At 43.6% G+C, this 144179-nt stretch overlaps 2 protein-coding genes across 2 annotated transcripts in view; one reads left to right on the top strand and one right to left on the bottom strand.

Annotated features, from left to right (window-relative positions):
* Positions 1-5800, bottom strand: part of LOC112227146 (neuromedin-U receptor 1) — an 8049-nt gene extending 2249 nt beyond the window's left edge. The window contains exons 1-2 of the mRNA XM_024392003.2: positions 5383-5800; positions 1-404 (exon numbers count right to left, since the gene is read on the bottom strand). The exon at positions 1-404 is cut by the window's left edge and continues 494 nt beyond it. Of these exons, the coding sequence (XP_024247771.1) occupies positions 1-383 (383 nt within the window). The 5' untranslated portion in view covers positions 384-404; positions 5383-5800. The remainder of the gene's footprint in view (positions 405-5382) is intronic.
* A 60125-nt stretch (positions 5801-65925) lies between these two features.
* LOC112227145 (ephrin type-B receptor 3-like) lies at positions 65926-136688 on the top strand. Its single transcript, XM_042307992.1, has 15 exons — positions 65926-66527; positions 71653-71717; positions 73494-74166; positions 78564-78719; positions 82582-82917; positions 83405-83529; positions 110699-110855; positions 111829-111937; positions 112225-112277; positions 112798-112920; positions 114819-115066; positions 127673-127888; positions 128807-128956; positions 130926-131119; positions 134716-136688. Exons 1-15 carry the CDS (start codon positions 66464-66466, stop codon positions 134828-134830), a joined length of 2784 nt encoding a protein of 927 aa, XP_042163926.1. The 5' UTR covers positions 65926-66463; the 3' UTR covers positions 134831-136688.
* Positions 136689-144179: the final 7491 nt, after the last annotated feature.

Genomic DNA, 144179 nt, shown 5'->3' with positions numbered 1-144179 from the left:
CCGAACAGGAACGGGTAGTTGCTCCACATCTCGTAGAGTTCCAACGGCATACCCAGGACTAGGACCAATAAGTCGGACACGGCCAGACTGAACAGGTAGTAATTAGTTGGCGTCCGCATCACCTTGTAGCGCACGATGACGGCGCAGGTGAGCACGTTACCTAACACTCCCACAGCGAAGATGATGAGGAAGGTAATGCAAACCGGCAGGAAAACAGGCGACCGCTGTAAGCCTCGAAACTTCTCCAGGTACTGACTCCGATTCAGGCACATGTTCTCCATGTCATCAGCACTGACGTTGCCCAGGGCCCAGGACACATTCCAACCAAGCTGGTCAGGAGTGGTGGCAGGCAGACCCAGAGAGGAACAGTTATACTGAGCCATTGGTTTATGGGGACACAACACCTGAGGGGGAGAATGGAAATAATAGGAATGGAATGTTTTGCTTGGTTCAGTGTAGGTGACAGTTTAGCTGCAGTCTGAACAAACAACATTTGGCAGTTGGTGATTATGACGTGACCTATTACGTGCATGCTCATATGTCACAATGAGGGTGTCTTGTCTCGCTTCTGAATTCATCCCAGTCATCAGCAAATGAGCATTGGGGTAGGTACTGTATGTCTAATATCTATGTGTGTGCAATTACAATGCTAATTCCAGGAAATTTTATCTAACAAAGCCTACTACAAGTTTGGTGTAATTGAATGGTTTGCCTTATGTGGTAGGTTTTTGTGGGTTTTGACACTTATGTAGGTGTCATAACCAGGTTATAAAATATCACAATATACTGTATAACACAACATTAACATGTACATTTTATTCAACAAAACGTCTGTGTGAAAACAGTGTTACAATGTTATGTACGGCAGGCTATGACAGCTGTTATGACATGGTTATGAGGTGTTATAAAGTGTTATGACGCAGCCTGGTCTCAAAAACTAGACGAAACATAGTAAATGTAAACATGGGACATTCAAATTAGTTTGAAATGTTAGGTTTGGTATGGTTATATAAGACTGAAGGCTAATTAAGGCCAAAATGAAAGGATGTTGGTTGATCGGGATGGGTGGGCGTGTAACGCTAAGGTTGCGTGTTCGAATCTCATAATTTTAGCTAATTAGCAACTTTTCAACTACTTACTACTTTTTATCTACTTTGCAACTACTTAGCATGTAAGCTAGCCCTAACCCTTTAACCTAACTCCTAACCTTAACCCCTAGCCTAGCTAACGTTAGCCACAACAAATTGGAACTTGTAACATGTCATACTTATTTGTAAATTCGTAAGATATTGTACGAATTGCAATTCGAAAAAAATATAATTCGAATTGCAATTCGAAACATATTATACAAAATGTGTGATGGACAAATTAATACATACCATATGAAACTTGACATGTCTTACTAAGTGGAGTGTCTCGAATTTACACTGCCGTTCAAAAGTTTGGGGTCACTTACAAACATCCTTGTTTTCCATGAAAACATACATGAAATGAGTTGCAAAATGAAGAGGAAATATTGTCAAGACGTTGACAAGGTTATAAAACAGTTTTTAAAATTTAAATTAAAAAAGTCCTTCAAACTTTGCTTTCATCAAATAATCCTCCATTTGCAGCAATTACAGCCTTGCAGACCTTTGGCATTCTAGTTGTCATTTTCTGGGGTAATCTGAAGAGATTTCACCCCGTGCTTCCTGAAGCCTCTCCCACAAGTTTGATTGGCTTGATGGGCACTTTTACGTACCATACGGTCAAGCTGCTCCCACAACAGCTCAATAGGGTTGAGATCCAGTGACTGTGCTGGACACTCCATTATAGACAGAATACCAGCTGACTGCTTCTTCCCTAAATAGTTCTTGCATAGTTTGGAGCTGTGCCTTGAGTTATTGTCCTGTTGTAGGAGGAAATTGGCTCCAATTAAGCGCTGTCCACAGAGTTATACCCTTCCTTTTTCAAGATCCCTTTTACCCTGTACAAATCCCCCACTTTACCACCACCAAAGCACCCTCAGAACATCACATTGCCTCCACCATGCTTGACAGATGGTGTCAAGCACTCCTCCAGCATCTTTTAATTTTTTCTACATCTCACGAATGTTCTTCTTTGGTATCCGAACACCTCAAACTTAGATTTGTCTGTCCATAACACTTTTTTCCAATCTTCCTCTGTCCAGTGTTTGTGTTCTTTTGCCCATCTTAATCTTTTCTTTTTATTGGGTAGTTTGAGATATGGCTTTTTCTTTGCAATTCTGCCAAGAAGGCCAGCATCCCGGAGTCGCCTCTTCACTGTTGACGTTGAGACTGGTGTTTTGCGGGTACTATTTAATGAAGCTGCCAGTTGAGGACTTGTGAGGCATCTGTTTCTCAAACTGGACACTAATGTACTTGCTCAGTTGTGCTCCAGGGCCTTCCACTCCTCTTTTGATTCTGGTTAGAGCCAGTTTGCGTTGTTCTGTGAAGGGAGTACTACACAGCGTTGTATGAGATCTTCAGTTTCTTGGCAATTTCTCTTATGGAAATGCCTTCATTTTGCAGAATGACTTGGATAAACTTGGATTAGCTAACACAACGTGCCATTGGAACACAAGGGATGGTTGCTGATAATGGGCCTCTGTACGCCTATGTAGATATTCCATAATAAATAATTTAGTAGTCATGTACAACATTAACAATGTCTACACTGTATTTCTGATCAATTTTATTATTATTTTAATGGATAAAAAACGTGATTTTCTTTAAAAAACAAGGACATTTCTAAATGACCCCAAACTTTTGAGCTGTAGTGTACCTACAGAATAATACGTAGCTAAGCTTCAAATAAAGTGTTACCGATTTATTTTATTTTTTTATGATTTCTCCATATTTCATTGTTGCCCATAATACAGGTTGAAACTGATTTAATATCCGAAGATTACAAACGTGTTACCCTCAGGGGTTTTTACAAATTTACCCTCAGGGGTTGTACAAATGCATGTTACAATTTTATTTCATGAACAACAGAACACGTTTTGATTGAATCAAGTGGCACAGTAGATACATTTTGGAGGAGCCATTAACTTGTGATTGCATACCTCTTCTGTAATGTGATGCCGTTTTCCATTTAGAAAACCTATCATGCACCAACCGATGTACTGGAGGGAGCAAAAAAAGGATTGTTGTTTATTTGCTTTCCCATTAAAATGTTGTTGTTTTTTTGAGTTATGCTACATTTCATACTGAATGAATATACCAAAATGGCGCTAGTGTTGTATTTTCCTCTTCCAGGTGAGATTGATTGATTTCAGATGTTCTGGTCTGTAGCAGGAAGATATAACCTTTCACGAAGGGGTGAATACATCTAGTCCCTCTAATATAACTTTGCTAACACACATTGCAAAATGTAACACAGGAACCAAGCTCGCATGATGGTTAATTCTTGCATGAGAACTTGTGTTGGCTCACAGGAGACCTCGGTTATATTGGTGGCGTGACCTGGTTCTCCTGGCAGTGTTAGCCTTCTGTGCTAAAGCCAATGTCCCAGACAAGGTTACTCATCACATACACTTGGTTCACCAGACTGAACAAAAATATAAATGCAACATGTAAAGTGTTGTTCCCATGTTTCATGAGCTGAAATAAAAGAGCCCAAAAATGTTCCATATGCACAAAAGGCTTATTTGGTGCACCTGCTCCCGCTCCCCCTCCCCCAGGCTCCCCAGCATTACGCTCTCCTGCCACCATCATTACGCACACCTGCCTTCCCCCATCACGCGCATCAGCAATTAATGGACTCACCTTGACTCAATCACCTGTGTCATTACCTCCCCTATATATGTCTGTTCCCAAGCTCTGTTCCCCGCTTCAGGATTAATTGTAGCATGTCGTTGTGTTACCCATGTGCTAACGCTGTTCCTGTCTTGTTCAATGTCTGTTCCTTATTTAAATGTTGGCTCCTCTACTCCAGCATTGGTTCTTACATTATTACTCTCAAATGTGGTGTACAAATTTGTTTAAATGCCTGTTAGTAGTGAGCATTTCTCCTTTGCCAAGATAATCCATCCCCTGACAAGTGTGGCTTGTCAAGAAGCTGATTAAACAGCATGATCATTACACAGGAGAACCTTGTTCTGGGGACAACAAAAGGCCATTCTAAAATGTGTAGATTTGTCACACAACACAATGCCACAGATGTCTCAAGTTTTGAGGGAGCGTGCAATTGGCATGCTGACTGCAGGAATGTCCACCAGTGCTGTTGCCAGAGAATGTAATGTTAATTTCTCAACCATAAGCCGCCTCCATCATTTTAGAGAGTTTGGTACGTCCAAACGGCCTCACAACCGCAGACCACATGTATGGCGTCGTGTGGGCGAGCGGGTTGCTGATGTCAATGTTGTGAACAGAGTGCCCCATGATGGAGGTGGAGTTATGGGCAGGCATAAGCTAATGACAATGAACATAATTACACTTTATCGATGGCTATTTGAATGCACAGAGATACTGTGACTAGATCCTGAGGCCCATTGTCGTGCCTTTCATCCGCCACCATCACCTCATGTTTCAGCATGATAATGCACAGCCCCATGTCGCAAGGATCTGTACACAATTCCTGGAAGTTGAAAATATCCCAGTTCTTCCATGGCCTGCATAATCACCAGACATGTCACCCATTGAGCATGTTTAGGATGCTCTGTATCAACGTGTAGGACAGCGTGTTCCAGTACCCGCCAATATCCAGCAACATCGTACAGCTATTGAAGAGGAGTGGGACAACATTCCACAGGCCACAATCAACAGCCTGATCAACTCAATGCGAAGCCCATACTTGTTTTTTAAGGTATCTGTGACCAACCTGTCATAAATCATCATTACACATTTTTCTAAACAAAGCTAAAAGATCCAAATGGATTTTGTCACTCCAAATAACCAATGTAAACTATAATAATCATAACAATAGTAACAATTCAGTTAAAATATTTGGCTCCAAACCAGCCATGGATCCAACTGCATAAACACAGCCTGGACAAAGTCATGATTAATTCAAAACAACAACCTACTGCTCTCTCCCATCCAAATTCATATCAAGTTCAAGATAATTAGCTATGAGAGGTATTAAAATACATACATGAAAATGGATGTAAAAATATGACTTCCCATATTATTTATACTGTATAAAGTATACTGGTCATTTCGACATTCTTTTAGCGATATAGGTACTATAAACAGTGTTGAACCCATAGCTGTTTATATTTGGGAAAGTACAGTGGGCCTGTTTCTTGTCTTTGTCTAACAAGAAACACTAATGTACACTAATGCACCTATTTTATGGGCATTTGTTAATAATAAGCATTCATGGTAGTCATTGCAGAAATGTTCTTCCATAGTCATGTGCCATGGATGGAAAACTTACCTTGTCCTTTTTAAATGTCCTCTTCTTATTTCTCTTCAGACACGGATGTATGTAAAGGAGAGGGGAAAAAGGTCACATTGATGTTCGTCATTTGTCCTCCACTGCTTGGATTTCAACTTTGCAACGATGACGTCCTCCTATACTTTACCAGTTAGGGTCCCCATGTTAAAACCTCCTGAACTGCCGGAGTGAAGAGACAAAGAGTGCTGCTCTCTCCTCTGTCTTCGTGAATTGGAGAGCATAGCACCAAAAATAAAATCTCTCTCTCTCTCTATTTTTCTCTGGGAGAGTAAATGATGCTCAGCTCTCTGTCCTCCTCCTCCCTCTGGTCACATCCCCTATGTACATCTCCTGACTGCACCACACACCTTGTAAGATTGAGTCCTTGACCTGCAGTGAACCACTGACTGTGTCAATTGACATCGGATGTAGTGATGTTTGATAGAGCTTTTGTTCACAGTGGCAACCAATTTAAAAAAGGTTCAACTTTTATTACCCCACACACACACACACACACACACACACACACACACACACACACACACACACACACACACAGAGCCCGGCCCCAGTAAAAAGAGCAATGATGTCACACACAAAAATAAAGTTTACCTTGACAAGAGGGGCGGCAGGGTAGCCTAGTGGTTGGACTAGTAACCGGAAGGTTGCAAGTTCAAACCCCCGAGCTGAGAAGGCACAAATCTGTTGTTCTGCCCCTGAACAGGCAGTTAACCCACTGTTTAGCTTAGGTTCTAAAAAAACTACCTCTTAACTTCCTTCATATCAAATAACACATTTATTTGTCACATCCGCCGAATACAACAGGTCTAGACCTTCCAGTGAAATGCTTACTTACAAGCCCCTAACCAACAATGCAGTTTTAAGAAAATACCCCCAAAAAAAAGGCTTTATACAGTAAGAGATAAGAAAAACAAATAATTAAGGAGCAGCAATAAATAACAATAGCTGGGCTTTATACAGGGGGTACTGGTACAGAGTCAATGTGGAGGCTATATACAGGGGGTACCGGTACAGAGTCAATGTGGAGGCTATATACAGGGGTACTGGTACAGAGTCAATGTGGAGGCTATATACAGGGGTACCGGTACAGAGTCAATGTGGAGGCTATATACAGGGGGTACCGGTACAGAGTCAATGTGGAGGCTATATACAGGGTGTGGAGGCTACCGGTACAGAGTCAATGTGGAGGCTATATACAGGGGTACTGGTACAGAGTCAATGTGGAGGCTATATACAGGGGGTACCGGTACAGAGTCAATGTGGAGGCTATATACAGGGGGTACCGGTACAGAGTCAATGTGGAGGCTATATACAGGGGGTACCAGTACAGAGTCAATGTGGAGGCTATATACAGGGGTACCGGTACAGAGTCAATGTGGAGGCTATATACAGGGGGTACCAGTACAGAGTCAATGTGGAGGCTTTATACAGGGGGTACCAGTACAGAGTCAATGTGGAGGCTTTATACAGGGGTACCAGTACAGAGTCAATGTGGAGGCTATATACAGGGGGTACCAGAGTACAGAGTCAATGTGGAGGCTATATACAGGGGGTACCGGTACAGAGTCAATGTGGAGGCTATATACAGGGGGTACCAGTACAGAGTCAATGTGGAGGCTATATACAGGGGTACCAGTACAGAGTCAATGTGGAGGCTATAGCTACAGGTGGTACAGGGGGTACCGGTACAGAGTCAATGTGGAGGCTATATACAGGGGTACCAGTACAGAGTCAATGTGGAGGCTATATACAGGGGGTACCGGTACAGAGTCAATGTGGAGGCTATATACAGGAGGTACCGGTACAGAGTCAATGTGGAGGCTGTATACAGGGGGTACCAGTACAGAGTCAATGTGGAGGCTATATACAGGGGGTACCGGTACAGAGTCAATGTGGAGGCTATATACAGGGGGTACCGGTACAGAGTCAATGTGGAGGCTATATACAGAGGGGTTCCCGGGACAGAGTCTATGTGGAGGCTATATACAGGGGGTACCGGTACAGAGTCAATGTGGAGGCTATATACAGGGGGTACCAGTACAGAGTCAATGTGGAGGCTATATACAGGGGGTACCGGTACAGAGTCAATGTGGAGGCTATATACAGGGGTACCGGTACAGAGTCAATGTGGAGGCTATATACAGGGGGGTACCAGTACAGAGTCAATGTTTATGTCAGTGGAGGCTATATACAGGGGGTACCGGTACAGAGTCAATGTGGAGGCTGTATACAGGGGTACCGGTACAGAGTCAATGTGGAGACTATATACAGGGGGTACTGGTACAGAGTCAATGTGGAGGCTATATACAGGGGTACTGGTACAGAGTCAATGTGGAGGCTATATACAGGGGGTACCAGTACAGAGTCAATGTGGAGGCTATATACAGGGGTACCGGTACAGAGTCAATGTGGAGGCTATATACAGGGGGTACTGGTACAGAGTCAATGTGGAGGCTATATACAGGGGGTACCGGTACAGAGTCAATGTGGAGGCTATATACAGGGGGTACCGGTACAGAGTCAATGTGGAGGCTATATACAGGGGTACTGGTACAGAGTCAATGTGGAGGCTGTATACAGGGGTACTGGTACAGAGTCAATGTGGAGGCTATATACAGGGGTACCAGTACAGAGTCAATGTGGAGGCTATATACAGGGGGTACTGGTACAGAGTCAATGTGGAGGCTGTATACAGGGGTACTGGTACAGAGTCAATGTGGAGGCTATATACAGGGGGTACCGGTACAGAGTCAATGTGGAGGCTGTATACAGGGGGCTACTGGTACAGAGTCAATGTGGAGGCTATATACAGGGGGTACCGGTACAGAGTCAATGTGGAGGCTATATACAGGGGGTACCGGTACAGAGTCAATGTGGAGGCTATATACAGGGGGTACCGGTACAGAGTCAATGTGGAGGCTATATACAGGGGGTACCGGTACAGAGTCAATGTGGAGGCTATATACAGGGGGTACCGGTACAGAGTCAATGAGTCAATGTGGAGGCTATATACAGGGGGGTACAGAGTACCGGTACAGAGACAATGTGGAGGCTATATACAGGGGGTACCAGTACAGAGTCAATGTGGAGGCTATATACAGGGGGTACCAGTACAGAGTCAATGTGGAGGCTATATACAGGGGTACCAGTACAGAGTCAATGTGGAGGCTATATACAGGGGTACCGGTACAGAGTCAATGTGGAGGCTATATACAGGGGTACCGGTACAGAGTCAATGTGGAGGCTATATACAGGGGGTACCGGTACAGAGTCAATGTGGAGGCTTTATACAGGGGTACCGGTACAGAGTCAATGTGGAGGCTATATACAGGGGGTACCGGTACAGAGTCAATGTGGAGGCTTTATACAGGGGGTACCGGTACAGAGTCAATGTGGAGGCTATATACAGGGGTACCGGTACAGAGTCAATGTGGAGGCTATATACAGGGGTACCGGTACAGAGTCAATGTGGAGGCTTTATACAGGGGGTACCGGTACAGAGTCAATGTGGAGGCTTTATACAGGGGTACCGGTACAGAGTCAATGTGGAGGCTATATACAGGGGGTAGCGGTACAGAGTCAATGTGGAGGCTATATACAGGGGGTACCGGTACAGAGTCAATGTGGAGGCTGTATACAGGGGTACCGGTACAGAGTCAATGTGGAGGCTATATACAGGGGGTACCGGTACAGAGTCAATGTGTCAATGTGGAGGCTTTATACAGGGGGTGTGGTCAGGCTTGGAGGCTTTACAGGGGGTACCGGTACAGAGTCAATGTGTCAATGTGGAGGCTTTATACAGGGGGTACCGGTACAGAGTCAATGTGGAGGCTGTATACAGGGGGTGGAGGCTACCGGTACAGAGTCAATGTGGAGGCTTTATACAGGGGTACCGGTACAGAGTCAATGTGGAGGCTTTATACAGGGGGAGTACAATGTGTACAGAGTCAATGTGGAGGCTATATACAGGGGTACCGGTACAGAGTCAATGTGGAGGCTATATACAGGGGGTACCGGTACAGAGTCAATGTGGAGGCTTTATACAGGGGGTACCGGTACAGAGTCAATGTGGAGGCTTTATACAGGGGGGAGGCTACCGGTACAGAGTCAATGTCAATGGGGGTGGACAGAGCTTGGAGGCTATACAGGGGGTACCGGTACAGAGTCAATGTGGAGGCTTTATACAGGGGTACCGGTACAGAGTCAATGTGGAGGCTTTATACAGGGGGTACCGGGTACAGAGTCAATGTGGAGGCTATATACAGGGGGTAGCGGTACAGAGTCAATGTGGAGGCTATATACAGGGGTACCGGTACAGAGTCAATGTGGAGGCTGTATACAGGGGGCTATACCGGTACAGAGTCAATGTGGAGGCTTTATACAGGGGGAGTACCGGTACAGAGTCAATGTGTCAATGTGGAGGCTTTATACAGGGGGTACCGGTACAGAGTCAATGTGTCAATGTGGAGGCTTTATACAGGGGGTACCGGTACAGAGTCAATGTGGAGGCTTTATACAGGGGGTACCGGTACAGAGTCAATGTGGAGGCTTTATACAGGGGTACCGGTACAGAGTCAATGTGGAGGCTTTATACAGGGGGTACCGGTACAGAGTCAATGTGGAGGCTGTATACAGGGGGGTACCGGTACAGAGTCAATGTGGAGGCTATATACAGGGGGTACCGGTACAGAGTCAATGTGTCAATGTGGAGGCTTTATACAGGGGGTACCGGTACAGAGTCAATGTGTCAATGTGGAGGCTTTATACAGGGGTACCGGTACAGAGTCAATGTGTCAATGTGGAGGCTTTATACAGGGGGCTACCGGTACAGAGTCAATGTGTCAATGTGGAGGCTTTATACAGGGGTACCGGTACAGAGTCAATGTGTCAATGTGGAGGCTTTATACAGGGGGTACCGGTACAGAGTCAATGTGTCAATGTGGAGGCTTTATACAGGGGGTACCGGTACAGAGTCAATGTGTCAATGTGGAGGCTTTATACAGGGGGTACTGGTACAGAGTCAATGTGTCAATGTGGAGGCTTTATACAGGGGGTACCGGTACAGAGTCAATGTGTCAATGTGCGGGGGCACCGGTGTCGAGGTAATATTGAGGTAATTATGTACATGCATGTAGGGTTATTAAAGTGGCTATGCATAGATAATAACAGAGAGTAGCAGTAGCGGAGGGGTGCAAATAGTCTGGGTAGCTATTTGATTAGCTTTTCAGGAGTCTAATGGTTTGGGGGTATAAGCTGTTTAGAAGCCTCTTGGAGCTAGACTTGGCGCTCCGGTACCATTTTCCCGTGTGGTAGCAGAGAGAACAGTCTATGACTAGGGTGGCTGGAGTCTTTGACCATTTTAAGGGCCTTCCTCTGACACCGCCTGGTATTGAGGTCCTGGATGGCAGGAAGCTTGGCTTCGGTGAAGTACTGGGCCATATGCATTACCTTCTGTAGTGCCTTGCGGTCGGAGGCCGAGCAGTTGCCATACCAGGCAGTGATGCAACCCGTCAGGATGCTCTCGATGGTGCAGCTGTAAGAACTTTTGAGGATCTGAGGACCCATGCCAAATCTTTTCAGTCTCCTAAGGGGGAATAGGTTTTGTCATGCCCTCTTTACGACTGTCTTGATGTGCTTGGACCATGTTAGTTTGTTGGTGATGTGGACGCCAAGAAACATGAAGCTCTCAACCTGCTCCATTACATCCCCATCAATGAGAATGGGGGCGTGCTTGGTCCTCCTTTTCCTGTAGTGCATCACCTTTGTCTTCATCACGTTGAGGGAGAGGTTGTTGTCCTTGCACCACACGGTCAGGTCTCTGACCTCTTCCCTATACACTGTCTCATTGTTGTCAGTGATCAGGCCTACCACTGTTTGTTGTGTCATCAGCAAACTTAATGATGGTGTTGGAGTTGTGCCTGGCTGTGCAGTCATGAGTGAACAGGGAGTACAGGAGGGGACGCACATATATGAAAATGGATGTAAAAATATGACTATTCCCATATTATTTATACTGTATAAATGTATCACGACTAGAAATTCCATAAAACTTATGCAAGAACCCCCTATTAAGTCTAGAGCTTCTAAGAAATTATCCTATGTTTCTCTCTTCCTGTTTTCCTGTTGTCTCAAGTACCGACGGAAGCCACTTAATGGCCAGGCCATCATTGTAAATATAAGTGAATTAACTTGCCTGGATAAATAAATGTTGACTCGACTGCATAAATCAAATGTTACATAAATCAAATAAACATACCAAAAAACAAGGGTCTCAGCCGGCACCCTAATTGTGGCTAAATGACGTGACAGCCAGTCGTACTCTGGCGTTGCAGCACAGGATTAAGACCTAGTGATTGAATACACGTAACTATGTACAGAACTGAGGGTGAGTGGAGATAACAAGACTTGTGTTTGCAGGCACTCATAGTCCTACTGGGCAGAGTGAAATCACAGTAAGGAGCGTGTCCTCTTCCTGGCTGCAACTTCTCTAGCCTGGATCATTTCTTAGAAGCTCTAGACTTAATAGGGGGTTCTTGCATAAGTTTTATGGAATTTCTAGTCGTGATACGTTATACTTAGCCTGGTTAAACCAGACCAGTGGTGAACATAGCGTTCAGTCTAGTATAACTGCCAGGTTATGTGTCATATTGATTTGGGCAATGAGGCCCTTTACCAGATTAACTCATGGAGACCATTTTAATGTATCTAAATCCAGTGACACAAGGGGGGAATAGGTCTTATCACGACATCAGTGATTTTCAGGTCAGAAAGTCAGAGAAAGGTGTTTCTGAATTGGAATTCGGAGTTGAATGACTGTTTAAAACAACAAAAAAATCCCAGTCTAAGCAAATTTTTCCCCTGAGTTCACAGTTGTCTGAAATACACTGGTGTCAGAGATTGCCGAGTTCCAAGTTGTTCTGAATGCGCCACTAGAGACCTAGGCTACCTCATCTCTGAATAGGGCCTCCAAGAAAGAAGCCCTTGTGCCTGTATTGATGTGAGAAATAGGTATATCTACACAGTAATGGTATCTGGCTGCAAATCAACTAGCCTAATCATTTTTGTATTGAGGTGATGTCTATTTTAGCTAAATTGAGAAATGAAATTGATTCGATTACTCTGGAAAATATTTTTAACAAAATAATGAACATGTAGATTTCAAGGCGTTCATGGTCAGATCTTTAAGAATAAACTAAACCATCACTTACATCACTTACACATGACGTGTAAATGTCGCTTGTACACAAAGTGAAAGCCGATGTAGATGTCATGTAGACGTTCAAGGCATTCATGGTGAGATCTTTCATAATAAACTTACACACAACTGACAGTGACATGTCTGCACAACATGAACACTATGTGTCACGTGACATGAACGTGACGCGAAAGCTTCAGCAGTTTGACGCCTTAAAAACTTGTCTCCATTGACAGTCCATGTTAATTCATGGCGGTATCTTATGGCGCTAGGAAGACGTTAGCTGACTTGGTGAGAGGTATCAGTAGCTTCACTAGGCTAAATTATGGCCTGAATCACCCCCCATACACACAACCCTCTGGCCCTCCCCACCAATCACTCACTCAGCAACAGCTGCCTGACAGCAGGTCACAGTCAAATATATATACTTTTATGAGAAATGCCATAGCGGCCACGGTGCAACTTAGAAATAACCACAAAAAAACGCAACCCGCAACCAATACATTTTCACCCGTGACATCATTTTCAATGTAGCCCAATTCTCCCGAAAATCTCAAACATGGTAAAACAGTCCATCACAGACAAGCAAGTGCCCAAGTTACCACGGTAACAGCCAGCAGCAGAACATTTTTGGCCCACCTACTGATAGTGCTTGAGTAAGCATGGATTACCCATGAAAAATGTTATTCATTCACTTTTAGTTAACATACTCAAATACTTGAATTGTTCTCCTAGATTTATTAGTGTACTTCTATAGTTCTACTTATGATCACATCATGTACTCCTTATAAAAATGGCAGGGTAGGCACTTTGTTGATTATTGATGTTCAGTTGTAGAACTGTTAATCTGTTTTTACTATTGTATCTAAATTATTTAATTGAACATACAATGATTGACAGATCAGAAAAATGAAGCAATAATACCACATTACTTCTTACTAGTAATACATTTCCTGTTTTAGAAACATTAGAAAGCAGACTCAACTTTTTGTTTTGTGTGGGGGGAGGGGGATAACAAATCTGAGTGGCTGGTAGTTTTTTTAATCTACAGTACTAGTCAAACGTTTGGACACCTACTTATTCAAGGGTTTTTCCATTTAAAAAAAACTATTTTCTACATTGTAGAATAATAGTGAAGACATCACAACTATGAAATAACACATATGGAATCATGTAGTAACCAAAAAAAGTGTTAAACAAATCAAAATATATTTTAGATTTTAGATTATTTAAGTAGTTACCATTTGCCTTGATAGCTTTGCATACTCTTGGTATTCTCTCAACCAGCAGAACCCAGAATGCTTTTCTAACAGTCTTGAAGGAGTTCCCACATATGCTGAGCACTTCTTGGCTTCTTTTCCTTCACTCTGCAGTCCAACTCATCCCAAACCATCTCAATTGGGTTGAGGTGGGTGATTGTGGAGGCCAGGTCATCTCTTGCAGCACTCCATCACTCTCCTTCTTGGTCAAATAGCCGTTACAGACTGGAGGTGTGTTAGGTCATTGTCCTGTTGAAAAACAAATGATAGTCCCACTAAACGCAAACCAGATAGGATGGCATATAGCTGCATAATGCTGTGGTAGCCATGCTGGTTAAGTGTTCATTGAATTTTAAATAAATCACGACAGGCAGCCTAGAACACACAAGTGGAATAGGATAAATGGCATGTGATTAACAATGTTAGCTGTCACACTAATGAAGGAATATGAAAAGGTCCTCCCTGTTTACGTGAGTAGCTAGTGAAGGGTTGTCTGAAGGTGCAGCAGTGGTGGCAGTGTTGCTTTGGGTGTCATGAGACTGGAATACACACGAGGAGCTCAGATAAGTGGCATGTGAACAGAAACGCTACATGACAGTCACGCCAATGAGGAAGTATGGATAAAATGTGTCCCTCTTTACAGGGCTTCCTCCTGGGAGGCGTCCTGCCATTGTCTCTGTTGCCTCCATTCTTATTGCAGATAAGATACCAGCCAATTACAGGCCACCAGGTGGGTAGGGCTGCCACTGCGTCCGAGTCAGGTCACCTGAATATAATGAAAGCTACCAAAACACAGCACATCCATGGCACATAATAACATTAACACTGGAGCAGTATTCATAGTTCATAGTTCAATTCACACTCAATTTCTAATAACTACTCACTCTGTCATGTTGAATAGTTATGTTGCAGCTGTGACAGTCACACCTGCAGAAGGGAGAGGGAAAGGGCACACACACACACACAGGTGATTATGTGAGCATTTGAAAGAAATGATAAATGAATGGTCTGTCTTGGTTTGAACCCCACTCACCGCGTCAAGGTACCGACAATGAGTGGGTTGTCAGCAGACAAAGACGATGTTAGTTAAGAACATAACATGCGGTAAAGAGACCAGTGGAACAAAGGATGCCGTCATTGGTGCACATTCAATAAATCTAAACGTAACAAAGTGAAAATGTGTTTTTTCCTTCTACAATTTTTAACTTGTTTATAAATGTTTACAGTTTGTCTCCTACTGACCTCAAGTTGCGGTTCAGTGTTCTGGGTAATTCCATCACATTGTAGTTGTGTTCAGGAACACAAGTGGTTTCCTGAACGGCATAACCACGATCGATAGAGTCTGACACCACATTTTCCTCACATACATCCACCGTCACAGATATATCATTGTGATGTAAGCATACATCTGACACAAATGTAATATCCTCATGCATACCCAGTATCACAGTGATGTCGCTTCGTCATTATCAGCTACCCCATCAAGATCCTCAACCTCAGCACAGTTTGTGTATTTGTATTTATTGAGGATCCCCATTAGCTGCTGCCTTGCAGCTACTCTTCCTGGGGTCCAAACACATTATAGGCACTTACATTACACATAAAACAAAAGATAAAACAGTACATCATATAACATTACTACACCGCTACATATCTACAATACAACATGTATAATACAAAATGTATAATACCACCATACAACAATATTACAATGTATGTGTGTGTGTACAGTGCGTGTGCTAGCGCTTGTTTGCGTATGCGTGTGTCTGTACCTGTGATCATGTGTAGCATGATAAACATGGCCAATTACCTCTGTACTTACCTTACTCCTTTGTTTTTCCCTGGGGTCTTGTGATCGCTTTTGTAGATGATCTGGAAAAGGACACAATGCACAGCAGTCTAGTGAGGCTGACTCTTCCCATGTCACCACGGTCAAAAACATTCATCTTCAAAGTGAAGGGCACAGAGTTGAGTGTTGGGTGGGTTCCCAATACATCCACCTGATATTTTCTACCCACTGTTGCAGCTTTGGCCTGTCATGAAACAGAAACCCGTGGAAAAAGATAATGTATTTAATAGTAGGCTAGAGAAGGATGAAATGATTTCTTATTTTTTTATTTCACCTTCATTTAACCAGGTAGGACAGTTGAGTTCTCATTTACAAATGCGACCTGGCAGTTAACTACAATGACCATAATCCTTTCCTGCTTAAACTTGTCCGGCCTGTGCGGAGCAGACAAGGAGACTGATGCCTCATGTCCACCGGATGCATCACTCTCTTTGTGTTCTGGTGGAAGTCATACATTTTCAATGGAGCAGTCTGCAAGGCTATGTTGGGTGTGCAGCACTGGGCTGCGGTGCGTTCTGTGTACCACATTAGTTCAATATTTTAACTTATGTGTTGTTTTACCGTGTATCGGTATAAAAGGAAGTAGACTCCAACTAGCTAGTTTTTTAGCAAGATGAAAAGTGCAGCACATATGCATCAAGTATGGAAAATGCGGGCTCGACAGCCAGAAAAACATAAGAGAAGAGAGAACGCAGGATGGAAGGAGCTGCTTCGCCTGCCTGAAAATATAGATATGTTCTAAGTGATTGATAGTTGATATTCAGTAGTCATAAAAGTTTGCCTTATTTACTTTGAATAACTACTAAAATTGTGATTTTTGTCAGACAGAATGCGCAGCAGCTCTATAAAGATGAACTGTAATTTAACAAATATTTTATTGAAGTAAATTATTGTTAATTAAGCAATAACACACAAAGGGGTGTGGTATATGGCCAATATATCATACCACAAACCCCCAGAGGTGCCTTATTGCTATTATAAACTGGTTACCTATGTAATTAGAGCAGTAAACATAAATGTTTTGTCATAGCCGTGGTATATGGTCTCATACACCATGGCTTTGAGCCAATCAGTGTTCAGGGTTCGAACCATCCAGTGATACGCAGTAACGGGCAGTCACTACCGTCATGGGACTTGTATTAATTGTATTCTGTGTTATAGCATTCAACCCACATAATGCATAGTGCATTTAATACCTAAAAAAAACATTTGAAATCGAAAACCGTGATATTTATTCATGATCAACCAAAACCGAACCGACCTCAAAAAGCACTAATCACTCAGCACTAATAATGGCAACAAAACATTTGCCTTCCTTTGGAAACCAGTCATGTACAGACACATGACATAATACTCTGCCCTCTCTTCCTTCAGTGATCATAAAATATTCTGATCTCTTTCTTTACCCAGGTTAAAATTGATGAGATTGATAGTTTTGATGTCTTCACTATTATTCTACAATGCAGGAAATAGTAAAAATAAAGAAAAACCATTGAATGAGTATGTGTGCCCAAACTTTTGACTGGTACTGTATGTGATGCTCAACCTTTCCATTACATAAATCACACATCTACAAACCATGTTTTTTTTTCACCCTGATTATAAATCATGAGATGGAACAGACCCTACTTTTTCAAGTACTAGACAAATGTGATTGTTGACAGAGCAGCTCTAAATGTGTCCTTTAAAGTAAACTTCACTGGTGATCCTTTAACACAGGACATTGTTCACTGCCTCTGTCTGCCTCACTGTATTGGTCCATGTCTGCTGTGACAGAGTGTTAGAGAAGCAACTGATTATTAGCTAGGCTAATTAACTTGTTATTATTTATTATTATTATTTGTTATTATTGATTTATTATTTGAGCCTACTCAAACGCTTTAATTAACTAGTATAGGCCAGCTATTTATTTATTTATTTAAACACATACTTTTATAACCTACTGGACTCATAGAGAGCTACTCTCCCAATTTTGTTGGGGTAAGTGACTTCTTGAACTTACAATGGCTAGCCCCATGTCGTTATATTTTTTTCTTGTGGTTTATGCTATGTGTCTCATGACTCCTGAGTGCTTTGTTGACTATGAACTTGTTTGTTTACCCAACCGTGGGATTGAATATGTTTGTTCCCACACTCGGGACTCGAATCTCTATTGGATACACAGACTCTTGGCCTCCCATCCTATTCTAACCACCTCTCACCGGCTTTGCATTCATGTTATCTAATGACATTGCTGTACAATATGATCTTGTTGCCATCTGATGCACGTTCAAATGTCATAAAAATCAACACTGCAGATCTCTCCCTGGCCTCTGCCGTGCCCTGATTGCATTACTTCTGATGACATCTGGAAATGTGCATGTACAGTCGTGGCCAAAAGTTTTGAGAATGACACAAATATAAATTTTCACAAAGTCTACTGCCTCAGTTTGTATGATGGCAATTTGCATATACTCCAGAATGTTATGAAGAGTGATCAGATGATTTGCAATTAATTGCAAAGTCCCTCTTTGCCATGCGAATGAACTGAATCTCAAAAAAACATTTCCACTTCATTTCAGCCCTGCCACAAAAGGACCAGCTGACATCATGTCAGTGATTCTCTCGTTAACACAGGTGTGAGTGTTGACGAGGACAAGGCTGGAGATCACTCTGTCATGCTGATTGAGTTCGAATAACAGACTGGAAGCTTCAAAAGGCGGGTGGTGCTTGGAATCATTGTTCTTCCTCTGTCAACTCTGGTTCCTGCAAGGAAACACGTGCCGTCATCATTGCTTTGCACAAAAAGGGCTTCACAGGCAAGGGTATTGCTGCCAGTAAGATTGCATAAATCAACCATTTATCGGATCATCAAGAACTTCAAGGAGAGCGGTTCAATTGTTGTGAAGAAGGCTTCAGGGCACCCAAGAAAGTCCAGCAGGCGCCAGGACCGTCTCCTAAAGTTGATTCAGCTGCGGGATCGGGCACCACCAGTACAGAGCTTGCTCAGGAATGGCAGCAGGCAGGTGTGAGTGCATCTGCACGCACAGTGAGGCAAAGACTTTTGGAGGATGGCCTGGTGTCAAGAAGGGCAGCAAAGAAGCCACTTCTCTCCAGGAAAAACATCAGGGACAGACTAATATTCTGCAAAGGTATGAATCCCCTTTCCGATTGTTTGGGGCATCCTGAAAAAAGCTGAAAAAAACATCAGTCCTGTGTCATGCCAAGGGAGTGGGCTCACTCACAATTTTTGCCTAAGCACACAGCCATGAATAAAGAATGGTACCAACACATCCTCCGAGAGCAACTTCTCCCAACCATCCAGAAACAGTTTGGTGACGAACAATGCCTTTTCCAGCATGATGGAGCGCCTTGCCATAAGGCAAAAGTGATAACTAAGTGGCTCGGGGAACAAAACATCAATATTTTGCCAGGAAACTCCCCAGACCTTAATCCCTTTGAGAACTTGTGGTCAATCCTCAAGAGGTGGATGGACAAACAAAAATCCACAAATTCTGACAAACTCCAAGCATTGATTATGCAAGACCCAGAAGTTAATTGACGGCATGCCAGGGCGGATTGCAGGTCTTGAAAAAGAAGGGTCAACACTGCAAATATTGACTCTTTGCATCAACTTCATGTAATTGACAATAAAAGCCTTTGACTCTTATGAAATGCTTGTAATTATACTTCAGTATTCCATAGTAACATCTGACTAAAAATCTAAAGACACTGAAGCAGCAAACTTTGTGGAAATTAATATTTGTGTCACCCATGACCAGATCGGAAACCATTTTGCATAGCGGAGAAGGTACGGTGGGATTCGAAATGGTCGGTGATCTGTTTGTTAACTTGTCTTTCGAAGACTTTAGAATGGCAGGGTAGGATAGATATATGTCTGTAACAGTTTATGTCTAGAGTGTCTCCTCCTTTGAAGAGGGGGATGACCGCGGCAGCATTCCAATCTTTTGGGATCTCAGATGATACGAAAGAGAGGTTGAACAGGCTGGTAATAGAGGCTGCAACAATTGCAGCAGATAATTTTAGAGAGAGGGTCCAGATTGTCTAGCCCAGCTGATTTGTAGGGGTCCAGATTTTGCAGCTCTTTCAGAACATCAGCTATCTGGATTTGGGTGAAGGAGAAATTAAGCAGGCTTGGGCACGTTGCTGTGAGGGGTGCAGAGCTGTTGACCAGGGATAAGGATAGTCAGGTGGAAAGCGTGGCCAGCCTTAGAAAAATGCTTCTTGAAATTCTCGATTATCGTAGATTTATTGGTGGTGACAGTGTTTCCTAGCCTCAGTGCAGTGGGCAGCTGGGAGGAGGTGCTCTTATTTTCCATGGACTTTACAGTGTCCCAGAACTTTTTGGAGTTTGTGCTACAGGATGCAAATTTCTGTTTGAAAAAGCTAGCCTTTGCTTTCACCTGTGTATATTGGTTCCTAACTTCCCTGAAAAGTTGCATATCACGGGGGCTATTCGATGCTAATGCAATACGCCACAGGATGTTTTTGTGCTGGTCAAGAGCAGTCAAGTCTGGAGTGAACCAAGGGCTATATCTATTCCTAGTTCTACATGTTTTGAATGAGGCATGCTTATTTAAGATGGTGAGGAAAGCACTTTTAAAGAATAACCAGGCATCCTCTACTGACGGAATGAGGTCAATATCCTTCCAGCATACGATTAGAAAGGCCTGCTCGCTGAAGTGTTTTAGGGAGCGTTTGACAGTGATGAGGGGTGGTCGTTTGACCCATTACAGACGCAGGCAATGAGGCAGTGATCGCTGAGATCCTGGTTGAAGACAGCAGAGGTTTATTTAGAGGGTGCCCGTGTTTACGGATTTAGGTTTGTACCTGGTAGGTTCCTTGATAATTTGTGTGAGATTGGGGGCATCTATCTTAGATTGTAGGATGGCCAGGGTGTTAAGCATATCCCAGTTTAGGTCACCTAACAGTGCAAACTCTGAAGATAAATGAGGGGCAATGAATTCACATATGGTGTCCAGGGCACAGCTGGGGGCTGAGGGGGGTCTATAACAAGCGGCAACAGTGAGAGACTTATTTCTGGAAAGTAGATTGCAACTCCACCCCCTTTGGCAGTTCTATATCTTGGCAGAAAATGTTGTAGTTGGGGATGGAAATTTCAGAATTTTTGGTGGCCATCCTAAGCCAGAATTCAGACACGGCTAGGACATCAGTGTTGGCGGAGTGTGCTTAAGCAGTGAATAAAACAAACTTAGGGAGGAGGCTTCTGATGTTAACTTCTTGCGTCGCGCAAACCTGTATCCGGGAGCGTAATCATAGCCTCAAGCTCATTACCATAACGCAACGTTAACTATTCATGAAAATCGCAAATGAAATTAAAGAAATATATTCACTCACAAGCTTAGCCTTTTGTTAACAACACTGTCATCTCAGATTTTCAAAATATGCTTTTCAACCATAGCTACACAAGCATTTGTGTAAGAGTATTGATAGCTAGCATAGCATTAAGCCCAGCATTCAGCAGGCAACACTTTCACAAAAACAAGAAAAGCATTCAAATAAAATAATTTACCTTTGTAGAACTTCGGATGTTTTCAATGAGGAGACTCTCAGTTAGATAGCAAATGTTCATTTTTTCCAAAAATATTATTTGTGTAGGAGAAATCGCTCCGTTTTGTTCATCACGTTTGACTAAGAAAAACCCCCGAAAATTCAGTCATTACAACGCCAAACTTTTTTCCAAATTAACTCCATAATATCGACAGAAACATGGCAAACGTTGTTTAGAATCAATCCTCAAGGTGTTTTCACATATCTATTCGATGATAAATCATTTGTGGCAGTTGGGTTTCTCCTCGGAAGCAAACAGAAAAATACATGCAGCTGGAGATTACGCAATAATTGCGACGGAGGACACCAAGCGACCACCTGGTATATGTAGTGTAAAATGGTCAATCTTCCAATGATATGCCTACAAATACGGGGGCACTTCCTGTTTGAAATTTCATCTTGGTTTCGCCTGTAGCATCAGTTCTGTGGCACTCACAGACAATATCTTTGCAGATTTGGAAACGTCAGAGTGTTCTCTTTCCAAAGCTGTCAATTATATGCATAGTCGAGCATCTTTACGTGACAAAATATCTTGTTTAAAACGGGAACGTTTTTTTATCCAAAAATTAAAAGAGCGCCCCCTATATCAAAGAAGTTAACATGCATGAAACCAAGACTTTTACAGTTACAGAAGTCGACAAATGATAGCTCCTGAGGAACAGGAGTGGAACTGGGGGCTACAGGGCCTGGGTTAATCTCTACATCACCAGAGGAACAGAGGAGGAGTAGGATAAGGGTACGGCTAAAGACTATAAGAACTGGTCGTCTAGTGCATTGGGGACAGAGAATAAAAGGAGCAGATTTCTGGGCATGGTAGAATAGAATCAGGGCATAATGTACAGATAATGGTATGGTAGGATGTGAGTACAGTGGTAGCAAGCCTAGGCGTTGAGTGATGATGAGAGAGGTTTCATATCTGGAGGCACCAGTTAAGCCAGGTGAGGTCTCCGCCTGTGTGTGGGGTGAGACAAAAGAGCTATCTAAGGCATTTTGAGCGGGACTGAGGGCTCTACAGTGAAATAAAATGACAAGAACTAGCCGAGACAGCAGTAGACAAGGCATATTGACATTAGAGAGAGGCATAAAGCAATCACAGGTGTTGATCAGAAGAGCTAAGTCAACAACGGGTAAATGGCGATGAATGGGCAGAGCAGGTCAGTTAGGTACATACAGGACCTGAGTTCGAGGCTGGGGTCGACAGGTAAATGGCGATGAATGGGCAGAGCGGGTCAGTTAGGTACATACAGGACCTGAGTTCGAGGCTGGGGCCGACAGGTAAATGGTGATGAATGTGCTGTTTTTATGGGCCTGCTGTAAGTGGCCTGTATGAAGCCAAAATGCGGTCAGAGAGTTTCTAGAGCAGCACTGCCCCCTCAAGATTCTGAGCCTGCTTTGGCAGGTTTGGTCCTGAAGCCCCCTGAAGGGAGAGCATAATATACAAGGAAATTCTCAAAGCTGCTAATGAGAACCTTGATGACCTTGTACCTAGCCGGTGGGGATTCCGGTGGGGTGTCCCCACCCAGGCAGTGGCAGTGCTGGTTAATCAAATCGCCCCATTTCTGCCCATTTTTATGCACAGTTTTGCAGGCCTTCTCATACAGCTGCAACTGTAAATGCATTCGTAAATCAAGACATTTCTTGAGTTGGGCTCTGGGATGGTGCAACTGTTGAGAATCTGAGTCTATGTTTATTGTGGGGGAAAGGGTTGAGTGTGTATGTGTGGGTGTTTGTGTATCCCACAACTGTTGCGAAGGAGTAAAAGATGTTAAGGACAATATAGGATGATTCACAATAATTGTTTGCTATAATAATAATTGCTTGTAATAATGTAATTTTGGTAATGGCGAGACTGGTGAGAGGTAAAAATCCTTTGCATAAATTGCCTACATTACTAGAAATATTAATAGCTAATTATGGAAAATAAGATAAACAGGATTTTTTAAATATATATTTTTTGATGGCTATATATAATACAAATGGAGGTGAGGGTGATGGAAATGCATTTGGCGGTTGTTCTGCTTCTGTTCTGTGGGTGGCACTGTGTGCTCTTTTCGAAGGAGAGGTCCCTCTCTCTCCGGGGCTATGGGATCCGGGGGGTCGGGGGTGGTCTGCCGGGCATTGGGATGACAACCCAACTCGGGATGAGGAGGACTTTTAGTGGGTGGAATAGTGGGGACCAATTGGAGGTTTACTTAGTAGCAATGCAAATATCATGGTACAGCTATATAGACACTCAATCATCATGTTACTTTTTAATGGTACGTTCATAAACATATATTTTGATAAATTGAATTGAAAGTTGTGTCTCATTATGGTAAGTGGTGAAATAAGTATAGACAGTTATAATCGCAATGGCTTAGCAGATAATAAGAAAAGACGATCAGTATTTACCTGGCTAAAAGAAAAGGAATATAATATATTTTGTTCACAGGAAACTCATTCAACAATTTTAGATTAAGTTTTGTGGAAAAAGGGCTGGGGGCGAAATATATTTCTCCCATGGGCAAAGAAATTCAAAAGGGGTGATGATATTAATTAACAGTAATTTTGATCCAAATGTGCAAATTGTCCAAACAGATCATCAAGGTAGATGGATTATTTTAAATATGTTATTGGACAATAAACATATATGGCTTATTAACCTATACAGTCCAAATAATGATGATCCAAGCTTCTTTGAAAATATATATAAGAATTTATCAACTCTAGAAGCAACACTAGACTCTATTATTATGGTGGGAGATTTTAATACAGTCTTAAATACCTCTATGGACCGTAAAGGAAATCACACTACAAACTATCACCCTCAGGCATTTAAGGAAATCATGAATGTCAAGGATATATTGGAATTAGTGGATATATGGAGGCTTAAATACCCTGACCTAGTGAGATATACATGGCAGAGGCTTAATCAAGCTAGTTGTCTTGATTACCTTCTAATGTCATTCTCTCTGGCACCAAAACTTTAAAAAGTGTTGATAAAGGACATAATGTGGTCGGATCATCACATTATTGGCATAAAAGTTACTCTTACAGAATTTCCACATTGGCGAGGATATTGGAAATCTAATCAAAGCCTACTGGATGACTTGTTTAGAACTAGGACAGAATCATTTATAACTGCCTTTTTCAGACATAACATAGGTACAGCAGATCCTCTTATTGTATGGGACACTTTTAAATGTGCCTTTAGAGGCCATGCAATTCAGTACCCATGTAACGGCTGTTGGAAGGAGAGGACCAAGATGCAGCGTGATAAGTGTCCATGTTAGATTTATTCAATAACTGAACAAAGTAAACAAAAGAACAACCGAAATAGTCCTGTCTGGTAGAAAGACAGAAAACAACCACCCACTCTAGTGGGAAAAACGGGTTGCCTAAGTATGGTTCTCAATCAGAGACAACGATTGCCAGCTGCATAGAACACAAAAGATAGAATGCCCACCCCAACTCACGCCCTGACCAAACTAAAACAGAGACAGAATCAATTTAGATCAAGAGTCCATATTAACAAAGGAAATTGAAGAACTAACAGTACAGTTAGATAGCAATAAAAACTGTACCATAAAGGCACAGAATAAGTTAGAGGAAAAACTAAAAGAAATGGAGGAACTTATTCAAGAAAGATCCAGTGTAATATATTATACAAATAAAACAAACTGGATGGAACATGAGGAAAAATTCAGATGACCATCCTACCTATTTTAGATTACGGAGACTTAATTTATGGATCGGCAGGTAAGGGTGCGCTCGAGCAGCTAGATGTTCTTTACCATTCGGCAATCAGATTTTCCACCAATGCTCCTTTGTAAACTGGTCATCTCTGTATACCCGTCGCAAGACCCAGTGGTTGGTGCCTATTTATAAAACTCTCTTAGGCCTCACTCCCCTCTATCTGAGTTATCTACTGCAGCCCTCATCCTCCACATACAACACCGTTCTGCTAGTCACATGCTGTTAAAGTTCCCCAAAGCACACACATCCCTGGGTCGTTTCTCATTTCAGTTCACTGCAGCTAGCGTCTGGAACGAGCTGCAAAAAAACATTCAAATTGGACAGTTTTATCTCCATCTCTTCATTCAAAGACTGGACATTCTTACTGACAGTTGTGGCTGCTTGACGTGATTTCTTGTTGTCTCTACCTTCTTGCCCTTTGTGCTGTTGTCTGTGCCCAATAATGTTTGTACCATGTTTTGTGCTGCTGCCATGTTGTGTTGCTACCATGTTGTTGTTATGTGGTGTTGCTACCGTGCTGTGTTGTCATGTGTTGCTGCCATGCTAAAAGGTTGTCTTTATTTTTAAACCCAGCCCCCGTCCCCCTATGTCACGACTTCTGCCGAAGTCGGTTCCTCTACTTGTTTGGGTGGTGTCCGGCGGTTGACGTCACCGGTCTTCTAGCCATCATCAATCTATTTTTCATGTTCCATTTGTTTTGTCTGGTTGTCGCACTCACCTGGTTTCAATTCCCTGTTGTATATGTTCCCTCTGTTTCCCCCATGTCCTTGTCGGGAATTGTTTATTGTAGTACGTGTGCTTTATGTGACTGGTGCGATGCGGGTTTTTGTGCCCATGTGTTTTGTTACTTTTGTATGCCGGTAGTTATGTACATTAAATGGCTCCGGCTATTTACCAAATTCTGCTCTCCTGCGTTTGACTTCCATGCCACCAGTTACGCTCACCTTGACACCCTAGGAGGCCTTTTTCCTTTTGGTAGGCCGTCATTGTAAATAATGATTTGTTCTTAACTGAGTTGCCTAGTTAAATAAAGGTTAAAAAAATAAAAGTGACAGTGAAGAGAATGAAGTCAGTGCAGGCATGAGCAGCAGCAGTGTTGATCTACAGGTGAGTGAGTGATTGTGATGACTTATCCTCTAAAGTGAAAATAAACAGTCATGTCCATGATACTACAGAATGCAGAAGTTCAACATCTTAGATACTACAGGGGGGGCTCCACACACTCAAACAGTTGTAGAAGGTGTTTATTTCTTGTTTTCAACCAGTTCCCAGAGTTGGAGCCCAGGGCGTTGCACGTGCAGCTAGACATGCTAGAGTCTAGCTACACAAACAGCACCTGCTGTATTTGGTCGATATCATTAAGAACATGGTACCAGAGGTGAGAAGTATCTTCAAGCAAGTAGAAACCTAGGTGAGACTTCTACTTGTTCCTGCTGAGTTTGAAAGAAGCTTCGGTGCCCTGAGAAGACTGATAATATGGCTCAGAACATCAAAGACACAGAAGAGATGTGGTTGTTTGCTCACCAGAAAAGGTTGGACAAGATAGACAGGACAACATTTATTTGACTCCAGTCCAGTCTCTGGCAGACACCTTCAGAGCCCAGCCAATGTCTGCCTTCTACGAAGTTTAATCCAGTCTCTGGCAGACACCTTCAGAGCCCAGCCAATGTCTGCCTTCTACGAAGTTTAGTCCAGTCTCTGTCAGACACCTTCAGAGCCCAGCCAATGTCTGCCTTCTACGAAGTTTAATCCAGTCTCTGTCAGACACCTTCAGAGCCCAGCCAATGTCTGCCTTCTACGAAGTTTAATCCAGTCTCTGGCAGACACCTTCAGAGCCCAGCCAATGTCTGCCTTCTACGAAGTTTAGTCCAGTCTCTGGCAGACACCTTCAGAGCCCAGCCAATGTCTGCCTTCTACGAAGTTTAATCCAGTCTCTGGCAGACACCTTCAGAGCCCAGCCAATGTCTGCCTTCTACGAAGTTTAATCCAGTCTCTGGCAGACACCTTCAGAGCCCAGCCAATGTCTGCCTTCTACGAAGTTTAATCCAGTCTCTGGCAGACACCTTCAGAGCCCAGCCAATGTCTGCCTTCTACGAAGTTTAATCCAGTCTCTGGCAGACACCTTCAGAGCCCAGCCAATGTCTGCCTTCTACGAAGTTTAATCCAGTCTCTGGCAGACACCTTCAGAGCCCAGCCAATGTCTGCCTTCTACGAAGTTTAATCCAGTCTCTGGCAGACACCTTCAGAGCCCAGCCAATGTCTGCCTTCTACGAAGTTTAGTCCAGTCTCTGGCAGACACCTTCAGAGCCCAGCCAATGTCTGCCTTCTACGAAGTTTAGTCCAGTCTCTGGCAGACACCTTCAGAGCCCAGCCAATGTCTGCCTTCTACGAAGTTTAGTCCAGTCTCTGGCAGACACCTTCAGAGCCCAGCCAATGTCTGCCTTCTTCCAAGTTGAATCCAGTCTCTGTCAGACATCTTCAAAGTTCAGTTGATGTCTGCCTCCTAGAAAGGTCAAGTCCAGTCTTTGTTAGCCACCGTCAGAACCCAGCCAATGTCTGCCTTCTACGAAGTTTAGTCCAGTCTCTGTCAACCATCTTCAACGTCTAGCTACTGTCTGTCTGCTAGAAAAATCCAGTCCAGTCTGTCAGCTGCATTGAGGCCTGCCAATGTCTGGCTCCATCAAACTCCAGTCCAGTCTGTCAGCTGCATTGAGGCCTGCCAATGTCTGCCTCCATCAAACTCCAGTCCAGCCTGTCAGCTGCATTGAGGCCTGCCAATGTCTGCCTCCATCAAAGTCCAGTCCAGCCTGTCAGCTGCATTGAGGCCTGCCAATGTCTGCCTCCATCAAAGTCCAGTCCAGCCTCTGTCAGCTGATTTCAGATTACATCAACCCTCAAACATGTAGGGGGTAGAACACCCGGACCCCCCATTATCTACACCTGAATTTCAACCTTGGAAGGCCCTAACTATGACACAGTCTGTGATGACATAATACAAAAGCATGAGACAGGGACAAGTATCACCTAGCTTGCCACAATGTCATGAGACATGAAGAACAGATTCACAATCCTTCCAAGGCGTAAAGCTTCAAATACAGTCCAAACATCTGGCCTTTTATAAATACATTACATGCAATGCAAACTGAGATCAATAAAAAGGACCTTGTATTGAATGCAACCAGTAGCCTAGGCCTATGAAAAAAAGAGGTGACACACACATTGTACAGTATGACACCCATCTAGACTGAAGGAAGAAGTTATTGTATCTATTTTATCTGCTGGTCACTGACAGCCCCAACTCAACAATCAGCTGTTCAAAACAATCCAACAATAATACCAAACTACCCCATTATACTACAGGACACATCCCTTTTAATCAATAGTTCTGTTTTTCATTTTGTGTTGGCAAAGCAGATGCGCTTCAGCCTGGCTGATTAAATGAACTGCTTTAATTTACACTGATTGAAAATGTACCTAGTAACCCTTTTATCTTTTTTACGTAGAACCGACCCACCCAAATGTACCTGGATTGCTAAAGTGCCTCCCTCTCAGTCCTTGATGTTTTCTCCAGTTTCCAGTAAGTGCTACTATTAGCAGAATTTCAGAACTGGACACTTTGGGGACTAACGATGCATAACTGACCCTTTTTTTCCCACGCAAACAAAATAATAGAAAGATGGTGACATCACTAAGCGATGTCCAAGAGTGGCGCAGTGGTCTAAGTCACTGGATCTCAGTGCAGGAGGCGTCACTACAGTCCCTGGTTCAAAAGCAGGTCTGTATCTCAGCTGGCCATGATTGGGAGTCCCATAGGGCGGCGCACAATTGGCCCAGCGTCGTCCAGGTTTTATCCGGGTTAGGCCGTCATTGTAACTAAGAATTTGTTCTTAACTGGCTTGGCTAGTCAAATAAAGGTAAAAACATATATAGAAACATTAAAACTTCCCTTTAGAGTGAGTGCCTTGTTATCATCTCTAGAAACACGTACCTGGACTGCTAGAATAATAATAAATAAGTGCATTTTAATTATCAACACGATTTTCGAACTAACACGAACTAAATGTTTCTAGAGATGATAACAAGGCACTCTATAGGGTAGTGTTAATACCATAAGGCATTAACATTGAGTCCATGTGACAATTAAAGCTCTTGTACTGCGTGTGTATTATTGAGCAGTGTCCGCCCACGTAATGCAGTAATAGTTCATGTGGGTGATAAAGGAGTGCAAAGTCTTGCGTGAACATGAAGACCACAGGTTAGAGTATTTGGCGTCTGCCCACGTAATGCAGTAATAGTTCATGTGTGTATAGTAGGAACCGTCTATAGCACTGATTTTTGAGCTGCCACAAACGTGACACGTTTTCCATGTTTTTTTTATGTGCATTTCTTTACACTTTTTTTTTTTTAAATATACTGTTTACTTTTTCAGGCTGACCTAGTGGATCAGATCAAATCAAATGTATTTATATAGCCCTTCGTACATCAGCTGATATCTCAAAGTGCTGTACAGAAACCCAGCCTAAAACCCCAAACAGCAAGCAATGCAGGTGTAGAAGCACAGTGGCTAGGAAAAACTCCCTAGAAAGGCCAAAACCCAGGAAGAATGGCAGCATATGGCAGCATATGGCAGCATATCTGTAATCACAATTAGAAGTTTAATGAGGCAGACAGGGGTTATTGGAGATGATATGACCATCAGAGTAAGTACTAATAATCTCTGATGGGTCTTAATGTTTCCCTTGATGCTTAACTGTCTAATAATGAGAGACAAAATAACATTATTCTCATTATTTTACTAGGGACAAGCCACTATCACTACCACCACTATCACTATGGTAACCAAGAGGTTGTTGACCTAAAGAGCTATGTGGGGCTTTGCCTAAACAAAGCTGCACAACTGATGGAGATCATGCAGACCCTCTTGGAACAGATTCAGAACATTCTACAGATATATGACATTCACATCACAGGAAGTAGAGAGGTATGTGATGAAGAAAATAAATCATTGTCAAAACGCATCAGGATGATGTGCCAGGTTACAATTTGCTTTTTTGAAAGTCCTGCATCTAGAGTACTTGATTGCTGACATGCTGACATCTGTAATCAACATTGGACAGTTCCTGTACTGTCCGTGAGAGGGAAAACGACGAGGCAGAAGAATAAGGATATCAACACAGTTTAGTGTTGAGAGTTCATCAACAACTTGATCTCACAAGCTCACCGCGATATCTGATGTTCATCCAACGGCTGCCAGACAGCGAGCAGGTGATCAACACAAGCACGGCCGACGTTCGTTATAGTGTGTCCAGTCCTTTATACATGCACACGGTTGATGTTCATTATGGTGTGTCCAGTCCTTTATACATGCACACGGTTGATGTTCGTTATAGTGTGTCCAGTCCTTTATACATGCACACGGTTGATGTTCGTTATAGTGTGTCCAGTCCTTTATACATGCACACGGTTGATGTTCGTTATAGTGTGTCCAGTCCTTTATACATGCACACGGTTGATGTTCGTTATAGTGTGTCCAGTCCTTTATACATGCACACGGTTGATGTTCGTTATAGTGTGTCCAGTCCTTTATACATGCACACGGTTGATGTTCGTTGTAGTGTGTCCAGTCCTTTATACATGCACACGGTTGATGTTCGTTATAGTGTGTCCAGTCCTTTATACATGCACACGGTTGATGTTCGTTATAGTGTGTCCAGTCCTTTATACATGCACACGGTTGATGTTCGTTATGGTGTGTGACGTGTCCTATATACAGTTGAGTGTGGCTGGTGGGTGATAATGTTATGCTTGTGTACCTCCATATGGCATACTTGATGCTTATCCTAGTTGTTATTCATTTGTTATTCATTTGATTTGGATAACAAGGCAATACAAATGGAAAATCTCTATTTAAAAAGCTCCACTCCATCACGTTTCCTAAGAAGAAGAAGAACTCAAGCATGTTTTTTCCTACTTTGCTGATAACTACTTTATTGAGGTATTTATTTAAAATGTACTTACTATGAATGTGATATGTGGTTGCTTCGCCTAGCTGTCTTAAGATGAATGCGCTAACTGTAATAAAACTGGATAAGAGTGTCTTCTAAATGACAAACAATTCCAAATGTAATGATGTTTCCCAGAGAAAGATATACTATTGTTTTCTTGCAGGCTGTTTAATTCACAAACCGTCTCTTAGGAGAATATATTATTTGTATTGGTTTTAGTGGATGAGGAGATGGTTGGAGTTCAATGGGGGTGGCAGGGTAGCCTAGTGGTAAGAGCATTGGACTAGTAACCAAAAGGTTGCAAGTTCAAATCCCTGAGCTGACAAGGTACAAATCTGTCGTTCTGCCCCTGAACAGGCAGTTAACCCACTGTTCCTATGCCGTCATTGAAAATAAGAATTTGTTCTTAACTGACTTGCCTAGTTAAATAAAGTTTTTTTTTAAAGGCTAAATAAAGAGATTAGCCTCAGTATGCTAATTAAATAGATTAGCCTCGGTAGGCTAATTAAACAGATTAGTTCAATGTCCTTCAGTGTATGTTTCTCCACTTCTATCCTCCTTATTGTTCTGGGTAAAATACATCATTTCATGCATCATGTCTCTGTGTCCAAGACGTCATATCTCAATCATGTTTAGGTACTCAACACGCACAGAGAGATGGAATGCACGATAAATGCACCACACACACACACGTCACTATTTCGAATCCCTGAGTCAACAATGTGAAACATCTGGCAATGTGCCCTTGATCAAGGCACTTAACCCTAATTGCTCCATGGGCACTGGACAATGGTGACCCCGGCCGTGACTCCACTCTCAGGAGGAGTTGGGATATGCAAAAAAAAAAACATTTCCAATTCACACGTGTATTGAGACACACTTGTACACGTGTGAAATAGGACAAATATAAGCACCCACCAAATTATTATTGCATTATTATTACACACAGACACACCGGTTTTCAACAATTGTATAAAATAAATGACCCTTGGAATATTCATGTACATTTTCACATTTGACTGACGTCATGTCCAGCAGTTAAACAGTGGGCTGCCCTTCAGCTTCAGTCAAATATATTCTCATTATGAACACACTTTGATAAAAGGCATAATTAGTAGACTAATGGACAGTCTGTGGATATAATTTATCAACTCTAAGTGAGAAGGATTTACTTCCTTCCAACAGAGAAGATAATTGAACAAATCTTAAATGTAAAAAGTTAGTTGAACATCTACTTAACAACTCCACCTACAGATGTAGGATCTTCATTTGCCCAGTATTGTCGCAACAACAGGATTTGAATGTTTTGTCCATAATGTTTCTTGATTGGTGGTTAGGCTATTATTAGCTGGCCAAAATTAGGTTACATGAAAAGTACAATACTGTTAATATAACCATGTCTTAGTGCAGGTTTTTAGTTCATTCATGTCAATCACAAAGCTCATCTGCATTCCTTGCAGTGCAGGAAAATTCTTAGTGACAAAAGAGTGATCAAATTGTGTATTTGGGACTAAAACTAAAACTAGCTGAAAGATAATTGCATTCACCCAGTTTTCCTCTACAATCGAATGGATGCCAGAGCTAAGACTAACTGACAAAACATACTTAGATCATAGAACATTGTATATTTTGTTATTGTAAGCATTGTACGATGATGTTCATTGCACTTCCTCCCACTCTGTTTCTAGTGTTTACATGGTCCAGTAAGTGACTTATTTTTTCCAGGAAACCAAGAGGTCATGTTAAGTTCCCATGGAGTGTTAGTGGAAAAGCAACAGAACAAGAGAGTTAATGGGGAAAGCAGCGGACTTGGAATAAACAACATTCTATACACAATTCAGAAGAGACAAAGAGGAACCAGATATTATTCCATATCCTCCCTGAGTTCTTTGCGCCACTTGACTCTCAGATCCGTCCATAGACTTGGATAGATAACCATCAGAGAGGTGCAGTATTTCTGAAACTTGTATTTGAAATACGTATTTAATTACTATTGAAACCATTTTTTTTGTCATTTGTGTTACACTTTGCCTGAAATATAATTTGTATTTTCATTGTTTTTTATGCTGTTCACAATTTTGTGGCCCCCTTTCACCCTGCATTGGTATCAGAAGTCTGATGTCACACAACACAATGCCACATATGTCTCAAATTGAGGGAGCGTGCAATTGGCATGCTGACTGCAGGACCGTCAGTCAGAGCTGTTAGCAGATCATTTAATGTTAATTTCTCTACCACAAGCCACCTTCAACTTCGTTTTTGATCATTTGGCAGTACGTCCAACCGTCCTCGCAACCGCAGACCACATGTAACCACGCCAGCTCAGGACCTCAACATCTGGCTTCTTCACCTGTGGAATTGTCTGAGACCAGCCACACTGATGAAGGGATGAAACTGTGGAGTACTTCGGTCTGTAATAAAACCTTTTATTAGGAAAAACTCATTCTGATTAGCTGGGCCTGGGCCCTCATTTATCAATGTTGGGTAGAAAAGCTTCTAAATTAACTCGTACGAAGAAAATGTAGAATGTACGCAAAAAGTTGGTATTTATCAATTGTTCGTGCGCTTGATTTTCACACACCTTTAAGTATTTTGTCTTGATTAATCAGACACGTTCTAAAACACTGTGCTAGTGCATGTGAAGTCTCATTTACATAAAGAACTGCCCTAAATGACCATTTATGGTCAAAAACCTTCCCTTTAAAGCTGCAAGAAATGTCACGAATTTCTGTCCGCCAACATGGAGAAATCAAAGAAAAAAAACTTTTCAGATGCAAAAATACAACTTTTGATCACCGAAGTGGAAGCAAAACAAGCCATACTTTTTGGAGCCCTCAGCAATGTCTTAACAAATAAGAAAAAATATTGCTTGGGAGCAGGTTAGAGCTGTGGTAAATTCTGCCTCATCTGGTTGCAGAACAGTTAATGAAATTAAAAAGAAATGGTTTGATTTGAAAACAAATGCTTTAAAAAAAATTATGATCCACAAAAGCGATACGTGCAACAGGAGGAGGGCAGAGTAACTCTTCACTGTCTGCTATGGACCAGAGCATTGGCACCATAATTGGAGAGACCTCAGTGTCTGTTATCATTAGTGATGGTGGTACTGAGGACCCTCTCCCAGACCATGAAGGAATACCAGAAACACCAAGTGATGGTAAGTCAAGCTTTATTTTCGCAACCATATACAGACATGAACCACATCTAAATATTTTTTCTTGACAATAAATATAACTAATATATATATAAAACCAAAATAATTGCCTGACCCCTCATCCCAGGCCTAGCAGAAGGGTGTCCTCTTTGGCGAGCGCTTCAGCTGCGCCGCATGTTTTGACTGACGCAGTCCTGAAACAACAACAAGAGATTATCAACACATCAAGTCTTGGACTCAAACAGCAGCTGGAGGATGTACACAACGGCCTGAGAGAGAAATCAATCATTGAAACAACTTGTGTATTGTGTCAAAAGTGAAACAATACATTCTGGTGTAAATGTTTTTTCCTTTGTCGATTTTGATTACCATGTTTGGAAGAACAGATACCGACAACCATTGTATGATACATGTCCTCAGTGCCAGAGCTATGGGTGGTGAGAAACACTGCCTATTAGGCTCATCAGGTCTGGGTGGATCATTCAGTGGGAATGCCATTTTTGATTGCAATGCTGTGGAGCACACTGCAAGCCTTGGCAATGTAGAAAACCTACAAATGAATTTGCATATTGTATTGCATTCAGGTAATGGCATTTGAAGGAATGTCATTTCCGAGGCAAACCTTGCTAGGCTGGTATTGCAGTGTGCCTCCTGTCCCAGACAAGCACAGCCAACGCCCATTCAGCAGGCCTATGGTGCGCTCCGCTGTTGTTCTGGTGTGTGCGTGGGCTTGGTTGTACCTTGCGTCTTGGTTTAAGGGGTTTGGAGGAGAGTCATCATCCATGTTTTTTATGTGTAGCCCCGGTCTCCTGCAGTTATGAACACAACATTCAGATATTGTTTCCCAGTAGAGGTCTAATATGGCAAATAAAACCTTGAAAATAAAACATGTCACTTACCAATAAGCCATCCATCGTCAACAGCTCCTTCCTGGAGGTTAAGGCCGACTGAACTGTTCTGCACAATGAATGAATCAGGTGTCCCATTTGGCCACTACATTCAACAAAGCCAAATGTGAATCACAGAGGACCTGCACATTGACAAGATGGAAATCTTTTCTGTTGATGAAGCTGAATTCGTTCAATGATGGTGCATTTATTGCGATGTGGGTGCAGTCAACTGCTCCACTGACATTGTGAAATTCAGCTATGGTATGGAAATCCCTTTTCCCTCTGGCCTGTTGCTCAGCAGTGTACAGAAACTGTATGTATTGTGGGGTCAATTAAATAATTCCATGAAGGACTGCAGGCAATATTCGGCTCATGGTTGGTTGTGAATTGCCAGACTGACCCGCAATCTCCAGTTGGAATGTTCCAGTGGCCGAAAATCCCAGGGTGGAGAGGACTTGGGTGTGCACTGGGATGGCATTGGTGGGTTTCATCTCCCTTTCTAATACTGGAGAGAATTGGTTACAGAGATACAATAAAAATATGCCTTGGAAAACGACTACTAACAAGCCAAGTGTCGCTCTCAGAAAAAGAATCTGCATGCTCATTGAAAACAAACTGGTTGCGGAATGCAGCTTGCGCCACATCCTCTAGCAATGCAAGATTTGCAATTTGGGACATGTCACAATGCCTCAGTATTGACTTTTATGATATTTAACGGCTTTAACTAGATTGCCTCCAATCTTACATTCCACTGTCTTTCTAATTGACTTTATTATTCAATTAGGCTTAAATGGTTTCATATTTATGAATTCGATAGCACCCTGAGAAAACTATTAGTAGCTTAAGTGTCTATAAAAGAAATACAAGAATAAGCTATTAATGTATTATCTTTTTTTCTTCATAGGTGATGATTTGGTCCAGTATGTCAATCCTTTCTCCATTTGGTGGATGGTATTTCATTTGGCAGTTGGACTTTTCTACCACATGGTACTGTGTACATTTATACACATGGTCAGAGGTGTACTTAAATGTACACACATTCTCAAGTATAAGTACAAATTGATAAATCCCACACTTTGCTTAGAAATTATCCCACGCATGGTTTACAAACATTTATATTTGTACGAAACATTGATAAATAAGGGCCCTGGCTGCCAAGTTGGTGGGCCCATGCCCATCCATGGTTGTGTAACCGATGTGAAATGGCTAGCTAGTTAGCGGTGGTGCGCCCCTGCCCAGTCAGTTGCGCCCCTGCCCAGTCATGTGAAATCCATAGATTAGGGCTAAATGAATTCCTTTCAATTGACTGATTTCCTTATATGAACTATAACTCAGTAAAATCGTTGAAATTGTTGCATGTTGAGTTTATATTTTTGTTCAGTATAATTTACACATTCTCTATGTCTAGTTTTAGACATTCAAGGGTGGCCTATAATCATTTGCCAATGATATTATTTGTTTTACTCAAACCTCCTGGAAAAGAATGGGCTATGAATGCGCCTTAGTATCTTTTGCCCATTTCTGAGCGCCACTGAGGAGTTTTGACCACCATTATGAAGTAGTTAACAGGGATGGACTTTCTATGGGTTAAGGAAGAATAAGTGTCACACCCTGATCTGTTTCACCTGTCTTGTGCTTGTCTCCACCCACTGTCTCCACCCACTATCCCGCTGTTTATAATTGCGTTTTCTGTCTGTCTGTTGTCAGTTTGTCTTGTTTTGTCAGATCTTACCAGCGTGTTTTCCCTGTCAGTCAGCCAGCCAGCCTGCCCTGAGCCTGCCTGCTGGCCGTTCTGTCCCTTTTTTTTGACTCTGCCTTGGATTACAAACCTCTGCCTGCCACTTTGTTACAATACATATTCTGAGAACTGAATATCCTGGGTTGTGATACACACAATTCCAACCAGGTCAGTAGGAGGGTTGTCCAATGAATTATACAACTTGGCAAACATTCCATAACTGCAGGTGGCATTAAATCCCTTTATACCTGTTCAGACAACGCATTCCGGGTGGCAGTGTGCACCATTTGTTTGTTTCATAGAAGTAAAAGAAGAAATGTACTACGTTAGAGTGGAGAAAGCCCTCAGTGGTGCTGTCCTTGCTGTCACAGAAGCCATTATGGCAAAGAAGAGCCCTCTATTGATTGGTCCCATATTTAAACCATTAAAATACCCCGGTTCACTGGTATGAAATGTATTGATATACAACTGACTGGTACCTCTGGTTTAATTACATCTGCATTGTGCCCTGCACATTTTCCAGTTTGTGTAGAGGCTTGCATACCCTAATGTCAACCATGACGTGTTGTGCCTCATGCTGATGTATACTGGCACAGTAGAATTAATTTGCAATGTAGACTGATATACTACTACTTTGGACTTGTATTTACTGCAGTAGGGTAAACCAGGGTCACACAGAGTGATTCTTGGTGGTCTTAAACAAGTCTACTTTTAAACAAAAGTATACACTTCATACACATGGTTATGAGCTTTAAAAATAAAATAAAATGTACCATGTCAGATATATTTAAATGTCTAAAATTGAGTTTGCATCCCAATGTTACACTATATATACATCACCGAAGACTGAAATATAATAACTGTTCTCTTTAAAAAAAATGTTTGTAAATGATGTTAATTATGAGGCCAAAGAGTGCACTTTTGGTCATTATATTTACCTTTATTTAACCAGGCAAGTCAGTGAAGAACAAATTCTTATTTTCAATGACGGCCTAGGAACAGGCCGTCAGGACCTAGGAACAGTCCGTCAGGGCCTAGGAACAGGCCGTCAGGACCTAGGAACAGGCCGTCAGGGCCTAGGAACAGGCCGTCAGGACCTAGGAACAGGCCGTCAGGACCTAGGAACAGGCCGTCAGGACCTAGGAACAGGCCGTCAGGGCCTAGGAACAGGCCGTCAGGACCTAGGAACAGTCCGTCAGGGCCTATGAACAGGCCGTCAGGGGCAGAACGACAGATTTGTACCTTGTCAGCTCGGGGGTTTGAACTTGTCCAACTCTCTAACCACTAAGCTACCCTGCCGCCCTGTCATTAAGGGCTACTACTCACGCCCATCGATTGTTAGCCAGTGGTGGCTTAAGTTAGCTGAAGTTTGTCGTGGTTGTTTAAAGGGGACATTTGCAGTTTCTACATAAATGTTTTGAATAATGATACAGTATGTACCCATTCGATTATTGAGCTTAGTTCAGCATCCGAAGCCTACTACCGAAGATCGATGAGATACGCCTGTTTGTTTGCAAATCAGAGGTGGGTGTCTTATGTTTTACTGAGACATGGTTGGATTCATCTGTTTGTGATGTGATGAGAAATTGAGATGGGTAATTACTCTGTTGTCTGGAAGGATCGGAATCAGAACGGTGGGGGGATATGTGCGTTTGTAAGATCAGACATTGCTTTTAACGTCAGACCGGATTTAAGCTCTGATCTGGAGATTGTCTGGCTGGATATCAGGCCTTCCCAAAACCAAGCCGATTTTGTTGGGGGTGTGTTATAGGCCACCCAATCAGAATGCATTCTATGAAGGTCTTGAAATTGTGTTGTCAAACTGTAATGCTTCCCTGTTGAAAGAAATCATTTTGTTAGTGGATTTCAATACTGATGTCTGCAAAAAGAATAGCCCAACCCACAATGTATTTATGCACTTTTGTAGATCACTTGCTCTGACCCAAATGATACAAGATCCCACCAGGTTATGTGAAACGATTGACTTAATATTGGTGTCTGATAAATCTAAAATATCGCAGAGTGGAGTAATACTATATGGAATCAGTCATAATTTTATTACATTTTGCACAAGGATGATTTTTAAAGCTATATTTAAGTGTCACAAAACTGTTAGAATCAGAGGACTCAACAAAATACTGTGTTGAAAAGTTTAGGGAGGAAGTGGGTAAAATTGACTGGTTACCTGTGCTAGATAGTGTAGGGTTAGACAGTGCCTGGGAAGTCTTTAAAGGTAGATTCCTTGATGTGGTGAATGTTATGGCTCCCATTAGACGGGTCAGGGTAAAGCAGAGATCTAGCCCTTGGTTTAATCATGAGATTCTAGTATCTATCCAAGCAAGGAATAAGTCCTTTACAAAATTCAAGAACTGTCAAGAGCAGCCTGATTTTGTCCTATATAAAAGTCACAGAAATGAAGCACAGAACAGGATGTATGAAGCTAAGAGGGGTTACTTTGCTGAGAAAATAATTGAGAACAAATATGACACTAAAAAGCTTTGTAAATCATTTAAGGAACTAGGCTGTAGTAGTACACCCCCCCCCCCCAAAAAAAAACTAAACAGTATTGGACTGAACATCAGGGGGGAGATGGTGTATGAAAAAGCAGAGGTTGCCAATGAATTCAACTCTTTTTTTGTTTGTTTACTTCTGTTGCCAGCAAGCTGGTTAGCCAGCTGCCCACCAGTTCTGGTTTGTATGGAAGCAACCAAGTCAAGAAGTATTATGTAGAGATAGTGGTTCAGCCACACTATTTTTCTTTTGCAAAGGCAGCAACAGCCAGAATAGTCAGTATGCTGGCAGAGCTTAAATGCTCCAAAGCCACAGGCCTGGATAATATTCCTGCAAGGTTTCTGATAGATTCTGCTGAGCAAATTGGCCCTTGTATTACGCATATCGTTAATCTCTCTCACTTGAACAAGGTACCTTTCCCAGGGACATGAAACAAGCTAAAGTTATACCTCTGTATAAGAAGGGGATAAAGTCTGACCCTGGGAGTTATAGACCTGTATCTATCCTCTGTGTAACATCAAAGATCCTGGAGAGAATTGTACATGAGCAAATGTATGAATATGTTAACAGACAGGGTCTAATGTATGATTTTCAGTCGGGTTTTAGAAAAACATACTCCACTGATTCATGTCTACTTTACTTGACTGACGTCATCAGGAAAGACATTGATGAGGGAAATCTGGGTGGAATGGTACTGCTTGACCTACAGAAGGCCTTTGATACAGTTAACCACTGTCTCAAAATCTCCAAACTGGAGGCACTGGGGTTAAGCAGTATCCCTCTAGGCTGGGTAAAGTCCTATTTATCAGGAAGGGAGCAAGTAGTAGAGGGTAATTGTTTTCTGTCTCAGGCAAAGCCAATGAGTTGTGGTCTTCCGCAGGGGAGCGTGCTTGGGCCTCTGCTGTTTTTATTGTATATTAACGATACAATAAAATGCTTGTTCTTGACGTTTTTTTCATTATACAGATGACTCTATACTTCTGGTGTCTCACAAAAGTAAAACTATGTTGGACAGCATACTTAGCACAGAGTTTACTAATATTAGCAAATGGCTTGGAGATAACAAGATATCTCTGCACTTAGGAAAAACTGAAGCAATTATTTTTGGATCCAGACCTAAATTGAGTAGGTCCTCTGAAATTAGTGTGCAATTAGGGATGTATCCTTGATGGAAGCTTGGGAGGTGTGAGCATGGCCAATGAGGTGCTAGGGAAGGTTAATGCCAGGACTAGGTTATTGGCTAGAAAGTCCAAGCTGCTTGATAAGGACTCCATGAATGTGCTAGCTACTGCCCTCATTCAATGTCATTTTGACTTTGCTAGTACTTCCTGGTTTGTGGGCTTATCTAAACTTATGAAGGGGAAGCTCCAGATAGCCCAGAATAAGCTGATCAGGGAAGTATTGAAGGTGAGTCCATATACTCACATAGGCAGGAGCTGCTTTCAGGAACTAAACTGGCTGCCTGTTGAAGCTAGGGTGTCCCAGATAAGACTACGTTTGGTTTACAGGAGTATTTAGATATCTAAGTGATTACTTTGTCTGCGTCCCTAACACGAGGAATGACAGCACCAGATCAGGTGTTGCTGATGTGTGCTTATACAGGTTCAGTAGTAATGCTGGGAAAGGTACTTTCTTGTATACTGGAGCCTCAGAATGGAATGAGTTGCCTCTGTCTATAAAAACAACGTCCTCTCTGGGCAGCTTTAAAAATAAAGTTAAAATATGTTTGATGTCTTCTGTGCCCATATGAATAACCCCTATGATGTAACTGGAATGATGAGATAGATGTTCTTCTTCTCTGTTTTTGATGAGATAGATGTTCTTCTTCTATGTTTTTGATGAGATAGATGTTCTTCTTCTCTGTTTTTGATGAGATAGATGTTCTTCTTCTATGTTTTTGATGAGATAGATGTTCTTCTTCTCTGTTTTTGATGAGATAGATGTTCTTCTTCTCTGTTTTTGATGAGATAGATGTTCTTCTTCTCTGTTTTTGATGAGATAGATGTTCTTCTTCTCTGTTTTTGATGAGATAGATGTTCTTCTTTTATGTTTTTGTTTTATTATTTCACTGCCATACTGTGTTTGATCTTTTCCAGCCATCTTGTCTCAAGAGGACCACAATGGAAATAAGTCCCAGACTTTATTGTGTGTTATGTATGACTTTTTCAAGTTTTATGTGTGCTTGTTTTTTTTAAATGGTCGAATTAATCAACGAAACTAAACCAAACAGCTGTAGTACCCCATCAGAACCCAAAATATAAGCTTGTTTTACTCCAATGTTTGTAAATAACGTACACACTAAATGCTGTATAGCCTGAAAACATAGTTAAAATGATCATTTTGATATCATGGATGGTCCGTGCAGTGCTTTGTATTCATGCCAAGGGAAGCCAGGCTTCCCTAAAGTATATATATTTTTAAACATAAAATAATTTATCTTTCGTCTCTCTGTGTTTCATAATGTTCCTTCAATTCGCAAGATTTTTATTTTATTTTTTATTTTATTAATGTATTTTATTCATAATACAAAAATCAACTTACATCGCTACATCAAACATGTCTAGCAAACCAAACACAGGTATTAACAATGCTCAAACATACAAAAAATATAAATACAATACAAAAAATAAACATTTAAGTGCAATTATATTCACTCTGAAATTATCTTATTATAATGATTCATGAAGATGTTATTCTTTTTGTTATTCACTAGGGTTAGTGTTTTAATAAGATAATTAAATTCAATCAATTCACAAGAGGCTGGATGTATCTCACAGGAGAAAGCATTAGAGTGAGCGAAACAGCGCCCCTCTGTCTCTGTATGTGTAGGCCATGTATCTGATGCTGTCTGGTCATAAAGAGTATGACATTGTTGCCTCCCGTAGCATTGAAGGCAAGGGAAGCCAGAGAGCATTTGGCCTAGCTAAAATAGTCCTTTTCCTAAATTAGCCACGGATGGGAAAGGGATGTGGTTTTCCTTAATTCTCCCCAATGGCCAAAGATTATAACGGTAATTAATTCAACCATTAATTCATACACATTGTTGTGCCCCTGCCTTGTGTTAGGGTTGCGTCAATTCGAATCTGGTATCAGAACAAGTATGACACTGAGTCACCGATTGTATACTATGTTTTTTTATTAGCTAAGCAATAAATGGTAAATGCAATTTTCGTATATACAGGTTCGCTGTAACACCACGCAGGGTAGAACAGAGAACTGGCCACCACCCTAATGGTATCTTCTTTAATACTCTGACAGAAGTAGTTCCTGCTTCCGAGCCTGCCTGTCAGAGTAGAGACTGGGCGTGGTTTAAACTCACCCAGCCTATCGTTGATTGTTGGCGCACAAACTGGTCCCAGCCCCCAGGCGCTTCAGCGGTCAGGCATTGTTGTGTAGAATATCTATGCGCTCATACTCTCGATACAGTTATCACACACCTGGCTCCTGTTATCTAACAAAAGACTGTTTGTTCTCTACACTACGTTCTGTATGTGTCCCCCACAACTCATTGCACAGTTCCTGTCGTGTTATTCTGTATTTTTTCATCACGAGAAAGGCCCATGGCCCTGAAACTGTTAACAATGTCTCAAGTCAGCTATGTTGCATAACACATATACCCACACAAGCCAACAGCAAATAATATTCAATCACATATGATATGGTAACAGGCTATAGTGCATAACACAGAACCTCACACTTGAGAGGATGGAAGTTCAATATGTAGCTAGTTGTAGAAGACTAATGTTTAATTAGCTAACGTTGCCCATGAATGGAAGTTAGTTAAGCGAGCAAGCATTTTAGCGAGGTAGCCTTGGACAACAAAAACTAAAAGCGTGTACTGTATGACAGAGTTATAGACCGTTTCACCAACAGTGAAAGAGAGGAGGATGGAATTGGCATTTCTATACAATAGGGTGAGTCAACATGTTTTTCTACTTGCCCACACAAACACAAACGCCCACAGAAAACAGAACCATGGACAGCCACATCATATTTAGTTTACATTGATTGGACTAAATCGTTTTTGGTATCTTTTAGTTATCACTGTATTAGACTAAGCAGAGGTGATTTTTATAATGTTGAAGTGTAAATGGTGCTGGAATAGTGGAGGCAGATCCTGTTTTCTTTGTGACTTGCGGTAACTCTCTGTGGTTCTATGTCAACAGTTGTTTAGTGGTCCAAAAAATGTCAGCAACTTTAGCTTGCTTCACCATGCTGTAGGTCATGTCACTGTCTGTTACTGTACATGCAATATGCTTCGTGGACTTCACCTGACAGAGGTTGCTCTCCGGTTTTGTGATAAAACAAAGGTGTGGTTGAATTTATTCTGCCACCGTCTTCTTATTGTCTGCTACTGGGTCCTTGCGTCCATAGTTCTGTCTATACATTTGAGTGGTTACATTTCTCCAGCCCTATAATATATGCCATTTAGCAGACGCTTTTATGAAAAGCGACTTATAGTCACGCGTGCATATATTTTACATATGGGTGGTCCGAGGAATCAAACCCACAACCCTGGTGGGGCAACCGCCATACTCTACCAGCAGCAATACAGCACCAGCTTTTTACCAAAACAGTGGTGGGGAATCACTTATTGTTTCAACTGCGGATTTCACCTTAAAGGAAAACTGAACCATTTACAGTTTCTCTTGGGCCATGAACTACTTTCAGGATGAGGAACCATCTAACATCAAATTGTACAAAAAAATAATCCTCTTTAATATTGTATGGATAACCTCCTGATGTGCTGATGTCATTGTTAAAAAACATACCTAGGCAGCCTTAACACTCTGTAACCTCAGAAGCTAGGGCCGGGTCTTATGCATGGGAGTAGTTGTTGGAGGGTCAGTAGGTGCCACTTTTTTATCTGGTCCAAGGAGACTCCAATGCCTCAAGTCATTGATTTGAAATGTTTCCCTGCACAGGGTACTGTCCTTCATATGACATAAGTAGTTCTACCATGGTCAAATCAACCCCAGCCTCACAGACAACACACATGGTTATGCTTATCTCTCTCCCAGGTTTTTGCTGTAATTATTGACCATTATTTTATACAGTCTAGTGACACAGCAGCACTATACAAGAGTTTGATTTGTAATGAGTCTATTGAGCACTAGATGGCGCCTCCACACCATTATTCAGTAAGTATTTGGCATTCAGAGAATAAATATCCAGCAGGTTTCAGTAGAAGACAAAATACCCAATGTCCTCAAGACAGCTTGAGTAACTCATCAACCCCTTCACATGTCACATGTTTTCATCACTGATGACCTAAACCCACCCGTGGGGATGAGAAGGGACGGTTTTGGGCGGTACACAGAGACACTCATTATCAACATCCTGTAAAGGGGAAATATGTGATATTCACAGCAGTTTTTGGTCATTTAAATGAATATTAATTATACAACCATTGATTCCAGAGTATTTTAACAATATCACATAGAAAGGCCCATGAGCTTTGTTCAACTGTCTTACTCCATCATAACCCAAAATACAATAATGTTTTACTCCATTGTTTGTAAACAATGTATTTTTCCAATGATGGAGTATGCCTTTAAAAAAAATATGGAGAGACATTCAGGTCTAAGACATGTAAAAAAAAAAAAACGTACTGACTTACTCATCCCCAGTAATACTTAAGGAACAACTCATGCAGATACAGTAGGAGAAAAACCTGCTCACTCTGACCCCATTATGAAACGTTCAGAGAGCCTTTGACCTACAGAAATGGAACCCTGTTTATTCAGTCTCAAACTGTGGTGATAAGGAAACAGAGTCCCACTTCTGTGATATGGGATGTGTCAACCACAGACCATTAGAACCCAGAGACAACACTGGGGATTGAATAAGCCGTGACACATTGATGTTCTGGAGTGATGTCATCTATTCAGCCCATCTGTCATTTCTTCCACTTGCTTCTTGCTCAGCTGGGAAATTCGACATGGGAACTGTAACCTACTTGTCAGATCACAACCAGGTAAATACATTTTTAAGGACTACAAAAATATGTATAAACAATGTTTTCGATCACTTCAGCCTGATGTCTTTTCAACCAATGATACTCACGTGACGTCCAGACCCTAATTGTAGGCTACCCCATTATCCAATCTCATTTAATACTCTCCCTCATGCAATCTCACGTGATAAATACTACTTTTGCCTTCTTCCTTCTCTCCACTCTCCTCCAATGGGAGTTCTCTTTGACTGGTGGAACCCTTCTGCTGAGTGATGTAAACATAGAATTGGGCATCAGCCGACGACAGTAATTGTTACTTGCGCCGAGGCCACAAGTGAACGAGGCAAACAAGGCAAAATTCAGCAGAAAGTGCAAGGCCAAGTTTATCTAAATTCCCCTTCCTCGTGCTCCGTAATGGAAAAACATTTTGAAATGCCATTTCAAATAAACCCCAATGTAATCCGAAGCTCACCGAGACCCAGTTAATCAATGCTATGGACATGTGCATAGAAGATGAACAGTCTCCAAATGATAAAGGAGTTCTGAGTCAGCTCACAGGAGATTAAAAAGAGCGGGATTAATAATGGAGGGGAATGGGGTGGGGGGGGGGGCACATGTGGGGAGTCATCAATAACAGACGGAGGATGGGAGTACTTTAGAGTTAAAAAAGATTACTGCTGAAAATGAAATATCCCTACCCCGAGTTGTTTTTAATTAGTGTTACTGTGTCTCGTTTTGTCTTCATGGTGCAGACTCATTATGTTAGTAGGCTGAGAAAGAGTTTGGCGTACTCTGAAAAACTTGTCACAATGGTTGTGGCGCATCCACAAACTAGAGCCGTCTCCCGTGGCAACCTGTAAGCTAGTAGTCAGGTATCATTGGTTGTGTTGACATTTTTGAGTAGCATACTACTCATACAATGTTACCAGGTGAGGTTGACACTGTCAGACAGGTTCATAAATAATCCCTGTTCAAGTCCTTTTTTCGATGAGCCCGACACATTGAATGTGCAGCAGCATGGATTCATATTTCACATGGTTAAAAAAAGTAACCCTCCACCTCCACAGTTTTGGCACCCTTAGGCACCAACTAGTTCTTTCTCCGCACAAATCATTAGTCTCTTGCAGCAAATTTAAACCCCACTCCAGAATCTCACTGACTTCTCATTTCAATAAGTGGAGTGTATGACAGTCTTGTTTGGGCCTTGTTAGCTGAGAAATTAATAAACAGTTTCACACTATTATTCACATACAGGCCAAATGCCTTTTGTAGTACTGTAGGACAGTATGTTTGACTTTTGTATGAATTATTCATCTGTCTGTTTAACTCTGTATGGGTATGTCTTCTGTACTAGGGCTGTTAGCTGGAAGTCTTCAAATGCAGACTGCAATGACTGTAAAAACTGTTAAATCCCATTGGATTGATGAGGAATTGAAAAATTATATGGTCCAGAGGGATGAGGCAAAAGGTATGGCCATTAAGTCTGACAGCACAACTGATTGGCAAACGTACTGCAAATTAAGAAATCATGTGACTAAACTAAATAAAAATAAAAATAAACTAGACTATGAAACAAAGATAAATTATATAAAGATTGATAGTAAAAGCTTTGGGGCACATTAAATAAAGATTTTGGGGGAAAAACTTGGCTCTGTCATTTATTGAATCAGATGGCTCATTCATCACAAAGCCCATTGATATTGCAAACTACTTGAATGACGTTTTCATTGGCAATATAAGCCAATTTAGGGATGACATGCCAGCAACAAATGCTATCACTACACATCCAAGTATATTGGACCAAATTATGAAAGACATTAATTGTACTTTTGAATTCCATAAAGTCAGGGTGGAAGAGGTGAAAAAATGATTTGTTGTCTATCAACAATGACAAGCCACCAGGGTCTGACAATCTAGATGGAAAATTACTGAGGATAAAATAGCAGACGATATTGCCACTCCTATTTGCCATATCTTCAATTTAAGCCTACTAAGAGAGTGTGTGCCCTCAGGCCTGAAGGGAAGCTAAAGTTATTCCTCTACCCAAGAATAGTAAAGCCCCCTTTACTGGCTCAAATAGGCGATCAATCAGCCTGTTACCAACCCTTAGTAAAGTTTTGGAAAAAATTGTGTTTGACCAATTTTTTTTGACCAGCATTTGACCAGCATTCTTATAGGGAAGGACACTCAACAAACAGCACTTACACAAATGACTGATGATTGGCTGAGAGAAATTGATGATAAAATGATTGTGGGGGCTGTCTTGTTAGACTTCAGTGCATCTTTTGACATTATCGATCATAGTCTGCTGCTGGAATAACTTATATGTTATGGCTTTACACCCCCTGCTATAATGTGGATAATGTCTTGTCTAACAGAACACAGAGGGTGTTCTTTAATAGAAGCCTATCAAATATAATCCAGTTAGAATCAGGAATTCCCCAGGGTAGCTGTTTAGGCCCCTTACTTTTTTCAATTTTTACAAACAACATGCCACTGACTTTGAGTAAAGCCAGAGTTTCTATGTATGCGGATGACTCAACCCTATGCACGTCAGCTACTACAGTGACTGAAATGACTGCAACACTCAACAAAGAGCTGCAGTTAGTTTCAGAGTGGGTGGCAAGGAATAAGTTAGCCCTAAATATTTCTAAAACTTAAAGCATTGTATTTGGAACAAAACACAAAACACCTAAACCTCAACTAAATATTGTAGTAAATAATGTGGAAATTGAGCAAGTTGAGATGACTAAACTGCTTGGAGTAACACTTGATTGTAAACTGTCATGGTCAAAACATATTGACGCAGTAGTAGCTAAGATGGGGAGAAGTCTGTCTATAATAAAGCAATGCTCTGCCTTTTTAACAACACTATCAACAAGGCAGGTCCTACAGGCCCTATTTTTGTCACATCTTTACTACTGTTCAGTCGTGTGGTCAGGTGCCACAAAAAAGGACTTAGGAAAATTGCAATTGGCTCAGAACAGGGCACCATGGCTGGCCCTTGGATGTACACAGAGAGCTAATATTAATAATATGCATGTCAATCTCTCCTGGCTGAAAGTGGAGGAGAGATTGACTTCATCACTACTTTTATTTATGACAGTTATTGACATGTTCAATGACCTGTTGTTCGACGCCATTTCACAACTTGCAGACTTGTTTACGTGTTGCTGTGCGTTTTGTTGCCAACCTTACTTTGCTACCTGACAACTTTACGGTTTTACTTTTTAATTACCGTTTATATTTTTGTTTTTTCCCTCAACTTTTTATTTTCCCATTCAACTTTTTCACTCCGGACACTTTATCTGGACATGGTTCATCAGGACCTCCAACAGCCGAAGCTAAGTAGTAACATTAACATGATGCCTTCTAATTGCAGTCGCTGTACTCATAATATACAGGAGAACGATCGCCTTACGGCGAGGATAGCTGTGCTACAAGCCCAGCTTCAGACACAATCGTTAGGCAAGGGTAATTTCAGTGTAGGAAAGGATGAAACAGCGTCTGTGCCACCAGTAAGTACAGATAGTAACATTAGTATAAATCCCCTCGCACGGTCCCCGCAGCCGGACAACTTTCTCACGGTTTCTGGAGGGAAATGCTGTAGGAATGCTCAACCGGTGTCGCTCATTCAGCCGACAGAAACTTTCAACCGGTTTTCCCATTAAGCAACGAGTCGGAGTCAGAGGCCGAGCCTTCTCTGGTCTCTACTCCTCCCGTTACGGGGTCTGAGACGCCGAAGCTTCCCACCATTAGCTCTGACAAATTGAAAACTCTAGTCATTGGCGACTCCATTACCCGCAGTATTATACTTAAAATGAATCATCCAGCGATCATACACTGTTTACCAGGGGACAGGGCTACCGACGTTAAGGCTAATCTGAAGATGGTGCTGGCTAAAGCTAAAACTGGCGAGTGTAGAGAGTATAGATATATTGTTATCCTAACACCAACGATGTTAGGATGAAACAGTCAGAGATCACCAACATAGCTTCAGCGTGTAAATCAGCTAGAAAGATGTGTCGGCATCGAGTAATTGTCTCTGGCCCCCTCCCAGTTAGGGGGAGTGATGAGCTCTACAGCAGAGTCTCACAACTCAATCGCTGGTTGAAAACTGTTTTCTGCCCCTCCCAAAAGATAGAATTTGTAGATAATTGGCCCTCTTTCTGGGACTCACCCACAAACAGGACCAAGCCTGACCTGCTGAGGAGTGACGGACTCCATCTTAGCTGGAGGGGTGCTCTCATCTTGTCTACCAACATAGACAGGGCTCTAACTCCTCTAGCTCCACAGTGAAATATGGTGCAGGCCAGGCAGCAGGCTGTTAGCCAGCTTAGTGGAGTCTGCCACCAGCACAGTCAGCGTAGTCAGCTCAGCTATCCCTATTGAGACCGTGTCTGTGCCTCGACCTAGGTTGGGCAAAACTAAACATGGCGGTGTTCGCCTTAGCAATCTCACTAGGATAAAGACCTCCTCCATTCCTGTCATTATTGAAAGAGATCATGATCCCTCACATCTCAAAATAGGGCTACTTAATGTTAGATCCCTTACTTCAAAGGCGATTATAGTCAATGAACTCATCACTGATCAAAATCTTGATGTGATTGGCCTGACTGAAACATGGCTTAAGCCTGATGAATTTACTGTGTTAAATGAGGCCTCACCTCCTGGCTACACTAGTTGCCATATCACCCGTGCATCCCGCAAATGCGGAGGTGTTGCTAACATTTACGATAGCAAATTTCAATTTACAATTTTAAAAAATATGTTTTTGTCTTTTGAGCTTCTTGTCATGAAATCTATGCAGCCTATTCAATCACTTTTTATAGCTACTGTTTACAGGCCTCCTGGGCCATATACAGCGTTCATCATTGAGTTCCCTGAATTCCTATCGGACCTTGTAGTCATAGCAGATAATATTCACATTTTTGGTGACTTTAATATTCACATGGAAAACCCACTCCAAAAGGCTTTCGGAGCCATCATCGACTCAGTGGGTTTTGTCCAACATGTCTCTGGGCCTACTCACTGTCACAGTCATACTCTGGACCTAGTTTTGTCCCATGGAATAAATGCTGTGGATCTTAATGTTTTTCCTCATAATCCTGGACTATCGGACCACCATTTTATTACGTTTGCAATTGCAACAAATAATCTGCTCAGACCCCAACCAAGGAACATCAAAAGTTGTGCTATAAATTCACAGACAACACAAAGATTCCTTGATGTCCTTCCAGACTCCCTCTGTCTACCCAAGGATGCCAGAGGACAAAAATCAGTTAACCACCTAACTGAGGAACTCAATTTAACCTTGCGCAATACCCTAGATGCAGTTGCACCCCTAAAAACTAAAAACATTTCTCATAAGAAATTAGCTCCCTGGTATACAGAAAATACCCGAGCTCTGAAGCAAGCTTCCAGAAAATTGGAACGGAAATGGCGCCACACCAAACTGGAAGTCTTCCGACTAGCTTGGAAAGACAGTACCGTGCAGTATCGAAGAGCCCTTACTGCTGCTCGATCATCCTATTTTTCCAACTTAATTGAGGAAAATAAGAACAATCCGAAATTCCTTTTTGATACTGTCGCAAAGCTAACTAAAAAGCAGCATTCCCCAAGAGAGGATGGCTTTCACTTCAGCAGTAATAAATTCATAAACTTCTTTGAGGAAAAGATCATGATTATTAGAAAGCAAATTACGGACTCCTCTTTAAATCTGCGTATTCCTTCAAAGCTCAGTTGTCCTGAGTCTGCACAACTCTGCCAGGACCTAGGATCAAGAGAGAGCCTCAAGTGTTTTAGTACTATATCTCTTGATACAATGATGAAAATAATCATGGCCTCTAAACCTTCAAGCTGCATACTGGACCCTATTCCAACTAAACTACTAAAAGAGCTGCTTCCTGTGCTTGGCCCTCCTATGTTGAACATAATAAACGGCTCTCCATCCACCGGATGTGTACCAAACTCACTAAAAGTGGCAGTAATAAAGCCTCTCTTGAAAAAGTCAAACCTTGACCCAGAAAATATAAAAAACTATCGGCCTATATCAAATCTTCCATTCCTCTCAAAATTTTTAGAAAAGGCTGTTGCGCAGCAACTCACTGCCTTCCTGAAGACAAACAATGTATACGAAATGCTTCAGTCTGGTTTTAGACCCCATCATAGCACTGAGACTGCACTTGTGAAGGTGGTAAATGACCTTTTAATGGCATCAGACCAAGGCTCTGCTTCTGTCCTCGTGCTCCTAAACCCTAGGGCTGCTTTTGATACCATCGATTACCACATTCTTTTGGAGAGATTGGAAACCCAAATTGGTCTACATGGACAAGTTCTGGCCTAGTTTAGATCTTATCTGTCGGAAAGATATCAGTTTGTCTCTGTGAATGGTTTGTCCTCTGACAAACAACTGTACATTTCGGTGTTCCTCAAGGTTCCGTTTTAGGACCACTATTGTTTTCACTATATATTTTACCTCTTGTGGATGTCATTCGAAAACATAATGTTAACTTTCACTGCTATGCGGATGACACACAGCTGTACATTTCAATGAAAGATGGTGAAGCCCCAAAATTGCCCTCGCTAGAAGCATGTGTTTCAGACTTAAGGAAGTGGATGGCTGCAAACTTTCTACTTTTAAACTCGGACAAAACAGAGATGCTTGTTCTAGGTCCCGAGAAACAAAGAGATCTTCTGTTGAATCTGACAATTCATCGTCTCAAATAAAACTGTGAAGGACCCCGGCGTTACTCTGGACCCTGATCTCTCTTTTGACAAACATATCAAGACTGTTTCAAGGACAGCTTTTTTCCATCTACGTAACAATGCAAAAATCAGAAACTTTCTGTCCAAAAATGATGCAGAAAAATTAATCCATGCTTTTGTCACTTCTAGGTTAGACTACTGCAATGCTCTACTTTCTGACTACCCGGAAAAAGCACTAAATAAACTTCAGTTCGTGCTAAATACGGCTGCTAGAATCCTGACTAGAACCAAAGAATTTGATCATATTACTCCAGTGCTAGCCTCCCTACACTGGCTTCCTGTCAAGGCAAGGGCTGATTTCAAGGTTTTACTGCTAACCTACAAAGTATTACATGGGCTTGCTCCTACCTATCTCTCTGATTTGGTCCTGACGTACATACCTACACGTACGCTACGGTCACAAGACGCAGGCCTTGCTGTCTCTGCCTGGCCGGTTCCTCTCTTTCCACTGGGATTCTCTGCCTCTAACCCTATTACAGGGGCTGAGTCACTGGCTTACTAGGGCTCTTTCATACCGTCCCTAGGAGGGGTGCGTCACTTGAGTGGGTTGAGTCACTGATGTGATTTTCCTGTCTGGGTTGGCGCCCCCCCTTGGGTTGTGCCGTGGCGGAGATCTTTGTGGGCTATACTCGGCCTTGTCTCAGGATGGTAAGTTGGTGGTCGAAGATATTTCTCTAGTGGTGTGGGGGCTGTGCTTTGGCAAAGTGGGTGGGGTTATATCCTTCCTGTTTGGCCCTGTCCGGGGTTGTCATCGGATGGGGCCACAGTGTCTCCTGACCCCTCCTGTCTCAGCCTCCAGTATTTATGCTGCAGTAGTTTATGTGTCAGGGGGCTAGGGTCAGTTTGTTATATCTGGAGTAGTTCTCCTGTCCTATCCGGTGTCCTGTGTGAATTTAAGTATGCTGTCTCTAATTCTCTCTTTCTCTCTTTCTTTCTCTCTCTCGGAGGACCTGAGCCCTAGGACCATGCCTCAGGACTACCGGGCATGATGACTCCTTGCTGTCCCCAGTCCACCTGGCCGTGTTGCTGCTCCAATTTCAACTGTTCTGCCTGTGATTATTATTATTTGACCATGCTGGTCATTTATGAACATTTGAACATCTTGGCCATGTTCTGTTATAATCTCCACCCGTCACAGCCAGAAGAGGACTGGCCACCCCACATAGCCTGGTTCCACTCTAGGTTTCTTCCTAGGTTTTGGCCTTTCTAGGGAGTTTTTCCTAGCCACCGTGCTTCTACACCTGCATTGCTTGCTGTTTGGGATTTTAGGCTGGGTTTCTGTACAGCACTTTGAGATATCAGCTGATGTACGAAGGGCTATATAAATAAATTTGATTTGATTTGATTTGAATGCACCGAGCTGTCTGTCTAAACTATTGGCACACAGCTCAGACACCCATGCATACCCCACAAGACATGCCACAAGAGGTCTCTTCACAGTCCCCAAGTCCAGAACAGACTATGGGAGGCACACAGTACTACATAGAGCCATGACTACATGGAACTCTATTCCACATCAAGTAACTGATGCAAGCAGTAAAATTAGATTTAAAAAGCAGATAAAACAACACCTTTTGGAACAGCAGGGACTGTGAAGCAACACAAACATTGGCACACACACATGCATACACACACACACACACACACACACACACACACACACACACACACACACACACACACACACACACACACACACACACACACACACATACGATAACATACACACTATACATACACATGTATTTAATACTGTAGATACAGTATGTGGTAGTGGTGGAGTAGGGGAATGAGGGCACACAGTGTGTTGTGAAGTCTTTGAATCTAATGTAATGTTTTAAAATGTGGATTACTTCCGGCGCCGACAGAGATGGCCGCCTCGCTTCGCGTTCCTAGGAAACTATGCGGTTTTTTGTTTTTTTACGTGTTATTTCTAACATTAGTACCCCAGGTCATCTTAGGTTTCATTACATACAGTCGAGAAGAACTACTGAATATAAGATCAGCGTCAACTCACCATCAGTACGACCAAGAATATGTTTTTCGCGACGCGGATCCTGTGTTCTGCCTTACAAACAGGACAACGGAGTGGATTCCATGCAGCGACCCAAAAACGACTCCGAAAAAGAGGGAAACGAGGCAGTCTTCTGGTCAGACTCCGGAGACGGGCACACCGTGCACCACTCCCTAGCATTCTTCTTGCCAATGTCCAGTCTCTTGACAACAAGGTTGATGAAATCCGAGCAAGGGTAGCATTCCAGAGGGACATCAGAGACTGTAACGTTCTTTGCTTCACGGAAACATGGCTCACTGGAGAGACGCTATCCGAGGCGGTGCAGCCAACGGGTTTCTCCACGCATCGCGCCGACAGAAACAAACATCTTTCTGGTAAGAAGAGGGGCGGGGCGTATGCCTTATGGCTAACGTGACATGGTGTGATGAAAGAAACATACAGGAACTCAAATCCTTCTGTTCACCTGATTTAGAATTCCTCACAATCAAATGTAGACCGCATTATCTACCAAGAGAATTCTCTTCGATTATAATCACAGCCGTATATATCCCCCCCCCCCAAGCAGACACATCGATGGCTCTGAACGAACTTTATTTAACTCTCTGCAAACTGGAAACGATTTATCCGGAGGCTGCATTCATTGTAGCTGGGGATTTTAACAAGGCTAATATGAAAACAACTCCCTAAATTTTATCAGCATATCGATTGCGCAACCAGGGGTGGAAAAACCTTGGATCATTGTTACTCTAACTTCCGCGACGCATATAAGGCCCTGCCCCGCCCTCCTTTCGGAAAAGCTGACCACGACTCCATTTTGTTGATCCCTGCCTACAGACAGAAACTAAAACAAGAGGCTCCCACGCTGAGGTCTGTCCAACGCTGGTCCGACCAAGCTGACTCCACACTCCAAGACTGCTTCCATCACGTGGACTGGGACATGTTTCGTATTGCGTCAGATAACAATATTGACGAATACGCTGATTCTGTGTGCGAGTTCATTAGAACGTGCGTTGAAGATGTCGTTCCCATAGCAACGATTAAAACATTCCCTAACCAGAAACCGTGGATTGATGGCAGCATTCGTGTGAAACTGAAAGCGCGAACCACTGCTTTTAATCAGGGCAAGGTGTCTGGTAACATGACCGAATACAAACAGTGCAGCTATTCCATCCGCAAGGCTATCAAACAAGCTAAGCGTCAGTACAGAGACAAAGTAGAATCTCAATTCAACGGCTCAGACACAAGAGGCATGAGGCAGCGTCTACAGTCAATCACGGACTACAGGAAGAAATCCAGCCCAGTCACGGACCAGGATGTCTTGCTCCCAGGCAGACTAAATAACTTTTTTGCCCGCTTTGAGGACAATACAGTGCCACTGACACGGCCTGCAACGAAAACATGCGGTCTCTCCTTCACTGCAGCCGAGGTGAGTAAGACATTTAAACGTGTTAACCCTCGCAAGGCTGCAGGCCCAGACGGCATCCCCAGCCGCGCCCTCAGAGCATGCGCAGACCAGCTGGCCGGTGTGTTTACGGACATATTCAATCAATCCCTATACCAGTCTGCTGTTCCCACATGCTTCAAGAGGGCCACCATTGTTCCTGTTCCCAAGAAAGCTAAGGTAACTGAGCTAAACGACTACCGCCCCGTAGCACTCACATCCGTCATCATGAAGTGCTTTGAGAGACTAGTCAAGGACCATATCACCTCCACCCTACCTGACACCCTTGACCCACTCCAATTTGCTTACCGCCCAAATAGGTCCACAGACGATGCAATCTCAACCACACTGCACACTGCCCTAACCCATCTGGACAAGAGGAATACCTATGTGAGAATGCTGTTCATCGACTACAGCTCGGCATTCAACACCATAGTACCCTCCAAGCTTGTCATCAAGCTCGAGACCCTGGGTCTCGACCCCGCCCTGTGCAACTGGGTACTGGACTTCCTGACGGGCCGCCCCCAGGTGGTGAGGGTAGGCAACAACATCTCCTCCCCGCTGATCCTCAACACTGGGGCCCCACAAGGGTGCGTTCTGAGCCCTCTCCTGTACTCCCTGTTCACCCACGACTGCATGGCCACGCACGCCTCCAACTCAATCATCAAGTTTGCGGACGACACAACAGTGGTAGGCTTGATTACCAACAACGACGAGACGGCCTACAGGGAGGAGGTGAGGGCCCTCGGAGTGTGGTGTCAGGAAAATAACCTCACACTCAACGTCAACAAAACTAAGGAGATGATTGTGGACTTCAGGAAACAGCAGAGGGAACACCCCCATCCACATCGATGGAACAGTAGTGGAGAGGGTAGCAAGTTTTAAGTTCCTCGGCATACACATCACAGACAAACTGAATTGGTCCACTCACACAGTCAGCATCGTGTCACCTCAGGAGGCTGAAGAAATTCACCAAAAGCGCTCACAAACTTCTACAGATGCACAATCGAGAGCATCCTGGCGGGCTGTATCACCGCCTGGTATGGCAACTGCACCGCCCTCAACCGTAAGGCTCTCCAGAGGGTAGTGAGGTCTGCACAACGCATCACCGGGGGCAAACTACCTGCCCTCCAGGACACCTACACCACCCGATGCTACAGGAAGGCCATAAAGATCATCAAGGACATCAACCACCCGAGCCACTGCCTGTTCACCCCGCTGTCATCCAGAAGGCGAGGTCAGTACAGGTGCATCAAAGCTGGGACCGAGAGACTGAAAAACAGCTTCTATCTCAAGGCCATCAGACTGTTAAACAGCCACCACTAACATTGAGTGGCTACTGCCAACACACTGTCAATGACACTGACTCTACTCCAGCCACTTTAATCATGGGAATTGATGGGAAATGATGTAAATATATCACTAGCCACTTTAAACAATGCTACCTTATATAATGTTACTTACCCCACATTATTCATCTCATATGCATACGTAGATACTGTACTCTATATCATCGACTGCATCCTTATGTAATACATGTATCACTAGCCACTTTAACTATGCCACTTGGTTTACATACTCATCTCATATGTATATACTGTACTTGATATCATCTACTGTATCTTGCCTATGCTGCTCTGTACCATCACTCATTCATATATCCTTATGTACATATTCTTTATCCCCCTACACTGTGTATAAGACAGTAGTTTTTTTTTTTTTTTTTTTTTTTTTGCAATTGTTAGTTAGATTACTTGTTCGTTATTACTGCATTGTCGGAACTAGAAGCACAAGCATTTCGCTACACTCGCATTAACATCTGCTAACCATGTGTATGTGACAAATAAAATTTGATTTGATTTGATTTGATTTGATTTGAAAATAAAATACAAGGGTCAACTCGGATAGTCTGTGTAACCATTCTGTTAGCTACTTAGCAGTCTATGGTTTGGGCATAGAAGCTGTTCAGGAGCCTGCTGGTGCCGGACTTGATGCTCTGGTACCTCTTTCCGTGCAGAAGCAGAGTCTATGGTTTGGTGGCTGGAGTGTTCAACAATTTTCTGGGCCTTCCTTTCATACCGCCTAATATAGAGGAGCAGGGAGCTCACCCCCAGTGATGTACTGGGTGGTCCGCACCATCCTCTGTGGCGCCATGCAGTTGCGATACCAGGCGGGGATGCAGCCAGTCAAGATGCTCTCAATGGTGCAGCTGTAGAACTTTTTGACGATTTGAGAGCCCATGGCAAATCTTTTCAACCTCCGCGCACACACACACACACACACACACACACACACACACACACACACACACACACACACACACACACACACACACACACACACACACACACACACAGTAGCAGAGTTAGACATAATTCCAAAGTAGCTTCCAGGAGAGCTCAGGCTGTGAAATGATCTGTCATCCTGTCCTGTCAGCTGCTGTTTCACAGCTGATACCCCCCCCAGTGCAATACTCTATTCCCAGGCTTATCCTTGTCTGAGTCCCAAATCGCACCCTATTCCCTACATCGGTGCACTAGTTTTGACCAGAGCCCTATGGGTCATGGTTAAAATTAGTGCACTATATAGAGAATGGGGTACCATTGGGGACATAGAGATGCCGTATCTTAATTTGATCATCATGTTGTTTCTGGAATTTGCATACTTGTAGTGTATTCAAAGTTTTAAAAGTATTTTTAAAGTTTGGAATTTCCACTTTAAAATGTCAGACTTGATTTGCCCGAACAATAAAATGATCAACCCCTACAAAAAAAATAAAATAAATTGTAATCTACATAATAATTCACATTTCCTGTTGCTGCAGGATTATTTTACTGCTGTAGCGAACTGGCTCAAATTAAGATCCTACATCTGTAGCCCTTGAATCGTGTCATATCACGGCACTCTCTTCGCCATGCTCTGTGAAATATATATTTCCCCACCTCATCCCAAGGACTGATTTCTCATTTGTGGACTGCGGCGGGATGGCAAAAGGTTCTCTCAACCATGATTCTTCATAACACATATATATAACACGCATAAATTCTCAGTCTATGATCAAAGCTATAGTATATGTGGTAGACTTGACTGCCTGGGTTAGGATCTGTTTGAATGAATGAATGAATCAATGAATGAAAGGGTGAGACTTATTGTTGGATGGATGGCTAAATTATTGAATGAATGAAGAGCTATAGATAGGTTTCTCTAAAAAGTCATCATTCTACACAAACGTATGCAACAATAAAAAGCCTAACATCTTTATTGAGGGTGACTCAATATCAGTATTGAAACTTCATGAAGGCCTTTTAATGAAACATACAGTAGCTATGTACCTATGGATCATGCAGTAAACATGTAACAGCTGTAAGTTGACCTCTGATTAACATACAGAATACTGTATAGAGCATTCTCTCAGGCCTCAACCTTCTGGAAACAGCAGAAAGAATAACAGTCATGTTGATGATAATGTGTTGATGATAGTGTGTTGATGATAGTGTGTTGATGACAATGTGTTGATAATGTGTCGATGACAATGTATTGATGATAATGTGTTGATTATAATCTAATCAAGCACATTTTTATTTGTCACATGCGCTGAATACAACCTTACCGTGAAATGCTTACTTTACAAGCCCTTAACCAAACAATGCAGACAGTGCAACAGAATGCAATGTGCTGATGGCAATGTGTTACAGTTCCCGTTGATTGCTAAGACACATCTAATGAAACGGGGGTCCTCTTGATGTCCATCATAGCCTAGAGAGCACAACAGTATTATTTTTTTGCAAAACTGTAAGTCATTCCTGATAGCTTTCACACACAATGAAAATGCTAAGCACGTTTTTGAAAAACAGTAAACACAACTTTCTACAACAAAAAAACTCTGCAAAACTCAGTTGAGTAAATCAAGACAAATAACATTTACACATTTTGGTCACAGCTGATACAAATTACTCCCATGAATGTGAACCTCTTCTGCACGTGTCCAAAACAGTAATCGGTCCTTATTCATGCATAAAATAAGTCACCTTTGTCTTGCTGTTTGCAAGAATGTACCAAGTAAGAGGCAGAGGGTAAGGACAAAGAAGAGGTAGAGAGGCACACAGAGGAAGATAGTTAAACTCTCAGTTAAAATGGAACAAGGTCAAATAAAGCCTTTTGTTTTTGAATATTGATGCTCTTGAGTGACATTATGCATTGGTTATCTTTGGTAAAAAATCATTTTAGGAAAAAGAATACAGCCCATGCTGTAATGATGTTTATTTGCCTTTTATGTTGCTAGAATTATATTATCAACAAATGGCCCAGACATATAAAAGGGGGTTAACCATGTCAGGGTATATTGATAGCTGTAGTTAGTATTTATTGGGCCATTATGTAACAGTTGATTGAAATAACTTTTCATTAGATAACAAGTTGTATGTTTTGATGGAGGTAGTTGGTTTTGTGTCATGCATTTCATGGTTTTAAGACTCTTTATACATTATGTAAATGAAATGTGTCGTTTTTGGCCAACGTGTTTCAGCTTGGGGCTGTGTGTTAATTGTTTTGAAGAAGGGAATTGTGTTTGGACAAATGTGCTCAAGCAATCGAGAAACTGTAATACTAGTGTGTTGATGATACTGTTGACCAACATGTTCCCAGGAAAGGGAAGTCACAGGATGAGTGAGAGGTTGAGACATCTCACACCCATATACGTAGCTGCTGGCAACACTCTTCAGATGACAGTCCTTCCTCTCTTCAGGAGCCCCTCTGTTGTTGACTTCTTGCTATAAGTGGGGGTCTAAAATGAAGTGTTTGCCCCATAATCCACCAAACTCCTTGCATTTGGGAAACACTGGTCCTCACAGTTAAATCACAGACATTGATCCTCTCTCTCCTCTCAATTCATTTCAAAGGGGCTTTGTTGGCATGGGAAACATGTTTACATTGCAAACGCAAGTGAAATAAACGAAAGTGAGAGGAAACCCCAAAAAACAACAACAAAAAAACAAACGTATAGTAAACATTGCACTATAAAGGTTTCAAAAGGATAAAGACGTTTCAAATTGTATAGTATCAGCAACATACAGTGTTCTTAACAATGTTCAAATAGTTAAGATCAGTAAACAGATACATATAGGTTGTATTTACAATATTGTTTGTACTCCACTGGTTGCCTTGTTTTCATGGCAATGGGTCACAAATGTTGCTGCTGTGATTGCACATAGGTATCCAGTACACATAGTAGGGAGAGGGAGTGTTTACACTTTACACAATCAAAGTCTTTCAAAACCCTCCTCCATAGGCGACTTAATTAATTGGCTATTGTATTCTTCCTCACAGCACTGGCTGTAAAAGTATTCACACCTCTGGACTTTTTCCACATTTTATTGTTACAGCCTCATTTAAAATGGATTGAATTGAGGTGTTGTGTCACTGGCCTACACACAATACCCCATAATGTCAAAGTGGAATCATGTTTTTGGAAATCTTTACAAATTAACAAAAAATGAAAAGCTGAAATGTTTTGACTCAATAGGTATTCAACCACTTTGTAATGGTCATCCTAAATAAGTTCTGGAGTAGAAATGTGCTTCCCAATTCATATAATAAGTTGCATAGACTCTCTGTGTGCAATAGTAGTGTTTACCATGATTTTTGAATGACTACCTCATCTCTGTACCACACACATTGTCACGCTCTGACCTTAGTTCCTTTTTTATGTCTCTGTTTTAGTTTGGTCAGGGCGTGAGTTGGGGTGGGCATTCTATGTTGTGTATTCTAGGTTTTGTATTTCTGTATTTGGCCTGGTTTGGTTCCCAATCAGAGGCAGCTGTCGATCGTTGTCTCTGATTGAGAATCATACTTAGGCAGCCTGTTTTCCCACTAGGGGTTGTGGGTAGTTGTTTTCTGTGTCTGTGTTTTACCATACAGAACTGTTTCGGTTTTCATTTATTTCTTGTTCTTTTGTATTCAGTGTTCGGTTATATTTCAATAATATATGGACACTTACCACACTGCGCATTGGTCCGATCTTTCCTACTCCTCCTCAGAAGAGGAGGAAAACCGTTACACACATATGTAAGGTCCCTCAGTTGCGCAGTGAATTTCAAACACAGATTCAACCACAAAGACCAGGGAGGTTTTCCAATGCCTCACAAAGAAGGGCACCTATTGGTAGAAATAAAATTTAAAAAGCAGATATTGAGTTTCCCTTTGAGCGTGGTGAAGTTATTCATGACACTTTGGATGGTGTATCAATACACCCAGTCAGTAAAAAGATACACAAGTCCTTCCTAACTCAGTTGACGGAGAGGAAGGAAACCGCTCAGGCATTTCACCATGAGGCCAATAGTGACTTAAATATATTCCAAAACATGCATCCTGTTTGTAATAAGGCACAAATTAAAACTGCAAACAATGTGGTAACGAACTGAACTTTATGCTCTGAATTGAAAACGTTATGTTTGGGGGAAATCCAACACATCACTGAGTACCACTCTTCCTATTTCCAAGCATGGTGGTGGCTGCATCATGTTATTATGGGTTTGCTTGTCATCGGCAAAGTATAGGGAGTTTTTTAGGATGAAAAAAATGGAATAGAGCTAAGCACGTAAAACCTGGTTCAGTCTGCTTTTCAAAAGACACTGGGAGACAAATTCACCCTTCCGCAGGACAATAAACTAAAACACAAGGCCAAATATACACTATAGTTGCTTACCAAGATGACATTGACGGTTCCTGAGTGGCCTAGTTACAGTTTTTACTTAAATCGTCTTGAAAAATCTATGTCAAGACTTGAAAATGGCTGTCTAGAAATGATCAACAACCAACTTGACAGAGCTTGAAGAATTTTAAAATAAATAATTGGCAAATATTGTACAATCCAGGTGTGCAAAGCTCTTAGACACTTACCCAAAAGACTCGCAGCTGTTATCACTGCCAAATGTGCCCTTTACAAAGTATTGACTCAGGGGTGGGAATACTTATGTAAATTCAATATTTCTGTATTTTATTTTGAATACATTTTGTAAGATTGTTTTCTCTTTGTCGTTATAGAGTATTGTGTGTAGATGTGTAAGGGGGAAAAAAAATATATTTAATAAATGTTGAATTCAGACCGTAACACAGCAAAATGTGGACTATGTCAACGGGTGTGAATACTTTCTGAAGGCACTGAATATTCTTTGTCTCGACATCGGCATAATGAGAAAACAACCCGCATAAACAGTAAATGTTTCATTTTCTCAAAAGAAAAACGCTACGGTTCCAGTCTGTCAACTACATTAAAGCACCCAATACATCACTAGACGTATACATCACAACAACACCAGTTGATTCCAAACCCCCCAACAAGTATTTCAATGTCTCTATAATAGACTACATGCTGCATTCCTAGCATTTACATAGATGACCCCCACTCTTTACAATGATGTCATTGATTCTATGAAGAAGCCAGGCAGCAGTGTCATATTTTGGGTTCAGTCAATGTAGTGGGATGTGGTTTAAAGAGCCATCCTGCCCATCACTGTTTCAATGGAGGGGCTGACCCAAGCCTGCTGGGGACTGAACTGGAGGTAATTAGACCACAAAGACAGAGGGACAAAAGGAGTCCGGCGGGGGGCTGAGGGGAGCTGGCTGAGTGGCAGTGGGGGGGGCCACAAGGGGATGTAGGGGGGCCATGACCGGGGGGATACGGGGTTTGGTGTAAAGCTGCCGAGCGCAGGAGGGGGGGAGAGGAGACAGCGGGGACTGTCAAGAGACACAAACACAGCCACATGCATTTTTTTTATTTAACATTTATTTAACTAGGCAAGTGAAATTATTATTTACAATGACGACCTACCCCGGCCAAACCCTAACGACGCTGGGCCAATTGTGCGCTGCCCTATGGGACTCCCGAACACGTCCGGTTGTGATACAGCCTGGAATCGAACCAGGGTCTGTAGTGACGCCTACTTGCACTTAGATGCAGTGCGTACACACACACGATAACATACGCACTATACATACACATACACATGGATTTTGTGATGTAAATATGTGGTAGTGGAGTAGTGGCCTGAGGGAACACACTTAATATGTTGTGAAATCTGTTGTGAATGTATTGTAATGTTTTTAAAATTGTATAACTGCCTTAAATTTGCTGGACCCCAGGGAGATTAGCTGCTGCCTTGGCAGGAACTAATGGGGATCCATAATAAATACAAATACAGACAGCTGAAATAGCTGTTTTAAAGGGGAGCCTTGTTTGAATACAGCCTACATATACCACTGGTATTAATGTGTGCCATGTGCTGCTGCCTACATATACCACTGGTATTAATGTGTGCCATGTCCTGCTGCCTACATATACCACTGGGATTAATGTGTGCCATGTCCTGCTGCCTACATATACCACTGGGATTAATGTGTGCCATGTGCTGCTGCCTACATATACCACTGGTATTAATGTGTGCCATGTCCTGCTGCCTACATATACCACTGGGATTAATGTGTGCCATGTCCTGCTGCCTACATATACCACTGGGATTAATGTGTGCCATGTGCTGCTGCCTACATATACCACTGGGATTATGTGTGCCATGTCCTGCTGCCTACATACACCACTGGGATTAATGTGTGCCATGTCCTGCTGCCTACATATACCACTGGGATTAATGTGCCATGTCCTGCTGCCTACATATACCACTGGGATTAATGTGTGCCATGTCCTGCTGCCTACATATACCACTGGGATTAATGTAATGGGATTAATGTGCCATGTCCTGCTGCCTGGGATTAATGTGTGCCATGTCCTGCTGCCTACATATACCACTGGGATTAATGTGTGCCATGTCCTGCTGCCTACATATACCACTGGGATTAATGTGTGCCATGTCCTGCTGCCTACATACACCACTGGGATTAATGTCCTGTACCCATGTCCTGTCTGCCTACATATACCACTGGGATTAATGTGTGCCATGTCCTGCTGCCTACATATACCACTGGGATTAATGTGTGCCATGTCCTGTCCTGCCTACATATACCACTGGTATTAATGTGTGTCCATGTCCTGTCCTGCCTACATATACCACTGGGATTAATGTGTGTGCCATGTCCATGTCCTGTCCTGCCTACATATACCACTGGGATTAATGTGTGCCATGTCCTGCTGCCTACATATACCACTGGTATTAATGTGTGCCATGTCCTGCTGCCTACATATACCACTGGTACCATGTCCTGCTGCCTACATATACCACTGGGATTAATGTGTGCCATGTCCTGCTGCCTACATATACCACTGGGATTAATGTGTGCCATGTCCTGCTGCCTACATATACCACTGGGATTAATGTGTGCCATGTCCTGCTGCCTACATATACCACTGGGATTAATGTGTGCCATGTCCTGCTAGGGGGAGAGACAAACGGGAAGAGGTCTAGTGTAATGGAGAAGAGGGGGATGACCAAGAGAGAATTATGAAATAGCGGATATGGAGAGGATGATGAGAAGGAGAAAACATTTGAGGAAGTATGATAATGGTGCTGGTGATGATGATGACTCGTCATTATTTTTTAAAAGATATCTCTTAAAGGGGCAATCTGCAGTTGCTACATAAATGTTTTGCACTTGAAAATTAATGATGTGTACCCATGAAAAATATAACTTATAAAGACCTCATGAGTTTAGTTCAACATCAGAACCCAAAATATAAACTTGTTTTACTCCAATGTTTGTAAACAAATCAAATGTAAATAAACACTGTATAGCCTCAAAACATGGTTAAAACAATCATTTTGATGCCATGGATGGTAAAAAAAATGTTTTATTATTTATATGTATTATTTTATATATTGCATATAGATTGTGGCTTCCATCAATGTAATTGTCTGCATAATTTCCAACCCCCCATATATTTTGTTTGTACATATGGATTGTTTGTTTGTACATATGGATGGTCAGTCTGCCTCCATAGCTCTATGGATTTGAGATTGGTTACATTTCTCCAGCCCTATCCCTCAGCTTTTTAACGAAAGAGGGGCAGGGAATATTCTTTGTTATTGTTTCAATTGCTGATTGCCCCCTTAAAGAAAAACAGATTACTGATAGTATGAGTTACGTTGTAATAGTTCAATAAATCACAGTAGGTCAACAGTAATTAAAATCACAGCATGCTAGCCTACAATAGTAACCTTGACACTCAATAACCTGCGGGAGGCGCTAGTAATTAATATCACAGCATGCTAGCCTACAATAGTAACTCAATAACCTGTGGGAGGCGCTATCTATCCATCTATCCAAGGCTTGGTTATTGACATTCGTCACCGATCCACAGTTCGTTTTGTATTGCACATTGATTCAGTCAGGTTATGGGGCTTGAATGAACAAAACCACCACATAAACCAAGAAAGGTTTTCTCTTATCTCTAATGCTGGTCCCCAAAGTGCACGAGATTCTCTCTGCGTCTCGGGAGGGGTGTGACTTGCATGTTCGCAGAGCAAGGCAGAACCCCCCTCCTTCCACCCGTCCCGTACACTCCCCAGCCCCCGTCTGTCTCGGCTGTCCCGATTGCCATTCCAATGCACACTCCTTGAGGAGCAACAGCTACAACGGAGTTAGTGAAGTGGATTACTTCGTTTTTAGATAGAAAAGATTTGCTGTATTTTTGGAGCAATGTGCAAGGGCATAGATGTGCGTTTGGATAACAATTTGGCATCGGTAAAGCGCGAGAAAGGAGTTGTAGAAAGAGCGCATTGTAAATGCTCCGTAAGCTTTGTCCATTCTCTTCGAGGATTTGACCGTTGATTTCAATGAAAAACAAAAAATGCTTGATTAGTACTACGTTCGACTGGATGTAGTGGAACGGGATGGTTTTATTCATCATATTAATTCAAGTGACGTGTAAACCGTTCATCGACTCCAGTGCTATAGGTGGTGTATGTTGTGTGGCACCATCTGACCGGTCCAGTCAAAGCCTTTATTCATGTTGCAAGAACCTAGTTTATGACAATGGATTACTTGCTGTGGATGTGCAGCTTTGTGCTTCCCGTGGTATTAGCTGTTGAAGGTATGTAAAAAAAAAACATCATGTTAATATGCTACACTATTTTCTACGACTTTTCTTTCACGTATGTAGATGTTCCAACGAATGTGTTTCCAAGCCTTGATGAACTGCCAATAATGCAATTATGTTAGAATAATATGAATAATCGTTGTACAATATCATGAAGCGCAGCTTTATTTTGGCAATTGCATGGCTCATAAAAACATTCATTATTTTGATTGCAGGTTGTAGGATACCTGTAATAACCTAAAATAAAAAAAAAGGTTGTAATGTTCCACCGTTGACAATGGATAGAGTAGATCGATTGTTTAGGATACAAAGTTACCGTTTATGTTCATACTATTCAAATATTATTATATACGTCGTGTTTCGTATCACACCATTTTATTGTGTTGTGGTTGAGCCACACATTTGATGATTATTGTTCTACGAAACTGATCAATGACACACACACACACACACACACTAGAAAAACTACAGTTCCTTGGTATAGCTTTCCCTACAAAGGAAAAGGATGCCTTGCATTCTCAGTCCCCCGTGTGTAACACTCCCATGCTTACATTGCAACTGCATCCCTGTGGCTATTGTTGAGTACCTTTTGCTCTGTTGTCACACCCACAAGCTAAGGATGGCCTTCTGTCCTTATGCTTGGTTGCTTGACCAAACCCATAAATCAGCTCAGTTTGACATTCAGGACTAATGCTGTATAATACACCCAAATCAACTTGTATCACGTACACATATTTTACAGATGTTATTATCGCAGGTGCAGCGACATGCTTATGCTTCTAGCTCCAACAGTGCAGTATAACAAAACTAAACACACAAATCCCAAAAAATATCAGAATGTCAGATATATATATATATTCCGGACTCTGACATTCTGATATTTATATATATATATGATATGATGTAATTAGTTCTCACAAAGTAAACAAGGGCTTACATAGATGGGGAGGTTGTAGTTTTCATATATAGATGTAGGATCTTAATTTGAGCTAGTTTGCTAGCAGGAAAATAATCCTGCAACAACAGGAAATTTTGAGAAAAAAAATTGGTTTATCATTTTTGGACATTTTTTTTGGGGGGGGGGGGTTGATACCAAATCAAGTCTGACATTTTAAAGTGGAAATTATTAACTTGTTATACCTTGAATACACTGTAAATTTGCATTTTCAGCAACAATAGTGATCAAATTAAGATCCTACATCTGTATATTCAATTGGCATAACTCCAAAATAGGTGCCTCACATTACAACGTGCACATTACATGCTTAGTGTAACAAGGTTTAGCGTCACTCTGTACATTTCCTTTCTGTAGGGAAAAGCCAATATCTCTAACAATTTCAATCCTGAACCTTCCTTCCAAAGTGCTTCACTGATATGTAGTCATTTCAGAAACCAAAACAAACTGACTAATTACCAGAGGATCATACTCTCCCAGTTGCTTGCCAAACGATTTCCTGGTCCCAGATCTGTTTGTGCTGTCTTGCCAACTCCTATGGTCATTGTCACATTTGGCACTGTCTTACCAACGTCTATGGTCAGACATTGTCACTCGAGTTGGCAAGACAGCACAAACCAATCTGAGACCAGGTTATTTGTACAGGGTGGAGCCCAGCCAATGTAAACCAAGGCAAATTCATTTAGGCTATACCAGCTCCTTTTTATATTTCTCTCCAAATCCCCCGTCTTTCCCTGCCTGCCTGCCTGTCCTTCTCCGAGTACAATCTGCTTCTCTTGGACGCCAGCCAGTATTATCCCTCATTAATTCTGGTGTCAGCATCTAAATCAATGCAGCGGCAGCCGCAGCCTCCCTAGCTGGTCCCACTGGGCCTTTCATCAGCAAGTTTCTCCCCGACCAACAACTTCAGTTACTCAACACTGGGTTGTTAACTAATGTCTGTCCTCTGGGGATGGGCGGAGGTTAGAGTGGTTAGAGTGTCTTATGGGTTTTAGGGCTGTTGGGGTCCATGCCCTGTTGCCAGTGTGATGGGGAGATGAGTTGGAGTTTGGCTCTTAAATTGGCAGTTGCCTGTTGGTTTCCTTTACTTCCATCCATAGAATTAATCCAATTCATTTGAGTTAAGTTTAGTGTCGTTTAGTTAATTCCAAGAGATGAATTGGAATTAATGGAACAATTGAATTTCTATTTGTTTTGTGGATTTGAGTGCAGTGTCCAACTGCATCCTTGGGTGTGTCCATGAGTTTATCTGGCTATATAAGCTCTGGCCTCCTAATCACCCATAGAATGGAAATGTGACAAATTGACCCTGTAATCTTCTTTATAACTTACCCCTTTAACAGTAATGTTGTGTACCTGTACTATTTTTCAGTCACATGGTATTGGAACGTAAATGCAATTACATAATTGCTCAGAAAACCTTAACATTCTATAAAAATATCTGACGTAATAGGCGACGAAAAATATGCATGACTGCAGAAGAACACACTTAGCCATTTTCTTCTGCACATACATGACGAACATCTCTATACCAGTGCACACTTTCCTCATCTCTTGTCTGTACATTAGAGGTAAATATGGATCATTCTGATTTGAACCACATGTGCAGATGCAAATAGCCTGAAGGAGAATGTCGAATTAGGGTCAGCTTGAGTTGATTAAAGCGGTTCATCAAGCATCAAACATAACATCTCAACATCTCAGCTTAGACAGAAGAGGACTGGCCACCCCTCAGAGCCTGGTTCCTCTCTAGGTTTCTTCATAGGCTCCTGTCTTTCTAGGGAGTTTTTCCTAGCCACCGTGCCTCTACACCTGCATTGCTTACTGTTTGGGGTTTTAGACTGGGTTTCTGTACAGCACGCTGTGACATCTGTTGATGTAAAAAGGGCTTTATAAATACATTTGATTGATTGATTGAAGAATGGAGATAGAAGATGCACTCATCTAGCGAGACCAGCGAAAATAGTCAAACAGTAGACCTGCGAACTCTGAATTTGCCACTCCATTTCCAGTCGAAATACCCATGTGTTATGGCCTATGTCTATCTATATGTGCCTGATTATACACAGAATCAGTGGAGAGATGTTAGGCCTTTAAATATTTCATATATTTGTGGAAGTACGTGTCAAAATAATTGAATACGAGGAGTGGCCTTCCTTTCATAGCCTCCCAACTCAACAAAATGAATGAAACATTAGCCTGTGTGTTCCAATAGGAGCAGTGAGTAAGGACATACTGACGCATTTTGCTCCAGTGAATACAAACAGTAAACACCATGGGCGGTGATGGAGATCCTGTAAGTTCCATTGGTGTTTTTTTTGCCCTGGGGGAGGCATCACCACTGCCTGTAGTTTTATGGGAGAGTATCTTGACGCATTTGAGTAATAGCAACACAGTTAGACTTTCAAATGGTACTTGGAGGGCGAAGGGGTAGAGAGTTTTTACACTTGGGATGCTATTTAATTAAAAGCTGTGTTTAGCTTTCGGGGGTCAAGTAAAAAAAAAATAATGTTTTTCAATAAAAGACACGTTTGAATTCGTATTGAGCCTTCTGTCAAACCTTGGGAATCTGAATTGAACTCATGTTGTAAGCCTGTGGATAAAGTACCTCTAATCTACACAAATGTTCTTTGAGTGCTACTGCGAGTAGCGATGGAATTCTCAGGCAAAGCCCTGTTAAGTAAGCCACAGCAAGGCTCACTGAGGTCTATGAAGAGTTCAGTTGGAGAAGAGTTGATGTCGCCTCAAGAAAAGGCTCTAACATCCAAGAAATAACCTGGAACCTGAGATAGATGGACTTGGGCTTGGCGCTTGTTGAACGTGAAGACAGCTAGTCAATGTTCTCGCTGTCTCGTGACTGATGAACTGTTATTGGCATTTATTTCAATACCCGTTGTATTCAACCTTCCGCAGCTGGCCAGCTCACATCTATGGTAATTTGATAATGTGTAGTGCAGCAACCATAGCTACACACCTGTTGTATCACTTCACTCTCCTCTTTGTCAACCAGGGGTAATCCAACACACAATAGCAAACATGCACACCTTAATAAAAATAACTATAAATACCTTTTTTATAATCATTATAAGCCTTACAATTCATAATCATTTATAACATTTATAATAATTTCTATAATGTTATTCATGCAAGGTTATTATAAAGTGGTACCCACACCTTATAGCAAATGTAGATCCCCAACACAATATAGTAATGGGTGAGTCCTTACACATCTGTAAATTGGAGTTGCATTTGAGTAAAGAATCCAATGTTTAGATTGATTATTAGAATGAAGAAGATAACTTTTGACAATGTATTGCTAATCTAGGTCCAAACTACCATGAAAATAAGGGAGTCCTCATGCTTGAGTTTCTATTCAAAGTCATTGACACAACTGTAAATTGGAGGTGCATTTGAGTAAACAGTTGAATCTTCACAGTCAAGAAGATAGCCTTTTAACTGGGCCTTTTGTGTGGTTTAATGACCTACACTCAACCATCACACAGCCTGACAGGTGACAACAGTGTCTATTGATCCACTAATTTACACGTTATTTTCTTGTATTTGTTTAACCTCATCCCTAGTTCTGACATCGTAAACACAGAGGTGTAAAGAAAAAAAAGATACTAGGATCATTTGTTGCTAGGCAGGAACAAACTGACTTTAATTCACCTGATTCTTTCACAATGACCTGTATAATACAAGGTCAATACTCTGGGGAATCCACTATGGCTGGGTCTCGGAGTGCTTTGGGATTGATTGCGATATCGTTTAGCAGTAACGCTTTGAAATCCGATCCAGATGATTTCTCCCTCCTAGAGGATGGGGCATTTTTTGGCCATTTCTGTATTTCCATTTCTATCAAAGGCTGACAGGTTTTTTCTTCTAGAATCTTATTTCTATGTGATGGAACTTTATGTGTGATAACAGTTGTGTCATGATGACAGATTATTTATGTATTCAGCCCTTTTCTGTGTCTGTGCGTCTGTGTGTGTGGAATCGATGTCAAGACCACAGAAATGAATAGAATGAAAATACAGAAAATATTTTATGAAGTTAATAATAGACATCTGTGTGGGCTTTTTTTGTTTGTGCTATATTTTTTATTTCCCATAAACCACCTCTTAATACTTAGTTTAAACTAACCCTCTTGTTCTTGATTTACAGAAACACTCATGGACAGCAAGTGGGCAACCACAGAACTGGCCTGGACCACGTTTCCGGAGAGTGGAGTGAGTCTGTGTGTGTGTGTGTGTGTGTGTTTGTGTGTATTTTTGGTACAGAATTTAAACCTTGACTTGTGTTCCTGCAGTATTCCACAGCATTTGCTCCATCTGCTAGTTAATAGATCTCCCCCGGACTTAAACGACATACCTCCCACTGTTTTATAACTCTGTTTGTTTTCTTGGTTGCTAAAAACAAATGATGAACATACACCTTTAAGTTTGAAATTTAAGCAAAGTTTCTCGCATATCAGGATTCCCAAAAACATACGATTCTAATATAGTCCAAAAAGAGGAAACTCAGTCATATTGGGTACACAGACCCAAACAGACCTAAACAGACCCAGATACGTCTGTAAGCAACACCAGCTGTAGAGTGTGGAAATATATCTCTTAAAGGTGGAAGAAGCACATAGGCAAATTACAGCAGGGAATTCATGTTTCAGATGATGATATCCCCCGTAGGAATGACAAGAAAATAAAACAACATGAATTTGACCCCTAGGCTAACAGCTTGATAGACCTCCCCCACTCCAGGGCAGTGTAATTTGTCTTTGGTACGTGAGCGCAAAGTCAGTCAATGGAAACGATGTGTTACTATGGCAACAATCTTAGGCAGTCCAGCTTTCTCGAGCCTTTCTGCAGGCTCACATCAAATGTCTTTGCACCCCTACAAGCCATACGTCATAAGGGCAAGATGGCCCTTTCAAAATGTGTGACAAGCCCATATGTTCTGGCCGGGTGCAATTATCCTATTTGTGAGGTATTACGGCACTGTGCTGGCCCTGATTTATGGTGTACGATGCCGATTCCTGGACTCATCGTTTTGGAATAGATTGTATGCGTGCGTGCTCCACCATATTGAATTATGCATTCTGTTCCTCCTGTTGAATTGATCGATGTCTGGAGCCCTCATTAAGAATAGAAATGCATTATTCAGGTTGAGTTGTTAGAATCAAAAGATTCACTTCTTAGAGGAGATGATTATTTCCTTGGGCAAAAATCTGTTAATAACCCAGTTAATTAGGATCATGGTTAATTATAGATATAATCCTCAAATAGATGGCTCTTTGACTATTTCCTTTAGGTGGTCATGCCTATATTGTAATAATGTCAAATGTATTTGATATAGAAGATCTGCTGATTTTGAACTGATGTAAATGGTTTATTCCCCGACTGTAGAGAACCATATCATCGCTGTTGAAGCTAAGTGCTGTGAAATGATTTATTGACTGCTCGACTGGACCACATTTCATAGCATGCAAAAAATACTCCTCGTGACTTGAGGTGTAGGCTTAGAAAATGTTCCACTTGAATCTTAAAAGATACTCCATAACACCTCTGTGATGCAACCAGCGAGATGAGATTGCGCTTGAATCGCCTCTTCAATAGATAATACACTGTTTGTGATGAGATGAGGTAGTTCTCATTGAGGACATGCCCTATAATCTATCTCAATAGCAGCACCTTCAAAGTGACTTATTTCATAGGAACGACGTTCTGATTGCTGCCTTCTCTGTGCAATGATAATATGATTATAAGCAGACCTAGGTTAAAATAGTATTTGTTTTCTTTCAAAGACTTTGAGCGAAAGATGGAACCTGCCTGGAATTGCCAGCTGGGTTGGGTTTGCCCTTTTGGGATGATTCCATTGGTTCCATTGCACCTGGAAAACTAAATCAAGTTCTAGGTTTTGATCGAAAAATACTACTTGAACCCATGTCTGATAATGTGTACAGTTCTCTCTCTTCACTAGTTACAGTGTTTGTCTCTGTTTTCCTGCAGTGGGAGGAGGTGAGTGGCTACGATGACTCCATGAGTCCCATAAGGACGTATCAGGTGTGCAACGTGCGCGAGCCCAACCAGAACAACTGGCTGAGGACGGACTTCATCCCCCGTAAAGGCGTGCTACGCGTCTACGTGGAGCTCAAGTTCTCTGTCCGCGACTGCGCCAGTATTCCCAACATCCCCGGCTCCTGCAAGGAGACCTTTAACCTCTTCTACTACGAGTCTGACGGCGACACCGCCACGGAAAGTAGTCCATTGTGGAGGGAGAACCCTTATGTGAAGGTGGACACCATCGCTCCCGATGAGAGTTTTTCCCTTCTGGTGGCAGGCAGGATCAACACCAAAGTGCGAAGCTTCGGACCTCTCTCCAAGGCCGGCTTCTACCTAGCCTTCCAGGACCTGGGGGCTTGTATGTCCTTGATATCCGTGCAGGTTTTCTTCAAGAAGTGCTCGACGACCATCGCAAACTTCGCCGTCTTCCCCGAGACGGCTACAGGGGCCGAGGCCACCTCCTTGGTCATCGCCCCAGGGGCGTGCGTGTCCAATGCGCAGGAGGTGTCCGTCCCTCTGAAGCTGTACTGCAACGGGGATGGGGAGTGGATGGTTCCCGTGGGGTCTTGTACCTGCATGCCAGGGTTTGAGCCGGCCATGACCGACACACAGTGCCAGTGTGAGTCTTTAGTCTACAGTCGACTGTTTTGACTTTTAACTAAAGCCTGTTTTTAATGCCCATCGAAAGTCACAGTCTACACCATCCTGTCTGTGTGTATTGTGTGGCACATGAATGAAGGGTGAAGGAGGATGGAGAGTTTGCATTAATGAGCTGTTGCAGAGAGCAGCAGCATACAAATATTGAGAGAGGGCAATCAGAGGGAGAATGAGATAGTGAAAGGGGACGAGATAGTGAGGCGAGAAAGCAAGATAGTGGGAGAGAGAATCTTTTTGGAAGGTTTGTAAAGGAGAAATAGATTGTGAGGGGGAGAGAGAGAGACTGTGAGAGAGACTCTTTTTGGAGGGTTTGTAAAGGAGAAATAGATTGTGAGGGGGAGAGAGAGTGTGTGAGAGAGACTCTTTTTGGAGGGTTTGTAAAGGAGAAATAGATTGTGAGGGGGAGAGAGAGTGTGAGAGAGACTCTTTTGGAGGGTTTGTAAAGGAGAAATAGATTGTGAGGGGGAGAGAGAGAGACTGTGAGAGAGACTCTTTTTGGAGGGTTTGTAAAGGAGAAATAGATTGTGAGGGGGAGAGAGAGAGTGTGAGAGAGAATCTTTTTGGAGGGTTTGTAAAGGAGAAAGAGATTGTGAGGGGGAGAGAGAGAGACTGTGAGAGAGACTCTTTTTGGAGGGTTTGTAAAGGAGAAATAGATTGTGAGGGGGAGAGAGAGAGACTGTGAGAGAGACTCTTTTTGGAGGGTTTGTAAAGGAGAAATAGATTGTGAGGGGGAGAGAGAGTGTGTGAGAGAGACTCTTTTTGGAGGGTTTGTAAAGGAGAAAGAGATTTTGAGGGGGAGAGAGAGTGTGAGAGAGAATCTTTTTGGAGGGTTTGTAAAGGAGAAAGAGATTGTGAGGCGGAAAGAGATATATTGTGAGAGGGGGAAGGAAAGATAAAGTGAGAGACACATAAGAGGGAGAGAGAGGAGGACTGAGAGATAGAGCCATGAATTTCCCATTGCCCAGGACAACATCAGGAGCGGTCAGAGAAAGAAAGAGAAGCCTCCATGCACCTCTCCTACCTTTACATGGGCATGAGGAATGGTAAATAACGAGCCAGAGAGCTAATTTAGCTCCATTTGGCGGCTCAAGGTTAAAAGCCTGCCGTCGACGCCTGATAAAAGGCTCTCCAGAGGCTTCAGGCGCGGTGGTGGCGAGGAAGAGGAAGTGTCATTTCCTCTATGGTCTCCCCACCGTTAGTTCATCTACAGTCGGCTGCACTCATTAACACCGCTCAGACCACCGTGAGCCAACACTGCCACCACTCACCATTAATCACAGGGATGTTTAATCTCTTACCTCAGTCTAGAGCGAGAGAGAGGGAGGAAGAGGGGGGAAGAGGGAGCAAGGGAGGGGGAAGGAAAATAAGAAAGGGGGAGGACGAGAGGAAGATAAGGACTATGGGGGTGTAGGGAGGGGGTCAGAGAGAGATAGAAGGATTATGGGGGTGTAGGGTGGGGGTCAGAGAGAGATAGAAGGACTATGGGGGTGTAGGGAGGGGGTCAGAGAGATAGAAGGACTATGGGGGTGTAGGGAGGGGGTCAGAGAGAGATAGAAGGACTATGGGGTGTAGGGAGGGGGTCAGAGAGATAGAAGGACTATGGGGGTGTAGGGAGGGGGTCAGAGAGATAGAAGGACTATGGGGGTGTAGGGAGGGGGTCAGAGAGAGATAGAAGGACTATGGGGGTGTAGGGTGGGGGTCAGAGAGAGATAGAAGGACTATGGGGGTGTACGGAGGGGTCAGAGAGAGATAGAAGGATTATGGGGGTGTAAGGAGGGGGTCAGAGAAAGATAGAAGGACTATGTGGGTGTAGGGAGGGGGTCAGAGAGAGAGAGAGATGGACGGTGAGGGTGTAGGGAGGGGGTCAGAGAGAGAGAGATGGACGGTGAGGGTGTAGGGAGGGGGTCAGAGAGAGAGAGATGGACGGTGAGGGTGTAGGGAGGGGGTCAGAGAGCGATAGAAAGACTATGGGGATGTAAGGAGGGGGTCAGAGAGAGATAGAAGGACTATGGGGGTGTAGGGAGGGGGTCAGAATGAGAGAGATGGACGGTGAGGGTGTAGGGAGGGGGTCAGAGAGAGAGAGATGGACGGTGAGGGTGTAGGGAGGGGGTCAGAGAGAGAGATGGATGGTGAGGGTGAAGGGAGGGGGTCAGAGAGAGAGATGGACGGTGAGGGTGTTGTGAGGGGGTCAGAGACAGAGAGATGGCGATGGGAGGGTGTAGGGAGGGGATCAGAGAGAGAGAGATGGACGGTGAGGGTGTAGGGAGGGGGTCAGAGACAGAGAGATGGACGGTGAGGGTGTAGGGAGGGGGTCAGAGAGAGAGATGGCGATGGGAGGGTGTAGGGAGGGGATCAGAGAGAGAGATGGACGGTGAGGGTGTAGGGAGGGGGTCAGAGACAGAGAGATGGACGGTGAGGGTGTAGGGAGGGGGTCAGAGACAGAGAGATGGCGATGGGAGGGAGGGAGGGAGTGGGTATAGAGGAAGCGGAAGAAGGGGAGAGAGAGAGATGTTTACTGCTCATTTTTTGTTGTTTATTTCACTTTTGTTTATTATCTATTTCACTTGCTTTGGTAATGTAAACATGTGTTTCCTATGCCAATAAAGCCCTTTGAAATTGAAATGAATTGGAATTGAGAGAGGGAGAAAGAGAGAGAGGGAGAGAGAGAGAGAGAGAGAGAGAGAGGCCAGTGAGGGCCACAGAACTTTCCGGAATCAGAGAAGACACAAACAAAAAGGCATGCCCTCCAAGGAGGTTAACAAATGAAGCTATTCAGGTGATGCAACCCTTCTCCTCCAGAAAGAGCAAAACAAAACAATGATGCAGTGTGTAATAAGACAAATATAAATCAGATTCAAGTATTTCATGAGTGTTTCAGGACCTGTGGTCTTTGTTGAGTTACGAGAGCTAAAACACATTTTCGTGTTATCTTAACTTGGCTATTTATTGCATGTTTCTTGTTGCTGCTAGAATGTGGAGCATTAAAGTTCACTAATGTCACTGAAAGTGGCATTCCGGAGAATTAGGACAGAGCCTAGTTCAAACTGGAAAACCACTTAGCCTGACTAGTTAATCACACCCTCGCCAGCCAGGTTTTTATGAGCCCTCATACTGATAAGACAGATGCTAGCCAGAGTCTCGGTTTTACACCACACTTAAAGGACAAAGGTCAAAGTAAAGTCTAGCTCCTAAGTGCAACCTTTTATGCTGCATTTAGTGTATACACCCTTGTGTTCCTGTGGAAATGGTGTTTCCATAACTAGGGCTGACAGTGAGGACAGGATCAACAACCTCTGCATAATCAAAACCCTTGCTTTGTTAGGTTTTAAAGTTCAAATTTAGCTATTGTTATGGAAATGCCAGCTGAAAAGTATCAGTGGCCTGGCTTTGGCCCGAAGTGAGAGCAGGTCTGTCGGAGCCATGGCCCAGGGAGACACGGGTGCCGGCCCGCGTAGATGGAACAAGAAAAATCTGAGCCTTTTGGGTAAAACTCTGGGGTAAATGCACCATTAGTGTAAATCTCCTCAATCTTATTTCAAGTTGAGACCTGTGTTGGTTTATCAGGTAACTTTTCTTATGACATTACATTTATATGTTAGTCATTTAGCAGATGCTCTTATCCAGAGTGACTTACAGTAGGGAGTGAAAACATTTTTGTACTGGTCCCCGGTGGGAATTGAATTAACAACCCTGGCATGGCAAGTGCAATGCTCTACCAACTGAGCCACACGGGACCTCCTTTAATGAAGTTGAAGATTGACTTGATAGAGGATAGCCCCCCCCAAAAAGAGAAGGGCTGCCCCAAAAAAAGAATGCATGTCTAAAACAAACAAAAACATACCGTGTAAGGTAGTATCTCTATAGTTGCAGTTGATGGATGATCCAGCTGCTTTGTATGCATGCCGAACCACCTCTTGAATGACGTATTAAAACACTGAGTTCGCCCCAAATGGACCCTGTGTGATTGATGCAGGTGTATCCTAACTCTCAACGGCGTCTTTCATCCCTCTTAACCAGACAGGAGCAATCAACTGTCGTTCCACCACCTTTACCGTTCCCTCTCAATTTATCTGTCATCCTTAGACCTATCTGGGATAGATATCCCTTGTATGTTATGATGAAAATGAGGATTTGAACAGAAATACCCCTTATAAAGAGTCAAAACTCCCTCACATATTTCAACCCCACCCAGACAAAAGATTATAACATTATGGTTTGAAGGATTTGAACTGACTAGCTCCTCTCTATCGCTCATCTAGAACTAGACCAAGAGTTAGGTTGTTGTCACAAATGTCAATGTGCTTTATTGACGTTGACAGTGTTCTGACTGTCCCTTTCGTTTCTGCCTTTCCTGTATAGCATGTACCCCCGGGTCATTCAAGTACAAACATGGGGAGGACTCATGTTACCCTTGCCCCCCCAACAGTCGCACCAGCTACAGGGGGGCCAATATCTGCCCATGCCAAAATGGCTTCTACCGTGCCGACAGTGATTCTCCGGACTCAGCCTGCACCAGTAAGTCAAGCTCCTAGCTTTTTCTCAGCAGTTGTCATTGGCTGTAGATATTCTTTGGGATTCTTTCCTGGACACAGACTGAGCCAAGTCACGGACTGAAGTGTACGCTGAATGGAGATTCCCCATTGAGCATGCTATTTCCTTAATCTGTGTCTGGGAAACCAGCCCATATGTGTCAAAAAGCACTAGGGTGTAAGTGTCAGTAGAGGTAGGTTTAGTGTTAAACTGAGTGCCTATATGGTCGTTTCTACAGACTTTGTTGATGTCAGATAATTGGTACAACAACCAATACCTTTTTTCACTGACATGACATCAATGGAATGTGACCGAGCCCAAATGACTCTTAATCGACTCTCCTTGTCCAGAATTCCGAGTGCTCCATTTTGGGGTGGCAGGTACCCTAGTGGTCAGAGCATTGGGCTGATAACTGAAAGGTTGCTGTATCGAATCCCCGAGCTGTCAAGTTTAAAAAAAAAAATTTGTTCTACCCCTGAACAAGGCAGTTAACCCAGTGTTCCCCAGTAGGCTGTCATTGTAAATAAGAATTTGTTCTTAACTGACTTGCCTAGTTAAAAAAAAAAATCCTCAGGTCATTTGGGCTCCATACTTCCCCTGTAGTCTGTCAGAGCTTGTGCCAGTCCACATAGCTCATGTTTTGCAAGGGGCCGAGGGTGACGTACTGTAGAGCTCAGCTTGGGCCAGCTCCGGCTCTCTGTGGGAGCCCAGCGTTTCAGACTTTGTGCCCAATTAGATCAGGCCATACTCCAAACTGTGTCAGTCTAATTGGATAGGACAGAGCATGGGGGAAAACACACTCCACTCAGGGTGAACAGGCAGAGGAGCTGAACTGAACTGGTTGAGATGTGTGAACTGAGACACCCTGAAAGCATTTCTATCTTCTTGCCGTGTGCTGCTGCAGAAGTGTTGTTTTCTGGATCTGCTTAGAGAGAGAGAGGTTAGATTACCCATCAGCCTTAGAGAGGGGCTAGATTGATCATCAGCCTTAGAGAGAGAGGGGTTAGATTACCCATCAGCCTTAGAGAGGGGTTAGATTGATCATCAGCCTTAGAGAGGGGTTCGGTTAGATTGATCATCAGCCTTAGAGAGAGAGGGGTTAGATTACCCATCAGCCTTAGAGAGGGGTTAGATTGATCATCAGCCTTAGAGAGGGGTTAGATTGATCATCAGCCTTAGAGAGGGGTTCGGTTAGATTGATCATCAGCCTTAGAGAGAGAGGGGTTAGATTACCCATCAGCCTTAGAGAGGGGTTAGATTGATCATCAGCCTTAGAGAGGGGTTCGGTTAGATTGATCATCAGCCTTAGAGAGGGGTTAGGTTAGATTGATCATCAGCCTTAGAGAGAGAGGGGTTAGATTACCCATCAGCCTTAGAGAGGGGTTAGATTGATCATCAGCCTTAGAGAGGGGTTAGGTTAGATTGATCATCAGCCTTAGAGATGGGTTTGGTTAGATTACCCATCAGCCTTAGAGATGGGTTCGGTTAGATTACCCTTCAGCCTTAGAGATGGGTTAGGTTAGATTACCCATCAGCCTTAGAGATGGGTTAGGTTAGATTACCCATCAGCCTTAGAGATGGGTTCGGTTAGATTACCCATCAGCCTTAGAGATGGGTTCGGTTAGATTACCCATCAGCCTTAGAGAGGGGTTCGGTTAGATTACACTTCAGCCTTAGAGAGGGGTTCGGTTAGATTACCCATCAGTCTTAGAGAGGGGTTCGGTTAAATTACCCTTCAACCTTAGAGAGGGGTTCGGTTAGATTACCCATCAACCTTAGAGAGGGGTTCGGTTAGATTACCCATCAGCCTTAGAGAGGGGTTCGGTTAAATTACCCTTCAACCTTAGAGAGGGGTTCGGTTAGATTACCCATCAACCTTAGAGAGGGGTTCGGTTAGATTACCCATCAGCCTTAGAGAGGGGTTCGGTTAAATTACCCTTCAACCTTAGAGAGGGGTTCGGTTAGATTACCCATCAACCTTAGAGAGGGGTTCGGTTAGATTACCCATCATCCTTAGAGAGGGGTTCGGTTAGATTACCCATCAGCCTTAGAGAGGGGTTCGGTTAAATTACCCTTCAACCTTAGAGAGGGGTTTGGTTAGATTACCCATCAACCTTAGAGAGGGGTTCGGTTAGATTACCCATCAGCCTTAGAGATGGGTTCGGTTAGATTACCCATCAGCCTTAGAGAGGGGTTTGGTTAAATTACCCTTCAACCTTAGAGAGGGGTTCAGTTAGATTACCCTTCAGCCTTAGAGAGGGGTTGGGGATAGATTACCCTTCAGCCTTAGAGAGGGGTTCGGTTAGATTACCCATCAGCCTTAGAGAGGGGTTGGGGATAGATTACCCTTCAGCCTTAGAGAGGGGTTCGGTTAGATTACCCATCAGCCTTAGAGAGGGGTTGGGGATAGATTACCCTTCAGCCTTAGAGATGGGTTAGGTTAGATTACCCATCAGCCTCAGAGAGGGGTTTGGTTAAATTACCCTTCAACCTTAGAGAGGGGTTCAGTTAGATTACCCTTCAACCTTAGACAGGGGTTGGGGATAGATTACCCTTCAGCCTTAGAGGGGTTGGGGATAGATTACCCTTCAGCCTTAGAGGGGTTGGGGATAGATTACCCTTCAGCCTCAGAGAGGGGTTAGGTTAGATTACCTTTCAGCCTTAGAGAGGGGTTGGGGATAGATTATCCTTCAGCCTTAGACAGGGGTTGGGGATAGATTACCCTTCAGCCTTAGACAGGGGTTGGGGATAGATTACCCTTCAGCCTGAGAGGGGTTGGGGATAGATTACCCTTCAGCCTTAGAGGGGGTTGGGGATAGATCACCCTTCAGCCTTAGACAGGGGTTGGGGATAGATTACCCTTCAACCTTAGAGGGGTTGGGGATAGATTACCCTTCAGCCTGAGAGGGGGGTTGGGGATAGATTACCCTTCAGCCTTAGAGGGGGGTTGGGGATAGATTACCCTTCAGCCTTAGAGAGGGGTTGGGGATAGATTACCCTTCAGCCTTAGAGAGGGGTTGGGGTTAGATTATTGGATGAAAGAAACCTTCTTGCTGCACCAGTTGACCCCCGTAGCAGAATTCACACCTCCCCCAATTTCATACAGTTCTTATTTAAAGAACTCGTCTTTTTTTGAGTAACACAGACCCATGGATATATCATGCACCACCACTGTGCCATAGCTACAAGCATTGAAATTCAGATATTTTCAATTTCATGGGTATTGAATCAATGTTTCACGAAGGGTAATGTTTAAGTCATGCGTGGTGTGGATGTGGTTTCTATTCTCTATATGAACACAGCTATTTATTTTGTCATGTATATCATAACTTATTTCTACTTTAATGGAATGAACTCCCATTGGTATTTAATGGGTACTGATTTAAGTTCCTTGAACTATAATGTTGAAGTCCTGCATGGAAAGAATATGGCATATATAGAATAAGAATTAAGTTTACTATTTGTTTAATTATGTGCTGGAGGTCATATTTCCCCAGCAGAAACAGAACAGTGAACTGTATGGGCCCAGGAAGATAAGCGCTAATGGACTAATGGCTATCTTAGTAAGCTAATCATAAACAAAATCATTTACCCCGTCAATAGTAAGGTTCTAAGAGTGGGGTTCTAAGAGTGGGGTTCTACGAGTGGGGTTCTAAGAGTCTGGGTTCTAAAAGTGAGGTTCTTGAGTGGGGTTCTAAGAGTGTGGTTGTTAAAGTGGGGTTCTAAGATTATGGTTCTGATAGTGAGGTTCTAAGAGTAAGGTTTTAATAGTGAGGTTCTACTGTATTTGCCTCTATAAACAGTGTTCAGAGGATATCACTAACACGTCTGTGGTGTTTCTGTGCAGCCAAGCCCTCGCCACCTCAATACGTAATCTCCACCGTGAACGAGACTTCCATCTCCCTGGAGTGGGAAGAGCCGCTGGACACCGGCGGACGGGATGACGTCATCTACAACGTGGTGTGCAAGAAGTGTCTGCAGGACCGGAGCCCGTGCACGCGCTGTGACGACAATGTGGACATATCGCCGCGCCGACTGGGCCTGACCCAGAAGAAGGTGGTAATGAGGAACCTGCAGGCTCATACCCGCTACAGCTTTGAGATCCAGGCGGTCAACGGCGTCTCTGGGAAGAGCCCCGGCGCACCGCGCTACGCCACCGTCAACATCACCACCAACCAGGCCGGTAAGTATCGCCATCGCGCTGGACGCCTGCACTTAACGTTAGCTGCACTCAACATTAATACTTGATATCAGCACTCACTATCACCTCACCCTACGACACTCAAGGTCACCACTGTAAGTACAGTAGCTAGCGACCACTTAACATCACCACTCAAGTTTACCTCTCAACTCAGGCTAGCTGCATCTTACAATGGCACTTACTTTTACTGCCTCATCTTGTGATCAGTACTGATGTGTTGCCTGCGTTTATGGACTCAGTATGTGTCATTTCAGCTTAGTACCAAATGAATAAACTGAAATGTCACGTAGAAGGCACAGATGAATGTCATGGTAAGAAGTGAGATCATCGTGAACAATGCTAGATGAAGAGCGTGTACATTTTTGATAATTTCACGTATACAGGAACAAAAATACTCTTAACATATTCGACATGAAAGCTATATATTTTTATTTTATTAAAGTCACCCATTTTTATTGTCCAATCACAGCACCGTCAGCAATACCCACAGTGCACCTGATGAAGTCCACATCAGACACACTCAGCCTGTCCTGGCTGCCCCCAGAGAAACCCAACGGGGTTATCCTAGATTACGAGATTAAGTACTACGAAAGGGTAAGGCACTTTTTTTTATAGCCTGGTCCCAGATCTGTTTATGCTGTGTAGCCCACTCCTATTGCCATTTTCAGAATGATCTAGCCTGGTCCCAGATCTGTTTATGCTGTGTAGCCCACTCCTATTGCCATTGTCAGAATGATCTAGCCTGGTCCCAGATCTGTTTATACTGTGTAGCCCACTCCTATTGCCATTGTCAGAATGATCTAGCCTGGTCCCAGATCTGTTTATACTGTGTAGCCCACTCCTATTGCCATTGTCAGAATGATCTAGCCTGGTCCCAGATCTGTTTATGCTGTGTAGCCCACTCCTATTGCCATTGTCAGAATGATCTAGCCTGGTCCCAGATCTGTTTATACTGTGTAGCCCACTCCTATTGCCATTTTCAGAATGATCTAGCCTGGTCCCAGATCTGTTTATGCTGTGTAGCCCACTCCTATTGCCATTGTCAGAATGATCTAGCCTGGTCCCAGATCTGTTTATGCTGTGTAGCCCACTCCTATTGCCATTGTCAGAATGATCTAGCCTGGTCCCAGATCTGTTTATGCTGTGTAGCTCACTCCAATTGCCATTGTCAGAATGATCTAGCCTGGTCCCAGATCTGTTTATACTGTGTAGCCCACTCCTATTGCCATTGTCAGAATGATCTAGCCTGGTCCCAGATCTGTTTATACTGTGTAGCTCACTCCAATTGCCATTGTCAGAATGATCTAGCCTGGTCCCAGATCTGTTTATGCTGTGTAGCCCACTCCTATTGCCATTGTCAGAATGATCTAGCCTGGTCCCAGATCTGTTTATGCTGTGTAGCCCACTCCTATTGCCATTGTCAGAATGATCTAGCCTGGTTCCAGATCTGTTTATTTGGTGGATTCCACTCCTCCTGTTCTCTACTTCAAACATGATTCACTGAAGTAAACATTTACTCTCTACCTTAATTTTGAAGAGCCACTGGAGACAAAACCCTTGTATGAAATATGTTTGAAAATGAATATGCCATGTGTGTCCTGTCTGATGTAGATGGTTGACAGAGTTGTTTGGCATTCCACAGGTTAGTGCTGACTTGATGCAGCTGTGTAGAGTTTTCTTCAAAAGCATCATGTGTACTATGTCAGCATGGACATAGACATGCTGCTGCTATAGAAAATAATCTGAAACAAATACACTTGACTACATCAAGTGAACGCTGTCCCTTTAACAAAACAACGAAGAGTTTAGCATGTTTTCTATTCTAATAGATGTGTTGCTGGGTTCCTTGATGTTTTTCTTAGCCAATGTGCCTCTGCTTCTGATTTCAGTCTGTTAGGTTCTTAGCAAAAAGAGTAAAAACTCAAAGGGACGACTAGGAAAAGCTCAGACCACGTTTATTCACCCACAGGGTCATACAGCTGCAAAGAGAACATACAAGTCACACAAGCACATCTTTATACCTTCTGACTGGGCGGAGTCATCTCCTTCCATGTCTAACTGGGCGGAGTCATCTCCTTCCATGTCTAACTGGGCGGAGTCATCTCCTTCCATGTCTAACTGGGCGGAGTCATCTCCTTCCATTTCTAACTGGGCGGAGTCATCTCCTTCCATGTCTAACTGGGCGGAGTCATCTCCTTCCATGTCTAACTGGGCGGAGTCATCTCCTTCCATGTCTAACTGGGCGGAGTCATCTCCTTCCATGTCTAACTGGGCGGAGTCATCTCCTTCCATGTCTAACTAGGCGGAGTCATCTCCTTCCATGTCTAACTGGGCGGAGTCATCTTCTTCCATGTCTAACTGGGCGGAGTCATCTTCTTCCATGTCTAACTGGGCGGAGTCATCTCCTTCCATGTCTAACTGGGCGGAGTCATCTCCTTCCATGTCTAACTGGGCGGAGTCATCTCCTTCCATGTCTAACTGGGCGGAGTCATCTCCTTCCATGTCTAACTGGGCGGAGTCATCTCCTTCCATGTCTAACTGGGCGGAGTCATCTCCTTCCATTTCTAACTGGGCGGAGTCATCTCCTTCCATGTCTAACTGGGCGGAGTCATCTCCTTCCATGTCTAACTGGGCGGAGTCATCTCCTTCCATGTCTAACTGGGCGGAGTCATCTTCTTCCATGTCTAACTAGGCGGAGTCATCTTCCATGTCTAACTGGGCGGAGTCATCTCCTTCCATGTCTAACTAGGCGGAGTCATCTCCTTCCATGTCTAAGATAGACAGTCCTTCTCTGTTGTTAGTCAGAAACACAGGTAGGTTCCTCTTACTGTTATTGTCATGGCCCTTAAAAAAAGAAAAGGAGAGCCTCACACTCTAGGAGCTCAGATGCAATAACCTAATAACCAACGTTTCGACAGACAAGTTGTCTTCATCAGGGTATAATGACAAAGACTGCAGGTCACTTGTTTATATAGTTTCAAGGGACACACAGGTGTCTATAATCATGGCCGGGTGTGGCTTGATTTCGTTAGTCAGTTTCAATATATAAATAGAACATATAAAAAGCATGAATGGATAGCATACGATCATAGGGAGTACCCCAAGGCTTTATCCTAGGCCCACCCTCTTCTCAATTTACATCAACAACATAGCTCAGTCACTAGCTGCAGTAACTCATGGGGAGGGGGTCACACTCGGATATTCAGAGAGGGGTATATTATTGTGGCCCTGGTGGCACAAAATCAAAAGTCTGACTGCATGGAGATGCTTGGGAATATGATCAATACGGGGGACCGTGTTGTGGGTGTTTCATGGAAAATCAAATCAAATCAAATTTATTTATATAGCCCTTCGTACATTAGCTGATATCTCAAAGTGCTGTACAGAAACCCAGCCTAAAACCCCAAGAGGGTCCGGGTGGGCATCTGTCCACGGTGGCGGCTCCGGCTCGGGACGTGGACCCCACTCCAACCAAGTCTTAGTCCCCCTGTAACGCGTCCTTTGATTGGCGACCCTCGCCGCCGACCTTGTCCTAGTAATCCTCACCAAGGACCCCACTGGACTGAGGGGCAGCTCGGGACTGAGGTAGAAGCTCGGGACTGAGGGGAAGCTCGGGACTGAGGGGAAGCTCGGGACTGAGGGGAGGCTCGGGAGTGAGGGGTAGCTCGGGACTGAGGGGTAACTCGGCACTGAGGGGTAACTCGGCACTGAGGGGTAGCTCGGCACTGAGGGGTAGCTCGGCACTGAGGGGAAGCTCGGCACTGAGGGGAAGCTCGGCACTGAGGGGAAGCTCGGCACTGAGGGGAAGCTCAGTACTGAGAGGAAGCCCAGTACTGAGAGAATGCCTAGTACCGAGAGGAAGCCCAGTACCGAGAGGAAGCCCAGTACCGAGAGGAAACTCAGGCAGGTAGTAGGCTCTGGCAGATCCTGGCTAGCTGGTGGTTCTGGCAGATCCTGGCTGACTGGCGGATCCTGGCTAACTGGTGGTTCTGGCAGATCCTGGCTGACTGGCGGATCTGGAAGATTCTGGCTGACTGGTGGATCCTGGCTGACTGGCTGCTCCATGCAGACTGGCAGCTCTGGCTGCTCCATGCAGACTGGCAGCTCTGGCTGCTCCATGCAGACTGGCAGCTCTGGCTGCTCCATGCAGACTGGCAGCTCTGGCTGCTCCATGCAGACTGGCAGCTCTGGCTGCTGCATACAGACTGGCAGCTCTGGCTGCTCCATACAGACTGGCAGCTCTGGCTGCTCCATGCAGACTGGCAGCTCTGGCTGCTCCATGCAGACTGGCAGCTCTGGCTGCTCCATGCAGACTAGCAGCTCTGGCTGCACTGAACAGGCAGGAGACTCCGGCAGCGCTGGAGAGGAGGAAGGCTCTGGCAGCGCTAAACAGGCGGGAGACTCCGGCAGCGCTGGAGAGGAGGAAGGCTCTGGCAGCGCTAAACAGGCGGGAGACTCCGACAGCGCTAAACAGGCGGGAGACTCCGACAGCGCTGGAGAGGAGAAAGGCTCTGGCAGCGCTGAACAGGCGAGGCGCACTGAAGGCCTGGTGCGTGGTGCTGGCACTGGTGGTACTGGGCCGAAGACACGCACAGGAAGCCTGGTGCGGGGAGCTGCCACCGGAGGACTGGTGTGTGAAGGTGGCACAGGATGGACCGGACCATGAAGGTGTACTGGAGAGCCTGAGAGCAGGACTGGCACAGAACGTGCAAGGCTAGGTAGGTACACAGGAGGCCTAGTGCGTGAGGCTGGCACACTCTTCACCAGCCGACTAACACGCACCTCAGGACGAGTATGGGGCGCTGACCCAGGTGCCATCAAATCCCCGACACGCTCCGTCGGGCGAATATCGTACCTAAAGCACCAACCTAGCAACTCCCTCATAACTCTCTCCTCCACTTTCCCCATTAACTCGTTTCCCCCTTAAAGAGGGAAACGAGGCGGTCTTCTGGCCAGACTCCGGAGACGGGCACACCGTGCACCACTCCCTAGCATTCTTCTTGCCAATGTCCAGTCTCTTGACAACAAGGTTGATGAAATCCGAGCAAGGGTAGCATTCCAGAGGGACATCAGAGACTGTAACGTTCTTTGCTTCACGGAAACATGGCTCACTGGAGAGACGCTATCCGAGGCGGTGCAGCCAACGGGTTTCTCCACGCATCGCGCCGACAGAAACAAACATCTTTCTGGTAAGAAGAGGGGCGGGGGCGTATGCCTTATGGCTAACGTGACATGGTGTGATGAAAGAAACATACAGGAACTCAAATCCTTCTGTTCACCTGATTTAGAATTCCTCACAATCAAATGTAGACTGCATTATCTACCAAGAGCATTCTCTTCGATTATAATCACAGCCGTATATATCCCCCCCCAAGCAGACACATCGATGGCTCTGAACGAACTTTATTTAACTCTCTGCAAACTGGAAACGATTTATCCGGAGGCTGCATTCATTGTAGCTGGGGATTTTAACTAGTATGTAACAAGTAATATGAAAACAACTCCCTAAATTTTATCAGCATATCGATTGCGCAACCAGGGGTGGAAAAACCTTGGATCATTGTTACTCTAACTTCCGCGGCGACGCATATAAGGCCCTGCCCCGCCCTCCTTTCGGAAAAGCTGACCACGACTCCATTTTGTTGATCCCTGCCTACAGACAGAAACTAAAACAAGAGGCTCCCACGCTGAGATCTGTCCAACGCTGGTCCGACCAAGCTGACTCCACACTCCAAGACTGCTTCCATCACGTGGACTGGGACATGTTTCGTATTGCGTCAGATAACAATATTGACGAATACGCTGATTCGGTGTGCGAGTTCATTAGAACGTGCGTTGAAGATGTCGTTCCCATAGCAACGATTAAAACATTCCCTAACCAGAAACCGTGGATTGATGGCAGCATTCGTGTGAAACTGAAAGCGCGAACCACTGCTTTTAATCAGGGCAAGGTGTCTGGTAACATGACCGAATACAAACAGTGCAGCTATTCCCTCCGCAAGGCTATCAAACAAGCTAAGCGTCAGTACAGAGACAAAGTAGAATCTCAATTCAACGGCTCAGACACAAGAGGCATGTGGCAGCGTCTACAGTCAATCACGGACTACAGGAAGAAATCCAGCCCAGTCACGGACCAGGATGTCTTGCTCCCAGGCAGACTAAATAACTTTTTTGCCCGCTTTGAGGACAATACAGTGCCACTGACACGGCCTGCAACGAAAACATGCGGTCTCTCCTTCACTGCAGCCGAGGTGAGTAAGACATTTAAACGTGTTAACCCTCGCAAGGCTGCAGGCCCAGACGGCATCCCCAGCCGCGCCCTCAGAGCATGCGCAGACCAGCTGGCCGGTGTGTTTACGGACATATTCAATCAATCCCTATACCAGTCTGCTGTTCCCACATGCTTCAAGAGGGCCACCATTGTTCCTGTTCCCAAGAAAGCTAAGGTAACTGAGCTAAACGACTACCGCCCGTAGCACTCACATCCGTCATCATGAAGTGCTTTGAGAGACTAGTCAAGGACCATATCACCTCCACCCTACCTGACACCCTAGACCCACTCCAATTTGCTTACCGCCCAAATAGGTCCACAGACGATGCAATCTCAACCACACTGCACACTGCCCTAACCCATCTGGACAAGAGGAATACCTATGTGAGAATGCTGTTCATCGACTACAGCTCGGCATTCAACACCATAGTACCCTTCAAGCTCGTCATCAAGCTCGAGACCCCGGGTCTCGACCCCGCCCTGTGCAACTGGGTACTGGACTTCCTGACGGGCCGCCCCCAGGTGGTGAGGGTAGGCAACAACATCTCCTCCCCGCTGATCCTCAACACTGGGGCCCCACAAGGGTGCGTTCTGAGCCCTCTCCTGTACTCCCTGTTCACCCACGACTGCGTGGCCACGCACGCCTCCAACTCAATCATCAAGTTTGCGGACGACACAACAGTGGTAGGCTTGATTACCAACAACGACGAGACGGCCTACAGGGAGGAGGTGAGGGCCCTCGGAGTGTGGTGTCAGGAAAATAACCTCACACTCAACGTCAACAAAACTAAGGAGATGATTGTGGACTTCAGGAAACAGCAGAGGGAACACCCCCTATCCACATCGATGGAACAGTAGTGGAGAGGGTAGCAAGTTTTAAGTTCCTCGGCATACACATCACAGACAAACTGAATTGGTCCACTCACACAGACAGCATCGTGAAGAAGGCGCAGCAGCGCCTCTTCAACCTCAGGAGGCTGAAGAAATTCGGCTTGTCACCAAAAGCACTCACAAACTTCTACAGATGCACAATCGAGAGCATCCTGGCGGGCTGTATCACCGCCTGGTATTGCAACTGCTCCGCCCTCAACCGTAAGGCTCTCCAGAGGGTAGTGAGGTCTGCACAACGCATCATCGGGGGCAAACTACCTGCCCTCCAGGACACCTACACCACCCGATGTTACAGGAAGGCCATAAAGATCATCAAGGACATCAACCACCCGAGCCACTGCCTGTTCACCCCGCTATCATCCAGAAGGCGAGGTCAGTACAGGTGCATCAAAGCTGGGACCGAGAGACTGAAAAACAGCTTCTATCTCAAGGCCATCAGACTGTTAAACAGCCACCACTAACATTGAGTGGCTGCTGCCAACACACTGACACTGACTCAACTCCAGCCACTTTAATAATGGGAATTGATGGGAAATGATGTAAATATATCACTAGCCACTTTAAACAATGCTACCTTATATAATGTTACTTACCCTACATTATTCATGTCATATGCATACGTATACACTGTACTCTATATCATCGACTGCATCCTTATGTAATACATGTATCACTAGCCACTTTAACTATGCCACTTTGTTTACATACTCATCTCATATGTATATACTGTACTCGATATCATCTACTGTATCTTGCCTATGCTGCTCTGTACCATCACTCATTCATATATCCTTATGTACATATTCTTTATCCCCTTACACTGTGTATAAGACAGTAGTTTTGGAATTGTTAGTTAGATTACTTGTTGGTTATTACTGCATTGTCGGAACTAGAAGCACACGCATTTCGCTACACTCGCATTAACATCTGCTAACCATGTGTATGTGACAAATGAAATTTGATTTGATTTGATAACTCCTTCACAGTCTCTGCTTCACTCACCTCCAACACCGGCTCTTGTTCTGGTCTCCTCCTTGGCTCCTCACGATAAACAGGGGGAGTTGGCTCAGGTCTGAACCCTGACTCTGCCACACTCTCCCTGAGCCCCCCCCCCCCAATAAATTTTTGGGGCTGACTCTCGGGCTTCCATCCGCGTCGCCGTGCTGCCTCTTCATACCAGCGCCTTTCCGCTTTCGCCGCCTCCAGTTCTTCTTTGGGGCGGCGATATTCTCCAGGCTGTGTCCAGGGTCCTTTTCCGTCCAATATCTCCTCCCACGTCCAGAAGTCCTGTGATCGCTGCTCCTCACGATAAACAGGGGGAGTTGGCTCAGGTTTGAACCCTGACTCTGCCGCACTCTCCCTGAGAGAAATTTTTGGGGCTGACTCTCGGGCTTCCTTCTGCGCCGCCGTGCTTGTCTCTTCGACTCCATTCTCCTATAGCCCTCTTCTCACTGCTCCAGCGAATCCCAGGCGGGCTCCGGCACTCTCTCTGGGTCGACCGCCCACCTGTCTATTTCCTCCCAAGTCGTATAGTCCATACTCTTGCTGTCCATAACGTCTCCCATGTCCATTCCTTTTTTCGCTGCTCCTGCTGTCGCTGCCTGTCACCACGCTGCTTGGTCCTGTGGTGGGTGATTCTGTTACGGTTTTCTTCCGTTGAAGGAGAGTCGGACCAAAATGCAGCGTGGTAAGTTAGATACATGTTTAATAAATTAAAAAACACGAAATACAAAAACAAGAAACGGAACTTGAAAACCTATACAGCCTATCTGGTGAATACAAAACACTGAGACAGGAACAATCACCCACGAAACACTCAAAGAATATGGCTGCCTAAATATGGTTCCCAATCAGAGACAACGAGAATCACCTGCCTCTGATTGAGAACCGCCTCAGGCAACCATAGACTTTGCTAGAACACCCCACTAAGCCACAATCCCAAAACCTATGAAAAACCCCCATACATAAACACAACACAAAATAAACCCTGTCACACCCTGGCCTGACCAAATAAATATAGAAAACACAAAATACTAAGACCAGGGCGTGACAGCAACTGTATATGCATTCGTAAATCAAGACCTTTATTGAGTTGGGCTCTGGGATGGTGCAACTGTTGAGAATGTGAGCCTATGGTTGTGTGGAGGGAAAGGGTTGAGAGTGTGTGGGTGTGTATGAGTGTGTGGGTGTATATGAGTGTGTGGGTGTGTATGAGTGTGTGGGTGTGTGTGGCTGTCCCACAACTGCTGCGAAGGAGTAAAAGATGTTAGGGACAATATAGGATCATTCACAATAATTGTTTACTAATATAATAATTGCTTGCAATAATGTCATTTTGGTAATGGCGAGACTGGTGAGAGGTAAAATCCTTTGCATAAATTGCCTACACGACTAGAAATATTGATAGCTAATTATGGAAAATAAGAAACAGGATTTTTAAAATATATATATTTTGCCCAAACAGATCATCAAGGTAGATGGATTATTTTAAATATATTATTAGACAATAAACAGCTATGGCATATGAACCTATATGGTCAAAATAATGATGATCCAAGCTTCTTTGAAAATATATATAAGAATTTATCAACTCTACAAGCAACACTAGACTCTATTATTTTGGTGGGAGATGTTAATATGATCTTAAATACCTCTATGGACTGGAAAGGAAATCACACTACAAACTATCACCCTCAGGCATTTAAGGAAATCATGAATGTCAAGGATATATTGGAATTAGTGGATATATGGAGACTTAAATACCCTGACCTAGTGAGATATACATGGCAGAGGCTTAATCAAGCTAGTCGTCTTGACTACTTTCTAATGTCATTCTCTCTGGCACCAAAAGTTTAAAAAGTGTTGATAAAGGACAGAATGTGGTCGGATCATCACATAATTTACATATACATTACTCTTACAGAATTTCCACGTGGGCGTGGATATTAGAAATTCAAATCAAATCCTACTAGATGATAAATTGTTTAGAACTAGGACAGAATCGTTTATAACTGCCTTTTTCAGGCATAACATAGGTACAGCAGATCCTCTTATTGTATGGGACACTTTTAAATGTGCTTTTAGAGGCCATGCAATTCAGTACTCATCTATAAAACAAAAGCAATTTAGATCAAAAGAGTCCATATTAACAAAGGAAATTGAAGAACTAACAGTACAGTTAGATAGCTATAAAAACAGTACCATAGAGGCACAGAATAAGTTAGAGGAAAAACTAAAAGAAATGGAGGAACTTATTCAAGAAAGATCCAGTGTAATAGATTATAAAAATAAAGTTAACTGGATGGAATATGGGGGAAAATGCACCAAATTATTTTTCAATGTTCGATATAGAAATGCAACCAAAATGTTTTTTTATTGAAACTTGTTACAAATGATGGAGTCAAGCATGATTCACTGAATTATATTTTGAAAGAGGAGGTAAAGTACTTTAAGAATATGTTTTTTGTTTCAGTCTCCTCCATCTCCACTAACTGAATCTAATTGTATGGATTTTTTTCCTAATAATAATGTAAAATGAACAGCTGTACAGAAAGACTCATGTGAAGGCCAAATTACAGAGGAGGAACTTCTTGATGCAATGAAAGCCTTTAAGTCCGGGAAAACTCCAGGGCTGGATGGCATACCAGTGGAAGTATACAAAACTATTTTTGATATACTCAGAGGACCACTATTCGCAAGTTTTAACCACTCCTATATAAATGGTAGAGTATCAGACACGCAATAAGAAGGTCTGATATCATTATTACTGAAACAGGACCCAAGTGGTAAACAGTGGGGCAAAAAAGTATTTAGTCAGCCACCAATTGTGCAAGTTCTCCCACTTAAAAAGATGAGAGAAGCCTGTAATTTTCATCATAGGTACACTTCAACTATGACAGAAAAAATGAGGGGGAAAAATCCAGAAAATCACATTTTAGGATTTTTAATGAATTTATTTGCAAATGATGGTGGAAAATAAGTATTTGGTCAATAACAAACGTTTATCTCAATACTTTGTTATATACCCTTTGTTGGCAATGACAGCAGTCAAATGTTTTCTGTAAGTCTTCACAAGGTTTTCACACACTGTTGCTGGTATTTTGGCCCATTCCTCCATGCAGATCTCCTCTAGAGCAGTGATGTTTTGGGGCTGTTGCTGGGCAACACGGACTTTCAACTCCCTCTAAAGATTTTCTAGGGGTTGAGATCTGGAGACTGGCTAGGCCACTCCAGGACCTTGAAATGCTTATTACGAAGCCACTCCTTTGTTGCCCGGGCGGTGTGTTTGGGATCATTGCCATGCTGAAAGACCCAGCCACGTTTCATCTTTAATGCCCTTGCTGATGGAAGGAGGTTTTCACTCAAAATCTCACGATACATGGCCCCATTCATTCTTTCCTTTACACGGATCAGTCGTCCTGTTCCCTTTGCAGAAAAACAGCCCCAAAGCATGATGTTTCCACCCCCATGCTTCACAGTAGGTATGGGGTTTTTTGGATGCAACTCAGCATTCTATGTCCTCCAAACACGACAAGTTGAGTTTTTACCAAAAAGTAATTTTTTGGTTTCATCTGACCATATGACATTCTCCCAATCTTCTTCTTGTTCATCCAAATGCTCTCTAGCAAACTTCAGACGGGCCTGGACATGTACTGGCTTAAGCAGGGGGACACGTCTGGCACTGCAGGATTTAAGTCCCTGGCGGCGTAGTGTGTTACTGATGGTAGGCTTTGTTACTTTGGTCCCAGCTCTCTACAGGTAATTCACTAGGTCCCCCCGTGTGGTTCTGGGATTTTTGCTCACCGTTCTTGTGATCATTATGACCCCACGGGGTGAGATCTTGTGTGGAGCCCCAGATCGAGGGAGATTATCAGTGGTCTTGTATGTCTTCCATTTCCTAATAATTGCTCCCACAGTTGATTTCTTCAAACCAAGCTGCTTACCTATTGCAGATTCAGTCTTCCCAGCCTGGTGCAGGACTACAATTTTGTTTCTGGTGTCCTTTGACAGCTCTTTGGTCTTGGCCATAGTGGAGTTTGGAGTGTGACTGTTTAAGGTTGTGGACAGGTGTCTTTTATACTGATAACAAGTTCAAACAGGTGCCATTAATACAGGTAACACGTGGAGGACAGAGGAGCCTCTTAAAGATGAAGTTACAGGTCTGTGAGAGCCAGAAATCTTGCTTGTTTGTAGGTGACCAAATACTTATTTTCCACCATAATTTGCAAATAAATTCATAAAAAATCCTACAATGGGATTTTCTGGATTTTTTTTCTCATTTTGTCTGTCATATTTGAAGTGTACCTATGATGAAAATTACAGGCCTCTCTCATCTTTTTAAGTGGGAGAACTTGCACAATTGGTGGCTGACTAAATACTTTTTGCCCCACTGTATATAAAGATCCAGTCCATTTAAAAAATTGGAGACCTCTTACACTTCAGTGTTGTGATGCAAAAATCCTAGCTAAATGCTTGGCGCATAGAACTAAAAAAAAATTGTCAGATATTATTCATCCTAACCGGACAGGTTTTTTACATGGGCGATACATAAGACAAGTACTGGAAACAATAAAATACTATGAAATATCGGGGACATCAGGCCTGGTTTTCATAGCTGATTTTTAAAAGGCTTTTGATAAAGTACGACTAGAGTTTATATACAAATGGCTAGAATGTTTCAATTTTGGGGAATCTCTTATAAATAAAAATAAAATGGGTTAAAGTTATGTGTAGTAACCCTAGGTGTAAAATAGTAAATAATGGGTAGAACTCAGAAAATGTTAAACTATCTAGAGGAGTAAAACAAGGTTGTCCACTATCGGCATATCTATTTATTATTGCCATCAAAATGTTAGCTGTTAAAATTAGATCAAACAATAATATCAAGGGATTAGAAATCCGTGGCTTAAAAACTAAGGTGTCATTGTACGCAATTGATTCATGTTTTCTTTTAAAATCACAATTATAATCTCTCCACGGCCTCATAGAGGATCTAGATACTTTTGCTATCCTCTCTGGATTAAAACCAAATTATGATAAGTGTACTATATTATGTATTGGATCACAAAAAATGCTAATTTTACATTACTATGTAGTTTACCAACTAAATCGTCTGACGGAGATGTGAACATACTCGATATACAAATCCCAAAAGAAAGAAATTCTCACTCCAAAACATTTTTATAGACAATTTGCAAAAATAGATAAGATCTTGCTACCATGGTAAGGAAAATACCTGTCTATTTGTGGAAAAATCACCCTGATTAACTCTAGTCATATCATAGTTTACCTATTTGCTTATGGTTTTGCCTACACATAGTGACCTGCTTTTTAAATTATACGAACAAAAAATATTCAATTTTATTTGGAATTGCAAGCCAGACAAAATTAAAAGGGCCTATTTATATAACAATTATGAATTCGGAGGGCAGAAATGATTAAATATTAAAGCATTAGACCTCCTACTAAAGGCATCAGTCATACAAAAGTTATACTTAAATCCAAACTGGTTCTCTAGTAAACTGGTAGGTATGTCTCATCCCATGTTCAAGAATGGCCTTTTTCCCTTTATTCAGATTACAACTGCTCACTTTTGGTTGTTTGAAAAGGAAATTAATCTCCAAAATATCGTAATTTTTTAAAACAAGCCTTAGAACGTTGGTTGCAATTTCAGTTTAATCCACCTGAAAATACAGAACAAATAATACAACAAATATTGTGGTTAAACTCAAGTAAGTAACTAATTGATTAAAAAAACATATTTTTCGGAAGAAATGTAAAAAATACATTTAAAAAAGGTATCATTTTAGTGAATGACATCATAAATAGGACTGGTGGAGTTATGTCACACATGCAGCTAACACAGAGATATGGAAATGTCTGCTCTACACAAAATTACAACCAACTATTTGCAGCATTACCACAGAAATGGAAGAGGCAAGTAGAAGGAGGAAAAAGTATGGAACTTGTATGTCGGCCCTGTATTAAAGAACATAAATGGTTAAAGAAAGGTCTGATAAATATAAACATATACCAATTTAATTTAAGGACCAAAAAACTGACTGCGGTGCCATATAAATGACAGAATAGTTGGGAAGAGATTTTCAATGTACTCATTCCATGGCACATGTTTTATCAATTGATACGCAAAACAACGCCGGATTCAAAACTTCAAATTTTTTAACTTGCAACCAATAGAATGTTATATATATGGGGGATACAATCTTCCCAGCTCTGCAGATTTTGCTGTGAGGAAGCATTTATTTTGGTATTCTCCATATGTAGCTCATTTTTGGTCACAGGTCCAGGAATGGCTGAAGAATTGCAACATTTGCCTAGAACTAACGCTGCAGATGGCAATACTGGGTGATTTGAAAAGCCATTGTCAATCAATCAATAATATAATAATTATTTTAGCAATAATGTTTATCTTTCATTTACAATCTGTAGAAGCTATGAGAATATAAAGGTTCAGTACTTTTGTGAAGCATCACAGCACAGCTGGAAAATAGATGGCAAATAGAAATCCAAAATGGATGGTGTAAAGAGATAGATGGGAGAGGTTGAATGGAGCTGAAGGGTGGGACTAATAACAAGTTAACCAATGTAAAACATACGGGGTCTGTAAAATGTATATAGGTTCAGAAATGTTGTGAAATAGCACAGTTACAAATAGAAATCAAACTGGATGGACATCAGAAATAGAGGAAGGACTAAAAACCAACAAAATATAACTATTGTAAAATAGATTGTCTGTAAAATGTGTACAGTATGTATAAACTGAAGGTAGAAGCCTAAGTGTTATTGTTTATTAGTTTACTCCATTTGGGGGAAGGGTGGTAGGGTTTGTGGGGAATAATAAAGGTATATTCAAAAAAAAGATATGGGAGATTGGAAATGATGCAGACAATTACATTGATGGAAGCAACAATCTTTCCACAATATTAAGCTGATCCACCTCTTTAAAAAAAGTTTAAAAAACAACATACCTCGGGCAGTAGGAAGCTCTCATCCATTTATATGCAGATGATACAGTCTTATACTCAGCCCCGGATTTTGTGTTAAACTCTACAACAAAGCTTTCTTACGCTTCGAACACACTGACAGCGTCATTGCGCAAAATAGTACACAGCATCATCTTGATGTATGCAACAGAAGTTCAACATTCACCTTCTACTACCATTTCTGTCAAACCGTCTACACATACAGTTTGATCACATATACATTCGATAAATCCAACGTACTGTATGAACCACACAGAACACACTGCAACTGCCTCTGCAACGCTATGCTGCAAGGCAAACACAGCGTTTCATTGGAAAAGAATGTAATTCTAGTGTACCAATTCTGGCGTCTGTGTTTTTGAAGCTTTAGAGTCCAACAAGCTTTCTCTGCCCTTAACCTTGTTCTGAGCATCTCCAAAACATTGTGGTTTGGTAAGAAGAATGCACTTCTCCCCGCCCGTGTGATTCATACCTCTGAGGATTTAGAGCTTGAGGTAGTCACTTCATTCAAGTACTTGGGAGTATGGCTTGACGGTACACTGTCCTTCTCTCAGGACATATCAAAGCTGCAGGCTAAAGTTAAATCTAGACTTGGTTTCCTCTATCGTAATCGCTACTCGTTCTCCACAGCTGCCAAACTAACTCGGATTCAGATGACCATCCTACCCATGCTAGATTACGGAGATGTAATTTATAGATCGGCAGGTAAGGGTGCTCTTGAGCGGCTAGATGTTCTTTACCATTCGGCCATCAGATTTGCCACAAATGCTCCTTATAGGACACATCACTGCACTCTATACTGCAGCCCTCATCCTCCACATACAACACCCGTTCTGCCAGTCACATTCTGTTAAAGGTCCCCAAAGTACACACATCCCTGGGTCGCTTCTCTTATAGTTGCAGCGACTGGAACAAGCTGCAAAAACGGGATTTTTATTTATTTATCTCCATCTCTTGATTCTAAGACTCAATCCCGGATACTCTTTCTGACAGTTGTGGCTGCTTCGCGTGAACTATTGTTGTCTTTACCTTCTTGCCTTTGTGCTGTTGTCTGTGCCCAATAATGTTTGTACCATGTTTTGCGCTGCTACCATGTTTTGTGCTTTTACCATTTTGTGATGCCTCCATGTTGTTGTCATGTGGTGTTGCTACCATGTTTTGTGCTTTTACCATTTTGTGATGCCTCCATGTTGTTGTCATGTGGTGTTGCTACCATGCTGTGTGTCATGTGTGAGATAAGACCCTCATAGGCGTGGAAATGTGTGTGTGTGAGATAGGACCCTCATGGGCGTGGAAATGTGTGTGTGTGTGTGTGTGTGTGTGAGATAGGACCCTCATGGGCGTGGAAATGTGTGTGTGTGTGTGAGATAGGACCCTCATGGGTGTGGAAATGTGTGTGTGTGAGATAGGACCCTCATGGGCGTGGAAATGTGTGTGTGTGAGATAGGACCCTCATGGGCGTGGAAATGTGTGTGTGTGTGAGATAGGACCCTCATGGGCGTGGAAATGTGTGTGTGTGTGAGATAGGACCCTCATGGGCGTGGAAATGTGTGTGTGTGTGTGTGTGTGTGTGAGATAGGACCCTCATGGGCGTGGAAATGTGTGTGTGTGTGTGTGTGTGAGATAGGACCCTCATGGGCGTGGAAATGTGTGTGTGTGTGTGAGATAGGACCCTCATGGGCGTGGAAATGTGTGTGTGTGTGTGAGATAGGACCCTCATGGGCGTGGAAATGTGTGTGTGTGTGAGATAGGACCCTCATGGGCGTGGAAATGTGTGTGTGTGTGTGTGTGTGAGATAGGACCCTCATGGGCGTGGAAATGTGTGTGTGTGTGAGATAGGACCCTCATGGGTGTGGAAATGTGTGTGTGTGTGAGATAGGACCCTCATGGGCGTGGAAATGTGTGTGTGTGTGTGTGTGTGTGAGATAGGACCCTCATGGGCGTGGAAATGTGTGTGTGTGTGTGTGAGATAGGACCCTCATGGGCGTGGAAATGTGTGTGTGTGTGTGTGTGTGTGTGTGTGTGTGTGTGTGTGTGTGTGTGAGATAGGACCCTCATGGGCGTGGAAATGTGTGTGTGTGTGAGATAGGACCCTCATGGGCGTGGAAATGTGTGTGTGTGTGTGTGTGTGTGTGTGTGTGAGATAGGACCCTCATGGGCGTGGAAATGTGTGTGTGTGTGTGAGATAGGACCCTCATGGGCGTGGAAATGTGTGTGTGTGTGAGATAGGACCCTCATGGGTGTGGAAATGTGTGTGTGTCTGAGATAGGACCCTCATGGGCGTGGAAATGTGTGTGTGTGTGTGTGTGTGTGAGATAGGACCCTCATGGGCGTGGAAATGTGTGTGTGTGTGTGTGAGATAGGACCCTCATGGGCGTGGAAATGTGTGTGTGTGTGTGTGTGTGTGTGTGAGATAGGACCCTCATGGGCGTGGAAATGTGTGTGTGTGTGTGAGATAGGACCCTCATGGGCGTGGAAATGTGTGTGTGTGTGTGTGTGTGTGTGTGTGAGATAGGACCCTCATGGGTGTGGAAATGTGTGTGTGTGTGTGAGATAGGACCCTCATGGGCGTGGATGTGTGTGTGTGTGTGAGATAGGACCCTCATGGGTGTGGAAATGTGTGTGTGTGTGTGAGATAGGACCCTCATGGGTGTGGAAATGTGTGTGTGTGTGTGAGATAGGACCCTCATGGGTGTGGAAATGTGTGTGTGTGTGAGATAGGACCCTCATGGGCGTGGAAATGTGTGTGTGTGTGAGATAGGACCCTCATGGGCGTGGAAATGTGTGTGTGTGTGAGATAGGACCCTCATGGGTGTGGAAATGTGTGTGTGTGTGAGATAGGACCCTCATGGGCGTGGAAATGTGTGTGTGTGTGAGATAGGACCCTCATGGGCGTGGAAATGTGTGTGTGTGTGAGATAGGACCCTCATGGGCGTGGAAATGTGTGTGTGTGTGAGATAGGACCCTCATGGGCGTGGAAGTGTGTGTGTGTGTGTGTGTGTGTGTGTGTGTGTGTGTGTGTGTGTGTGTGTGTGTGTGTGTGTGTGTGAGATAGGACCCTCATGGGCGTGGAAATGTGTGTGTGTGTGTGTGTGTGTGTGTGTGTGTGTGTGTGTGTGAGATAGGACCCTCATGGGCGTGGAAATGTGTGTGTGTGTGTGTGTGTGTGTGTGTGTGTGTGTGTGTGAGATAGGACCCTCATGGGCGTGGAAATGTGTGTGTGTGTGAGATAGGACCCTCATGGGTGTGGAAATGTGTGTGTGTGTGAGATAGGACCCTCATGGGCGTGGAAATGTGTGTGCGTGTGTGTGTGTGTGAGATAGGACCCTCATGGGCGTGGAAATGTGTGTGTGTGTGTGTGAGATAGGACCCTCATGGGCGTGGAAATGTGTGTGTGTGTGTGTGTGTGTGTGAGATAGGACCCTCATGGGCGTGGAAATGTGTGTGTGTGTGTGAGATAGGACCCTCATGGGCGTGGAAATGTGTGTGTGTGTGTGTGTGTGTGTGTGTGTGAGATAGGACCCTCATGGGCGTGGAAATGTGTGTGTGTGTGTGAGATAGGACCCTCATGGGCGTGGAAATGTGTGTGTGTGTGAGATAGGACCCTCATGGGTGTGGAAATGTGTGTGTGTGTGAGATAGGACCCTCATGGGCGTGGAAATGTGTGTGTGTGTGTGTGTGTGTGAGATAGGACCCTCATGGGCGTGGAAATGTGTGTGTGTGTGTGTGAGATAGGACCCTCATGGGCGTGGAAATGTGTGTGTGTGTGTGTGTGTGTGTGAGATAGGACCCTCATGGGCGTGGAAATGTGTGTGTGTGTGTGAGATAGGACCCTCATGGGCATGGAAATGTGTGTGTGTGTGTGTGTGTGTGTGTGTGAGATAGGACCCTCATGGGCGTGGAAATGTGTGTGTGTGTGTGAGATAGGACCCTCATGGGCGTGGAAATGTGTGTGTGTGTGTGTGAGATAGGACCCTCATGGGTGTGGAAATGTGTGTGTGTGAGATAGGACCCTCATGGGTGTGGAAATGTGTGTGTGTGTGTGAGATAGGACCCTCATGGGTGTGTGAAATGTGTGTAGGACCCTCATGTGTGTGTGTGTGAGATAGTGCGTGTGTGTGTGTGAGATAGGACCCTCATGGGCGTGGAAATGTGTGTGTGTGAGATAGGACCCTCATGGGCGTGGAAATGTGTGTGTGTGTGTGTGTGTGTGTGTGTGTGTGTGTGAGAGATAGGACCCTCATGGGCGTGGAAATGTGTGTGTGTGTGAGATAGGACCCTCATGGGCGTGGAAATGTGTGTGTGTGTGTGTGTGTGTGTGTGTGTGTGTGTGTGTGTGAGATAGGACCCTCATGGGCGTGGAAATGTGTGTGTGTGTGTGTGTGAGATAGGACCCTCATGGGCGTGGAAATGTGTGTGTGTGTGTGAGATAGGACCCTCATGGGCGTGGAAATGTGTGTGTGTGTGTGAGATAGGACCCTCATGGGCGTGGAAATGTGTGTGTGTGTGAGATAGGACCCTCATGGGCGTGGAAATGTGTGTGTGTGTGTGAGATAGGACCCTCATGGGCGTGGAAATGTGTGTGTGTGTGAGATAGGACCCTCATGGGCGTGGAAATGTGTGTGTGTGTGTGTGTGAGATAGGACCCTCATGGGCGTGGAAATGTGTGTGTGTGTGAGATAGGACCCTCATGGGTGTGGAAATGTGTGTGTGTGTGAGATAGGACCCTCATGGGCGTGGAAATGTGTGTGTGTGTGTGTGTGTGTGTGAGATAGGACCCTCATGGGCGTGGAAATGTGTGTGTGTGTGTGTGAGATAGGACCCTCATGGGCGTGGAAATGTGTGTGTGTGTGTGTGTGTGTGTGTGTGTGTGTGTGAGATAGGACCCTCATGGGCGTGGAAATGTGTGTGTGTGTGTGAGATAGGACCCTCATGGGCGTGGAAATGTGTGTGTGTGTGTGTGTGTGTGTGTGTGTGTGTAGGACCCTCATGGGCGTGGAAATGTGTGTGTGTGTGTGAGATAGGACCCTCATGGGCGTGGAAATGTGTGTGTGTGTGAGATAGGACCCTCATGGGTGTGGAAATGTGTGTGTGTGTGAGATAGGACCCTCATGGGCGTGTGTGTGTGAGATAGGACCCTCATGGGCGTGGAAATGTGTGTGTGTGTGTGTGTGTGTGAGATAGGACCCTCATGGGCGTGGAAATGTGTGTGTGTGTGTGTGTGTGAGATAGGACCCTCATGGGCGTGGAAATGTGTGTGTGTGTGTGTGTGTGTGAGATAGGACCCTCATGGGCGTGGAAATGTGTGTGTGTGTGTGAGATAGGACCCTCATGGGCGTGGAAATGTGTGTGTGTGTGTGTGTGTGTGTGTGTGAGATAGGACCCTCATGGGCGTGGAAATGTGTGTGTGTGTGTGAGATAGGACCCTCATGGGCGTGGAAATGTGTGTGTGTGTGTGAGATAGGACCCTCATGGGTGTGGAAATGTGTGTGTGTGTGTGAGATAGGACCCTCATGGGTGTGGAAATGTGTGTGTGTGTGTGAGATAGGACCCTCATGGGCGTGGAAATGTGTGTGTGTGTGTGTGTGTGTGAGATAGGACCCTCATGGGCGTGGAAATGTGTGTGTGTGTGTGTGAGATAGGACCCTCATGGGCGTGGAAATGTGTGTGTGTGTGTGTGTGTGTGTGTGAGATAGGACCCTCATGGGCATGGAAATGTGTGTGTGTGTGTGAGATAGGACCCTCATGGGCGTGGAAATGTGTGTGTGTGTGTGTGTGTGTGTGTGTGTGAGATAGGACCCTCATGGGCGTGGAAATGTGTGTGTGTGTGTGAGATAGGACCCTCATGGGCGTGGAAATGTGTGTGTGTGTGTGAGATAGGACCCTCATGGGTGTGGAAATGTGTGTGTGTGTGTGAGATAGGACCCTCATGGGTGTGGAAATGTGTGTGTGTGTGTGAGATAGGACCCTCATGGGTGTGGAAATGTGTGTGTGTGTGTGTGTGTGAGATAGGACCCTCATGGGCGTGGAAATGTGTGTGTGTGTGAGATAGGACCCTCATGGGCGTGGAAATGTGTGTGTGTGTGTGTGTGTGTGAGATAGGACCCTCATGGGCGTGGAAATGTGTGTGTGTGTGTGTGAGATAGGACCCTCATGGGCGTGAAATGTGTGTGTGTGTGTGTGTGTGTGTGAGATAGGACCCTCATGGGCGTGGAAATGTGTGTGTGTGTGTGAGATAGGACCCTCATGGGCGTGGAAATGTGTGTGTGTGTGTGTGTGTGTGTGTGTGTGTGAGATAGGACCCTCATGGGCGTGGAAATGTGTGTGTGTGTGTGAGATAGGACCCTCATGGGCGTGGAAATGTGTGTGTGTGTGTGAGATAGGACCCTCATGGGTGTGGAAATGTGTGTGTGTGTGTGAGATAGGACCCTCATGGGTGTGGAAATGTGTGTGTGTGTGTGAGATAGGACCCTCATGGGTGTGGAAATGTGTGTGTGCGTGTGTGTGTGAGATAGGACCCTCATGGGCGTGGAAATGTGTGTGTGTGTGAGATAGGACCCTCATGGGCGTGGAAATGTGTGTGTGTGTGAGATAGGACCCTCATGGGTGTGGAAATGTGTGTGTGTGTGTGAGATAGGACCCTCATGGGCGTGGAAATGTGTGTGTGTGTGAGATAGGACCCTCATGGGCGTGGAAATGTGTGTGTGTGTGAGATAGGACCCTCATGGGCGTGGAAATGTGTGTGTGTGTGAGATAGGACCCTCATGGGCGTGGAAGTGTGTGTGTGTGTGTGTGTGTGTGTGTGTGTGTGTGTGTGTGTGTGTGTGTGTGTGTGTGTGTGTGTGTGAGATAGGACCCTCATGGGCGTGGAAATGTGTGTGTGTGTGTGTGTGTGTGTGTGTGTGTGTGTGTGTGTGTGTGTGTGTGTGTGAGATAGGACCCTCATGGGCGTGAAATGTGTGAAATGTGTGTGTGTGTGTGTGTGTGTGTGTGTGTGTGTGTGTGTGTGTGTGTGAGATAGGACCCTCATGGGCGTGGAAATGTGTGTGTGTGTGAGATAGGACCCTCATGGGTGTGGAAATGTGTGTGTGTGTGAGATAGGACCCTCATGGGCGTGGAAATGTGTGTGTGTGTGTGTGTGTGTGAGATAGGACCCTCATGGGCGTGGAAATGTGTGTGTGTGTGTGTGAGATAGGACCCTCATGGGCGTGGAAATGTGTGTGTGTGTGTGTGTGTGTGTGTGAGATAGGACCCTCATGGGCGTGGAAATGTGTGTGTGTGTGTGAGATAGGACCCTCATGGGCGTGGAAATGTGTGTGTGTGTGTGTGTGTGTGTGTGTGTGAGATAGGACCCTCATGGGCGTGGAAATGTGTGTGTGTGTGTGAGATAGGACCCTCATGGGCGTGGAAATGTGTGTGTGTGTGAGATAGGACCCTCATGGGTGTGGAAATGTGTGTGTGTGTGAGATAGGACCCTCATGGGCGTGGAAATGTGTGTGTGTGTGTGTGTGTGTGAGATAGGACCCTCATGGGCGTGGAAATGTGTGTGTGTGTGTGTGAGATAGGACCCTCATGGGCGTGGAAATGTGTGTGTGTGTGTGTGTGTGTGTGTGAGATAGGACCCTCATGGGCGTGGAAATGTGTGTGTGTGTGTGAGATAGGACCCTCATGGGCGTGGAAATGTGTGTGTGTGTGTGAGATAGGACCCTCATGGGCGTGGAAATGTGTGTGTGTGTGTGAGATAGGACCCTCATGGGCGTGGAAATGTGTGTGTGTGTGTGTGAGATAGGACCCTCATGGGTGTGGAAATGTGTGTGTGTGAGATAGGACCCTCATGGGTGTGGAAATGTGTGTGTGTGTGAGATAGGACCCTCATGGGTGTGGAAATGTGTGTGTGCGTGTGTGTGTGTGAGATAGGACCCTCATGGGCGTGGAAATGTGTGTGTGTGTGAGATAGGACCCTCATGGGCGTGGAAATGTGTGTGTGTGTGAGATAGGACCCTCATGGGTGTGGAAATGTGTGTGTGTGTGAGATAGGACCCTCATGGGCGTGGAAATGTGTGTGTGTGTGTGTGTGTGTGTGTGTGTGTGAGATAGGACCCTCATGGGCGTGGAAATGTGTGTGTGTGTGAGATAGGACCCTCATGGGCGTGGAAATGTGTGTGTGTGTGTGTGTGTGTGTGTGTGTGTGTGTGTGTGTGTGTGTGTGTGTGTGTGTGTGAGATAGGACCCTCATGGGCGTGGAAATGTGTGTGTGTGTGTGTGTGTGAGATAGGACCCTCATGGGCGTGGAAATGTGTGTGTGTGTGTGAGATAGGACCCTCATGGGCGTGGAAATGTGTGTGTGTGTGTGAGATAGGACCCTCATGGGCGTGGAAATGTGTGTGTGTGTGAGATAGGACCCTCATGGGCGTGGAAATGTGTGTGTGTGTGTGAGATAGGACCCTCATGGGCGTGGAAATGTGTGTGTGTGTGAGATAGGACCCTCATGGGCGTGGAAATGTGTGTGTGTGTGTGTGTGTGAGATAGGACCCTCATGGGCGTGGAAATGTGTGTGTGTGTGAGATAGGACCCTCATGGGTGTGGAAATGTGTGTGTGTGTGAGATAGGACCCTCATGGGCGTGGAAATGTGTGTGTGTGTGTGTGTGTGTGAGATAGGACCCTCATGGGCGTGGAAATGTGTGTGTGTGTGTGTGAGATAGGACCCTCATGGGCGTGGAAATGTGTGTGTGTGTGTGTGTGTGTGTGTGAGATAGGACCCTCATGGGCGTGGAAATGTGTGTGTGTGTGTGAGATAGGACCCTCATGGGCGTGGAAATGTGTGTGTGTGTGTGTGTGTGTGTGTGAGATAGGACCCTCATGGGCGTGGAAATGTGTGTGTGTGTGTGAGATAGGACCCTCATGGGCGTGGAAATGTGTGTGTGTGTGAGATAGGACCCTCATGGGTGTGGAAATGTGTGTGTGTGTGAGATAGGACCCTCATGGGCGTGGAAATGTGTGTGTGTGTGTGTGTGTGTGATAGGACCCTCATGGGCGTGGAAATGTGTGTGTGTGTGTGTGAGATAGGACCCTCATGGGCGTGGAAATGTGTGTGTGTGTGTGTGTGAGATAGGACCCTCATGGGCGTGGAAATGTGTGTGTGTGTGTGAGATAGGACCCTCATGGGCGTGGAAATGTGTGTGTGTGTGTGTGTGTGTGTGTGTGAGATAGGACCCTCATGGGCGTGGAAATGTGTGTGTGTGTGTGAGATAGGACCCTCATGGGCGTGGAAATGTGTGTGTGTGTGAGATAGGACCCTCATGGGTGTGGAAATGTGTGTGTGTGTGTGAGATAGGACCCTCATGGGTGTGGAAATGTGTGTGTGTGTGTGAGATAGGACCCTCATGGGTGTGGAAATGTGTGTGTGCGTGTGTGTGTGTGAGATAGGACCCTCATGGGCGTGGAAATGTGTGTGTGTGTGTGAGATAGGACCCTCATGGGCGTGGAAATGTGTGTGTGTGTGAGATAGGACCCTCATGGGCGTGGAAATGTGTGTGTGTGTGTGTGAGATAGGACCCTCATGGGCGTGGAAGTGTGTGTGTGTGTGTGTGTGTGTGTGTGTGTGTGTGTGTGTGTGTGTGTGTGTGTGTGTGTGTGTGAGATAGGACCCTCATGGGCGTGGAAATGTGTGTGTGTGTGTGTGTGTGTGTGTGTGTGTGTGTGTGTGTGTGTGTGTGTGTGTGAGATAGGACCCTCATGGGCGTGGAAATGTGTGTGTGTGTGTGTGTGTGTGTGTGTGTGTGTGTGTGTGTGTGTGTGTGTGTGTGTGTGTGTGTGTGTGTGAGATAGGACCCTCATGGGCGTGGAAATGTGTGTGTGTGTGAGATAGGACCCTCATGGGTGTGGAAATGTGTGTGTGTGTGAGATAGGACCCTCATGGGCGTGGAAATGTGTGTGTGTGTGTGTGTGTGTGAGATAGGACCCTCATGGGCGTGGAAATGTGTGTGTGTGTGTGTGAGATAGGACCCTCATGGGCGTGGAAATGTGTGTGTGTGTGTGTGTGTGTGTGTGAGATAGGACCCTCATGGGCGTGGAAATGTGTGTGTGTGTGTGAGATAGGACCCTCATGGGCGTGGAAATGTGTGTGTGTGTGTGTGTGTGTGTGTGTGAGATAGGACCCTCATGGGCGTGGAAATGTGTGTGTGTGTGTGAGATAGGACCCTCATGGGCGTGGAAATGTGTGTGTGTGTGAGATAGGACCCTCATGGGTGTGGAAATGTGTGTGTGTGTGAGATAGGACCCTCATGGGCGTGGAAATGTGTGTGTGTGTGTGTGTGTGTGAGATAGGACCCTCATGGGCGTGGAAATGTGTGTGTGTGTGTGTGAGATAGGACCCTCATGGGCGTGGAAATGTGTGTGTGTGTGTGTGTGTGTGTGTGAGATAGGACCCTCATGGGCGTGGAAATGTGTGTGTGTGTGTGAGATAGGACCCTCATGGGCGTGGAAATGTGTGTGTGTGTGTGTGTGTGTGTGTGAGATAGGACCCTCATGGGCGTGGAAATGTGTGTGTGTGTGAGATAGGACCCTCATGGGCGTGGAAATGTGTGTGTGTGTGTCAGATAGGACCCTCATGGGTGTGGAAATGTGTGTGTGTGTGTGAGATAGGACCCTCATGGGTGTGGAAATGTGTGTGTGCATGTGTGTGTGTGAGATAGGACCCTCATGGGCGTGGAAATGTGTGTGTGTGTGTGAGATAGGACCCTCATGGGCGTGGAAATGTGTGTGTGTGTGAGATAGGACCCTCATGGGTGTGGAAATGTGTGTGTGTGTGAGATAGGACCCTCATGGGCGTGGAAATGTGTGTGTGTGTGAGATAGGACCCTCATGGGCGTGGAAATGTGTGTGTGTGTGAGATAGGACCCTCATGGGCGTGGAAATGTGTGTGTGTGTGTGTGAGATAGGACCCTCATGGGCGTGGAAGTGTGTGTGTGTGTGTGTGTGTGTGTGTGTGTGTGTGTGTGTGTGTGTGTGTGTGTGTGAGATAGGACCCTCATGGGCGTGGAAATGTGTGTGTGTGTGTGTGTGTGTGTGTGTGTGTGTGTGTGTGAGATAGGACCCTCATGGGCGTGGAAATGTGTGTGTGTGTGTGTGTGTGTGTGTGTGTGTGTGTGTGTGTGTGAGATAGGACCCTCATGGGCGTGGAAATGTGTGTGTGTGTGTGTGTGTGTGTGTGTGTGTGTGTGTGTGTGTGTGTGTGTGTGTGTGTGTGTGTGTGTGTGTGTGTGTGTGTGTGTGTGTGAGAAATAGGACAAGTTTTGTTGTTGTTGTTATTGTATTTAACTAGGCAAGTCAGTTAAGAACAAATTATTATTTACAATGACGGCCTATCCCGGCCAAACCCGAGCCAATTGTGCGCTGCCCTATGGGACTCCCAATCACGGCCAGATGTGATACAGCCTGGATTCAAACCAGGGACTGTAGTAACCCTCTTGCCTTAAATCAAATCAAATCAAATGTATTTATATAGCCCTTCGTACATCAGCTGATATCTCAAAGTGCTGTACAGAAACCCAGCCTAAAACCCCAAACAGCAAGCAATGCAGGTGTAAAAGCACATTGGCTAGGAAAAACTCCCTAGAAAGGCCAAAACTTAGGAAGAAACCTAGAGAGGAACCAGGCTATGTGGGGTGGCCAGTCCTCTTCTGGCTGTGCCGGGTGGAGATTATAACAGAACATGGCCAAGATGTTCAAATGTTCATAAATGACCAGCATGGTCCAATAATAATAAGGCAGAACAGTTGAAACTGGAGCAGCAGCACGGCCAGGTGGACTGGGGACAGCAACGAGTCATCATGTCAGGTAGTCCTGAGGCATGGTCCTAGGGCTCAGGTCCTCCGAGAGAGAGAAAGAAAGAGAGAAAGAGAGAATTAGAGAGAGCACACTTAAATTCACACAGGACACCGAATAGGACAGGAGAAGTACTCCAGATGTAACAAACTGACCCCTTAGACCGCTGTGTGACTCGGGAGCCCTATAGTAAGTCGTTTCCTGACAGGGAATCGAACCCGGGCCATGGCGGTGAGAGTGCCGAATCGTAACCGCTAGACAACGCAACCATGCCCTACTATAATCAGATGGTCTTCAGGGTGGGCCCCTGTGGCCCCCCCTTCCAGCAGTGTCTTCTCTCTTCATCTGTTGCCCTTATCTCAAGTTCAGTTCCACATCCCTCATGTTCCTGGTTCCACAGGAACTGGCCTGCCCTATCAGGAACTGAAACTAGACTGTTTCTCTTTTCCACAATAACTTTCTGCATTTCCCCTTTTCTCAGTCAGTAACTTCCCACATACCAAGTTCCTCTTGACATTTCCTTGACCCCTAATATATACATTCCTTATACATATAAAGTAATCAGTAAGTTGTAGCATGGTAACATGAATAAGTATATTTCCAGCTAGAATCCAACAAGTCTAATTCAGGGGAGCCTGTTTTTTCCGCCAGAATTTCTGGGGACCCCCGACTTTGAATACCACTGGTCTAAGCTGTGTTCCTGTAAAAGCATGTGACAATTGCTGCTGTTAAAAGGGCTTCATAAATACATGTGATTGATGTGTTCCACAGGGCCAGGCCATGTCTCACACGGTGACAGCCCAGCACAGCTCAGTCCGTGTGGAGGGATTGCGGGCTGCCACTCCCTACGTGGTCCAGGTCCGGGCTCGCACCGTGGCTGGCTATGGCCGCTACAGCATCCCTAAGGACTTCAGCACCTCAACACACAGTAAGTCATTTCATTTCTCCTCCCCCTCCTCCTCCTCCTCCTTCACTACTTCATTACCACACTCTTTCTCTCTGCGTTTTGTGTCTGTCTCTCGCTCTCTCTCTTTCCCTCTCTCTCCTCCTCCTCCTCCTCCTCCTCCTCTTTTGCTACTTCATTGTCACACTCTTTCTCTCTGCGTTCTGTGTCTGTCTCTCGGTCTCTCTCTTTCCCTCTCTCTGCTCCTCCTCCTCCTCCTCCTCCTCCTCCCCCTCCTCCTCCTCCTCCTCCTCCTTCGCTACTTCATTGTCACACTCTTTCTCTCTGCGTTCTGTGTCTGTCTCTCGCTCTCTCTCTTTCCCTCTCTCTCCTCCTTCTCCGCCTTCACTACTTTGTCTTTCCTTCTCTTTCTCTGTCTCTCTCCCTTCCCTTCTGTCCCATCACTATTTATCATTGTCCTTCACCATTGATAATGCCTCATCGTTTTATTCACCAGTGTTCTGGAGATGTTCTATGTTATCTTTAATCAGTACAATCCATCCAAGCAGTGAAAGAACTCCGAACAAGCTATTTCAAGGAGCTGTGCTTTTTTTTTTTTTACGGGCCCTTCCCAGCAATGCAGAATAAAATGTAAAGGAAAAAAGTGAAAAATAATAAGACAAGGAATAAATACATGACTTGGCTATATACTCAGGGTCGCATATTATGGTAGCAGATGAATACAAGGTGAATACAAATAACATTGAAGTCAAATTAATATTAGAATATATATTTATTTTTTTACTATGCATTGTTTTTCATAATGACATGTATTTATTGTGAAGAAGAAAAAAAAAATATATATATATATACATGTAAACACAGATTGGAATACAATACCCATTATTTGTTTTGCCATGAATCTGCCTCCATATTTCGCTAGCTGTTTCTTTAAGAAGTTCTTCAGTGACATTCCAGGTGTTTATTCTTTGATTATTATTTCTTCGGTGACCTTTAGGTGACCCTATGAAGTCAGTGCAGGACCAGCTGCCTCTCATAGTGGGCTCAGCGTCTGCCGGTCTTGTGGTCATCGTCGCCCTTGTGGTCATTGCCATAGTTTGCTCTCGGTAAGTGTTTGACTTGTATGTATTTATCTAACAGGCCTTTTTGGTCATTGTTTTGACATTTTTGGTCATTGTTTGGTATCTTGGTTCCTTGAATCCTGAAAAGGGCCTTAGAAAGGCTTTAACCACCCTGAGCATTGTTCCATTCTTCCAATCCCGACTGTTTGCAGACAATCTACTATCTTCTGCTTGTTATTTGAAAGCAGCCTGTGTATCTACTGTGGAGTGCCTGCCAAGACAGAGGATGGATGATGTGAATGAGATTGTGCGTGTGTGGTCCTTGTTTGTAGGAAACAACGCAGCGGTTCGGAGCTGGAGTACACAGAGAAGCTGCAGCAGTATGGTGAGTACTGAGGGGAAGGTGTGTGTGTGTTGGGGGAGGGGGTTGTGTGTGTGTGTGCGTGTGTTGGGGGAGGGGGTTGTGTGTGTGTGTTGGGGGAGGGGTTTGTGTGTGTGCGTGCATGTTGTGAGTGCAGACTTGGAGAGCTACGCCTTTCTGTGGTCCTATGTTCAAACCAGGACAGTAAACCACCTGATTTAATCAATTATCCAATCACCTAACCAAAGCAGGAAACTGCATTTGCTCAATGAAACCATGATTATCTAGATCAGGTGGTTTATGAAACCCCAAAGTGCAACAGACTCCCTGGCTTTTCAGCTTTTCAAGACTCAAAGAGCTGTGTGATAGATATGTCCAACTGCTGTTCTTGCATCAAATGTAATTCCATTTCCATTCATAACTGTATTAGTTAATAATTATGCATTGGAACACAACAACAACAACAAAACTGCCAGTGTCATGAATATCTGATGAATGTATATATTCAAGAACATCTGATGCATCCCTCCCTTCATCTCTGTAGTTTCTCCCGGGGTGAAGGTGTACATTGATCCGTTCACTTACGAGGACCCCAATGAGGCAGTCCATGAGTTTGCCAAGGAGATTGACATCTCGTGTGTGAAGATTGAGGAGGTCATCGGTGCAGGTAACCAACATAGCTAGGTGTTGAAGTGCGGTGTTCTGAGGGCAGGGTTTTGGGAGGGAATGGATTTTGTGTTTGGGGGTAGGGGGGGTATTTGTGAAGATGGAGAGATGTTTTGGGACAGTTGTGTGTTTAGGGGAGTGGGTGATGTTGGGGTGGGTTGTTGGTTGAACAAGATGTGTGTTGGGTGGAAGGGGGCAAAAGGGTTGTTGCGGGGAGGTGTGGAGAGGAGGTGTGGGGTGGTGTGGAGAGTAGGTGTAGGGGTGGTGTGGAGAGTAGGTGGGTGTGGGGGTGGTGTGGGGGGTGGAGGTGTGGTGTGGGGGTGTGGAGGGGAGGTGTGGTGTGGAGAGGAGGTGTGGATGGTAGGTGTAGAGGGGAGGCGTGGAGAGTAGGTGTGGAGGGGAGGCGTGGAGGTTGAGGTGTGGAGGGGGTGTGGAGGGTAGGTGTGGAGGGGAGGCGTGGAGGTTGAGGTGTGGTGGGGAGGCGTGGAGAGGAGGCATGGAGGGGAGGTGTGGGGGAGGTGTGGAGAGTAGGTGTGAGGGGGGGTGTGGGGAGTAGGTGTGAGGATTAGGTGTGGAAGGGAGGTGTGGAAGGGAGGTGTGGGGAGTAGGTGTGGAGAGGAGGCGTGTTGAGTAGGTGTGGAGGGTATGTGTGGGAGGAGATGTGAGGGGGAGGTGTAGAAGGGAGATGTGGAGAGTAGGTATGGAGAGGGAGATGTGGAGGGTAGGCGGGGAGAGGAGGAGTGTTGAGGAGGTGGGGAGGTGTGGAGGGTAGGTGTGGAGAGTAGGTGTGAGGGGGAGGTGTGGGGATAGGTGTGAGGAATAGGTGTGGAAGGGAGGTGTGGGGGAGGTGTGGGGAGTAGGTGTGGTGGGGGAGGTGTGAGGGGGAGGTGTGGAGGAGAGGTGTCAGTGAAACAACTTCTTCTGTCATCCAGCTAGTTTGCTGTTTCTTCTCCGAGAGCATGTGTTCTTTCTCCTGACTTCACCCTGAACCATATGTCCCTTTATTTCTCTTCCTCTTTCTCTCTTCTCCTTTATAAACACACAACTTTTTACCAAGGCACCAAAACTCCCAGGCTCCTCATCCGTTCCCTCTCCCCCTCCACCGGTCCCAGGCTCCACTCCCGGTCACGGGATGATCTTTCCTTCTCTCCATCCCTCCCCAACCTCTCAGACCCCTAAGTTTCCTGTCTCTCTCTTTTCTTACCTTCCTCATTCACTCTCTCTCCTACACAGCTCAACCCCCATCCCTCGCTCTTTTACAATCTCCTTCTTCCTTTCACTCCTATATTTCTAGAATTCCTCCTCCTCTTCTTCCTCCTCTTCGGTTCAACCAGTAATGCTCCCTCCCTCCCTCTCCCTCACTCCTCCTCCTCTTTCCCCTCTTCCTCCACTCCCCTCTCTCCCTCCTCCCTCTTCCTCCACTCCCCTCTCCCTCCTCCCTCTTCCTCCACTCCCCTCTCTCACTCCTCTCTCTTCCTCCACTGCCTCCTCCCTCTTCCTCCACTCCCCTCTCCCTCCTCCCTCTTCCTCCACTCCCCTCTCTCCCTCCTCTCTCTTCCTCCACTGCCTCCTCCCTCTTCCTCCACTCCCCTCTCCCTCCTCCCTCTTCCTCCACTCCCCTCTCTCTCTCCCTCCACTCCCCTCTCTCTCCTCTCTCTTCCTCCACTCCCCTCTCTCCTCTCTTCCTCCACTCCCCTCTCTCTCTTCCTCCACTCCCCTCTCTCTCCTCTCTCTTCCTCCACTCCCCTCTCTCCCTCCTCCCTCTTCCTCCCCTCCCCTCTCTCCCTCCTCCCTCTTCCTCCACTCCCCTCTCTCTCCTCCCTCTTCCTTCACTTCCCTCCCCCTTCCCAACCCTCACACCCTCTTCCCCACCCCCCTTCCCCCCAACCCTCCACCCAGGTGAGTTTGGGGAGGTGTGCCGCGGGCGCCTGAAGCAGCCCGGGCGCCGTGAGGCGGTGGTGGCCATTAAGACACTGAAGGCAGGCTACACAGAGCGCCAGAGGCGGGACTTCCTTGGCGAAGCGTCAATCATGGGCCAGTTTGACCACCCCAACGTGATCCGGCTGGAGGGCGTGCTGACCCGCAGCTGCCCTGTGCTCATCATCACTGAGTTCATGGAGAACGGAGCGCTGGACTCCTTCCTCAGGGTGAGTGAAGCTGACAGTTGCGATGATGTGCGGAATTGTACATGATACATTCTAATTGATATCGATTCTACCGTACTTGATAAAAACCTGGAGTCACGCATAATCACACATACCACCACCTACACACCAGTAATGCTTAGAGTCGTACCGCACACACACCAGTAATGCTTAGAGTCGTACCGCACACACACCAGTAATGCTTAGAGTCGTACCGCACACACACCAGTAATGCTTAGAATCGTACCGCACACACACCAGTAATGCTTAGTCGTACCGCACACACACCAGTAATGCTTAGAGTCTTACCGCACACACACCAGTTATGCTTAGAGTCGTACCGCACACACACCAGTAATGCTTAGAGTCGTACCGCACACACACCAGTAATGCCTAGAGTCGTACCGCACACACACCAGTAATGCTTAGAGTCGTACCGCACACACACCAGTAATGCCTAGAGTCGTACCGCACACACACCAGTAATGCTTAGAGTCGTACCGCACACACACCAGTAATGCTTAGAGTCGTACCGCACACACACCAGTAATGCTTAGAGTCGTACCGCACACACACCAGTAATGGCGATACGCTGAACCGTTCATGACACCTCTGACCAATAGAAAGACAGGAGTTGTGCTGTTGAAAATCCAGAGACATGCGTAGTCAAACACAACATCGCTGACTGATAGGAATTCAGCTGTACAAAGCCATATTTTACTGGACTACATGTGGACCTTTGTAGCTCAGTTGGTAGAGCATGGTGCTTGCAACACCAGGGTTGTGGGTTTGATTCCCGTGAGCACCCCTAAATAAAATGTATGCACGCATCCCTGTAAGTCGCTTTGGATAAAAGCGTCTGCTAAACGACATGAAATGTATATTATTATATTACTACACAAAAGCCTGGGGACAAGGACACACACCACCTCCTACAGGACAGTGGACGCTGACGGGGGAAGTACAGAACTTCTACAACCTAAAGAGTTCTATTACATGATTCCTACAGTAGGCAATAGGCAGTGCACACACACAGTAATGCTCTCTCACTCAGTAAGAGTTAATTAACCTCGATGAGCTCTTACGAGAATGGCGCACTGTCCAAGTCCATTCATAGGTGGTCATACTTAAGCAATAAGGCACCAGGGGGTGTGGTATATTGCCAATATACCACGGCTGAGGGCTTAAGGGCTGTTCTGGATACAGCCCTTAGCCGTGGTATATTGACTGTATATCACAAACCCCCTAAGTGCCTTATTGCTATTATTGCTATCCCGCCTTAACACAGCTCACTGGTTGGTCACCATAGCAGCACCCACCCGTAGCACGCGCTCCAGCAGATATATCTCACTGGTCACCCCCAAAGCCAATTCTTACTTTGGCCGCCTTACCTTCCAGTTCTCTGCTGCTAATGACTGGAACGAACTGCAAAAATCACTGAAGCTGGAGACTCTTACCTCCCTCATTAGCTTTAAGGACCAGCTATCAGAGCAGCTCACAGATCACTGCACCTGTACATAGCTCATCTGTAAATAGCCCATCCAATCTACCTCATCCCCATACTGTATTTATTTATTTAACTTGCTCCTTTGCACCCCAGTATCTCTACTTGCACATTCATCATCTGCACATCCTACCATCCCAGTGTTTAATTGCTATATTGTAATTACTTTGCCACCATGGCCTATTTATTGCCTTACCTCTCTTATCCTACCTCATTTGCACATGCTGTATATAGATTTTTCTACTGTATTATTGATTGTATGTTTGTTTATTCCATGTGTAACTCTGTGTTGTTGTATGTGTCGAACTGCTTTGCTTTATCTTGGCCAGGTCGCAGTTGCAAATGAGAACTTGTTCTCAACAAGCCTACCTGGTTAAATAAAGGTGAAATAACGTAAATAGAGCAGTAAAAATAAATGTTTTGTCATACCCGTGGTATACGGTCTGATATACCACGTCTGTCAGCCAATCAGCTTTCAGGGCTGGAACCACCCAGTTTATAATATGGAATCGCTTAATCTCTGTGTAGTTATGCAGTAGCTCCTGTCCTTTCTGTAACAGTTAACCCAGATTATTACAGTCCAATGTTGTCCTCTATATATTTTTAATCCCAGCCCCCGTCCCCGCAGGAGGCCTTTTGCCTTTTGGTAGGCCGTCATTGTAAATAAGAACTGACTTGCCTAGTTAAAGGTTAAATAAAAAATAAATAACAAATAAATGGTGTATAACGTTAATATATACAAATAATCTCTCTTATTGGATAGATTTACGATCATAAAGTACAGAGCAATGTCCTTAACCCTCCTTGGTTCATTTCATCTCATCTCAATTCATCTAATTTAATTTAATCTCATTTCATTTCATCTCTCGTGACTCAAACTCAAGCTCATCTCGTGACTCAAGCTCATCCTCTCACTCCTTCTCACACACTCCTGTCAGTCAGATGTCCATCCAGCTACATTTGTGTGTGTTTGTGTGTGTGACTCATAGATACACATTGCAGTGATCTAGTGATGTCCCGTCAAACTACGGTGCCTGGCTCTGGGATGCAGGCAGAACTACACACATGTACACATGTGAACGCACATAACACATGCATAACAACAAGAAACACATTTGCACTCATAAACACAAACACACACTCACAAGCAGGACTGTCCTATCCAGCTATGCCTCCAATGCATTAGGGCTGTGACGATACCAGCATTGTGATATATTTTCCATGGTAAAAATGAAAACACAAAACAGACCAAACTGTGCTGTTGTGCTATAGCTTGTAAAATAAATAAATGTGACTCTGGACGACAACATAATGATGTTTGTTTCCAACATTAGAGCTGTTTTCCTAAAGAAGGGTTTTGTTTCCTTGCCACCCAGCCTTGTTATGAATCACAGGGGTGCAACTTTGGTTTTAGTGGGGGGGGCATATTTGTATTTATTTTTTATTCATTTAAATCCAGTCGGATAAACACTCCAAACAGCTTACCCGACCGCTCGGGGGCGTCCGCATGGTCCTAAAGCACACCGTTGCCTCGTTTTGTATCACATTCCAATGATAAAACTGAGGGAGACAATTTCAAAATGTGAAAGTTGCCCCCCTGAGTTCCCCCCCTGATGAATCATGTTGTTAACATACCCATGCAAATGTGTTTTAATGTCAAACTCCATTCATGTGTAAAGAACAAAGCAGTATGTTTAGATACTTGGCACGTTGGGAATCTAACCCTCCTGAGTTCATGACAAATAAACCTTGATTTCCAGGCTCCTTGAGACATGGGAAGTATGCCATCACAAAACTAATGAGAAATGGGACTGATTATGGAGCTGTTTATAAAAATAGAATCATTACAACGAACATCCCCATTCAAGTCAGAAGGTTGGCATTTATTTGAATGACTCATGTACTGGAGGCAGCTCTGTAGAGTGGTCACTAGCTGGCACAGACGCAAAGTCATAAAAATCAGATTTTAAACCTAACCTTAACCCACTGTTAACCCTAATGCCTAACCCTAACCTTAAATTAACCTAACCCTAACCTAAACATTTTTGTTTGCATTCATTTTTACGATTTTGCCAATTTTACTTTGCAGCTGGCCCATCTAGCGGACATCGCTCAGGTTGGCCTCCAAGGCAAGATTCATGACAATAAATGTCAACCTGCTTCAAGTCAAGGAGACATGATTTTCCATTCTAGTTATTCTAATTCTATGGAGGTGTTGTGAGTGGTAGCATGGTTCCCATCAACTCAATGCTTAATTAATTTCAGTCAAGACTGGATAAGCTGAGAAAGGTCGAACCTCTTGTCATTCTGGGAAAAGATAATTTAATTCTAACTGTAACTAATTATCAGTGGACTGTCCTATTCACTTTCATGCTGTAGCAACACACACACACACACACACACACACACACATACACACACACACACACACACACACCTCTAACTATTAAATATTTAAATGACTCATTAGATGGGATCAGACACATGGTAATCTGTTGCAGACTGACAGAACCAGTCGTGGATAGTTATGCCATATGTTATGTTTATGTTTATGAAGCTTTATATAGGTTTATATTTATTATGTTTATGTAGGTTTATGTTTATGAAGGCTTATGTAGGTTTATGTTCATGTAGGCTTATGTAGGTTCATGTTTATGTAGGCTTATGTAGGTTTATGTTTATGTAGGCTTATGTAGGTTTATGTTTATGTAGGCTTATGTAGGTTCATGTTTATGTAGGCTTATGTAGGTTTATGTTTATGTAGGCTTATGTAGGTTTATGTTTATGAAGCTTATGTAGGTTTATGTTTATGTAGGCTTATGTAGGTTCATGTTTATGTAGGCTTATGTAGGTTTATGTTTATGTAGGCTTATTTAGGTTCATGTTTATGTAGGCTTATGTAGGTTTATGTTTATGTAGGCTTATGTAGGTTTATGTTTATGTAGGCTTATGTAGGTTCATGTTTATGTAGGCTTATGTAGGTTCATGTTTATGTAGGCTTATGTAGGTTTATGTTTATGTAGGCTTATGTAGGTTCATGTTTATGTAGGCTTATGTAGGTTTATGTTTATGTAGGCTTATGTAGGTTTATGTTTATGTAGGCTTATGTAGGTTCATGTTTATGTAGGCTTATGTAGGTTTATGTTTATGTAGGCTTATGTAGGTTTATGTTTATGAAGCTTATGTAGGTTTATGTTTATGTAGGCTTATGTAGGTTCATGTTTATGTAGGCTTATGTAGGTTTATGTTTATGTAGGCTTATTTAGGTTCATGTTTATGTAGGCTTATGTAGGTTTATGTTTATGTAGGCTTATGTAGGTTTATGTTTATGTAGGCTTATGTAGGTTCATGTTTATGTAGGCTTATGTAGGTTCATGTTTATGTAGGCTTATGTAGGTTTATGTTTATGTAGGCTTATGTAGGTTCATGTTTATGTAGGCTTATGTAGGTTTATGTTTATGTAGGCTTATGTAGATTCATGTTTATGTAGGCTTATGTAGGTTTATGTTTATGTAGGCTTATGTCGGTTTATATTTAAGTAGGCTTATGTTTATGTAGGCCTATGTAGGTTTATGTAGGTTTATGTTTATGTAGGTTTATATTTATGTACAGTAGGCTTATGTAGGTTTATGTTTATGAAGGCTTATGTAGGTTTATGTCAATGTAGGCTTATTTAGGTTTATGTAGACTTATGTTTATGAAGTTGTTTGTTGGTTTATGTTTTTGTAGGTTTATGTTTATGTAGGCTTATGTAGGTTTATGTTTATGTAGGTGTATGCTTATGTAGACTTATGTCGTTTTATGTTTATGAAGACTTATGTAAGTTTATGTTTATGTAGGCTTATGTAGGTTTATGCTTATGTAGACTGACCTACGGACTGATTTTATCTCCCTCTTCCCTCTCTCAATTCAATAAAATTCAAAGGGCTTTATTGGCAAGGGAAACATGTTTACATTGCCAAAGAAAGTGTCATATTTTGGCTATATACAGTATTGTAATGATGTGCAAATAGTTGAAGTACAAAAAGGAAAATATATAAATATGTGTTGTATTTACAACGGCGTTTTTCCTTTTCTTGTGGCAACAGGTCACAAATCTTGCTGCTGTGATGGCACAATGTGGTATTTCACCCAATAGATATGGGATTTTATCAAAATTGGATTTGTTTTTGAATTCTTTGTAGGTCTGTGTAATCTGAGGGAAGTATGTGTCTCTAATATGGTCATACATTTGGCAGGAGGTTAAGAATTGCAGCCCAGTTTCCACCTCATTTTGTGGGCAGTGTGCATATAGCCTGTCTTCTCTTGGGAGAAGACCAGCTTGCTTAGGGGACTCTTCACCAGGTTAATCTCTCTGTAGGTGATTGTTTTGTTACGTAAGGTTTGGGAATCGGTTCCTTTTAGGTGGTTGTAGAATTGAACGTCTCTTTTCTGGATTTTGATCATTTGTGGGTATCGGCCTAATTCTGCTCTGCATGCATTATTTGGTGTTTTACATTGTACACTGAATATATTTTTTGCAGAATTCTGCATGCAGATTCTCAATTTGTTGTGTGTCCCATTTTGTGAATTCTTGGTTGGTGAGCAGACCCCAGATCTCACAGCCATAAAGGGCAAGGGGTTATATAACTGATTCAAGTACTTTTAGCCAGATCCTAATTGGTATGTCAATTTTTTATTATTTTTTTAAATTTAATTTATTTAACCAGGTAGGCCAGTTGAGAACACATTCTAATTTACAACTGTGGCCTGGCCAAGATAAAGGAAAGCAGTGCGACAAAAACAACAACATGGAATTACACATGGGATGAACAGTCAATAACACAATAGAAAAATCTGTATACAGTGTGTGCAAATTAAGTAAGGAGGTAAGGCAATAAATAGGCCAATAGTGGTGTCGTGTCTTTGGCTATGCCGGATTAAGTGATATGACATGTTATTCTATAAAATAATTTCTCCAGAATTAATATTACCTGATTGAGCTAATCATGTACATTTAAATAACTAGAGATAAGGGGCACCACAAAATAATATTTATAGAGCTGTTATCTTCCGAATAACTCTTAAAGACCTAGTAATATTTTACATCAATAGCAGTCAATATTAATCCTCACCTTAATTCAGTCTCATCTGAAAGTTGTAAATTCTTAGTTATCTGCACGAACCCTGGCTAACAAGTTGAATCAGCAATACAAAATTGGGTTTAATTATTTATTTACTAAATACCTAACTAATCACACAGAATTACACATACACAGAATTAATCATAACTTGATTACAAATTACATCATAAAGGAAAACATCCCTAGCGGGTGGAACAGATATGACAGCTGGTTACACAAAAGAAAAGCGGCTGGGTTTGAGTGAAAGAGCGGGAAGACTGAGGGACACAGGGAGAAGCTGTGCTATCGTAAATACAGTATCTTATGCATTCTAAATGACCGCCCATTTGGAAAAGGAAAATGCAATAAATATTTACTCTGAGCTGCGCTTCGGTAGGTTGGTGGTAGATGGAAGGCCGTGTTGCCCAACCGAGTTCTTTGTCCTTTGAAGAATGTCTCTGCTGGTAAATTGAATACGTTGTAGTAACATCGTTGTGTGGTAGACGGGATACTCTGTCTGTTCCTTCCTAACCTGCGTTTGCAGCTGCTGTTGCTAACTCAACGGCTAGGAGGTATCACTTCTGTAGTGAATAAGAGTTCATACCATTCACAACCAAAGCTCACGCTGATGTTGGCTTCGTTCTGTAGTTATTATCTGGACCATTTTGACATCGGACCGTCGTCCTCACATCCTCGGAACCGGAGGTTATATTGTCGTCAAGGCTTTATATAGGAAGGGAGAGGAGGGCGTGTTTGAAAAGTTTTATAGCCCATGTCCCTTCACAGGGGCGGGCCACTGATTGAGCAGAGCCCTAACCTTATAAAAATCCAATTCTCACATTTTAGAAGCCAAAATCACATTTCATCCCATCACGAATAATTTCATATTCAAACATTTAAATTGAACAACAATTCCATGTGAATCCGATAACTCTGATGTGTATACTTTCATTGATGAGAATGTCTCAGATGACAACGGAACTGACATCATATTCATTAAGTACCACCGCATATGTTCAATTGGTCAGATTACCAGAATATAGTTCATTTCCCCCCACCTTCTGATGTTCCCAGAATCTCTATGTTATCCAAGGTGTTTGCAAATGTAACATCAGTAGGGTAGAGAGAGGAAAAAGGGGGGAAGAGGTATTTATGACGGTCATAAACCTACCCCCAGGCCAACGTCATGACAGTGGCGAAGTGATTACAATTCAGCAATTTACACTGGAGTGATATATGTGCAGATGAGGATGTGCAAGTAGAAATACTGGTGTGCAGAAAAACAAAAACAAATATGGAGATGAGGTAGGTGTTACGATCAACTAGGAGTGGTGGGTGGAATCAGGCGCAGAGAGCAGGGTTCAGTCTTTTTTTCAAATTTATTCCCCAGCGCAACAAAACAGTCACGCCAACACACAGGGCGTATATAAGTTGCCAGTCCAAACAACAGGACAAAATAGACCGGAGAATAAATACACGAATAAATCACACCATCAAACACAGAGTAACAAAAACAAGCCCGCACAAATACTCAGCGGGCCTAGTGCCCTTAAATACCCTACAAACAAACCCTAATACAAAACAGGTGTACCCAATAACCCAAAACAAACGGAAAGGGAATCGATGGCAGCTAATAGGCCGGCGACGACGACCGCCGAGCACCGCCCGAACAGGAAGAGGCACCATCTTCGGCGAGGTTCGTGACAGTAGGTAGTTGGTTGGATGGGCTATTTACAGATGGGCTGTGTACAGCTGCTGCAATCGGTAAGCTGCTCTGACAGCTGACGCTTAAAATTAGTGAGGGAGATATAAGTCTCCAATTTCAGTGATTTTTGCAATTCGTTCCAGTCATTGGCAGCAGAGAACTGGAAGGAAAGGCAGCCAAAGGAGGTGATGGCTTTGGGGATGACCAGTGAAATATATCTGCTGGAGCGCGTGCTACGCGTGGGTGTTGCTATGGTGACCAGTGAGCTGAGATAAGGCGGAGCTATACCGAATGAAGACTTATAGATGACCTGGAGCAAGTGGGTTTGGCGACAAATATGTAGCAAGGACCAGCCAACGAGAGCATACAGGTCGCAGTGGTGGGTAGTATATGGGGCTTTGGTGACAAAACGGATGGCACTGTGATAGACTGCATCCAATTTGCTGAGTAGAGTGTTGGAGGCTAATTTGTAAATTACATTGCCGAAGTCAAGGATCGGCAGGATAGTCAGTTTTACGAGGGTAAGTTTGGCAGCATGAGTGAAGGAGGCTTTGTTGCAAAATAGGAAGCCAATTCTAGATTTAACTTTGGATTGTAGATGCTAAATGTGAATCTGGAAGGAGAGTTTACAGTCTAGCTAGACACCTAGGTATTTATAGTTGTCCACATATTCTAAGTCAGAACCGTCCAGAGTAGTGATGCTAGTCGGGCGGGCGGGTGCGGGCAGCGATCTTTTGAAGAGCATGCATTTAGTTTTACTAGCACTTAAGAGCAGTTGGAGGCCACGGAAGGAGTATTGTATGGCTTTGAAGCGTAATGTTTATTTTGATGGCGTAGAAGGCACCTCTTGCCTTGCCTCATTCACAGCTTTGTGTACGTTACCTGTGGCGCTGACATTTAGGCCGAGGTATGAAGAGTTGTCGGTGTCTAGATGGAATGCATAACCTGCATAACCTTTTTAGGAACGCCATTATTTTTGTCTGACTGAGATTCACTGTCAGGGTCCAGGTCTGACAGAATGTGTGCAGAAGTTCTAGTTTCTGCTGTAGGCCCTCCTTGGTTGGGGACAGAAGCACCAGATCATCAGCAAACAGTAGACATTTGACTTCAGATTCTAGTAGGGTGAGCCCGACTGTTCTAGTGCCCTCGCCAATTCGTTGATATACTGTATACACGACCATTCAAAAGTTTGGGATCACTTAGAAATGTCCTTGTTTTTTAAAGAAAAGTACATTTTTTGTCCATTAAAATAACATCAAATTGATCCGAAATACAGTGTAGACATTGTTAATGTTGTAAATTACTATTGTAGCTGGAAATGGCAGATTTGTTATGGAATATCTACATAGGCGTATAGAGGCCCATTATCAACAACCATCACTTCTATGTTCCAATGGCTCGTTGTGTTAGCTAATCCAAGTTTATAATTTTAAAATACTAATTGATCATTAGAAAACCCTTTTGCAATTATGTTAGCACAGCTGAAAACTGTTGTCCTGATTTAAGAAGCAATAAAACTAGCCTTCTTTAGACTAGTTGAGTATCTGGAGCATCAGCATTTGTGGGTTCGATTACAGGCTCAAAATGTCCAGAAACAAATACCTTTCTTCTGAAACTCATCAGTCTATTCTTGTTCTGAGAAATGAAGACTAATTCCATGTGAGAAATTGCCAAGAAACTGAAGATCTGGTACAATGCTGTGTACTACTCCCTTCACAGAGCAGCGCAAACTGTCTCTAACCAGAATTGAAAGAGGAGTGGGAGGCCCCGGTGTATAACTGAGCAAGGGGACAAGTACATTCGAGTGTCTAGTTTGAGAAACAGACGCCTCACAAGTCCTCAACTGGCAGCTTCAATAAATAGTACCGGCAAAACACCAGTCTCAACATCAACAGTGAAGAGGCGACTCTGGGACACTTGCCTTCTAGGCAGAGGTCCAGTGTCTGTGTTCTTTTGCCAATCTTAATCTTTTATTTTTATTGGCCCGTCTGAGAAATGGTTTTTCTTTGCAACTCTGCCTAGAAGGCCATGGACATTTCTAAGTGACCCCAAACTTTTGAACAGTGGTGTATGTTGAAGAGGGTGGGGCTCAAGCTTCATCCCTGTCTCACCCCACAGCCCTGTGGAAAGAAATGTGTGTGTTCTTTTGCCAATTTTAACCACACACATTTTGTTTATGTGCATGGATTTTTAGAATGTCTTGTTTTTTTCCCCAACACCGCCTTCCATCAATTTGCATAGCAGACCCTCATTCCAATTTGAGTCCAAATATTTTTTTTTATCAACTAAGCATGAGAAGACTTTGCCTTTGTTTTGGTTTGTTTGTCAATTAGGGTGTGCAGGGTGAATACATGGTATGTCATACGGTAATTTGGTAAAAAGCCAATTTGACATTTGCTCAGTACATTGTTTTCACTGAGGATATGTACGAGTCTGCTGTTAATGATATAATGCAGAGGATTTCCCTAAGGTTGATGTTGACGCATATCCCACTCCATGGTAGTTATTGGGGTGATCAGTCCTTGGTTCCAAATATTGGGGAAGATGTCAGAGCTGAGGATGATGTTAAATAATTGAAGTATAGCCAATTGGAATTTATGGTCTGTATATTTTATCATTTAATTTAGGATACCATCAACACCACAAGCCTTTTGAGGTGAGAGGGTTTGTATTTTGTCCTGGGGTTCATTCAACGTAATTGGAGAATCCAGTTGGTTCTGGGAGTCTTTAATTGTTGATTCTAAGATTTGTATTTGGTCATGTATATATCTCCATTTTGGATAAATAACTCTTGTTGTTGTTTGTTTAAGTGTCCAATTTTCCCAGAAGCAGTTAGTGTAACGGCTTTCTTCTATCTCCTCCTCGGACGAGGAGGTGTAGCAAGGATCGGACCAAAATGCAGCGTGTAGATTGCGATCCATGTTTAATCAAACAAACGTAACACGAATACACACAAAACAATAAACGTAACGAAAACCGAAACAGCCTATACTTGTGTCAACTAACACAGCGACAGGAACAAAGACACTAAGGACAATCACCCACACCAAACTCAAAGAATATGGCTGCCTAAATATGGTTCCCAATCAGAGACAACGATAAACACCTGCCTCTGATTGAGAACCACTTCAGACAGCCATAGACTTATCTAGAACACCCCACTAGCTACAATCCCCCATATATACACACCACATACAAAAACCCATGCCACACCCTGGCCTGACCAAATAAATAAAGATAAACACAAAATACTTCGACCAGGGCGTGACAGTTAGATTCGATGGATTCTTCAATTACATTGAGAGGATTTCTGACGTGCTGTTCGTTCTTTTTCCGTAATGTATTTCTGTATTGTTTTAGTGATTCACCATAGTGAAGGTGTAGGCTCAGGATTTCTGGGTCTCTATGTTTTTGGTTGGATAGGTTTCTCAATTTCTTTCTTGGGTTTTTGCATTCTTCATCAAACCATTTGTCATTGTTGTTCATTTTCTTAGGTTGTCTGCTTGCAATTTTTAGATTTGATAGGGAAGCTGAGAGGTCAAATACAGTTTAGGTTTTCTACTGCCAAGTTTACAACTTTCCTATTACAGCGAAACTTTTTGTCCAGGAAATTGTCTAAAAGGGATTGAATTTGTTGTTTCCTTCCATCTATAGCATTTCTTAATATTATTCAGTTCCTTTGGCTTTAATGCCTCATGATTGAGTATTGCTCTGTTCAAGTAGACTGTGATATTGCTGTGATCTGATAGGGGTGTCATTGGGCTGACTGTAAACACTCTGAGAGACTGGGTTGAGGTCAGTGATAACGTAGTCTACAGTACTACTGCCAAGAGATGAGCTAAAAATGTATCTACCGTAGGAGTCCCCTCGAAGCCTACCATTGACTAGGTGCTGTACATACCCAGCGTGTGACAGAGCTGCAGGAGTTATGACCCATTTCTGTTGGTTATGTTGTCGTAGTTGTGCCTAGGGGGGCATATATGGGGGAGGGAATGCTGTCACCTCCAGGTAGGTGTTTGTGCCCCTGTGTGCTGAGGTGGTGTCCTTTCTCTCGCTCACAGTCGGTCTCTCTCTCTCTCCCTCTCTTCCTCTCCCATCCCTCTCTATCTCTCACCTATATATATTTCCTCTCCCATCTCCCCCATTTCTGTCTCTCTCTCTCCTCTCTTCTCTCTTTCCCTCCCTCTCTTCCTCTCCCATCCCCCTCTATCTACCCACTCCCTCTTTCTGCATTAACCCTCAATCTATCTACCCTCCCTCCCCAACCCCCTCTCCATTACCCCTCGCCTCCCTCACAGCTGAATGACGGGCGCTTCACAGTGACCCAGCTGGTGGGCATACTGCGTGGCATCGCGGCGGGCATGAAGTACCTCTCGGATATGAACTACGTTCACCGGGACCTGGCTGCCCGCAACATCCTGGTTAATACCAACCTGGTGTGTAAGGTGTCCGACTTCGGCCTGTCCCGTTTCCTAGACGACTCATCAGCCGATCCCACTTACACTAGCTCTCTGGTGAGTGACCTGGATGGAGAGGGGGGTTGTGGGTATGAATGACCTGGATGGAGAGGGGAGTTGTGAGTATGAGTGACCTGGATGGAGAGGGGGGTTGTGAGTATGAGTGACCTGGATGGAGAGGAGAGTTGTGAGTATGAGTGACCTGGATGGAGACGGTGGTTGTGGGTATGAGTGACCTGGATGGAGAGGGGGTTGTAGGTATGAGTGACCTGGATGGAGAGGGGGTTGTGGGTATGAGTGACCTGGATAAAGAGGGGATTTGTGGGTATGAGTGACCTGGATGGAGAGGGGGTTGTGGGTATGAGTGACCTGGATGGAGAGGGGGTTGTGGGTATGAGTGACCTGGATGGAGAGGGGGTTGTGGGTATGAGTGACCTGGATGGAGAAGGTGGTTGTGGGTATGAGTGACCTGGATGGAGAGGGGGGTTGTAGGTATGGATCTTGTTAGCTTGGTCTGTGTTTAATCGGTCTTTCTATTTTTGTCTGTGTGTGTTTATCTGTGAGATTGCTTGTTTGTTTGCTTTCTTTGTTTGTTTGCAATTTTGTGTGTGTGTGAGTGTGCTCACTCATTTGTGTCTTTGTGTCTCTCTGCATTCTGTGATCATGTTTGTGAGACTTTGGTTACCTGTGTGTGTTTGTGTGTGTGTTTGTGTGTGTGTGTGTGTGCATTTCTGCGTATGTGTGTCTCTGCGTGTGTTTGTGTGTCTGCGTGTAAGTGTGTGTGTGTGTCTCTGTGTGTATCTCTGCGTGTGTGTGTATTTCTGCGTGTTTGTGTCTCTGCGTATGTGTGTGTGTGTCTCTGCCTGCGTGTGTCTGCATGTGTCTACCTTCCTCTCCCTGTGTGAGTGTTTATAATGGCTCCATCGCCCAGCATGCTCCACTGTATCAACCCCGCCTCCCCCTGTGTCTCTGCAGGGAGGGAAGATTCCCATCCGCTGGACCGCCCCTGAGGCCATTGCCTTCAGGAAGTTCACTTCGGCTAGTGACGTCTGGAGCTACGGCATCGTCATGTGGGAGGTGGTGTCCTACGGAGAGAGGCCCTACTGGGACATGGGCAACCAGGATGTGAGTTAGTTAGTTCCTAGCTCCTGTTGCGTCTGATAGGCTCATACTACCAGAAGAAGTGTTTCAATATCTACTGTAGCAGACTAGAACACACTAGCATGCGACCTGGATGTCAGTTAGTTAGTTCCTAGCTCCTGTTGCGTCTGATAGGCTCATACTACCAGAAGAAGTGTTTCAATATCTACTGTAGCAGACTAGAACACACTAGCATGCGACCTGGATGTCAGTTAGTTAGTTCCTAGCTCCTGTTGCGTCTGATAGGCTCATACTACCAGAAGAAGTGTTTCAATATCTACTGTAGCAGACTAGAACACACTAGCATGCGACCTGGATGTCAGTTAGTTAGTTCCTAGCTCCCGTTGCGTCTGACAGATCGACACAGCGTGTTGAATATGGTTCCAATACCCACACTACCTTACTACTTATTGATTTATTCAGGGTATTTATTTGATAGGGACAGTGCACATTAGTCATTGAATTAAAACATTTCAGTTTCAACATCAATGTAAAAGTCCCCGTTTAGCAACAAAGCAAATTTTCATCCGTGTTCCCTGAATGAATTACTTAGAATGAAATAATTTATTGGTCATGAATTTAAAGTAGTGTGCTAGTATGGCTGTTGGAATGGAGCCACTGTTTTATTTCAGATTCATAGTCTTGAAGGGATAGTTTACACTGAGGTACATTGCAGTTGCACTTTTAGTTTGAGCTTGACAGTTATGCTTGAGAGTTTTTATCTTCACTGTGCAGGTGGTTAGTGCAGCTGTGTTGACGTTTTTTTACTTTAATGTCTCCTGCTAACCACGTCTCCGCCTGTATCTTCAATCCACAGATATTTACTACGGCAGAGTAGTTAACTACCACACACACACTCATACGCACAAGCTCACGCGCACACACACCCACTCTCTATCCCCAAAACACATCTTACCATCTCACTGGGCTTCTACCTTATTAATGAATAGAGAGCAATTATGCTCATCCAAACGTGGCATCCAACATGTTGTATCACTGCAGTAGCCAGTTTCAAAATAATCATTACATTTGTGAGCAGCGAATAATAGGAATATGAATAGTACAGATGTTGTATGATCCCAAAGGCAAATTTGCATTGCAGCAAGAAGTAACCAAAATACATACCGACAGCATATGGATATAAATAGCTTTGTAGAGAATACAAACACGTCATGACAAATAAATGAGGAAACGGGGAGAGCAAGTTGTGCAGTGCAGTAGAGAGATTCTTCATCTTTTACAAAGGCCCATTTGCTTTGTAGCAAGTAGTCAAATACATGTGAAGTTTATAGAAAGTAGAACAGAAAATAGCATGTTGTAACAACAGTAATCAACTGTAATCAACAGTGATCAACTGTAATCAACTGTAATCAACAGTGATCAACTGTAATCAACTGTAATCAACTGTAATCAACTGTAATCAACAGCAATCAACCATAATCAACCATAATCAACCATAATCAACTGTAATCAACAGCAATGAACAGTAATCAACAGTAATCAACAGTAATCAACAGCGATCAACAGTAATCAACAGTGACCAACTGTAATCAACTGTAATCAACTGTAATCAACTGTAATCAACAGTGATCAACCGTAATCAACTGTAATCAACAGTGATCAACTGTAATCAACTGTAATCAACTGTAATCAACAGTAATCAACAGTGATCAACTGTAATCAACAGTAATCACATGTAATCACATGTAATCAACTGTAATCAACAGCAATCAACAGTAATCAACTGAATTAACTGACTCTTACTTTCTTTTCTGTTCATCCTCATGAATTAGAATTTCAATACACTTTTTAAATGGACAGGAATTGAGAATGGAATTGATGCCTAAACCTATTCTATCATATCATATGGTATTGTATCATGTGGTATCATATTGTATCGTACCACATTGTATACAATCACATTGTATCATATCGTATTAAACCCTTTTCTTAGGTGATGACTGCGGTTGAACAGGACTACCGTCTGCCCCCTCCTATGGACTGCCCCATGGTGCTGCACCAGCTCATGTTGGAGTGCTGGGTGAAGGAGAGGAACCTGAGGCCCAAATTCTGCCAGATCGTCAGCACCCTGGACAAGCTGCTCCGCAACGCCGCCACACTCAAAGTGGTCACCAGCACATACTCAGGGTGAGTGGAAGAGACTGGAGAGGAATTATTTCTTTATTTCTTTATCATGCATTTATTTCTTTATTATTATATATTTTTTAAATAATTATTATTAAAGTCAGCAAAAAAAGAAACATCCCTTTTTCAGGACCCTGTCTTTCAAAGATCATTTGTAAAAATACAAATAACTTCACAGATCTTCTTATTCAATGATCCATAAACAATTAATGAACATGGACCTGTGGAACGGTCGTTAAGACACTAACAGTTTACAGACAATAGGCAATTAAGGTCACAGTTATGAAAACGTAGGACACTAAAGAGGCCTTTCTACTGACTCTGAAAAACACCAAAAGAAATATGCCCATGGGGCCCTGCTCATCTGCGTGAACATGCCTTAGGCATGCTGCAAGGAGGCATGAGGACTGCAGATGTTGCCAGGGCAATAAATTGCAATGTCCGTACTGTGAGACGCCTAAGATAGCGCTACAGGGAGACAGGACGAACAACTGATCGTCCTCGCAGTGGCAGACCACGTGTAACAACACCTGCACAGGATCGGTACATCCGAACATCACACCTGCAGGACAAGTACACAATGGCAACAACAACTGCCCGAGTTACACCAGGAACGCACAATACTGTTGCTGGACCAGAAAGGACTGGGAAAAAGTGCTCTTCACTGACGAGTCGCAGTTTTGTCTCACCAAGAGTGATGGTCGGATTCGCCTTTATCGTCGAAGAAATGAGCGTTACACTGAGGCCTGTACTCTGGAGCGGGATCGATTTGGAGGTGGACGGTCCATCTTGCTGGGGCGGCAAGGTAGCCTAGTGGTTAGAGCGTTGGACTACTGGAAGGTTGCAAGTTCAAATCCCCGAGCTGACAAGGTACAAATCTGTCGTTCTGCCCCTGAACAGGCAGTTAACCCACTGTTCCTAGGCCGTCATTGAAAATAAGAATTTGTTCTTAACTGACTTGCCTAGTTAAATAAAGGTAAAATAAAAAAATTAAAATGGTCTGCGGCGGTGTGTCAGCATCATCGGACTGAGCTTGTTGCAAAAAAAATAACGGGCAAACTCAATGCTGTGCGTTACAGGGAAAACATCCTCGTCCCTCATGTGGTACCCTTCCTGCAGGCTCATCCTGACATGACCCTCCAGCATGACAATGTCACCAGCCATACTGCTTGTTCTATGCGTGATTTCCTGCAAGACAGGAATGTCAGTGTTCTGCCATGGCCAGCTAAGAGCCTGGATCTCAATCCCATTGAGCACGTCTGGGACCTGTTGGATCGGAGGGTGAGGGCTAGGACCATTCCCAACAGAAATTTCCGGGAACTTGCAAGTGCCTTGGTGGAAGAGTGGGGTAACATCTCACAGCAAGAACTGGCAAATCTGGTGCAGTCCATGAGGAGAAGATGCACTGCAGTACTTAATGCAGCTGGTGGCCACACCAGATACTGACTGTTACTTTTGATTTTGACCCCCCCTTTGTTCAAGGACACATTATTCCATTTCTTTTTGTCACATATCTGTGGAACTTGTTCAGTTTATGTGTCAGTTGTTGAATCTTGTTATGTTCATACAAATATTTACACATGTTAAGTTTGATGAAAATAAACGCAGTTGACAGTGAGAGGACTTTATTTTTTAACTGAGTTTATATAATTGTTTTATTCATATTTTTTATATATATTTATATATATGTGTATTTTATATGCACAACAAGACAGGTGTAAAGATTTTTTAAAATGGTTTCTAAACAACAGTTTCTAAATAAGCATACGTGCGTCTGCACCCGAGAAACCTACAGATTTGCACAAAAACCTCTCCCATGATAATGAACAAAAATCCAAAGTATACTGTCAATAGTAATAATTATCGAAACACCAACCTACACATTTAGTGGTTTTTACAGACATGGTCATATTTTTTTTGTTGTTGGTTTGATTTGTTGTTTTGGCGTGCGATCAACAATATCAACAGCACCGTGTTGGGCCTAAACTGATGTATAGGGCATGAAGTTCTGGTTCAGCTCTTTGTACCCCACTAAACAAAACCACACAATTATCATATTCCACTTATCAGTTTCTTGCTTGAGCCTCAATGTCTTCCAGTTTCACTGTTGCAGTATTACCCCAAGAGTGATTCCTATTGCCAGGAGCGGGCCTCTGTGAAGCTAATTGCGTGTGGAAATGTAATGTCTGACCTAGGTTTAATTCCCTGTGCTCTTGGCTGCCTCCTGAATGTAGGTAATAGGACAGAGAAAGAGATGGCGCAGACAGAGCCAGGGCTGCTGATATAGAAACAGACTGACGGACAGCTGAGGTGATGGATGATGTAGAAACAGACTGACGGACAGCTGAGGTGATGGAGGATGTAGAAACAGACTGATGGAGGATGTAGAAACAGACTAACAGAGAGCTGAGGTGATGGAGGATGTAGAAACAGACTGATGGAGGATGTAGAAACAGACTAACAGAGAGCTGAGGTGATGGAGGATGTAGAAACAGACTGATGGAGGATGTAGAAACAGACTGAGGTGATGGAGGATGTAGAAACAGACTGATGGAGGATGTAGAAACAGACTAACAGAGAGCTGAGGTGATGGAGGATGTAGAAACAGACTGATGGAGGATGTAGAAACAGACTGAGGTGATGGAGGATGTAGAAACAGACTGATGGAGGATGTAGAAACAGACTAACAGAGAGCTGAGGTGATGGAGGATGTAGGAACAGACTAATGGAGGATGTAGAAACAGACTAACAGAGAGCTGAGGGGATGGAGTGTGGGTAATAAGACAGATTGAGGAGAAGCTAAAAGAGGAATGTATTTAATTAGGTTGCTAAGGGAGGCCAAGCCCATTGCTGTGATGGGCCAAATGGGGAAGCGTGTGTTTGTTCGCGTGTGTCATTGTGTGTGTGTGTGTATCAATGTGTGTATGTAGGTGTATGTCTTGCGTGTGTTATGCTACGTGTCATTGTATGCCGATGATTCATTTATGGCCTCATCTGTGAGTGAGTGAGTGAGTGAGTGAGTGAGTGAGTGAGTGAGTGAGTGAGTGAGTGAGTGAGTGAGTGAGTGAGTGAGTGTGAGAGCCTTATCAATACTGTACGGATACTGTAGTATCTTTAGAATGGAGATGACGGAGGTACTAGTTTTTATTACAACCCCAACATGATTAATTTATTCTGCTCGGAGGTTAAATTGGATTTTGTAAGTGGTGGAACTGGCTTCTAGATTGTCTTTTCCATGATCGGTATCAACACATATTTGATGGATTCTCACTGTGTGCTGTGCTGTGTGCTGTCTCCCATCCTCAATGTTGTTGACAGCGTAATACTATACCACCTAACACAGCAGCGTTCTTCAGTCCTGCTCCTGAGTAGATACAGTTTGAAATAGATAAGTGCAGCACTAACACACCTAATTGAACAAACCAAGGGCTTGATGATTAGTTGATAAGTTGAACATTTTGTGCTAGCACTGGGCTGGAACAAAACCCTGCACACCCTATGGGTCTCTGCTCCAGAACCAGGAATCTAATAACACTGGTGTAAGAGATTGTACTCTTGAAAAAAAACACACGTGACTGACCTATTGCCTCTGTTGACAGGGATCTGATGCGGATCGGGGGGACATTGCCTGGCCACCACATGAAGAGCCTGGACAGCAGTCAGAATGACATCGTTCGACAACAGATGAGCGCAACTCTCCCCATAAGGGTCTGAGGTTTGGATCTGGACCAACAGAACAACAAACCAACAAATCAGCAGAGGAAACTGGACCCACTAGAAACTACCTAGGAGCTCTACTTGCAGAACCCAATGAATGAATGAATGGATGACCCATTCCTAGACAAAACAAAAGTGGTCTGCTGTACCTACACAAAACTAACATGGAAAAGGACATCTTGACTTTGGACAGCTTCAGTGGAGCTCTGTTGAGAACAGACTCTTGAGCAGCTTGTGGAGAACTTGTTTATTGGTGGGTGCTCGCACTCAGTATTGACATTTGTGATTTCGAGAACCGTCCATTGACAGAAAGCCAAACTCTCCCTCAGGTTATGTTTGCATGTCTGCATGTGTTTTCTGCTGCCTGGGAAGTGTCCTTTTTGCCAAAGTGATTCCCATGTCTTCCCTGCCTTTATCATTGACTTTGACCACGGATGGGAACAGATAAGGATACTATGTACTGGAAAGATACAGGCGCAATGATGATACAAAAGGGATTGTTCGAATGATGAGTCTTTGAGGATGTATTCTATGGATTCTGAAGGAACGCGGACACCTGAAAAGATTGTATCCTAATGCCATTGGTCAGAGAACTTGATTGCAGACTTCTATAAGAATTGCTGTTTTTTATTATCTTGATTTGTCCACTTTCTTTAATTGTGGTCTTTCATGTCAGTGGAAGGTTTCGGTCTCATGATACTGTATGTGTCTTTGCGTGTCCCATTCACCTTCCCTGGATAAAGGGGCTGACTGAGTAGGACATATTTGACTGTAACACAGTACAGGACACACCATCATGTGCATGCCAAATTGGAACTGTTGTGGATGAATGTCATGTGAACAAGAGACAATGGTTCCGCATAACTATTACTCTATTTTCTTACTCGTATTTTATTCAACTATGTCTTGTTTTGGATGCTAAGTTATTACTTATAGTTGAATATAGTATTGCATTTTCTACAGTAATTGAGGGATATCTTCTTTTTTTTTTCACACGTTATCTTAATACACTAGACAGTGAATTTAATGATTAAACAATATTCTAATATTTTGTGACAGCTGTAGCTCGTAGGAAAGGGTTAATGATGAACCATAGCTACTTCTAGTCACCATTGCTGGCCCACATTGCCAGCCTGTCAGTACAGTTGTCAATTCCATTATTCTGGACACGTTACTGATATCTTAGCCTGGGGTTCCAGTCTGTTTGTGCTTTAACCAAATCGTCTCTGTGTTTTTCCATTGTCATGCCGAACATGTTTGCTCTGACACCGATAGTCAGGGAAGTTGGCTAAAGCACATAGAATATGGTACCAGGCTAACTGGCTAACTGTGTTGAGGTGTCGGATGTTTTCTTAAGTAAAATGTGTCAAGGATCCCGTGCAAATGAAATATGTTGCCATTAAGATGATAACTATGTGACCTCAATATCAACCTGACCCACAAAAAGTTTGAATTATTCAGTGAATTACTCTTGACATGTTTTTTTTTTTAAGTACGCCAGCTGTCAGTATCTGCCGTGTTATATGATCTCCCCATCCCTACTAAATCCGCTCAGAGTTCATCTTCATTTGGCCCCTCTGACCTCCGTGTGAACCTCCGTATGTTTGTTTGTTGTTGGCAACATCAAAAGAAAAATAACAGTTTAAAGGGGCCATGTACCAGGATAGAAAAATCTATGTGAAATAAGAAAAACAAGGAAATGTCCGTCAGGGCAGACTTCTTTCTGTAAGACTAAGGTGTATGGAATTGTAAAAAAAAAAGAAGAAAAACAAGAAACTAGAACAAAATAAGCATTTCTCTCTTAGTATTTTTTCGATAATCATATGCAAATCAATTATTAAAGTGATCTATGGTATTCTCTTTTATTTCTCTGCGGGTCCAGCACAAAGTCATTCCAGGTCTTCTCTTCTTCCAGACGTAGGACGAACATAAGGAATAGCAAGTATGTTTTTCTTTTAGAATATCATATTAGTTATGAAACTCATTCACTTTTAAGCTTAATCAAAGACCAGTCCACACAGCTCATTAATTAGTGAGAAAGCAGGACTATAGATTCGTCCTCTGTCATGAGAGAGGCTTCAAGGAAGCGGGATACCCTGACATCATTCCAGCACTGGTAGTGGATCTATGTGCATTTCTTGGCAACCTGTACACAACCTGTACACAACCTGCACACAACCTGTACACAACCTGTACACGACCTGTACACGACCTGTACACAACCGCATCATGTCACATCGGTCTTGTCTTGTCAATATTGATGAGCGGTGCTGTCAACTGGCAACACCCTGGCGGTGGACACTTTACTGATGTTCTGTTTTTATTGACTGTGTTAAAACCGACCCTCGTGGATGGCCTGGACAGCTAATGCAGATATTTATCGGGTTTTTTTGGACCCGATGCTGAGCAAGAAGGCGTATGATAATCTCCCTGAGGAGAGATCGGTGGTGACATGTCCGTTCTCCTCCGAATTTGTCCTTGAGAAGATAGACCTACTGCCACCAACACCATATAGTGTCCCAGTTGATTAAGAATGTGGGAATAGGTCATTGAGATGTATGGTTAGATCTGGCATGATAACCTTCTTGTGTATAATAGAGTACTGTATATCTGGGCGATAATGGGTCTTGTTATAGATATTCTTCTTGTACTGTAGCCCCCAGTACAGGTTGTTTAGGAACATACAGCACTAGACGTAGATGGGAGAAAACCTATTAATATAGATACTGAAGCTGCCATCTTGGCCAGGTCTCCCTTGGAGAAGAGTCTATTTATGTCAATGGGTTAAATAAAGGTTGGGTTAAAGAATGAAGAATAGTATTGTAGGTTTTTGCTGTGTAGAGCTTTGAGTATACAGCACTTCAGTGCATTAGGTGTTGAAGACGAGGGCCTTGACTAACTAATGCCTTCAGCCAGAGTGTATGTTCGGTATTGACTGTGTGTAGCGCCTTTGACACGTGGTGTCAGGAGTGGGGTTTCGCATTCTATTTTTCTACAATGAAATCAATGTTGATCCAACACAATATCTCTCAGGACCACCACGGACTAGAAGCTAGAAATCTTCAATCTTCCATCACTTAATCTCAATAAAACTGTTTCGGAAACTCGTTTTTTTTTTTTATCCTTCCAATTTAATGCTAGACGACAGCAAACTTCTCAGGAAAGGATGTGACACCATCCCCATATTACAGCCTATTAGGTAATGACAAATCAACTGAGACAGTTCATCTGTAGATTTTAATGAGCGTGCTTGATGGAGTAAGAACGGAGGACGCGGCGCGTAGATGGCAGGCAATTTCCTGCTTGCTTGTCGTATGCTTTTTGATGGCCAGACACTCGTGCAGTAGAACGTCAAATCTCCAGAGTGAACCATGTGATTACTGGGAGATTAACAACAGGCAAGCTCTTGTACTTACCACTGTGTGTACATGAGAGTGTGTGTGGGGAAGGATAATCATCCACCCACACACACATGCCAGCATGTGTACACACACACACACACACACACACACACACAGAGAGAGACTAATACATGCACGTACACATGCACATTTGCTTGCACACACTCCCTTCCCCCCACACACAGCCACACACACACACACACACACACCCCCCCCTATCTCTCAGTACCCTCTTCTGATTCCACCCCCTATCTCTCAATACCCTCTTCTGATTCCACCCCCTATCTCTCAATACCCTCTTCTGATTCCACCCCCTATCTCTCAATACCCTCTTCTGATTCCACCCCCTATCTCTCAATACCCTCTTCTGATTCCACCCCCTATCTCTCAATACCCTCTTCTGATTCCACCCCCTATCTCTCAATACCCTCTTCTTATTCCACCCCCTATCTCTCAATACCCTCTTCTGATTCCACCCCCTATCTCTCAATACCCTCTTCTGATTCCACCCCCTATCTCTCAATACCCTCTTCTGATTCCACCCCCTATCTCTCAGTACCCTCTTCGGATTCCACCCCCTATCTCTCAATACCCTCTTCTGATTCCACCCCCCATCTCTCAATACCCTCTTCTGATTCCACCCCCTATCTCTCAATACCCTCTTCTGATTCCACCCCCTATCTCTCAGTACCCTCTTCTGATTCCACCCCCATCTCTCAATACCCTCTTCTGATTCCACCCCCATCTCTCAATGCCCTCTTCTGATTCCACCCCCCATCTCTCAATACCCTCTTCTGATTCCACCCCCTATCTCTCAATACCCTCTTCTGATTCCACCCCTATCTCTCAGTACCCTCTTCTGATTCCAACCCCCCCCCCATCTCTCAATACCCTCTTCTGATTCCACCCCCTATCTCTCAATACCCTCTTCTGATTCCACCCCCTATCTCTCAGTACCCTCTTCTGATTCCACCCCCCACCCCCTATCTCTCAGTACCCTCTTCTGATTCCACCCCCCCTATCTTTCAGTATCACCTTTTGGTTCCGTACGGTTTCTGCCTAAGCTCATAGCGCTCATTTGCTATTCTGTCCAAAGCTAGTGTAATGCCTCCAATTACTGCAGGCTGTGCTAGCAGGCAGATTTGAAGCGAGGTTTGGCAGGCAGAGTTTGCTACGCATCAGGGACTTTTAACAGAGTAGTGATTTGCTGCCGGTGAGACGGCCGATGCTGTCTGTGCAGCCTCATCAGTGGAAAACTACCCCCTTCATGTAGAAAATGACAGGCTGTTCGGCTGAAAACTGCCGGGCTAGTCACAAAAAGATCTGCCTTTCAACTGTGCCTGCTATCTCTCATTGGGAGGAAACCTCAACACAGCAGATTGAAGGGTTTATCAAGGAGGATGGGGAAAGTTGACAGGTGAAGTTGTTGGGAAATGACAAAATGATGTTGTGCCATCAATGATCTACATAATGCTGTTACAGTGAAGGCATCACATTGTTCAGCATACTGCACACTCATTTACAAGGTTATTTACCCCAATATTCATTCAAATAAAATTATGTAATTGAGACAAACAAAAATAGTCAAAGCAACGCAGTTCCAAGTCAACTCCACAACTCCCGCCAGTCTTTGTCATTAATGTCTTTAGCTTCCAGTGTTTTCCAGATTAGCATGACAGTGCACTTTGTGTGTGGCCGGTGAGGCTGAAGAGGGTAAGGCCTGTGTGTCTGTTTTGTATAGTTCAGTGTGATGCGATCCACTAAAGGCCTAAAGCCTGCCATTGATTAAATGGGTGTCAATACCCAAGGGCCTGAGTCTGATGGATAGGATGCAGGATACGCATCACAATGTGCCTGGCTACATTCACAAACAGAGAGCCTCACTCTTCCAATACTGCTCAACTACCCCCTTTCTTTCTTTCTTTCTTTCTTTCTTTCTTTCTTTCTTTCTTTCTTTCTTTCTTTCTTTCTTTCTTTCTTTCTTTCTTTCTTTCTTTCTTTCTTTCTTTCTTTCTTTCTTTCTGTCTGTCTGTCTGTCTGTCTGTCTGTCTGTCTGTCTGTCTGTCTGTCTGTCTGTCTGTCTGTCTGTCTGTCTGTCTGTCTGTCTGTCTGTCTGTCTGTCTGTCTGTCTGTCTGTCTGTCTGTCTGTCTGTCTGTCTGTCTGTCTCACCCACAGGTGCTTGTGTGTGAATTAATCTGTATTCTAAAATAGATCAATCTGAAGTCATTTGTCTAATTGAACCTGTGTGGTTTGTTAATTGACGGTTGCTCATCATAGCTCAGGGGATGACACTAATTCACTGATCTACACATCATCACGTGGAGCTGCATCACAAGTATGCCAATCCACTGATGTGAGTTTGAGATGATTGACTCTGACAACACTCGACAAAAATATGCCCTTTAATTGGAGTCATGCAAGCTCAAATCCCTCAAATTTGAGCCATTGGCAACAGTCAAAAATATTGTATATTTCAACTGAAATTCCATAATTTTATTTTACTCTTCAAATACAGTACTGTCCATGTCTTCGGCTTTCAAAGTACAAGTCTAAACCCTTGAATCCAAAGTAAAATATCATAATCTCTGTTTTTCACTCTCATTCTGATAGTGTTCCGCAGATACATTTTATGTGGTGATTTCTACATTTCACTCCACAAAATATGCTAGGGAGATTTTATCAAGTACCACTTTATTTAAACCCAATAGGTATAATGTATTGTGCCGTTATAATGCATTTTACGACATGTCATAAGCATGTATGAACCCATTATACAGTCCTATGTCATCTCATAACATACATGCTTATGTAACAAATAATAACGCATTACAGTGGGTGTCTCCGTGTGTAACAGGACAAATATAAGCACCCCCCCCAAATTGTTATTAGTTAAAAACGAGTAATAACCCATTATTCCTGTCAGCTTTAAGTGTTAACCAATATACATCCCAGGAAATAAGTCTTGATTCATGGCTTGTGGTGCCCAGCAGTCATCCCAGTCACAGTGATGGACATTGGCTCAAAAGAAGAACCTACCATGACAAATTAGCTTGCATGTGGATGGGTGAGGGAGAAATGGCAGATTTAGACAGATTATGCATCTGAGTGTTTGCTGATGGGATTGGAAGGTCTCACAAACCTCCTGCTTGCATTACAAACCCCACCAGGGAGGGGAAGGAGAAGGATAGAACAAAGAAAAGAGAGAGATAGATGGGTAACATAGGCCTTTGAGCAAACTTTGTTTGATACGGGGGTGATGAGGTCTGAGGTCTCTGAACAGATGGTGAAAATTGGGGAAGAAAGAGAGAAAGTGCAAGGGACTACTAGATATAAAGCCTGGGAATATTTCACCAAAAAAAACGAATATCTGTAGAATGTAGTATAGCAGGCAGCCGTAGATCTAAAAGGGTATTTCAAGAGTGTGGCCAGAGGGCATGATGACTCTTTGTAATGTGAACAGACTGGCACGGCTCTGGGAACCATTTCAACAAGATTTATATTAAAAATACAAGGAGAGAAAGGCAAACAGATTACCCAAACCAACAAAAAAGTATTGATGTAGAGATGCGTTTACCATAGCAACAAAGCCCCCTCAAATTACTTTTTTGGTTGTTTGGTTCATACAGGTATTTATAGGCAACCTTTGGCATATTCTGAACATTTGATTCCCGAAACTAATAAACACAAAGGCATACCATGGCAGATTCTTATTATCTGAACTACCTGGTATATGTGAAATAGATGGGCCTGTCGAGCGTTTGATGGGCTGGCTCCAAATCCCACATGCTTATACTGCCTTGTCTTGCTCTCAAGTAATCATCCCCATGGAAACACCTGACACCAACAATTTATTACACACCCCATAGAACTCCAGCTAGCATATACACAACACGACACCAGTTTTAACTTTTAGAACCCCTAGCTGACAAATGACTTCACGGGAGTATAACGATGCATACGGCTCACTCCAATCAAATCACAACGACCTTGTTAACGTGTCAGCTAGTTGGCGCATGCCACTATGTGCGATGCATCATTTGTCATTGATGGACATGAGCGGTTATAAATGATTGTGCCAGGCGGCATGCGATGAATACGAATGTCCTCTCTTGATTTTCTGGTGTACTGTTACCCATGACGACCGTTCAGTTCTGTTAAATCGAGTACAGGCTTAACTGAATGACAACAAGGACAGAATGCAATATGGAATTTTATTGAATAGTTTGGGGTATGGCCTCTTCTCCGAGAATTGCTCCTCGGAGCCAGATGCTGATGACAGGTTGTCTTATGCTAGGCAGCTGGCATCGAACCCCTATATTCATGTAAATACCTGCTATGCCGATGAGGTAACATGATAAACACTACCGTATGAATACCTGCTATGCTGATGAGGTAACTGTTAAGGCTTTCCTCCGTTGAAGGAGAGTCGGACCAAAATGCAGCGTGGTTAGTTCGATACATTTTATTTATTTATTTATTTATTTTATTTTACCTTTATTTAACCAGGTAGGCAAGTTGAGAACAAGTTCTCATTTACAATTGCGACCTGGCCAAGATAAAGCAAAGCAGTTCGACAGATACAACGACACAGAGTTACACATGGAGTAAAACAAACATACAGTCAATAATACAGTATAAACAAGTCTATATACAATGTGAGCAAATGAGGTGAGAAGGGAGGTAAAGGCAAAAAAGGCCATGGTGGCAAAGTAAATACAATATAGCAAGTAAAACACTGGAATGGTAGTTTTGCAATGGAAGAATGTGCAAAGTAGAAATAAAAATAATGGGGTGCAAAGGAGCAAAATAAATAAATTAATTAAAATTAAATACAGTTGGGAAAGAGGTAGTTGTTTGGGCTAAATTATAGGTGGGCTATGTACAGGTGCAGTAATCTGTGAGCTGCTCTGACAGTTGGTGCTTAAAGCTAGTGAGGGAGATAAGTGTTTCCAGTTTCAGAGATTTTTGTAGTTCGTTCCAGTCATTGGCAGCAGAGAACTGGAAGGAGAGGCGGCCAAAGAAAGAATTGGTTTTGGGGGTGACTAGAGAGATATACCTGCTGGAGCGTGTGCTACAGGTGGGAGATGCTATGGTGACCAGCGAGCTGAGATAAGGGGGACTTTACCTAGCAGGGTCTTGTAGATGACATGGAGCCAGTGGGTTTGGCGACGAGTATGAAGCGAGGGCCAGCCAACGAGAGCGTACAGGTCGCAATGGTGTGTAGTATATGGGGCTTTGGTGATAAAACGGATTGCACTGTGATAGACTGCATCCAATTTGTTGAGTAGGGTATTGGAGGCTATTTTGTAAATGACATCGCCAAAGTCGAGGACTGGTAGGATGGTCAGTTTTACAAGGGTATGTTTGGCAGCATGAGTGAAGGATGCTTTGTTGCGAAATAGGAAGCCAATTCTAGATTTAACTTTGGATTGGAGATGTTTGATATGGGTCTGGAAGGAGAGTTTACAGTCTAACCAGACACCTAAGTATTTGTAGTTGTCCACGTATTCTAAGTCAGAGCCGTCCAGAGTAGTGATGTTGGACAGGCTGGTAGGTGCAGGTAGCGATCGGTTGAAGAGCATGCATTTAGTTTTACTTGTATTTAAGAGCAATTGGAGGCCACGGAAGGAGAGTTGTATGGCATTGAAGCTTGCCTGGAGGGTTGTTAACACAGTGTCCAAAGAAGGGCCGGAAGTATACAGAATGGTGTCGTCTGCGTAGAGGTGGATCAGGGACTCACCAGCAGCAAGAGCGACCTCATTGATGTATACAGAGAAGAGAGTCGGTCCAAGAATTGAACCCTGTGGCACCCCCATAGAGACTGCCAGAGGTCCGGACAGCAGACCCTCCGATTTGACACACTGAACTCTATCAGAGAAGTAGTTGGTGAACCAGGCGAGGCAATTATTTGAGAAACCAAGGCTGTCGAGTCCCCGATGAGGAT

This window comes from Oncorhynchus tshawytscha, linkage group LG28 (assembly GCF_018296145.1).
Source record: "Oncorhynchus tshawytscha isolate Ot180627B linkage group LG28, Otsh_v2.0, whole genome shotgun sequence".
NCBI lineage: Eukaryota > Metazoa > Chordata > Actinopteri > Salmoniformes > Salmonidae > Oncorhynchus > Oncorhynchus tshawytscha.
Note: the sequence above shows the minus strand (reverse complement) of the source record. Positions and strands in the feature narration are given on the sequence as shown.

Bases quoted from the DNA above. Each gene is read 5' to 3' on its own strand.
- LOC112227145 (XM_042307992.1), top strand. From the start codon at position 66,464: ATGACAATGGATTACTTGCTGTGGATGTGCAGCTTTGTGCTTCCCGTG. The intron at 66,528-71,652 runs GTATGTAAAAAA...CTTGATTTACAG, and splicing joins CGTGGTATTAGCTGTTGAAG to AAACACTCATGGACAGCAAG. The intron at 78,720-82,581 runs GTAAGTCAAGCT...GTTTCTGTGCAG, and splicing joins TCCGGACTCAGCCTGCACCA to CCAAGCCCTCGCCACCTCAA.